This window comes from Gopherus evgoodei, chromosome 8, assembly GCF_007399415.2.
Source record: "Gopherus evgoodei ecotype Sinaloan lineage chromosome 8, rGopEvg1_v1.p, whole genome shotgun sequence".
Taxonomy (NCBI): Eukaryota; Metazoa; Chordata; order Testudines; family Testudinidae; genus Gopherus; species Gopherus evgoodei.
The window spans coordinates 734,833-869,930 of record NC_044329.1 but is presented as its reverse complement, the minus strand read 5'-3'; the positions used below and the strand labels follow the sequence as shown (position 1 = coordinate 869,930).

Genomic DNA, 135,098 nt, shown 5'->3' with positions numbered 1-135,098 from the left:
TCACTCCATGGCCCCATGCTGGGAGCATGCCATGGAATCCAGCTGACTGCCCCGAGGGGAGCAGGAGGCAGTTGCAGGCAGGTCCTGGCAGGGCAAGGGGAGGAAGGCAAAGCATCAGCAGAAATGGTGCAGCCCAGAGTGTGAAAAGGCAGGGGTGGGATCCCCTCTCAAAGCTAGCAGTTCTGGCTCTCAGCAGACTCAAGCAGGTAGCGCTACACCAGCTCAACCTCAGTTCACATTCCCCAGCCAGTGCCATAGCCCTGCAGGTGGAAACGTAATAGCTTTGAACAAAAGCAGGGGCTGTGGGACCCTGAGGTGGCATCTGAGGAGTGCCTGTAGGGCACTGCTGGGAAGGGACTAGACAGCCCAGTTCCCAGGCCTCTGCTGTGAATCTGGCCTCAGCTCCCTAATGGAGCTGAGCCCAGAACCGCTCATCACATCTGCCCTAAGCCATGGCCATGGCCAGGCAAGTCGCCACACCAGATGCAGGGCCTAGGAAATGACTGAGCCTTACCTGGACCAGCTACTCCCTCGAGTCCACATGGCCCTCTGTGTCCAGGGGAAGGGGCTGACTAGTACTTGGCACATCACTTTGTCAATGCCCCGCTGTGAGGTGGGTTTGGGAGCGGGGCCCTTAGCTGGCAGAGCTGGGCCCACACTAACCCTCTGTGCTGGGCCCTTGTAGACCAGGAGGAGCGGACGAAGGCCATTGAGGCCTTCCGGGACGGAAAGAAGGACGTCCTGGTTGCCACCGATGTAGCCTCCAAGGGCTTGGATTTCCCAGCCATCCAGCACGTCATCAACTACGACATGCCGGAGGAGATTGAGAACTACGGTAGGGCAGAGGGCCCAAGGGTGGGAGAGGGGGTTGAGCCAGGCAGAGGTGTTACCCGCACAAAATTCTGTTGTTCACACGTTCTAGGGCACTCACCATTACCCACTTCCTAGGGCTCCAGGTGACGGGCTCTGGGCAAACATCCTTTCCCTGTGGGCTCAGGGCTTAATCTTCTGTGGGTTTGCAGGGTCTTTTACCAGTGAAAGAGCCTCACACAGTAATATCCTACTTAACCTCTATTTATTAACAATCCCCAAACCACACTGCACACGCTACACAGACAGTGCTCACCACGCCCGCTAAGACACATGAACTTTTCTTGGTGGCCAGGCAGGATCAGGATCAGGTCCATCTGGGGGATTCCAGTTTCTGCACAGTGTCATTGGCAGAGTGTTGAGCTCTGGCGGCTCTGATCGTGGGGCCGCGTTCTGGAGCTGGTTCCCAAAGAGCTTCCTTCTGGACCCCAGTTTATATAGAGACTCTTGAGTCCTGCTTAGCTGTCCCTTAACCAATCGTTTTACTAAAATGTTCCTAACCAATCCTAACATTGTAACAATCTTCTCTGACCAATCCTACCCCACCCCCTTAATTAATTTATACCTAGCAAAATTAATTACATAACAGACAGAAACAATCAAGAAACCAGACAGGTCATACAGACAAACAATAGGGAAGTGGGAACAATGAAGAAATGAGGGTTTCACAACCACAACTGTTGAGAAGTGATTTCTTGACCCACGGGATTCTGTCAAACTAAGTTTTCTTTAACCATCTTGTGTTTCTTTATCTGGTGATGGTGGGTGCTGTTAGGCGGGATGTCCTTCCTAACAGCCTGCTATGACACTGTTTTAATGTAATTTAGATGGAATGTGGGGATGTGAGTTCCTGCTCCTTAGCTAATGGCTGCTGCCTGTTTTTAACCTGGCTGCAGATGAAGGCCTTATCCTTACAGCGAGTGAGCCAGGCTGGTTGCGTTGCTCAGACTGAGGGCTCGGTTCAGGGGTGGGAGGACAGGTCCTTGGGCCTGTTCCTGCAGTGACTGGTCTCCTTGTGGTGGGGAGTTCCCCAGTCTGAGTGCCCAGCTGGATTCCTGCGGTCAGTGGCCTGGGCCTGACTCTCTGTTTCTCCCCATAGTTCACCGAATTGGGCGGACGGGCCGCTCAGGGAACACTGGCATCGCCACCACCTTCATCAACAAGGCCTGTGGTGAGGGGCGCACGGGAGCGGGGCTGTAGCTGGCTGCTGTGCCCTTTGTGTTTGCAGCAGTTGGGCTGAGCTGGGCCAGGAGTGTCTGCCCTGAGAGCTTGCCCCCAGGCTGGGCTCAGTGCTTTAGAGGGGAGACCTCAAGGAGCACCCATGTGCTGCAGGGAGTGGGCTGGGGCTCACTAGGGCTGGCCCCATGTGCCCCAAAGCAGGTGACTCAACAGGGCTGCCCCGATGCCTGTGTGCTGCCCTGTGGGGTTTGCTGGCACTCGCAGACTCCTCTGGTCCCCAGCTTGGCTGGTTCTGCCCTCCCCCCAGCCTCAACTGGAGTGAGCATTGCCCTCTGTCCTGCTGGGATGCCCAGAGCCAGTGGGCCCTTGCAGGTGAGCAGGGCTGCCCCAGGCCGGGTTCTGTTCTCACATTCCTCTCTGCCCCAGATGAGTCCGTGCTCATGGACTTGAAGGCGCTGTTGTTGGAGGCCAAGCAGAAGGTGCCCCCAGTGCTGCAGGTGCTGCACTGCGGGGACGAGACCATGCTGGATATTGGAGGTGAGGGGGTCGGCGGTCCCAGAAGCCCGGGGGGCGGGGGGCCCCAGAGCATTGCTGCCTGCGTGGTGGTGTAGACACAGCAGGGGGCAGGGCACTCTGGTGCCCTGCACTGCCCAGCTGGCAGGCCACTCCTTGGGGAAAGCACCCAGAGCTGGCACCTCCAGCCCCCAGCACTCCCGTTGGTTGGAGCGCTAGCCTGGAACTCAAGAGGTCAGTTCCCTGCTGTGCCGCATGAAGTCTGGGGCGCAGCTCCCCATGTGATGGGCTGGCCCTGCCTCTGGGGGCGCTGGGCTGGGACTGCTTCTCCCTGTGCTGTGGGGTGTGTGCACTGCCTCCCCCCCGTCCAGCAAGCTGCCTCTGACCCCCACTCCCTGTATTGCAGGCGAGAGGGGTTGTGCCTTCTGTGGGGGCCTGGGTCACCGCATCACCGACTGCCCCAAGCTGGAAGCCATGCAGACCAAGCAAGTCAGCAACATCGGCCGCAAGGACTACCTGGCACACAGCTCCATGGACTTCTAGCCCAGGCTCCTGGGCTGCGCTGCTGCCTGCCGTGTGCTTGCTGGGCCAGGCAGGAGAGTTCCCTAGAGCCCAGCAGCCTTGGCAGTGGCCCCACTTGTTCCCAAGAGCTGGGTCTGTCTGCACGCAGTGCCATGCCCCTTCCCTTTGGTCTCAGACGTGTCGTAAGGTGCCCTGTGTTGTGTGGGCCAGGGGCTGGTGCTGCTCAGCCAGGCCCTGTGGTTACTGCTTGGAGAGGAAGTACCGGAGCTATGCTGCAATGGCCCATTACATCAGCCAGTGTCACCATGCAGACATGGGGCAAGCCGGGCCCTGAGCCCCAGCCTCATGGAGGCCCCGCAAAGCCCCTGGGCGCAGGAGAGCCCTGGCAGAGGCAAACCCCTGCCCTTGTCTCGTGGGGCTGGGCCCAGTGACACCTGCCGAAGGCCTGGGGTTCTGAGGGGCGGTTGTGACTTGCCTTACTTGAGTTGCTTGGGGCTGGAAGAGCAGCCGGAGGCTCTGGCTGACCCTCTGCTGCGGGCTGTCTCTGGCGCTGGCTGCAGAGGAGCTGGGCACCCTCTCCAGGCTTCGCTGCCTGAACCCAGCAGTCCCCTGCAGGCGGCTGCTGCTGCCTCTGCCATGCTTGTTTGGCCCTGCTGGGCTCCCTGGGGGCTGTTGCTCCCCCGCGCTGCCTGCCCCTCACCCCACGCACCACAAAGGGGAAGTTAGCGAGAAAGGAAGTCTCCCCGTGCACTCACTCCACTGCAGCGGCCACCACTCTCCATTACTGGCACCGCTGCCCTCCCCACGCAGCCCTGCCAGGCCGGGCTGGGTCCATGGAGACCCCCGTGCAGGCCGGGATCCTCTATGTCCAGTACTTCAAATTTGGAAAGGTAAAGCGGGGAGGGGTTGAGAGTGCTGGGCACAGGAGGGGGGGGAGGTGGGGGTTAGTCTTCAGGCCCAGAAAAGGGGGTGGGGCCAGATCTGGCCCAGCAAAGCGGAGCAGGAGTGGCCCCTGGTCATTGCCTCAGGACTGGCCATGCTGTGTCTGATCTCAGCTCCTGCTGGCCCTAGGGCACAAGCTCCAGGCTGAGTGGGGCTTGCCTAGGCAGGGCCCTCGCCCCTGTGTTACTGAGCCATTCCTGCCCCAGCTCTAAACTGTATTGTGTGCTTAACTCTCACTGAAATGTTAATAAACAGACTTAAAACCAAATCCAGAGCTGGGTGGTGGGTGTTTGAACAGGGAGTCCCCCTTGCTGTGTGTGGGCAGAGTGGGGCACGGCGGGGGCGGGACCCCTGCCTCTATGCCAGCAGACGTGGGTGTTGATTGCTGTAGGGAGCTATGGGAGATAACAGCTGGTGGGGGACAAAGGGGTCACCTAGCCCCCTGTCCCTTTGTGCTGTCTCTGGAGAAGGGCAGCTACTGCTGCTGAAGCCTGGCTGGGGCAGGTGTGTACTGCCGGGGGCAGGTTTCAGGACAGCTCCCCAGAAGTGTCATTCTCCATTGAGCAGCTGCAGGGTCCTACCTGGGCAGCTTCACCGATGTGTTTTTTCCCTGCTGGGGCACCAGGACTCAGGGCAAGAGCAGGCCTTGAGGGAGGGACCCGAGTGGCTACCAAGGGGGCCTGTGGGCACAGCTTCCTCCTGGCCAAGCTCCAGGCTTTGGGAGCCGGGAGTCCTCTCCACTAGGCCCCATCTCAGCTACATGGCAGGACTGCCATGTGCTCGGCCCCTCAGGGCTGAGGCTGGGGCAGTGGAATGCGCCTGCCCCATGGAGCAGTGTGGGGAGGTTTGGGACAGTCCATTCCTGGGGCATCATCCCAGCCTGTAGGGAACCTGCCTCTGGCTTTACCTGGCTGGAGTGCAGCTGCGAGCCCCTGGCCTGGCCATAACCACAGGCAGGGCCCTGACGGCAGCTTGGCTGTCCCCCTGTCGGTGCTGAGGGTGGGCCCCTCAGCTGTGCCCAGTGGGTGCCCCACATGCATGAGCTGAACAAAAAGCAGGGAAACGCCCCCTTTGAGAACGGGGGGATGGACCCTGTGTGCACATGGGGACCGCTTGCATGGGCATAGGCAGCCACGGGAGGGGGGCTTAGCACCCCCCTTCCCCCCTAGTGTAGGGTTTAGATGATTAACTAAAAGCCACACTGCTTTGGGAACTGCTCATTTTATTACAATGAGCAACACAGCTTGGCCGGGAACAGATTTCTTCCTTGGGGGGCTGCTGCTGTTTTATTTATATGTAGTGCATTTCCCCCCCCCCTTGAAAAAAGCACTCTGCATTCCTGCTGGGGCAGGTATTTATGGCCTGGTGGGTGCTGCGAGCCAGGCTCGCCTGCCTTCCATCCCATAGTCTCTGCTGGGCCAGCCCCACTGATCCAGCTTCAGCCCCACTGCTCTGTCTTGCTCCCCTGGGGGTGGGTGGCTGCCCCCTCTCTCTCCCACTGCTGTGCTCCTGCAGGCCATGTGCTGGCTGATGCAGACCCTCCCCCGGGAGGATGTGGCTGCTGCTGGCTCCAGGGCCTGGGTTCATGCAGCAGATGTGGGGCTGCTATCGAGAAAACAAATGGCTCAAAATGGCTTAATTTGCATGAAGCTCTGGGCTAAAAACAGCCCAGGGCCAAGGCCTAGCTGTGGAGAGGGCAGCCATTGGCTATGGCAGGGAGCCCGGGGACCTCTCCTGCCCGTCGCTGCCTCGCTGCAGGCCCCACGGAAGCCATGACTGGGGCGGCTGTACTGGCCACCTGCTAGTGTTGAGGCTTGAAAGCTCTGGGGATTTGCCTCGCCCCCATCTCCAGCCCCCTGGGGCTCATGACACTGAGATGCCAAAAGCAGAGTAAGATCATGGTCTCTGCAGGAGTGGGGGCTCGTGAAGGGGCTGGATGTCAGCAAGGCAACTGCCCAGCAGGCCCTCCCCGAAGCCGCCTGTCTCCTGCTGGGAAAATTAGTCAAATCAACAAGATGGAACTTCACTTTGGAAGGAAAAATCAAATGCCTAGCTAACCCTGGGGCCTGTGACTAGGTGGTAATGCCCTGAAAAGGGTCTGGCTTAGCATGGGTCAGAAATTGCCTGAGTCAACAGTGCGATGCAGCTGTGGAAAGGCAAATATCACTCTGGGTGGGTTAACAGGAGGTGACTGTCCCACGCTGCAGGGCACTAAAGGGCTGTGTCCAGGTGTGGGAGCCACACTTCAGGGAGGCTGTGAATAAATTGGAGAGACCACAGGCAGCAGAGCAACAAACATGATCAGAGGTTTAGAAAATCTGCCCTGTGAGGAACGGTTAAAAAACTGGCGTGTTTCGTCTGGAGAAAAGCCACCGAGGGGGCACCTGATACCAGCCTCCCAGTCTGGGCAGGGCTTTTCTAACAGGTGCTGGATGAGGAGCAGTGGGCTCCAGCCTGAGGTTAGCTAGCAGGAGAAACCACCTGAGCCTCGACATGGTTCAGCACTCTGCCCGGGGGCTGGGCAAGACTGTGGAGTTCCCATTGTGGGAGAGTTTAAGACGATTTTGGACAGACCCATGGTGGGGGAAGGTTGACTTGGTCCTGCCCCGTGTTGGGGGCTGGACCTGCAGCCCTCTGGCAGTCCCCTCCATCCCTCTCTAGGATTCTGTCGGCCCCACTCTGCTCTCTGCTACCTCCCGCTGGCTGCCCCGTGGGCACCAGGAGCCATTTGCATTGTCTGGGGACAAATAGGGCTGCGATAGGAGCCCCTGTGGTGAGTCCTGCCCTATCTCCCCTTCCCCCCCCAGAAGTTCTGGAGGAAGGTGCGGGCCCAGCTCTTTGCCACCAGCCCCTGTGGCATTGCCCGGCTGGAAACGTGTGATGCGCGGGACAACGGCTCTGGGACAGAGAAGACATCCCTGCGGAAGTGTGAGCGCCGGGTCATCCGGCTCGCAGACTGCGTCTCTGTGGGGCCGGCGGACGCCCACAGCTGCCCCAAGGACACGGCTGCCTTCTACCTGAACACTATAGAGAAAAGCCACGTGCTGGCAGCCAAGCGGAGGGACGAGTGGATAGCACAGCTCTGCCAGCTGGCCTTCCAGGTACTCCCCTGCCAGCCCTGGGTACCGCTTTCAGCATGTGGGGCCCAGCCACGGGCCGACTCCCCTAGGCTCCCTGGGCACTGCCGGGAGATGCGGGGCGGGGGGGCAGTGTCTGACAGGGTGAGGCTGCCATGAACCAAAGCAACGCTCCTGTGCTGGCAGGACTCCATCTGCAATGGCACCCCCCAGATGCCATCATGGCCTTGCCCGCACTGCCCCCACCCTCTGGATGCTGGCCCTGCCCTGCCCCCTCCCCCTGGATGTGGCATGGCCCCCCCCGCCCCCCCCAGGTGCTGGGACACCCTGCCCACCACGCCTCCTCCCCCTGGGTACTGGCATGGCCTTGGGTGCTGGCATGGCCCCACCAACCCCACCCTCTCCTCTGGGTGCTGGCATGGCACTGCCCACTCCCCTGGGTGCTGGCACAGCCCACCCACCGCACCTCCTCCCCCCAGGCACTGACATGGCCTCTGCCCCAGGGGCTCTGAGTTGGCTGCACCCTATTGTTCACATTTGGGTGCCAGGAGGGTGCAGCCCCTGCGGGTGGGGCGGGGCAGGTGCCCGGGGCTCTGCAGCTGCTCCACTCTCTGCTTTCAGTGCACTAAGGAACCAGCAGCGCCTGGCAGCACCAGGAACCCCCCCGGGCCCGATCTCCATGTGGAGGAAAACACCCTCTACTCGTCCTGGCAGGACCGTATGTACAGCTGAGCACCACGTGGGTCAGGCAGAGGGGGAGGGAGCGGGGAACAGAGACCCTCCCCGCTAGTCAACTGGGGGAAGGCTCCGATTGGGGGTCTCGCAGTGGAGAGGGAGGGGCTTCCTGCGTGGGGTGCTTGGGGAGAGCAGAATGGCTGGAGGTGGGGCTTGCGGCTGGGCAGTGACTCTGCGGGGTGAGGGGAATGCAGTGGGGCCAGACAGTGACTGGTCGGGACACCACAGTGGGTCCAGGGAGAGACTCTGGCAGTCGAGAGGGGGGACGCAGTAGGCCAGTCACTGACTCTGGCAGTTGGGAATGGGGACGCAGTGGGCCGGGCAGTGATTCTGGTGGGCCGGGGACGCAGTGGGGCTGGGCAGTGATTCTGATAGGACGGGGATGCAATGGGGCCAGCCGGACGGGGATGCAATGGGGCCGGCCGGGCAGTGACTCTGGCAGGCGGGAGGAGGGACACAGTGGCCCGGGCAGTGATTCTGGCAGGCCAGGGACGCAGTGGGACCAGGCAGTGTCTCTGGCATGTGGGAGGGGGATGCAGTGGAGCTGGGCAGTGACTCTGGCGGGTGGGAGGGGAGATGCAGTGGGGCTGGGCAGCGATTCTGGCAGGCGGGAGGGGGATGCAGTGAGCCAGCCAGAGACTCAGGCAGGAGGGGGGGATGCAGTGGGCCAGGCAGTGATTCTGCTGGGCCAGGGACGCAGTGGGGCCGGGCAGTGACTCTGGCAGGTGGGAGGGGGATGCAGTGGAGCTGGGCAGTGACTCTGGCGGGTGGGAGGGGAGATGCAGTGGGGCTGGGCAGCGATTCTGGCAGGCGGGAGGGGGATGCAGTGAGCCAGCCAGAGACTCAGGCAGGAGGGGGGGATGCAGTGGGCCAGGCAGTGATTCTGCTGGGCCAGGGACGCAGTGGGGCCGGGCAGTGACTCTGGCAGGTGGGCGGGGGTTGCTGTGGCGCTGGGCCGTGCCTCTGGCGGGTGGGAGGGGAGATGCAGTGGGGCTGGGCAGCGATTCTGGCAGGCGGGAGGGGGATGCAGTGAGCCAGCCAGAGACTCAGGCAGGAGGGGGGGATGCAGTGGGCCAGGCAGTGATTCTGCTGGGCCAGGGACGCAGTGGGGCCGGGCAGTGACTCTGGCAGGTGGGAGGGGGGACACAGTGGGTCGAGCAGTGACTCTGGCAGGTGGGAGGAGGGGATGCAGTGGGGCCGAGCAGTGACTCTGGCAGGTGGGAGGAGGGGATGCAGTGGGGCCGAGCAGTGACTCTGGCAGTCAGCAGGGGGAACGCAGTGGGCTGGGCACTGACTCTGGCAGGTGGAGGGGGGTTGACTCAGTGTGTTGAACACTGACTCTGGCAGGTGGGAGGGGGGGATGCAATGGGGTCGAGCAGTGACTCTGGCAGTCAGGAGGGGGGATGCAGTGGGCTGGGCATTGACTCTGGCAGGTGGAGGGGGACACAGTGGGCTGGGCACTGACTCTGGCAGTCAGGCGGTGGGACGCAGTGGGCCAGGCAGTGACTCTCTTGTGGGTTCGTTTCTCTGCAGTGAACGAGTTCCTGGTGCTGGTGCACAGGACGGATGCCTCCGCCAGGTGCGGCCTGAGTGGACACTACCTGCTGGCTGCCTTGCCCAAGGGGCTTGTGCTGAAGACCCGCCAGTCCCGCCAGACTCTCCTCACCTGGCCCTACCCCTTCTTGCGCAAATTCGGCCATGACAAGGTACTGGGTTGCCTCTCGCAGGAGCCGCCGCTGCCCTTGCAGTGCCAGGGGCCGCAGGAGCATCGGGGTATGCCCAGCCCTGCCATCTGCCTGCCCTTCCTGCCTTTCCTGGGCGGCTCCTGCTCCAAGCCTGCTGGGCCCCTTGGGGAGACCCAAGCTCTCCGAGCAGGCATCCGTGGCCCCGCGCACCAGGTAATACTGCTGTCTGCTCCCTGCAGGCCCTGTTCTCCTTCGAGGCAGGCCGCCGCTGTGACTCTGGCGAGGGCATCTTCACCTGGGCCACCAGCCGGGCCGCTGAGCTGTGCAACCTCGTCTCCGCAGCCATCGCCCGCCAGAGCAGCAGTCTCCTGGACAGGAACAGCACCCAAGCACCAGAGCCTCTTAGCTCCAGGCAGGGAACGGAGCCCAGGCTCTGGAGCTCCCAGAGCCTGGAGGAAGCGCTGCCCACCTGGGCCCTGGAGGGTGCAGGGAGGCCGCCCCTCCCTGCGGGGCTCTGTCCAGAGAGTGGACAGGCCCTGTCCTGCACCCTGGAGCCGGGGGGCTGTGCGGGGGCCGGAGGTGAGCCCCCCATCATCTATGCCTCCATCCACAAAGGCCTGCAGCCCCTGCTCGAGCCCTGGGGCGAGGCCAAGGTGGAGCAGGGAGGGGCCAGGGCGTCCTGTGGGCAGGGGCTCCCAATTTCGGAGCATCTCTACGAGAACCTCTGCGCCCTGGGGCGCTCCTGCTCTATGGAGGAGGGGCCCTCACACCTGGGCTCCAGGGGCTCCCCGGAAGGGAGCAGCACTGACCTGGCCCCCATCTACGACAACAGCTGCATGGTGTCCAAGCGCTGGAGCAGCCCCCTGGCTTCCAGCATGGGGCCTAGCACCTCCCTGGAGGCCCAATACAGGCGGCTGCTGGACCAGGACGGGCAGGAGCGTGGCGAGGAGGAGGAGGGGGAGGAGGATGCCCTCGTCAGCTCCCTCCCCAGGGCCAGAGCTAGCAGTGGTTTCAGGAAGTTAGTCACTCTCCTCAGCCGAGAGGTAGCCCCCAAGGTGCCTGGCGAAAGTTCCAGTGCCCTGGACAGGGCCTAGCCCCCCATGCTGGGCAGCTCCAGGCCCAGACTGGCGGTGAGGGGGGCATGCAGCTCCCCCTACACTGAGAGTCACCCTAGCACAGGGCCGTGTCAGCCAAGGGCAGCCCCCAGCTCTCCCCTGCCATGCCTGAGCCCCAGCCCTAGGTGTAAAGGCTGGCCCAGGACTCCTGGGTTACTCAGGCAAGTGCCTGGGTGAGGCTGTCATTCCAGCAGGATGGTGGCTGTTCCAAAGTCTGGCACAGACTGACTCTGCCCTTGGCACGTGGGCCCCTCCACAGGGGCAGGGACAGATTCTGTACAGGCCTGAACTTTCCTTACAAGGGGGGGTGGAGGTGAGAGGGACTGAGCCAGCGGGGCCTCATGCACCCCATGCTGAGGATATGCCAGGGCTGGGGTGCCTGGGGCTGTCGGATGAACAGGCTGTGCCTGTGCCCGATGGGTGATAGGGAAGGGTAACCTCTGCCAGGAGGTCGGGTCACATAGCAGCTGCCTGGCACAGACACCTCAGACATGGGCAAATGGCAGGGGAAGGTCTGAGTGGGCTTGGGAGCAATGCTGGCTGCTGTGGGTCAGGGGAGGCAGCCTGGGCTCCCTGTTATAATCACTGTCCCTGCAGCAGGGCCTGGCACAGGATGTTCTGAGCCCCCCCCCAGCATATGGTCTCTGGGCACATCCCCCTCCTCAGTTCTGTGTGCAGGGCACAAGCTGGGCAGCGAATGGAGTGTTCAGACTCTGCTCTGCTGCCCCCAGGCGAGCTGTGAGTGGGCAGGAAGTGCTGGCACTAAGGCTGCAGGGGAGAACAGCCACATTGGGTCAGCCCGATGGCCCGTCTGCTGCCAGCAGCCAGTGCCAGGTGCCCCAGAGGGAGTGAACAGAACAGGGCGAGTGCAAGTGATCCGTCCCCTGGCATCCAGCCCCGGTTGCTGGCCGTCACAGACTTAGAGATAGCTGGAGCCTGGGCTTGCATCCCTGCCCATCCTGGCTAATAGCCACTGAGGGACCTGTCCTCCAGGAACCTCTCTAGTTCTTTTTTGAAGCCTGTTATAGTCTTGCCCTTCACAGCATGCCCTGGCAAGGAGTTCCACAGACTGACTGCGTTGTGTGAAGAAATACTTCCTTTTGTTTTTTAAACTTGCTGCCTGTTAATTTCCTTGGGTATCCTCCATTCTTGTGCTATGGGAAGGAGTAAACAACACTTCCTTATTCACTTTCTCCACCCCAGTCATGATTTTATAGACCTCTATCAGATCCCCCCTTAGTCGTCTCTTTTCCAAGCTGAAAAGTCCTAGTCTTTTAACCTCTCCTATGGAAGCTGTTCCAGATCCCCAGGGGAGGTGTGGCGGGGGCCTAGGCTCAGTGCTCCAGAGCGAAGTTCAGACAGGACCCACTAGTAGAGCGACACCCCAGGGCACACGTTCACTAAGGCAAGATGCCTCCTTGGTTTCAGCACCTCCTGGTCTGACTCAAAGCGTTCAGCCTCCTGTTCCCACTGAGAGCTCCCCTGGATGTGCCACTTAGAGAAGCCCCACACAGTGGTGGATTAGCCATTGGGCCAATGGAGCAGGAGCCCCGGACTGGAAAAATGGGAACCCCTGCACCCTGACCCCCTCTGCCCACCTGGCACTGCTGCCAGGGAGTGGGGCAAGCCCCTGTGTCCCAACTCCACTCCTCAGTGGGAGCGTCAGGCGGGCAGAACAGGGGAAGCCCCCATGCCCCAACCCCACTCCCCGGCAGGAGCACGGAGGAGAGGTGGGGGACTGCAGGCAGAACGGGTAGGGAGGGGCCCCCACTTGCTCTGACCCAGGGCCTCACAACCCCCTAATCTGCCTCTGCTTACATCCCCCTGCACAGGCCCTGCAGCCAGCCATGACTCCCAGCCAGCCTGTGGCACAGACAGGTTATTAGTCGCCTGGAGCGCAGCATAGCACAGACCATGTGAGCGCAGGAAGATTCAGCAAAGTCCAACACACACACGCGTCCCACCCAGGAGACTGAGCAGCCTCCAGCAGCCCAGCCGCAGTCACGCCCACTCCCCCTCCTCTGTCCCCTGGCCTGCAGCTCCTCTGGCTGGCTCCATGCAGAGGCTGGGCCAGGATACAGAGTGTCGGCCATTGTCTGGGCCCAGGCGGCCCATCGGCATCACACCTGCCCTCTGGGGTCTCTGCAACGATCACACACCCTTGTCCCACACCGAGGTACTTGTGCGACACCGAGGGGAAACTGAGGCATGCACTGTGTTCATACAAAACCTTCAGAAAACTTCCCCTTTGCCACAGGAGGGCACTGCTGGGGGCTAGGGTCGGGGGGATGGCGTTCGCCTTGTGCTGCACCACCTGCCCCCAGCAGCTCGGGTCCCACCTGCTGGTGGCTTCCTGCACCAGCCACTGTTGAGCCAGCAGGATTCATGCTGGAGCACGGCGGCTCCTGCCTGGTGGGTTTCACTCAGCCCAGGAGGCAGCAGTGCAGTGCTGGGCACCTCTGCAGCTGGGCTGTCCCGAGCACCCAGCTGCCTGGGCTGCTGCTGGGCATCATGAGCGTGAGCCATCTCCAGCTGCCAGCTCTGAGCGGGCAGGAGCTGCTCCCTGAAACCTGCCAGCAGCCTCTGCCCACATGAACCCAGGGCTGTCTCCAATCCCTCCCCTCCCAGCATGCAGAGCAACCGGAGCTGGGCCCATCCCTTGCGGCATCTGGAGCCCAGCTGCTTGGGCCCCTTTTGCTCAGCAGAAGGAGCTGGCTGCCCAGTTTGCCCGATGGGTTCTGCACCCCTTGGAGATGGGTGGGGGTTGCTGGGGGCTGGCTGGAGCCCCTGCAGGAGGGAGGGCTGCACAGAAGGGGGCCAACTGGCTGGCAGGGACTCAGCCAGGCCTGGCCAGGGAGGTGAAGGGGCCAAGATGCAGTGACAGCTCTTGCTCAGGATACCTTCGCAAACTCTGCCCCTTCCTAGCTCAAGCGGGGAGTGAAAGGAAGGGGCAGTGCAGAGTGCTTCAGGCATAGGGAGAGAGGCTGATCCAGGAGGGAAAGGAGGGACAGAACGTGGGGCTCGAGGGGCATAGGGAGAGGAACTGAGAGTGGGGGCAGAGCTGTGTAGGGCTTGAAGCTGCATCTTGCCCTGGATGGGGGAAAGGGGGTGATAAACTGCCAAGGAAGGTGCAGCAATCAAGAGAGCTGTCGCTGCGGCCAAAACTCAGGGTGAGGGGCTGGTGTGAGCCAGGACAGGTGCCCTTCGTACTAGTGCTGCCCTGCCAGGCCCGTCAGCATATGCCAGTTCACGGGAGGAGAGCCCCCTCCTGCCCGCACCAACTTTCTAGCACGTCAATCTGTCATGTGAGGAAGCGCCTGAGTTTGTTGGCAGCCTGGTTCACTGCCTCCTGAACTCTGAAGGCCAATGAGCGCTGCGCTGGGGCCGGGAGGGCGGGGCCTCTTGGCCGTGTAGACCCCTCCCCTGGGGGAACCTGCCCCCGCCCTGCGGCGCTCCCGTAGGAGACGCGTTGTCCCTGCAGAGCCCAGCTCTGGGCACCAGGGGGAGCCCAGCCGGGTAAGGCCGAGCAGCCCTGCGCAGGCGCACAAGGCGTCGCGTGAGCGTGCACGAAGGCTGCGCTGATTGGCTGAGGGGGCGGGTTCGCCCCGCCCCCTCGAGGTATAGAAGAAACTGGGCGGGCGGGGCCGCAGCCAGAGGGCGAGCGAGTCTGCGCCGGGCGGAGCCCGCGGCGCGAGCAGGTGAGACCGGACCGGACCGGACCGGACCTGGCGGCGCGGCGCGGCGCGGCGCGGCTCGGCTCGGCCCGGGCTGCTGGGCCCGGGGCCAGACGGGAGCCGCGTCCCGCTGCGCGGGCCCCGCCCGGGGGAGGCTGGCGCCGGGCGTTACGGGGCTCCGGGCGTTACGGGGCTCCGGGCGCGGCGCAGTGACCCGCTTCCCTCCCGTCCGGTTCTCGAGCCGGGCGGGGCGGGGCGGGGCGGGAACGGGCTTTTCTCCTCCAAAGCCGCCGGCCCTGGCCCGCGCCCAGCGCCTCTAGCAGCGCGGTGACCAGCTGGGCCGGGCGCTGTTGTGCAGGCGGGGCCGGGGGGCTCCGCTGGGCCGGCAGCCGCCCGTGGGCCCCCGCGTGTACGGGACCAAATGCCCGGTCAGCCCTGTCCTGCGGCAGCCGCTGCGTGCGGCTCTGGGGGCGGTTCTCAGCGCTGCCCCCCCCCCGGGCCCGGCCCCCCGCCCCCCAGTCGCTACACCCGGTCCCTACTCTCCCCGTGGCCGTTGTGAGGAGCCGGGCGCCAGGTGGGCGCTGTGCCCTTGGCTCTACCGGCTGCCGCCGACGCTATCCCAGCTGCTCCAGCACCCAGCGTCCTGCCGCCGCGGGAAGGAGCCTTTCCTTCTCCCGCCCGACGGCTCTTGCCCCCACTGTGCGTGCGGGATTTTTGGCTGCGCCCTGTGACGGGGGCACCTGTGCGCTTTCCCCAGCCTGCCTGAGCCAGTGCCCCAGCTGCCGTGGGGGTCGCGGGCCCGCCCGGTGGCAGAGGGCAGCGGGTACCCCGGGCGGGGGGGGCTGCCTCAGCCGGCAGGGCGAGGTGTGTTAGCTTCAGGGACATCCCCACCCAGAGCTAAGGCTCCTGCTGCAGCCTGTGGCAAATGGCCCCGCTCGGGTTCAGTCTCCCCCAGCTCTAGCCCGCACATTCCTCGCCCAGTCCCATGGCCAGGAGGGGTCCCAGTCTGGGGTGCTGGTTTTCTGGGCCAGGGCTGGGAATGTCTGGCACGCAGCTCGCTGTGCAGTATCCCTCCCAGCTCCCAGCCCGGATGAGCAGCCAGAGGAACATGCCGGTGTCATCTTACATGCCTTATATAGCCTGCAAGCTGCTGGGGAGGGGAGCTGGGATCCTGCCCACCACCTACCCATGGGGGCAGCAGGGGTGTGGAGCTAGATTTGAGTGCTGAGTCCCCATCGCTGGTTGCTGGCCTCTCCTTTGGTTTGGAGGGAGAGGAGAGGCCAGAGGCCTTGCTCCAGATCCTGTCAGATGAGGTTGGGGTGGCCCCTGGAATTGAGCAGGGTTTGGGCTGGTCCCAGCCCCCTGGCTGGCAGCTGTGCAGGGCAAGGCTGTCCTGCAGGGATTCCTTTCCCTCTGCACACTGGCAGACAGGATTGCTTTTCCAGCTGTCTGCTGGGGTGAAGTCTGTCTGCCCCGTGTCTGCCTGACCGCTAGCCATTGGGGCTAGTGGGTGTCAAGCAGGGCCCCTGGCAGTGCTGACTTGCCCAACAAAAAGGTTTCCAAATGCTACTGTCGCTGCCTTAGTCATGAGTATTATGGGCACCTGGCTGCAGGGGCAGTGGCTTTGCAGCTGTGTGCTTACTGTAGGGCTGTGTGTGGCTGGATGCACAACCTGCTCAGTGTGTGTCCCTGACACTCTGGGCTGAGTGTTGGAGGGAGGATTGGATCCTCTCCCTCCGATGGATTGAGTGAGCCTGGGATCTTCTCTAGCAGTGTCACTGGGGAATCTCAGCCGGGCTCCCCTGGAGTAACCGTGGGGGCAGAATGTCAGTAGGTGGTGGGCCCCAGAGGTAGAGCTAGCCCCAGAAGAGTGCTCTGCCCCACTTCTCTGCTCACCTCGCCCCTCCTAACTGCCTGAATCTTCTATCTTCAGAAATGAGCAGCATGGACTCCTATAAAGTGATGCTGGATGGGCCAGCACCCTGGGGATTCAGGCTGCAGGGGGGCAAGGACTTCAACATGCCCCTTTCCATCTCCAGGGTAAGAACTGAGAGAGAACCTCTGGACCAGCTATGCTGTGGCTTCCCCCTCCCCCTCCCTGGCCTGGAGCTGGGGGGGGGGGGGGGCACTGCTGCTGAATTTGGGTATTTGCATTGCCCAAGATAAGCTGAGGTGCCTCCCATCTAACAAATGGGCCCTGAGCAATGAGGGGCAGAGGGATGCCCTTCTGTGCCCAGTGTGAAACAGGTGGGCATGTGTTGCCAGTGAAGTGCCCTGGGAACAAGAGAGCTGTGGAAGTAGGAGGTGCCATCTGGGCTGTGTGGAGGGGCTGGCTGGCCATTGTCAGGACAAGGCTCTTCTCCCAGACCCGCTCCCATCTGTCTCCTTAGGGGGAAGGGGCAGCTCCCTCCCTGAAGCCCTTTGCCTGGTGTCTTGAGGACACAAGGACATAGAAATGAAGGGAAGAGCAGTGATGCTGGGCATCCTGCCTGTGTGTTGGGGTCTTGGTGTGGTGGTTTCCATGCCAGGCTGATGCTGAAGTCTGTCTTGCTGCTGCCTGTAGCACATGAGGCTGCCTTCCTGCTCAGGAGTGAGTCATTGGCTCCCAGCTGAGCCAGCCTGGAGCTCAGGGGCAGGGTGCTGCTATGGGATGAACTGTCACCTGCTGGGTCTGCCTTGGGGCTGTGCTGTGTGCCAACCCTGTGGGCTTGGGCTGTGCTCCTGGGGCTGGCCCAGGCCTTGAGATAAGGTGCCATAGGGCACTGTGCCTGTTCTGAGCTACTTCTTCTTGGGGACCAACCTGCAGAGCAGCCTCCTCTCCTGGCAATTGGCAGTCTGCCCTGGGTCCCTTCTCCCAGCCCCTAGCTCTGGATCTGCACCCTGCAGCCCTGGGTGCTGACACCAGGCTAGCTGGAGGGTGCTGTGTGCAGGGGAGCTGTCGCAGTAACATAGGGCTGCACTAATTCCTGGGCTGAGGGTCCATGTGCTGCCAGTGAACTCCAAGGTGGGTGAGACCACCCCTCTAGAGCTATGTGCTCTGTGCCTTAGGGCTGGGGGTAGAGGGGGAGCAGCTGTGCTGGCATCAGAGTGGCAGTATTGGGAAGAAACCCCTTTGGGTATTGGTGTTCCTAGTGGCCAGGTGCCCCATCCCACCCTGTTCTATTGGCAGCCATGAGGAAGCCAAGGACTGTGCTCCCGTGTGGCCCAGGATGGCACGGAGCAGTACAGGGAGCTGGTGCTGTCATGGCTGTGAATCTGCACCTAGCACTAACTGCACTGCTGCCTTGCCATTCAAGGCTCTTTGGGCCAGCTCCTTGTGCCCAGGCCTTGCCTCTAGGTGGGGAGGGGTTCCATGGCCTTGCAAGTTGCCCTCCACAGGGTCCCAGTCCTGCCTGGGCACAGGGTGCTTGTGAACCTGGCACTGGATTGTTAGCAGACCGCCTTCAGGGTGGAATTGCCTTATAAGCCTTGGAATGTGGAGTGTCCGTGCTCTGATGCTGGCGAATGGAGACTGTTTCCCAACAAGCTGGAGGCAGGAGCAGGCTCTGAGGGCTCTTTGGCGTGCTGCGGCCAGACATGTCACAGCCCGTGTGTACAGAAGTGAGCTTGCTAGGAGGGTGAGGAGGGGTGTCTGACTGCCACTGTGCTGCCCCAGCCCTGTGGGGCGCTTTTCTGCAGCCCACTGGCCCCTGAAGGCGCTCAGCAGGCTCCTTCCAGAGACAGCCTCAACTGGTGTTCTAGACCAATGGTCTCCAAAGTGGGGTGCACAAGAGGATCCTTGGGTGTGTGGCAGCGCTTTTTTGCTTTGGCAGTTAGACTCCTGAAGTGGAGTTTTTTTTAATTTGGCAAAAATGGTAGAGCTGGTGCGGCAGGGGGTGTGTGATCACATTTTTTACTGATGGGGTGCGTGTCCAAAAAAAGTTTGGAAACCACTGTTCTAGAAATGTCTTGGCTGGCTGCCTGCACTAACCAGGACCTGTCTCTGCAGACCCCTCTGCCTAGAGTCTAGCTGCTGCTTCCTGGAGCCAAAGCCCCCTCCCCACCCAACCCCCCACTGCTCCAAGGGGCCCTGCATGGGAAGTGTTGGTCGGGTGGCTGTGCTAGCCAGCACCACACTGTGCCCTGAGCGCCTGGGGGAGGAGGGTTTCCTGAGCAGCACTGCCTGATGTGAGCCTCTGCTGTTCCAAAGGGCCGCAAAGGCAAAGCTGCAGGGATCTCTTCCGGCCAGCTTGGAGGCCAGTTCCTGGCTTGCGGGCAGCCAGCCCTGGGGTTTGGGTTTTATGAGCCCTGGAGAGTGTAGACCTGATGGAGGTGCAGCTTCCTTCAGGGACGTGTTAATCCCAGGCCGGGCAGACCAGCTCAGTGCCCCAGACACTGTCTTTGGCAAACTCCCTCCAGGCTGGGAGTGTGCTGCTCAGGAAGGCTGGCTAATGCAGGTGGGTGCAGTCACAAAGGGCCTGTTATCTGTCCAGCCAGTGGGAGGGAGAGCCTGGTGGAACATACTGCAAGGGACTGATGTAGATGAGACACAGGTACCCAGTGGTGTAGGTGCAGCTGGCCCACGCTGCTTGTGGAATAAGGAGCAGAGATGGCAGGGGCCAGCTAGACTCCTCTGCAGTCACCAAGAGGCTTCCTTCACTCCAGAACCCTCTCCTGTGCATGCAGCCCTTGTGGGGTTGGATAGCCCATGCCAAGGGCTGTAAATCTCTGGTGCGGCAGTGGCAATCTGAAAGCAGCAGGGAGAGGCTTGCTGTGTTGCTCAGGGGCATGAGTGGAGGTGGTGGGGCCCAACCTGCAGTTCTGTAGGGACTGGAAACCCCTCCATCACAGATCTGCAGGGGTCATGCAATGGACCCTGCTTTGCAACAGTCTCTGGGAGGAACCCTTCAGTGGGCCAGATGCTGGGTGGGGGGTCTCCCCCTCTAGGGTGAGCCCCGTGCTTCACTGCCTCTGAGACTGAGCCTCTGGGCCTGCTGCCCCTGCTTTGCATGGACGCTCTGGGCAGCATGTCCAGCTGAGACAGCCCTGGGGGAGACTCGCCTGCTCGTCTGATTAATGCTCCTTGCCTGGCGTTAGCAGTGATGTGCACCCAGCACTCTCACAACCGTCGGGTTTAACTGGACACAGCCTAGGAAGCTCTTAGGGGAGTTTAGAGACATGAAGGGTAAAGCAGAGGCTGTTCTGGCCAGCCCAGAGCCCAGCCAAGCTGCAGGGACCCGCTGGATTCAAGCACCATCTGTCTGAGCTGGGGTCTGACCAAGGTCAGATGGAGGGGGATCCCTGACTCCTTCCAGCAACCTCCCCATCTCTCACCCCTTCAGTCCTCTGATCTCAAGCTGGGGGTGTGCAGGGGAAGGGAGGAGGAAGTCCATCTCCCGCTGGGTTGTTGGTTGCTAGGTGTCAGTGTCCTGGTGAGTGGATTTCATGTTGTCTTCTCAGCTGATCCATGGTATGGGAATTAAGGCCCAGGCAGCAGGGGCCACCTGCACCCATGTCTCAGCCTGTCCAGAGCAAACTGTCCCCTTCTGCTCACTGAGGAGCACTGCTGCATACAGGGGAAACTGAGGCACAAATAGCACCCCCACCCCCATAAAAAACATTACCAAATATTCTCACTCATCACCCTGGGAAGGGAATTCTTGTGGATGAGGCAGAGCCTCTCTAGAGCAGCTGGCTTGCCCCTGCAGATGGTGTGTGCAGAGGCACATGGCCTGGCATGCATGGCAGGCAGAGGAGAGCTAGTGAGGTGCTGAAGGCTGCTACCACCCCTTCTCCTTCAGAGACATCCCTACTCTTCCTTGAGGCTGTAGTGTCTGTACCACCCCCATGCCCTGCCCCTCCTCACTGGCCACCAGCTGGCCCAAGAGGCAGCCTCCACTCGTGCTGACACGCCCTGTCCAGACCAGCTCCCTCGCTTGGCTTGGCAGGGAGGCTGAAGCTGAGACTTGAGCAGTTTGCCTCATGGCACCCCCAGGTGCTGCCTTGCTCTGCAGTGGCCAGGTACTTCCTTGGCCCCTCAGTGCTGCCTGCCAGCAACCCGCCTGTGTGCCCACTGTCCTCCAGAGTTCCCCTTGTCTGTAGCCAGGACTTGTGCTCCTGGGCCAGGGGGACTTTTTCCACCTCTTGTGGAGAAGCATGACCTGCCCCCCATCCCACTCTCTGCTGAGGGGTTGGAGGGCCCTTGGAGCCAGCTGTGGCCCAGGCTGCAAGAAGCTTTCTCCCCAAGGCTCACCAGGTGCTGCTGTTGCTGATGTCCTGTCCCTCTGTTTCCCCTGGGTTCTGTGACCAAGTGAGCCAGCATTTCTGCTTCTCCCATATGGCAGGTTGTCGCTGGGCTGGTTGCCCTTCACAGGCAACCTGTAACAGTCAGTGCCCTGCCAGCACAGTGACTCCCCAGGCATGGGGTGGTCCCTGCGTGGAATCTGGGCTGCAGAGCAGCCATTCACCGTCCCCGCACAGTGCATGGTGTTGGTGGGGTGCAGCCCTGGGGCAGAGACTGGAGAAGCTGCACTAAGGGTGCTGATGGCCCAGACAGTAGGGACTGGAGAACACCCACCCCCAGCACTCATCCCCATGGACCAAGAGGCCTCCAGTGGCTTGGGGCTTGTCTGGGCTCATGGACTCACCTGGAGACAGGCTCCTTGAGGGCCTTGCCTGTGCTGACTTCTCTCCTTGCAGTGGGTGAGCTCTGGGGCAGCTGGGGGCACAAACTCTGGCATGAGGAGAGATGAGTACTGCCTCTCCTGCCCCCAGCCCTGGGGACTGCTGGGTCAGTGCTAAAGGGGAGAGGAATAGGAAGCTGAGCGCTTGCTTGATGGGCTTTAGTGCAGCAGGGAGGAGGTGGATGGCTTGTTATGTTTCCCAGTTAATGAGTAGGGGCTCTGGCTTCCCCTCAGGCTAGCTGTGGGCAACTTCAGTGACATGGGGGGGCAGCAATAACTGGGTCACAGCCTGGCAGCCCTAAGCTTACAGGGTGCTTGCACTGCATGCCTACCTCCAGTTCTATAAGATGGGTATAGCTCCATATAGAATAGGAAGGGACCTTGAAAGGTCATTGAGTCTAGTCCCCTGCCTTCACTAGTAGGACCAAGTACTGTCCCTGACAGGTCCCCCCCATCCCTAAGTGGCCCCCTCAAGGACTGAACTCACAACCCTGGGTTTAGCAGGCCCATGCTCAAACCACTGAGCTATCCCCCCATGTCAAGGCAGGCCTGTGGGTGCCTGAGGTGAGGGGCTGGAGGAGCTGCCTGCAGCTCAGTAGGCAGTGTCCTCAGACCCGGGCACTCCTCTGTGTGCGTGTCTCTGGCAGGGGGGGACACCATGGTGGCTGAGAGAAGGGAGCAGGTGAAGGACTGAAGCCTGGTGGTCTGAGCGGTTCCCAGGCAGTGCTGGGGCAGTGAAGGAGAGATGCTGAGGTCAGGTACAGAAAGGATAAAAATATGCCCTTGCTGTCAGCAGAGTGGGAGTGCCAAGGCCTCAGGATGCTTCTGGCACAGCAGTCCCGTGACCCCTGTGACTCCCCTGGGCTGGAGACCAAGGGAGGGACTCCCTGGACACCTCCACCCCCCAGTGGCTCACTCAGAACACAGGTGCACGTGGCCAGCTTGGGTGTCTGCCCCCCGTGGCAGAGCTGGCTGTGGCTGCAGGCACAAAGCACCCTGAACAGGGGCCCCCTGCCTGGGGAAGGGAGGGGTTGGTGGCATGGAGTGCAGCCATGTTGGGGAACTCGCCCGACTAGGCATAAAAGGGAAGACTCAACCTTCCCCTAGCTTTGTAGGCTGGACAGAAGGCCAGGCCTGGCTACAAGGGCATCCCCTAGCCATGGCCCCTCCAGCACAGCTGTGCTGTGGGGGGAGCTTGCTGCAAACTTCCTGCCTGGCATGGGGAGGCAGGAGCTCTGTGTCTAATGGGGGAGGGTCCTGGCTAGCTTTCATGCCTCTCAGCAGGAGCAGGGACCTTCCACCTCCCCAGCACAGCCTGGGCGATGGTCTCCCTGAGCCAGCCCAGCCCTGGAACCCACAGTTGTCCGGGGCACTGTGGCTGGCAGCTGCTTGGCTCACCCAGGCAGCAAGTGCAGGCGTGTGCCCATGAGTGTCTGTTTTCTAAAGCCCTGTAGGGGTCTCTCCCAAGCTCCCCCATGGGCTGAGGCAGCGGCTGGAGATCTGAGTGGGGGTTGGAAAGGGAGAAGGGCTGGTGCTGCTGGTGGGGACCCCAGTGTGCAGGTGGGCAGCCCTGTGACCAGCTTGTCCAGGGTTGGGCTGATGCCTCTACCCATGTCACTAGACCTGCCTGAGGAGAGGGCCCGGCCCAGCCCAGGTGGCTCCTGCTGGTCTGGGACACAGTGTCCCTCTTTCTGAAGCCTTCTCCCACTGCTGCATCCAGGCGGCATGGTGTGGGGTCAGTACTGCCAGTCCCCTGGGCCTCATCTGCACTGACATCCCACTACTGGCCCCAGGGCTGACTCCTGGCAGCAGGGGAATGGTGCTGGGGTCTGGACCCCCTGCTCAGGCCAGGCCAGCACATGGTGCTGTACAGTGACTGGCACCTCAAGGCCCCTGTGCAGAGAGGGCAAGGGGGCATCTGGTTGGCAGCTGGGATTTTCCAGCCCTTGACTCAGCTGGGCTCCCAGTGCCATGGCCTTTTATGTTGCGCTGGACGTGAGGAAATATTTGGTCCTAATGCAGGGCCTGTGAACGTCCCATCCCAGAGGAGCAGGAGTGGCTCCAGGCTCTATCACCATTTGTTTCCATGCCAGCATCCTGGAGCTGTGAAGGGGTCACACAGGGGTGGAAGGGTATGGCAAGTGCTGTACACCAGCTCCTGGCATCCTGCAGCTGCCCGGCAGGGTGCCCTGGGAGGGGAGTCTTCCCTCTGCCCATCCAGGCAGCTGAGGCAACAGGGTGGGGCTTTGGCTGCCTGTTCATGCAGTGACCCCTCATCTCATTGCCACTGTGCCTTTCAGAGCTGCTTGTGCCTGCACCCAGCTGCCCGATGGTCTCTGGGGCAGGGAGTGAGGGGGGCCTGCTTTAGCAATGTGCCCTGTCTGCTGAGCGGCATGCACCAGCTCTGGATGCTGACGGGGCTGACCTGGGGCCCTGCTTTGGGAGCTTTGTGTGACTCCAGCCTGGCTGGTTGTGGGTGCCCCGGGCATGAGGCCTGGCCACTCGCCTGGAGCTGGGCCCTGTGCAGGGCTGTGAGCAGAAGACATGTTGCCGGCACCGAAGCAGGGTTAATGTCTCACTGCCCTGGGCTGGGGATGAGGTAACGTCTCTGCCTGCTGCCGGAGGAGGAGGAATGCTCTCAGTGTAGCAGGAGAGGAGTGCTTCCGGGGGTCTGCTCGGGCGCCTCCCGCCCAAACGCAGCCTAGGAAATGCCTGTGGTTTGCAGGTCTAAGGCAGAACGAGTGACACATGGGCTGTGTTAGGGAAGGCTCTGACTCACTTCCCTGCCTATCCCTAGGGACCCTGGCCTCTAGCGCAATTCCTTTGCTGGGGGCTTGGGGCCCTTGCTGTGGGGCTGCACAGCATGGGCAGAGCACCAGTGGGCCTGGGGGAGGGGAGTGTAAACATCAGGTGCCTGGTTTCCCTGGTGAGCCCTGCAACTTCTGCCCTGGGGGCTTGGGACCCTGCAGCTGGCACCAGCTGGAGAAGGTGTGTGCCCCTTCCTGCTCTGGCCCTGCCTACAAGCCCAGGGTGGGTGGCAGGCAGAGGAGTGGGGAACACCTGGGGGGGTGGGAAGGGACTGAGCCCTAGAACTGGTGCTGTGGCCTGCCTGTTCCTTGGGTGGGGTGGGCAGTGAGTGCTGGCTTGGCCTGCGTAGCTCAGGGGTCAGCAGGTGCTGCAAACTTCTCTCCTTGTGTCACTAGGTAGTGCTGGGAGCTAGCGGTGGAGCCATGAGTGGCTCTTGCAGGGGTAGGGGCAGGCTGCCCTGGGGTAATTCGTGCAGGCAATGTCTCAGCCCCTCTGCTGCCCCCTCCCCTGCTGTGTGCAGGGATGCCAGAGGTAACGCAGGCCTAGAACTGTGCTGCCTCGCTGTTCCTGCGAGCAGAGCTGGCTTTCAGGCTCCCTGGGAGCAGGCACGAGGTGCCAAGATCAGAGCCAAACTCCAGCTTTCCCAGCCCCTCCACTTGTTCCTGAACCTCAATGGCACAGCCCCTAGGACCCCAGGGGACTAGCTTTTTCTGTTCAGAAAGCTGTGACCTGGGCAGGTAGCTGGGGTCTCACTGGGTTGGGTACATGCCCTGAACTGACCAGCTGAACCCAATAATTGCTGATGTGGCTTGTTCTGTCCATCTGAGGTCTTTGGGTCAGACCACATCCTGCAGCCTTAACCCCTAACCCCAGTTTCCCTCTTTGTGCCAGTGGTGGGGGGAGGTGGTGTTGAACCCGGGTTCCAGAGGATGGATGCTTTCAGTAATGGTGACTTGCAAAGGGGTCTTAAACCCCCCCAAGGGTTGTGCTGCATACATGTAGTCAGTGCATCAAATGCCTGGATCTGTGATTGCTGTGAGGCACGGCATGGCTGCCGGAGCTGGGACTTTGCAGCTTTCCCTGGGGTTGCCCCAGGAGGACTGTTACGCCTGTAAGGAAGGCCTTCACGGAGATGCTCAGAGCCATGGGAGAGCAGATTTCAGGGGTGCCTTGGTGCTCCATTTCCAACCCGGGTCCCCAGCAGCTCGGGAGTAAGGCTGTTACAGCTGCTCTACTGCCTTGTCAGGAGTGCGGAGTGCAGCGCAGAAAGCTCATCTCCCTGGCTGCGAACAGGCTGCAGCAGCCTGGGCTGGGTGACACCCCTGTCAGTTACAGCAGAGGTGACACGCAGGGGCTGGAATTAAGGCTTCTCCAGCTATAGGCGTTGTCCTGGTCAGTGTGGAGGTGGGAAGGAGCCTGCTCGAGCTATGTGTTGGCAGCGAGGGCAGGGCCAGGAGGCAAAGTGGCATTGCACCTGGTTGGGGAGCATTGGCAGATGGTGCAGGGGGCCTGGGGCTGGCTGCGAGAGCAGAGGTCTCCCCAGCTCCAAAACATCTTCACCTCTGAGGTGGAAGCACAGCCAGAGGCCTGAAGAGTCAGAGCACCGTGTCCAGCTGGAGGAGTTCGGGGAGGCTGGCCCTGGCTGGCTCCAAAGTTGACCACCCTCCTCTGGGGCAGTAGGGCTCTGGGCTAGGGAGCATCAGAGCCCCTGGATCAGGCGTGCTCAGGGGGTTGGCTGTAGCTGAAAGGCAGGACTCCTGAAGCAAGCCCCCTAGCACCCATGAGGGCTGTGGGTGGCTCAGCTCTCCCCTCTCCCTGCAGCACAGCATCACTCACTGGTGTGTGGGGCTGTATTGCCCCCAAGCAGCACTGCTTCCTACAGCACCTGTGTCCTTAGCAGCCTCCTTCCTGCTCCAGGGAGTGGCTCTGGCTTGTGGGCTCAGGGCAGGATGTGCGGGGGCTCTTGCCACCCCTCCCAGCAGCTCCCATCGTTCCTGGGGAGCTCATGCCATGTGACTAACTCTCTGGCTCTGCCCTGCAGCTGACCCCTGGTGGCAAGGCAGCCCAGGCTGGCGTGGGAGTGGGCGACTGGGTGCTGAGCATCGATGGGGAGAATACCAGTAATATGACTCACATCGAAGCACAGAACAAGATCCGTGCCTGCGGAGACCATCTTTCCCTCAGCCTGAGCAGGTAATGCCTGCGCTGCTCCCGCCGCCCACACATGGTCCCGCCTTAGCCCCTGCCTCAGTTCTGATGCCCATGCCCCACTCCGCAGGGGTGGGCTGCCTCGGAGCCTACAGGTTTGCGTCTCACCCCACAGAGCCCATAAAGAGCCAGTGCTTGGCTTGGCAGAGGGGTCAGGGAGGGGAGGGGGCAGAGCCCAGTCTGAGACCAGTCTGGTCTATTCACCTCAGCTCCATTTATTCTCCTGCAGAGTCCAGTGCCTCCTGGGGAAGCCACACAAGGTATGTGCTGCTCTCATCCCCGAGGCCATGGGTGCCTCATGCCAGGTAGGGCTGGGGGTCCCCGTTGTCTTGATGGTAGAACTTTGTCCCTGGACCCTTTCTAGAGGCTCTAGAATCAGCCCCGGGCTGTGCTTGGAGGGCACCAGGTGCTGGGGTTCCTGATGGCAAAGGCATGGCTGGCTGTGGGTCAGGACAGATGCCATCACCCCACCCCTGAATGTAGGAGGGGTGTAACTGGGCACTGTGACTTCTGACACCTCCCTCCAAAGGGCCCTCTGCACAGGCCAGTGGGCCTCCCACAGGGAGCTAGGTGCCTGGCCATGTGCCTCCCAGCACAGAGCCTGCTGGGAACCAGGGCTTTAGGCTGGCTCAAAGCACTATCCCGATGAGGGACCGGGCAGGGCTGGACCCAGCCGTGAAGCTGCCTCCTGTCTTCAGTATTTGTTCACTGCCTTGGAGTTTCCCTGGCACTGGGCTGTGGGGCAGGCCACCAGTGCATGGCGTGGGCAGGTGGTATGGTGCAGCGCATCAGCAGTCTGCCTGTCCCGCAGGGCCAGCATCCAAGTGCATTCGGCCAGGTGTCTCATTCTTGTCGCTAATTTGCTCTTGTGCCCTGCTGGACCCAGTTCCTGGGTTCACGGCTTCCCATCATCTCCAGTGCATGGTGCTGTTCTGTGCCTCTTGACGGGTGCCAGACAGTCATAGTACTGGCTAGAGCCCAGAAGCAGCTGGTGGCTGAGTGCCACCCCAGAGTGCTCTCCAAGGTGCCAGAGGCTGTCACCTTTGGACACCCCTGTGAAGCCAGGCATGGGCCTGGCGTTCTTGCATGGCTGCCCCATGGGATGCCCCTGCTCTTGGGCACTGGCCTGGGGCTGCCAGGTGCTCCTCGCATGCTGCCTGATGTGTGAGCCTGTGTGCTGTTTTGTCTCCTGCTCAGGATTCATTCCCCTGCTCTCAGCCCCCGAAATATAACTTCGTTCCTAGCACCACCCTCAACAAAACAGCCCGGCCCTTCGGGGCCAGCCCTGCGCCCAACTCGCTGCCTGGGCTGGTGACGAAACCGGTGACGTACACGGCCCCCGCCTGCACCCCCCAGCACAATGGGTATGTTGTCCGTCAGCTGCACTGCAAACTGGCCAGCTGGGCTCGGACCCTGCTCTGCAGGCTGGGCCTGGTCGCTCCCACCTTGAGGCCCTGCCTGTGTCTGGCCATGCTGCACCCTGCATGTTGGATGTCTCGTGTGCATGCCATGAGCCCCCGCAAGCCAGGGCTGCTCACTGGCAGTGCCTGGGCTGGCACCTACTCTGGGGAGCAGCGCCCACAGCTGTGGGGAGCAGCTACATGGCTGGTGTTTCAGTGACCCCTGGTGGCTGGTTCTGGTATTGCAGGGCACACCTAGTTCACCCAGACTGGCCAACCTGCCTTGCTGGCCCTGCACTTCTCCCTCTCCCCTTCCTGGCTCTTCAGAGCCCACATGGCTCCTCCTGGCTGCCAGACCTCCGCACCAGGGCATGTTCAGCAGAGCCCAGCCTGGAGTCTTCCTGCCAGCTGACTGGCTATTGCTGGTGCCCTCTGCGCCTGGCCAGCTGCTGGCCAGGTACCTGGGACTCCTGGGCAGTGGGTTTCCTGCCCATCTGGGGAGGGCAGCAGCTGTGCAGTAGAGCCGCGGGCAGGGCTGAGCCTGCCCCAAAGGGGGACAGGCTGTTCTGTTGAGCTAGGGGCTCCTTTTGTGCCACCTCCACCAGCATGTGCCTGGCCTGGCTCTCCTGGGCATGCTGAGGGTGGGGGTGCAGCAGGGTACCCCCAGGGCTGAGCTGAGCTGCCAGAGCTGGTGTGGGGAGCGCTGGGATTCCTGAGTGTGGCCTGTGAACTGGTTCCCTCATCTCTGCCCTGTACAGTTACTTTGCCAAGCTGGGAGCCTGGCACTTGTCTGCGGAGCGCTGGTGGGCGAGCCCCTCCCGAGCTGAGAGCAGCTTAATCCTGGGGCTCTGACCCAGCCTGGAACTCGGTGCCCCAGAGAACCCCTAGCCAGTTCCAGTCTGTAGTGGGCAATGTGCTATGATCTGTTGCTGACTCTGCCCTCTGGGGCAGCCTCTCCTCTGGCCCAGCAGATGGCAGCCAGAGCCTCCCGGGTGGGGTGCGAGTGAGGACTGGGTGTAGGGAGGGTTGGGCCTTTCTCAGTCTTGCTCTGCAAGTGTCTCTTATGGGTGCAGTGGGGCTAATCTTTCTTCCCTCCTTTCTTCTCCTTCTCCTGTCCCCCAACTCCACAGGTGCAGAACCTTGACAAGTCAGTAAGCCTTTTTCCTCTTCTTAGCACCCCCTCCCCTCTCCCCTCCCGGGTCACTGGGCTGGTGCCCACCCCCCTCTGGTCTCTAGAACCATCCTGCTGCCTTGCTGCCTCCCTCCTCTGCTGGGGGAGGAGTGGGACCTATGGGCTCTGTCTCCTAAAGCCACCTCCTCCCCAAGTGCTATGCTGGGGTGTGGCTGGGTGGTGGCCCTGTGCAGAGGAAGGGTTCCTGGCCAGGGGTATCACTCCTTGCCTAAGGGAGGAGATTTCAGGCCCGGCCTGATAGCTGGGGGCAGCAAATTATAGCTAAGGGGAACGTCCCGACCCAGCACCGACACGCTGCCTGGCTCAGCCTGCTGCCCCTCCCTAGCTTTGACCTTGAGTGAGGAGTTGGTACATAGCCAGGCAGAGCAGCTGCCTCCTCTGGGAGCATGATGCTGACTCCGGGCAGGGCCTGGCTGGGGCAGTCATGGGTGGGGGTGTGTGTGTGTGTGTTCTGGCCACTGCTGGCTTTGGGACCCTGATGCTGCTTCGCAGCCAGGGTGGGTGTCCCTGGGAGGGTATCCTTTGCCCAGGCACGTTGCTCTGTAACCTGCGGGCCGTGGAGCAGCCTGTGCCCTGAAGAGGTCACGGACCAGGCTGTGGGGGCTCTGCTGCCAGCAGAGGCCTTTCCCTGGTCCCACTGGCTCACTCAGCTCTTCCTCTGCACTGAGATTCTCAGCTGACTCACCCGTGCTCTTGTTGCCTCTCTCCTGGCCCCAGCCCGCCAGAGGGGAAACCTCAGCCCCATGGAGACCTGGGCCGCTCCTATGTGGAGGATGAGTAAGGGGCGAGTCTTCTGTGTCAGTTGCTCGTTGGCATGTTGTGTTCCTGGCTCGTAGGCTGCTTGCCCCTGAGGGAGGGTGTCAGCGAGCTGCCCAGCCAGCGAGGGGACACCTCTGGGAAGGGGGGGGTGTTGGCTTGTGTCCGAGAGATGTGCCGGGGGGTGCTGTGCCCCATGGCAGTGGGCTGCTCAGACCCCTGTTGTAGGTTACACCGGGGGTGGGGGGGACATGAGGTTCTGTGGCAGGCCCTGCCTGTCCTGTGTGTGCGCTGGCTGAGTGCCCTGCCCTTCTGTCTGCGCACAGGCATGCTCTGTGGCTAATGAGCCCCCCCGCCAGCCTGCCCAATGACTCCAGCAAAAAGCAGCTGATTGAGGATACAAAGGACTGGCAGCCTCGCACGGGCACAACCCAGTCCCGCTCCTTCCGCATCCTGGCCCAGCTCACAGGCACGGAGTTCAGTAAGTGCCTCCCTCTGGGTCCTGGCACTGCAGGCTGATGGATGGGATTCCAGGCCTGGGTTGGCCGGCAGCCCTGCTCTGACGGGACTGGTCAGGCCTGGCACCCTTCGTTGCCAGGGCCTTGTGTAGCTGGTGGCCTGCAGGGTATGGAGTAGCCTGTCTCCCTGAAGAGCTGAGAGCAGGCGGCTCTTGGGCTGCCCTTCGCGGGGAGGCTCCGAGCAGTGTGCCAGGTGCCTTCCCCCCAGTGTGTTCTGGGGCCCTGCCCCGACCAGTCCTTGCTGCTTGCAGAGTCTGGCTGACTCTGCCAACTCCACGTATTGCCTTAGTCTAGTCCTCGCAGTGCAGCTGGCTGTGACAGGAGCGGCCTGCACGCTTAGCGGGAGCTGGGTGTTGGGGCTGAGGGATGGTGCTTGTGGGCTTCCTCCTTTCCCCCTCAGGGCGTGTCCAGCCGTGACTCTCTCTCCTCTCCTCTCCTCCTGCTGATCTCAGTGCAAGATCCAGATGAGGAGCATGTTAGAAAAGCCAGGTAAGGGCTGTGGGCACAAGGGTTCCCACATGGGTGCCTGTCTGGAGGTTGTCCCTGCTGCCCTGGACTCTGCCACTCCTGGCCTCGAGGCTACACTCCCTGCTGGCAGGCCCCTCGCCTGGCCTTTGTCATCTTGCAGGTCCTCGTGCTGCCTGTAGCCTCTGCTGGAGGGGCTGGTCAGGGGTCCTGGCGCTTGCCGTCCCCGGTTGGCTGCATGATGTCATGTGGCTGCTCTTTCTTGTTCTGATTTCAGCCGATGGAGCCTCTTCCTCTCTCTGGTGCTATCCTCTCCTCCTCCCTCCCCATCTCTATCTGTCTCCTTCCTTCCTTTTCTTCCTTTCAGAGAAAAGTTTCACTGAGCTTCAGAGCCCCCGCTACACTGGCCTGCGTGACTGGCACCACCAGCGCTCTGCCGTCTCTCTGAACGTGAAATCCTGAGAGGGGCTTGGCCTTGTGCTGGGAACCTGCACCTCTCAGCCCCGGGCTGGCACGGCCACATCACATGCCTTCACCTGGGGAGGGGCATCCGCCTGGCTCCTAAACGTACCCAGCTGGGAGCTCTTTGTGCTATGCGGTCTGCTCTGCCTGGGCTAGGGAGGGGCCAGTCCTGGGCAGGATGTGTTGTATGGCACTGAGCAAGCTGGGATGGAGGCTGTCAGCACCAGGGCCCTGGCCTCAGACCACAGGGGAGCGGAGGGACTCCACTGCTGCGTCTCCATCCCCTGTCACACTAGGCTTCCCCTAGAGCCCAAGCCCCCTGGGGTGGCTGCACTGCCCTTGCTCTGCCCAGGGTAAAACTTGGGCTAGTGGGAGCTGGGACTGCTGCCTGGAGCATCCTCTGGGCCTGTGTTCCCAGTTGCGTCCTGTTCCCATGAGCTGCCCAGGCTGAGTGGGCTGCTGTTCCCAGCTGCCCTCTGCCTGTGTTTGTAGTGTGAGGGCCTGGCTAGCACCCCGCATCTCCTTGGGGCTGTCTCCTCACTTACCCAGACTAAATGGGTGGGTGTTGACTCAACGTCCACTGCCTGGACCAGCAGAGGACCTGATGGGTGGCAAAGGGCTCTGGGAGTGAGCCCAGGCTGCTGGGTTCTGTGCTGTGGTGTGGGCCCCTCTGAGCCTGTTGCCTTGCTGTGATGGGCTCACAGTGCACCCCAAAGGGCTGATGTGATGTGACCTGTGCTCGTGGTGGGCTGAGTGTTGGGGAGTGGGCTGGGGCTGGGCCCCGGGTCTGCCCAGCACAGCTGCTCCCTGAACCCTGCTATAGCACAATAAAGATTCCTGTTCTTGTAACTGGCTCCTAGTCGTCATTGCTGCCAGGAGAGGCTGGCCAGGACACCTACTGCCAGCTGCGTGGGGGTGGCCTGGTGCACCCTGGGCCCTGTCTGGGGCCTGCAGCCCAGCACAATGCTGCGCCCCTTGGGCTGAGCTGCAGCAGCTGGGGGGAACCTCTCTGCTCTCCTGGCTGCAGAGCCTGGTAGCCATTCCTCCTAGTGCTGGCCCCTGACCTGCAGCAAACCCAGCTCCAGTGCACCCTGGAGCTGGTGTAGAGTGCTGTCCATCGACTCCTCCGGGTTGCTGGCACAGGTCCCTAAAGGGTGGGCATTACTGCAGGCTGGGGAACAGGGCTTTTGGCCTTTCCACTCCTGGTGTGAGGCACACTCCAACACCCAGTGCTGCCTCAGGGAGGGGCTGTACCCAGCTGTCCCTGGGCCTGGGATTGGCCACTGAGCTGGCTGGAGAGGCCCTGCAGAGAGAGGTGAGGAAGGGGTGGCATAGAGTCCCCACCCCACTCTGTCCCCTTCCCCAGGCCTGAGCTGAAAGCTGCAAGGCCCAACTGTCATTGGGGGCAAGCTTTCTGGCTCCTCTGCACCCTGGAAGGGCCTGTGGGGGGTGGTTCTCCCTCGCCTGAGGCGAGCGTGGGATCTGTGGCTGCTGGTGCCTCCCATCTCCCTGCAGGGCTGCAGCCAGGTGTGCTGCTGGCAACATGTCTCGGGGGGCATCTTATCAGCTGGGTGCCTGGGGTTGGGAGCTGTCAGGCCCCTCAAGGGACACCTTCCCCATAGACAGGGGATGTTGGGTTTGCCAAGAGGGAGGAAGAAACTAGAGTCCAAGAAAAACTACCTGGTAGGGGGCTGGACCTAATGGGGTGAGCAGCCAATGGGCTGCTGCCAACCTTAGGCACCTTCTCCAGACCCATTGGAGCAGCAGGGCCTGTGAGGAGGTGGGACTGGGCTGTGGTTTCCCCAGGGTGAGTGTGAGACTCCCCTAGAAGTGTGTGTGTGGTGGGGGTGATCCCCAGCCTGAGCTGCTGGGCTGGTCCTCCCACAACCATGGGGACTCAGTGTGGCTGCTCAGGGAACCAGCCGCTCCGAGGTCGGTTCTGCAGGCTCCTCGCCTTGCCTGCAGCCCGTTGGGCCTGGTGCCCCCAACTTCACGATACTGGGTCACTGACAACCCAAACCAGCCACCAGAGGGTGCTGCCGCACAGCAGGACGGGGGTGGCTACCTGGCCTGAGCAGCAGGGCTTTGCCCCTGCTGGGGTAGGAGAGCATCAGATCCTGTGGGCAGGGGGTGGGTGGTGGCCAGCTGCCACCTGCATTAATTGGTTGTTCTGTAGCCAGGTGTCTGGGCTGGAGCCATCTGTGGTGGCAGCGCTGAAGGTGGAGCCTGATCACGGTAAGCAGGGGGTGCTGGGCATGGGCACGGGCACTGCCTGGCGCCATCTCCCGGCTGTGGGGCAGAGTGAGGCCTTGGTGCCGGTGACAGGGTGCATGCTGGGGGCCTGGGCCAGGCTAGGGGCTGATCCTCTGCCATCCCCTCGAGGGTGGGGTGGGTGTGTTTCCATGCTCTGCCCCAAGCCTGCAATGCTCAGCTGTATCACCTGGGAATCCCTCTGGGGACTGTTACAGGTTCTGCTGCTCTGGGGCCTGCCAGCCGCCCCCCCTGGGCTGTGGATCCTTCCTTTGCTGAGCGCTATGCCCCCGACAAGACCAGCACCGTGCTGAGCAGACACCGCCAGCCAGCCATGCCCACACCCATGCAGAACCGCAGCTCCATCGTCCAGGCTGCCCAGCAGCCTCCCGAGGGCACCAGCAAAACCCCTATCTGCTACCAGTGCAACAAGGTCATCAGGTGAGTGGAGCGGGGCCCCTCCGCCATGTGCAGGGGCTGCTGGCCACCTGGGAATGGCCTGGCAACTCTCCCTTCCTGAGGGAGGAATGAACCCGCTGGGGTGGGGGGCAGCTGCCTCACGTGGCGCTCAGAGCCATGCTGTCCGGCAGGTGCACATGCTAACTCCTCCCTGCCCCGCCTCTAGGGGGCGCTACCTGGTGGCCCTGGGGCATTACTACCACCCGGAGGAGTTCACGTGCTGCCAGTGCAGGAAGGTGCTGGATGAGGGGGGCTTCTTTGAGGAGAAGAGCTCGGTTTTCTGCCCCAAGTGCTATGACATGCGGTATGCCCCCAGCTGTGCCAAGTGCAAGAAGAAGATTGGTGGGGTGAGTCTGTCTGTGTGGAGCCCCGGGGCCAGTCCTTGGCAGCTGCAGGGGTCCAGCAGCCTGGGTGGGGTGGAGGGGCAGGGGCTGGGTGGGGCAGGGCTTGGGTGGAGGCCGGGTGGGGCTCTGGGGCAGGGGTCTGGGCAGTGCAGGGTGGGGCTCTGGGGCGGGGGCCGGGGGCCCTGGGGCAGAGGCTGGGCATGGCGGGGCTCTGGGCAGCCCAGCGGGCTGCATGACTGACGGTCAAGTATCAGAGGGGTAGCCGTGTTAGTCTGGATCTGTAAAAGCAGCAAAGAATCCTGTGGCACCTTATAGACTAACAGACGTTTTGGAGCGTGAGCTTTCCTGGGTGAATCCGACAAAGTGGGTACTTGCCCACAAAAGCTCATGCTCCAAAACGTCTGTTAGTCTATAAGGTGCCACAAGATTCTTTGCTGCTATGACTGACAGTGGCATTCCCTTTCCCTTTCCCAGGAGATCATGCATGCGCTGAAGATGACGTGGCACGTGCAGTGCTTCACCTGCGCTGCCTGCAGAACTCCCATCCGCAATCGTGCCTTTTACATGGAGGAGGGGCAGCCCTACTGCGAGAGAGGTAGGGGGTGTCCTGGCCCCTTCCCCACCCCAGGGATACTGGGATTGCTGCTGCCCCAGGCAGGCTGCAGCCACATGTCACCCTGTGGCCTCGCAGTGGGGCTGAGAGCTGCGTGGGGCAGGGAGAGGAAGCTGTGGTCACTAGTATCAGAGGGGTAGCTGTGTTAGTCTGGATCTGTCAATCACAGATCGGATATTAGGAAAGGCAATATACAAAAACCTGTAACAGAACACTTCAGCCTCCCTGTCCACACTATAGCAGACCTTAAGGTGGCCATCCTGCAGCAAAAAAACTTCAGGACCAGACTTCAAAGAGAAACTGCTGAGCTTCAGTTCATCTGCAAATTTGACACCATCAGCTCAGGATTAAACAAAGACTGTGAATGGCTTGCCAACTACAAAACCAGTTTCTCTTCCCTTGGTTTTCACACCTCAACTGCTAGGACAGGGCCTCATCCTCTCTGACTGAACTACCTCATTATCTCTAGCTTGCCTGCATATATATACCTGCCCCTGGAAATTTCCACTACATGCATCTGACGAAGTGGGTATTCACCCACGAAAGCTCATGCTCCAAAATGTCTGTTAGTCTATAAGGTGCCACAGGATTCTTTGCTTACTGGAGTTACTGCTCTAGCCCCCAGGCCGCCCCCACCATTGCATGGGACCCAGGGCAGAGAGCAGGAGCTGAGCAGGCAACACCTGAGGCACATGCCCTGCAGTTCCTGCCCTGGCAAAAGGAGGGGCATCCTCCCCTCTACAGGGAGCCCCCCATCCTCCACTGCCGTCCTGGCCTCGATGATGGTTGCTGGGCAGTGCCAGAGCTCTGAGGCTGCCATGGTGACGACAGTGAAGTACCTATATCAAAGCAGAGTGCTGCATGGCATCCTGGGAAATGGGGTCCCCCATTCTACAGACACTGGCTTTCCTGCACTGTTCTCCTGGGGGGGCTTTCGGGGATGGGATTGGCTGTTACAGTGTGGCAGGGGATGGCCACCTCGATGGCAGTGAAATACCCTCTGTCATACCCTCCACAAAGCGAGCAGGGCCGGCTGCAGCACACACAGACCAAGGGGAAATGCGCATGGGGACGTGCTGCTGGTTCCTGGGGCCCCTTCCAGAAACCTGGTCTGAGGGCTGGGCTGGCAGAGGGCTGCAGGTCAGGGCTGAGGTGCGCTGGGGGAGCCCAGGGCTTGGCTGGCAGGGGGCTGTGGGTCGGGGCTGAGGAGCGCTGGGCGAGCCCAGGGCTGGGCTGGGCTGGACTGGCAGGGAGCTGCGGGTCGGGGCTGAGGGATGCTGCAGGGAATGGCTAACACTCTGGGGCCACCCACTACCTGTTAGAGCCAGGCACAAACAGAACCCACCCACAAATCAACCCCAGGACTCCCCCAGCCCCTGTCACTCCTGGCCCAGCTCTCCCAGGGGGTGCTCTGGGGAGGCCCATCTCAGCCCACTCTCTCTCCCCAGACTATGAGAAGATGTTTGGCACAAAATGCCGCGGCTGCGACTTCAAGATTGATGCTGGGGACCGGTTCCTGGAGGCGCTGGGATTCAGCTGGCATGACACCTGCTTCGTCTGTGCGGTAAGAGCAGCCCTGTGGCCCCTCGCTATTGCTCACCCTGAGATTATGGGGCTGGCCCCTGGTCAGTAAGGACCTGTGCCCCTGCCAAGGGGGCTCCTCACCCTGCTCCAGCCTCAGCACTGGCAGTGCCATGAGCAGGAATAGCTGCTTCTTGCACTGAGCTGGCCTGTCTTGGGGGCAGCTCTGGCTGCCCTGTGCCCCCTAGAGGGCTGAGGCAGGTCTTGGCCAGGCCTGGGCAGTGTAATGGGGGTGTGAATGGGGTGTTGACCTCCTGCTTTCTCCTTAGATCTGCCAGGTCAGCCTGGAAGGGAAGACGTTCTACTCCAAGAAGGACAAACCCCTCTGCAAGAGCCATGCCTTCTCCCACGTGTAAGGGGAGGCTCACGCTGCACACGATGGCCCCGCACACACCTGTTTCTGCCCCTTCTCTTGCTGCAGGGGCTGGAGCTGCCACTCCCTCTGCTGCTTCTGGTCTGGGCAGCACCCTGCTCTGGCCTTCCTTGGAGGCAAAGCTGAGCCTGCTGCTCTCTTGATCCTCAATGGCCTGTCTTCTGTCTGGACTATGTTCTGTGCCCCTCTGGTGGTCTCACCAGGCAGTCCCCTCCCTTCTGTGCCCACAGCTAACTGAGTCAGGCACCTCAGCCTGGGGCTGGACCTGTCCCATGCTGAGCCTAAGCCTAGGAGAGGCTTGCTGGAGCATGGCTGCTCTCACCTTACAGGCTGGCCAGCTGGATCCATCCTTTTCCCCCTCCCCATGGCCCCTGTGTGGAACTGGTGCCTCTCACTGGGCCGGGCTGCTGGCCAGCTGGAAGCTGTGGCAGGGATGGGGAATTCTGCAGGGCTGCTCTGTTCCCCCTTACCAAGGGCCCTGACCTTGCTGGAAGCCCTTGCTTCGTGGGCAGGGCACACAGACGGTCCCCGAGCCCAGGCCTGTCTGGTGCCTGCGCTTGGCTGTCCTGAAAGGAGCTAGTCCACAGCAGCCACATGACTGCACTGAAAACAACTGGCCTTGTTCCCTGCCACCATGCAGCTGCTATCGTGCCTGCGCCACACACCTGGCCTGGCCCCACAGACCCCCGAGGTGGGTCTCTGCCCCCGTGCTGTCTGGTGCCCCTGCACGAAGGCTGTTCCTAGCTCCTGGCCCTGCAGTGTTCCCAGGCAAGGCAGTAGCAGATGTGCTGCCCCTGTAGGACTGACCTGGACTCTGCCAAAATATGGGGGGTGGAGGGGGAAGCTGAAAGCTGTGTGGAAGAGGAGGCCTCTCACCCTTCCCTTCACTGGTGGGGGTGTGGGGCGAGGAGCTGGGCCCTCTGTGAGGCGGGCACTGACAGGCCAGGACCTAGGCTCTGAGTTTGCTGGCAGCTTGGCCGCCTCACCCAGAGCTGCCCTGCCTGTGGGGGGGCAGTGCGTGGTGTTGCCACGGTGCTTTTAGTGCCTTAATAAACACTTATCTGGCAAGTGTCAGCTGCCCTGGAGCCTGTGCTTCTTGCAGAGCCTGGGGCAGGACCCGTGTGCCTTTTGAGTCCCTCCCCAAGCCATTGGCTGACGGCTTCTTTGGCTGTCCTGGGGGAATTGCCCCGCATCCTCCCTGCTGCCTTCTCTCAGCCCCAGCGCTCGGCTGCCTCCTCCTGAGCCTGGCAGGACCTAGGCCCTCCGCTGGGTGTGAGGTGCTGCAGGGGAGGACAATCCCCCACTGCTGCTGAGTCCCAGGAGGTGTCTGCCACCAGGGCCTCAGGACAGCCGGGGCTTGGCCCTCTGCCTTAGCAGCACCTGGGAGCTGCTCTGAGCCAAACAACGCCAGGCTGTCAGAGCGGCCCTTCCCGCAGAGCTGCCCCAGGGAGCAGAGGAGGGGACTGGCCCCAGAAGCGTGTGAAGGGCAGTTAGCTAAGGGGTCAAACCAAGCCATCTGGCTGGGCAGCAGCAGCAAAACTGGGGAGGAGGGCTGCTGGTTCCCCGGGGGCAAAGGCTGAGACACTGATTCCTTTGCATGACACCTCCCTCCCACCTGCTCTTTCCTGGCAGCAAAGAGGAGGCACCAGCAGCAAGTGAGGTGTCGGACAGAGAGAGGCTGGAACAAACTGATCATTTCAAATGTACTAAGTCACCAGGCCTCCGCGGCAGGGCCCAAGCCACGGGTGCAGAGAGCATATGCATGAGTTAGCAGAGCTGCTGCTCCCAGGCCCAGGGAACTGCTGTAAGAACAGCTCCTGCCTCGAGGACTGGACAGTAGCAGATGTACCTAGACGTCAGCCAGGTTCAGAGGGGGATGGGGAGGGCTGACCAGTCAGCCATAGCTCGGGGGCTAGCGAAGGGCTTGGAATGAGGATCGATAATCAAATACCTGGTAGGTCATGCTGTGACAGTGTTTAGCCAGCATGGGCTCTGTCAAGGAAAACTTGCTAATCCATGAGGATTTTTTGGCTGTGGTGAGACTAGTACATGACGGAGAATCAGCTGACATAATTACTGAGATTCCAAAGACCTTTGGCAAAGTCCCATGCAAGGCTAGGAAAGAAGCGAAGTGTTGTTATGGAGCCAAGACTGGCCAGGAGACAGTCCACATTGCAGCAAAAGGTTAGAACGGGGGCCTGGAGCTCCTCACTAGGTTGGGTCTTGTGTCCTAGATTTGCTAATGAACTGTGTTAAGGCTGGTTTCTCCAGTCTGGCACTGCGAGTGCAGAAGGTGGGGGCTTGCAAGGACTCTTAAAAATTATTACTGGTCCCTCCAGGCTTGTATTAAACTCCCAAGGTTACAGTTCCTCTCTGCCGTTGGACTGGTAGATGCTGCCACCACACAAATGCAAAACCCAGGAAGGTGCACTTGGGAATTCTTTCCTGTCGGTACCCTCAAGCCCTCTTCCCCCCCCGAGGAAGAGCTGAGAAAGCTAATTCCTCCTGGGAATTTAGGCATTTGCTAGATTGGAGGTGGGGGGGAGACCCTCCAAGGATTAAGAATCAAGAATTGATTTCTTAAGGTCCATCTTAAAGGTTACAAGCAAAATAAAAGCACCTGGGTTTAACACAGAGGAATCCACAAGCCATAAAGAAATCAAAGGGATAAATCTAATCACGTCTCCCTAGACATTTCCTGATCTACTTACACATCTGGGGTTTCAGAGGAGTAGTTTCTAGGTATGAGACATGATTTTTCATATGTGGCCCAAGCTTCTCACCCCAGAACTCTGTCCTGTCCGCCTCTCCCCGGAGAACGATAGACAAAAGGGGAGTCTTGTTTTACAAAGTTCTAGTCTTCCTATTGGCTCTTTTGGCCAGCTGCCCACCCACTTCCTTTTACCTATGCATAGAGTGAGACTTTTTAACCCTTTGCAGGTAGAGCAATTAGAGAACAGCTGCTAAGAGGGATTTTATAGCTACTGGCTGGCTGGGTGTCCATAAAAGGGAGCTTCTCCCCCCCCTTCATTTATCACAAGCTGGAAAGAGGGGTAAGCAAACAGCTAGCAACATTTGCAATGACACAACTATTCAGAGAAGATTAAGGAACTCCAGCAAGCCCTGACCAGGCCTGGGGAATGGGTCACATGATGGAAAATTAAGCTCAATGTTGAAAAAGGGAAATAATGCACCTTGGAAGGAAGAATTTGAACTGCTCAGCTGGTTTACAGGGGTCTGACTTAGCTCTCAGCTCCAGGAGGGACCCTGAGCATCACTGCTGATAGCTTAGTGGAGACTCCTGTTCGACGTGATGCTGTGAGTAAAAGCACAAATCGGGCTGGAGACTAATCGGGGAAGTACAATGCCACTAAATCGTGCCCCAATACTGGTCAGCCCAGCTCCAGCAGGACCTGCAGCCCCCGAGGAGGGGCAGAGAACAGTGACGTGACAGCCGGGCTCTGGAGGACTCTCCTGAAGTGAGAATGACAAGGCTGGGACTGTCTGCAGGCAGTAACCAGTGCCAGGTGCTTCCTGGGGACTGAACAGAACAATCCTTGTATGATCTCCACTCCCAGCTTCTGGCAATCAGCGTGGGGCTGCATCCCTGCCCATCTGGCCTAATAGCCCTTGACGGACCTGTCCTCCATGAACGTGTCTAGTTACAGCTCTGCCTTCACGTGCCTGGGCAGTGAGTTCCACAGGCCCTGCGCTGCTCCCTAGCAGGAGCACAACAAGCAGGCAAAGGGCCTGGCCTCTGTCAATTTGCTTCCTGCTGGCTGTGGAGGTCAGCATTCCCCATTTCACTGCTCCCTGTGTTAGCAGAGCCACAAGGGATGCAGGGGGCATCTCTGGCAAGGCCAGGGGCTACTGGCCCGAAGTGCTGCAGAGCTGCAGAAGCCAGCAAGCTTTGTCAGGAGTCGGGGGAGCTTGGGGGTGGGCGGAACCAGGGCTGGGACTCTGTCCAGTCCAGCTGCCTTGAGAGAACAAAGCTCCCAAAGGCTGAACTCTCCAGCAGCATCTGCACGACAGGCCCAGAGCAGCCTGCAAGCGGCCCCAGGCAAGGTGGCAGCTGCCCAGACCCTATGCAGCAGCTGTGGGCAGGAGCCTGCGTCAGCTCAGGAAAGGCTGCGTGTGCAGGGGCATTTGGAGAGGTGCTGGAGCTGGAGTCCAGGCAGGACCTGGGCCTTTCCTGCCTGGTGGAGAGCGCTGGGGGGCTTTAACAGGCAGGAGCCCCTCACCATTGCCTTTGATCTGACGCATGGTGCTGGGCCAGTGGGGCCAGCAGCACTGAGTAGAGGGACGAGTGCCCACTGCAGGGCCGCACCCTGGTACCATGCTGGGGCATTGGTGTCAGTGCTGGCTGCAGGCAGCGCCCCCCTCCTGAGCCCGCTGCAGCACCATTGTAAGTGTTCCTTAGATGGTGACTTCCTTAGGTCCCCGCTGATTCCAGCTGGTGCCATCGGCTCTTGGGTGAGCTCAGGGCTGGGTGAGGGGGCGGCACGGCCCGGAGGCCAGTGTGAGTGACAGAGGAAGGGCCTGGGCAGCAGATTCCCTGCCGAGGAGGAAGATGCTAAGATGAGTTCCTGGCTCGCGTGGTGCCAGTGGCTGGGGCAGGCTCCTGGGGGAAGGTCCCAGGCAGTGGAGCACGGCAGGAGTCGGTGGAATTGCAGGAGCAGGGCCTAGTAGGTCGTGCACCCAGTTAGCAGAGCCTGAGGAAGGCTAATGCTTGGGAGGAGGCCCCAAGCTGCAGCCAAGAGCTGGCCACTGGTGAGGAACGTTGCCTACCCATGTGCTCAGGGCAGGTCACCCGGGGGCTGAGGTCTGGGGCACGGCCTTTGGCTGCCTTCTAGCAGCTTCCCCAACCTGTAGGCTCTGGTCTTTCCTCGGGCTCCTGCGCAGTGTTCCCAATGGAGCTGGGAGCAGCTCTTCATTTGTGGCAAGGCTGATCCAGTCACTAGATGTCCCGATTTTATAGGGACAGTTCCCATTTTGGGGTCTTTTTCTTATAGATGCTCCTATTACTCCCTGCCCGTCCTGATTTCTCACATTTGCTGTCTGGTCACCCTAAGGGCTGAGCCCCGGCGACCCTGGGCCTGCCACGTGAGTTATGAATGTAAAAAAACAGCTTGAGCTCTGACCACTCTGTCATTACTGATTAAGCGCTGGCTGGGGGTACAAAACCAGCTGTGTGGCGGAACAGGTCTGGACCAGCAGGGACCCTGGTGCCTGTCAGGCCAGCCAGGGAGCCCTGCAGGGCAGCTGAAGTCCAGAGTTCATTTTTGCAGTCAGAACATGGTGCTGGAGACTGCATGGGCTCCCCCGGGGGCACAGCACCCGCCTGCCAAGCCAGGCAGTGCTAATGAAGGACGTGACACAGGAGAAGTGGTGTGGTGGCACCTACCATGCAAGGTGCCATGACAGCCCAACAGCCGCACTCGCTGTAGGGGGCAGGGAGCTGGGCACCGGGCTGCTCTGAAACAGCAGTAGCCAGGACCCACTCACTGCACAGCACCCCTGCTGCAGGGAGAGGGCAGCGAGGAAAGGAGGCACCGTGTTCCCTCGTGCCCAGGGTGCCAGCCGGAGGCATGCGGGCTGGGATGAGGGTGGCCACTGGGCTTAGCGCACTGTTCCTGCCAGAGGTGTTGTGCCGCCCAGTGGGGCAGCAGAACCACAGATTAGAAAGTCAGTGCATGGGACAGTGTGTGGGGGCTGGGCAGGGGCCCTGGTGGGGGTAGGGTGGGGCTGGGCAAGCGAGTGGGGGCTGGGCAAGGGCCCCGGGGGGGTCAGGGCGCGCGAGCTGGGTAGGGGCCCCGGGGGGAGGCAGGGTGAGCGAGTGGGAGCTGGGCAGATCCAGGCAGTAGGAGGGGCTGCTGCGGGGGTCAAGGCGGTTAGGGGGGCAGATGGTTGGCGGGAGCTGGGGGGACCGGGGCACAGCAGGCTGGGATGTGGCTGGCAGTGGATGAGGGGTGCAGGGATGGAGCGCTGGGGGAGCAGACAGTTGAGGGGCGCTGGAGGCCGGGGCGCGGCAGGCTGGGATGTGGCTGGCAGTGGATGAGGGGTGCATGGATGGGGCGCTGGGGGAGCAGACAGTTGAGGGGCGCTGGAGGCCGGGGCGCGGCAGGCTGGGATGTGGCTGGCAGTGGATGAGGGGTGCAGGGATGGGGCGCTGGGGGAGCAGACGGTTGAGGGGCGCTGGGGGCCGGGGCGCGGCAGGCTGGGATCCGGCGTGGCCAGTGAGGGGTGCTGGGGGGTTTGGGTGCTGGGAAGTTTCAGGTGGTAGGAGCAGGCGCTGGGGGGGTGTCAAGGCGGTTAGGGGGGCGCTGGGGTGGCCAGGGCATGGCAGACTGGGATGCGGCACGGCAGCGGGCGCTGGGAGGGTCCAGGAGGTGGTTGAGGGGCACTGTGGGAACCGGGCGGTTACGGAGGCGCTGGAGGGCTGGGGCCCGGCAGGTCTGGATGCAGCGGGCGGTGGATGAGGGGTGCAGGGATGGGGTGCTGGGGGCCGGACAGTAGGAGGGTACTGAGGGATCCGGGTGGTGAGTGAGGGGCACTGGGGGTCCAGGCAGTGGGGGGATACTGGGGGGTTCGGGCGCTGGTGGGGTTCAGGCAGTAGGAGGGGGCGCTGGGGGGAACAGGGCACAGCAGACTGGGATGCTGCGGGCAGTGGATGAGGGGCGCTGGGGGGCGGACGTGAGGGGGCGCTGGGGGGCTAGGGCGCGGCAGGCTGGGATGCAGCAGGTGATGGATGAGGGGCGCAGGGAGGGGGCGCTGGGAGGCCGGACGGTCGGAGGGCGCTGGGGGGCCGGGGCGCGCCAGGCTGGGGTGCTGCGGGTGAGGGGTGCTGGGGGTCCAGGCGGTTAGGAGGGTGCTGGGGGGGACCGCGGCACGGCAGGCCGGGATGTGGCGGGTGAGGGGCACTGCGGGTCCAGGTGGTTAGGGGTGCGGATGGTTGGGGGGTGTGGGGGTGTCCAGGCAGGGGAGGGGTGCTGGGGGGACCGGGGCACAGCAGGCTGGGATGCGGCGAGTGGTGGATGAGGGGCGCAGGGAGGGGGCGCGCTGGGAGCAGGTGCTGGGGGGCCGGGGCGCGGCAGGCCAGGATGCGGTCGGTGAGGGGCGCTGGGGTCCAGGCGGTTGGGGGGAGCTGGGAGGGGAGGCTGGGGGGACTGGGAGGTTGGGGGGCGCTGGGAGTCCAGGCGGTTGGGGGGTGCTGGGAGGGGACACTGGAGGGACTGAGCTGTTAGGGGAGGCCAGGGCGGGATGCGGCGGGTGAGGGGCGCTGGGGGGCCAGGCGGTTGGGGGGCGCTGGGGGGGCCGGGAGGCCGGGGTGATGGGCGCTGGGAGGCCAGGCGGTTAGGGGGGCGGATGGTTGGGGGGCCGGGGAGCGGCAGGCCGGGATGCGGCGCGGCGGCGGCGGGCGGAGCCGGCCCGCCCCTGGCCCGCCCCTCCCGCCCGGCTGCTGCAGTGTCTCCGAGGCAGGCAGGCGGCCGGGTCCTTCGAGCGGCTCCCTGCGCCCGGCATGGCGGGAGTGAGCTTCGGGGCGCACCGGCTGGCGCTGCTGGCCGCCTACCAGGAGGTGATCGGCGAGGGGAGCCCCACGGACTGGTAAGTGCGGGGCGGCGCGGGGGGACCCCGCAGCCCCCGAGCAGCGGCCACGAGCCGCCCAAAATGGTGCGTGGGCGGCGGGGCCGGGGGCGCCCGGGGACCGGCCGCCAGGGTCCGGCCGCTGCGGGGCGGCGGACGCGCCCCCCCCGGGGCACAGGGGCCCGGACCCGGGCGAGCCCTGCCCAGGCTGCTCCAGCTCCCGGAGCCTGCTCCTGTCCCCCGGCCGCGGCCCGTCTTCGCGGAGTCTGCAGCCCCGGGTTCCCAGCGCCGCCCCCGGCCCCGGCCCGGGCCATTCGGGGCTGCAGGGCCTTCGGGGTGCAAGTGTCTCTAGCGACAAGCTGCACAAAGGAGGGTGGGGCTGGGGGAGGGACGGGGGCTGGGGGATGCGGGGGGGGAGAGGGGGGCGGTCGGGTTGCCAGCCGTGCCCATCCTCCCGCCGGCTCCGTTCCCAGCCCTGCAGCTGGCTCCAACAGGCCCATCCCCTCCTGTCGCTGGGGATGGGCAGCCCTGGAGCCCCATTTCCTTTGGGCTCCTCACCTTTCTGCGGGGCAGGGGCAGCGCCTGTGCTGGAGGGACCCCCCCCCCCCCGATCGCCTCCTGCTGGAGTGGCTGGTTTCTGTGCCGGAGACACAGGCCCCCAGGCCCCGAACCAGAGCCCCCGAGGCTGCAGCCTGCGCTGGGGACATGGGGAGCGCTCCTACCTGCTGGTACCTGCTGGCTGGCATGGAGGGGCTGTGCCCGCAGCCAGTGGGTCGCCGGACCTGCCCAGCACCTTGGGGTGTGGGGCGGGCGGCTGTGTCTAATGGGCCCCAGTAGGTGAACGATGCTGAGAGCTGCACCCTTGGAGTGAAGGCTCCTGGGAGCTTGGGCGGCAGTTTGGCCCCTTGGCGGTTTCTGGTGCTGTTGGCCTGTTGGCCTTCGCTTGCTGTTCCCGGGCTGGCATTTGGTCCTTGTTCACCAGGCTGGGGAACGGCCTCGCTGGGTGCTCCAGGGCAGCCAAGCCTTTGTGTTTGAGCAGAGAGGCCCCGTGGCTCCGGTCCTGCCCCCCAGGCTCTCCCCGGTTTCCTAACGTGTCCCATCACCAGGGGCGGCTCCAGGCCCCAGCACGCCAAGGGCATGCTTGGGGCGGCGGCTTGGGGGGCGCTCTGCCGGCTTGGGGCGGCAGCGGGGGGCGCTCTGCCGGTCTCCGCGAGGGCAGCAGGCAGGTTGCCTTTGGTGACTTGCCTGCAGGGGGTCCGCTGGGCCTGTGGCTTCGGCGGATCTCCCGCAGGCTGCCGTCGAATTCGCGGGACCAGCGAACCCTCCGCAGGCAAGCCGCAGAAGGCAGCCTGTCTGCCGTGCTTGGGGCAGCAAAATGCCTAGAGCCACCCCTGCCCATCGCTGTGGGTTCATTGCAGTCGTCCTTCCCCAACACCCTGTAAGGTGCCAGGCTGGAGCTTCCTGCCCCTTGCACAGGCTGGCCAGGGCTCCAGCTCGGGATGTTCACGTGGGAGCAGGGTCTCAGGGTGCCAAGTCTCTTGGTTTTGACACCCCCCTTCTGGGGTGAAATAGCGACGCAGCCCCTTGGCCGGACATGCCAGCGTCCGGGCTTTGTCCAGGGCATGGAGGGAAGCAAATGGCTAGTGGCCATGCAGGGCTGTGGCTGCATCCGGCGGCTCCCTGGGCTGTCGAGTCTGGAGCTTTTCTCTGCCCCCACTCACTGGTCCGAGCCAGCCAGGCCTGGGAAAAGGATCTGCACTGTCTGGTCTCTGAAGCCACACCCATCTCCCTGCCATCTCCCCTCAGCTGGGTCTGCCCCCTCCCCCCAGTAAATGACCCCAAATCAGTCTGCCTTGGCTTGCACATGAGTGAGGCTCTGCTCCCTGGCTTGGCTGCTCGGCCCCTCCCGCCCGCTGGCCCTGCTGAGCCCTCTGCCCCTTTTCCGCGCCTGGCTCTGCTGTCAGCGCACCCTGGGGCCTGCTCCCTGCCTTGCCACTGTGCACCCATGAGGCCCTGTCAGCGAGTCTGTACTTGACCCCCTGCTGCTCTGCTCCGCTCCGCTCCCTGCCTCTCTCGCCCTCTGCCAGGGAGCAGGGGTGCTGCCCTTCTTCCTGGCCCTGCCCTGGTAAGCCCCCCCCCCGCCCCAGGACTAGGGGCTTGGAGAGGCAGCAGCCCCCTCTCCAACCATGTTACTGCAGAACAATAACTGTGGGGGCTGGGGTGAGGGCCAGGGAGCAGACCCAGAGGCTTGCAGGGAGACGGCCAGTGATGCAGCAAGTGTGGGGTGAGGGGAGCTGGAGGCTGGTGGCCAGCGTGGCCCCAGCGAGTTCTGACCTGCTTTATGAAGCGAGGCTGGAGCGCCAGGTCTGGGCGCTGAGGAGGGGACAGAGTGCGACGTGGGGAAGCTCTGGGGGGTGTGCAGGGAGGAGGGGCTTGAGGTACCAGGCTAAAGGCAGTGCTGGGGGTGGAGTGGAGCCCCTGGGGCTCTGGAGGCGGCTTTGAGCGTGTGGTGGGTGGAGGGCTGTATGGAGGCCCAGGCGAAGGGAGACTTTGTTCCTGGCCCGGGGGCTGCTGCATGGAAAGCTGGCTGGAGCCAAGGCCCTGGGTTTGGCAGCGAGGGGAGCAGCGACCTAGGGGCCAGGCGTCTGCCAGCCTTGGAGATGGCCAGAGTCGCGGGCTGGGTTCGGGGCTGCTCTGGCATGGAGCAGGTGGCTTGTTGCTAGCGAGGCGTGATCCAGGCCCCGGGAGCAGGAGGCTCCTAGGCCGAAGGGCCTGGCATGTCCTGGCTGGCTGTGGGGCTGCTGCCCAGTGCGTGCCACATGGGGCCTGGTGCCGCTCTGGGGTGAGGCCCAGCCTGCAGCCAATCAGATTGCAGGCTGCAGATTGATCCAGTGCCATTTGATTGGCCCAGCGGCCATTGATGTCACGTGGGGCTGCTGAGCAATTGCCCAGGTGGGAAGCACAAATCTCAGGAGCTGGGCAGGGCGAAGCCACACAGGGACCCAGGCAGAGGGGTCCTACCCGAGACAGGCTGGACGAAGCCGGAGGGGGCGTGTGCCAGGCAGCAGGATAAGACCCTCGGTACTGGACAGGGGGCAGCACTGAGTGCCCACCCTGGCAGGCCAGGTCCCGGCCTGCTCCGTCCCTGCTCCAGTCTGAGGTCACCCCTGCAGGCCTAGGTGTGTGTGGGGGGCAGTCATGTTGCTGCTGGCCCCTGGGGAGTGGCGGGCACGTCACACCTGGCTAATCCTGCTGACGGGGCCATTGGCTTCTCCCTCAGCAGCCAGCGAGACCCTGGCTCCCAGAGGTCATGGCCAGGGCCCCGTCCAGCAGGGCCCTTCTGGCCTGTCTGGCTGAGCCTCGTCACCGCTCATCAAAGCGGGGTGACCCCCGGGGGGGAAGTAAATCTCTGCTCAGATCGACTAGGGGCCAGGAGACACTGGCAGTGTTGGGCTGGCTTCTAACCGACTCTGCTGTGCTCCCTGGCTGGGACACCCCCCTTCCAGGCCGCTGCCCCCTGTGGCTCAGGCTGAGCTGAGCAGCCCCCACGTGGGCCCGTCCTACCCCGGGGGGCAGGGGAGGCTGCACCATGGGAAGGAGCAGGGGCAGGGCAGGGAGAGCTCCCGAGAGCGGGGGTGCCAGGGCCCAATCTGCCCACTGGAGACGGTCCCCTGGGAAACACTCTGTGCATGCAGCACGGGCCGGCCGGGGGCTGAACAATGGGCTCCTTATGCAGCCGATCCCCCAGCCAGCCATGCTGTGTGCTGCATAACAACAGCCCCAGCAGCAGTGCGCTCTGGTCACCTCCTCCCCACCGACCCGGAGGAGCCCCATTGGGCCCAAGGCTTTCAGAGACTCCATTGTCCAGCCGCCTGGGGAGCACAGGCCAGAGACCTGCCCCACATGCTTCTCCCATGGCTGGGGTTAGTGCAGCCCGCCTGGGGGCCAGGGAGCCGCTTCGGTGAGGGAGCAGGACTCGCTCGCTGAGGTTCAAGCCTTGCTCCCTCCTTTGGGCCCTCTGCTCCCTCCCTCTAGGTTACTACTGGGCATGTGGTGCTTCTGGGCTGACAGCCCTGGGAACCTGGCAGCTTCTTGGGAGGGGCAGTGGCCCCAACCACTGGGCCTGATTGTTCCTTTATAAAGATCTAACCCAGGAGCTGGGTTCTCTGCTGGGGAAGCCGGGTGCATGGGGAGGAGGCTGGGGATGGGGTGAGGTGGTGCGGGGTGGGTGGGTGCTGCTCCACAATCCTCTGGGAGAGAGACTGTGCATGATTTGTTCTCAGGGCATCATGCTCTGTGCTCAGGGTTCAGCTCGGATAGCAGGGGCTGCAGGTCGGGAGTGAGGGGCATCGTCAGGGCTCGGGGGAGCCCTGGGCTGGGGTAGCAGGGGCTGCAGGTCGGGAGTGAGGGGCATCGGCAGAGCAGGGAGGACAGGGCTGGAGTGGGGCCATGGAGGGAGCTAGCATTGCTAAGCGTGGCCTTGTTGCCCAGACGGGGCTCCCATCCCAGGGCTGCTCAGCACAGGGAAGGGGATGTTTAGTCTGGGGCTTCCCCTCCCCTGAGCGGGGTCAGAGCGGCCCCTCCCCCTCTCTGCCTGGTGGAGGTGGCTGGGCCCATTACTCCATAGGAAAGGAATTCAGTGCTGTTTTCCCCGCAGTGAGTTGCTGGGGCTGCATTGGAAACACATGTGCGCAGGCTGGGGCTGCCTGGGCTGGGGCTGGGGAACAGGGCTTCTCCCCCTCCAGGCTGTGGGGCACGGGGGTCGGAACAGGCTGCCCCATGCCCCATCCATACTCTGCGCAGGCGTGTCTGAAGCATGTCCGGGCCCGTGGTTTCCGCTCGCTGGCTGCTGGGCCCTGAGCCCGGTGGAATGTGCTGCCCCCGTCCCATGTGGTGTGAGGGCCGGCGGGGCAGGGTGCAGTGCTGCTCCCAGGGCACTGGGGGACGCTGGCTGGCGGCTGGGTTGCAAGAGGCACCAGAGGGGCTGACAAAGGGACACTCGAGGGAGGGTCTCATGAGGAGGATCCCCCTCCCCTGGGGACCCCAGGTCCTTTCCCCATGGATTGGCCCAGGGGCTCTGTCCCTGCTTCCTCCCCGTGGGATCCCAACATCCTGCACCCCCCTGGCCTGGCTGTGCAGTGACTGGCCAGCTTGTCTGCTGCTGTGCCCGGAGCTCTGGGCAAGGCCGTGGCCGCAGGGATCCCCGCCACGGTTCCCTCGTCCATGTGCAGAATGGATTTTGTTACGTGTGACTCATCACCTTCATATTGGTGCATCTAACAAAATTCATGTGGTGGGGGTGGGGCTGAAGGGTTCAGGGTGCGGGAGGGGGCTCTTGGCTGGGGCAGGGGATTGGGGTGCAGGGGGGTGAGGGCTCTGGGGTGGGCTAGGGATGAGGGGGTTGGGGTGTGGTAGGGGATGAGGGAGGAGTCTCAGGACTGGGGCAGAGGGTTGGGGTGCAGGGGGTGAGGGCTCTGGGGTGGGCTAGGGATGAGGGGGTTGGGGTGCGGGAAGAGATGAGGGAGGAGTCTCAGGACTGAGGCAGAGGACTGGGGTACAGGGGGATGAGGGCTCTGGGGTGGGCTAGGGATGAGGGGGTTGGGGTGCGGGAGGGGGTTTAGGGCTGGGGCAGGGGATTGGGGGACAGGGGATGGGTGGGCTGTGGGATGGGGCTGGGGATGAGGGGGTTGGGGTGCGGGAGGGGGCTCAGGGCTGGGGCAGGGGGATGAGGGCTCGGGTGGGGCTAGGGATGAGGAGGTTGGGGGCAGAGGGTTGGGGGGCACGGGGTGGGTGGGCTGTGGGATGGGGCTGGGGATGAGGGGGTTGGGGTGCAGGGGGACTCAGGGCTGGGGCAGGGGGATGAGGGCTCTGGGGTGGGGCTAGGGATGAGGTTGGGGGGCAGGAGGGGATGAGGGAGGAGTCTCAGGGCTGGGGCAGAGGGTTGGGGGGCAGGGGGTGGGTGGGCTGTGGGATGGGGCTGGGGATGAGGGGGTTGGGGTGCGGAGGGGGCTCAGGGCTGGGGCAGGGGGGTGAGGGCTCTGGGGTGGGGCTAGGGATGAGGTTGGGGGGCAGGAGGGGATGAGGGAGGAGTCTCAGGGCTGGGGCAGAGGGTTGGGGGGCAGGGGGTGGGTGGGCTGTGGGATGGGGCTGGGGATGAGGGGGTTGGGGTGCGGGGGGACTCAGGGCTGGGGCAGGGGGATGAGGGCTCTGGGGTGGGGCTAGGGAGGAGGAGGTTGGGGGGCAGGAGGGGATGAGAGAGGAGTCTCATGGCTGGGGCAGAGGGTTGGGGGGCAGGGGGTGGATGGGCTGTGGGATGGGGCTGGGGATGAGGTTGGGGGGCAGGAGGGGATGAGGGAGGAGTCTCAGGGCTGGGGCAGAGGGTTGGGGGGCAGGGGGTGGGTGGGCTGTGGGATGGGGCTGGGGATGAGGGGGTTGGGGTGCGGGGGGACTCAGGGCTGGGGCAGGGGGATGAGGGCTCTGGGGTGGGGCTAGGGATGAGGAGGCTGGGGGGCAGGAGGGGATGAGGGAGGAGTCTCAGGGCTGGGGCAGAGGGTTGAGGTGCAGGAGGATGAAGGCTCTGGGGTGAGGCCGGGGATGGGGGACTCAGGGTGCAGGCTGCCCCAGGGCTGCGGCGGGGAGAGATGGGGCCGAGGGAGGGGCTCCTTCCCCAGCTGGCCACGCTGGGTCCACCTCTCCCTGCCACAGCCCTGAGCCCCCGGGCGGGGCCGCATGGCCAGGTGCGCAGCCACGCAGCTTCGAGGGAACGCAGGGCGGAAGATGGTGCCAGTGGGGCAGAGGCCTGGCTGGGCCATGGGGCCGAGGGGTCTTACAGCCCATATGGGTGTGTGGGGCACCGGTGGCCTGTGGGAGGGCAGCAAGGCAGGCGCCTTCTGGGCCTTTGTGCTCTGCTCCCATCTGCCATTGCGCTGCGTGTCTCTTCCTCCTTGGCCCGCTTCCTGTCGCCCCGTCCCATCAGCCCTGGGCTCGGGGAGCCCCCGCCCCCGCCCGGCAGCAGAGATGCCCGTGCGGCTCGCTCACCCCAGCACTGCCGCTGGCCTGGGGCCAGGCACCCAGGGAACCAAGCTGCTAAAATTAGCTGCCCGTTGTGTGAGTTAAGGGGAGGTCAGGCTGGCTTGCGATTGCGCTGGGTTGGGCCAGGCCGGACTCCCGGGCGCGCTGCCCCCGGGCCAGGCCTGGTGCAGGAAGCAGGGCTCCCGGTGGCTTTGGTGCTGTGCCATGGGGCAGATCCTCCATGCCACCCTCTGTGAAAAGGGGGCTCGGGCGGCCACGCTAGGGTTGGGGGGGGAGGAAATTACCCAGTATCCCTCAGCCCCGCCCAGGCTTCCTGCCCCACAGTGACACCCATGCCTCTGGTGCACCCCTGTTCTCCCCACAGCACTGCTCCCGCTCTGCTGGTGTCACCCCCGCCTGCTCTTCCCCCATCGGCAGTGCCACTCACGCTGGCTGAATCCGGGTGGTGTCAACCCAGCCCTTGAGTCTCCTCTGGCTCCAGCCTGCTCTGAGCAGGTGGGGGAGGGCCTCGGATGCCAGGGCTGGGCATGCAGCGGGGAGGAACATTTCTGCTGCAATGGGGGGGCAGGGCGTCGCATGGCATCAGACACTGGGCGGGGGCAGTGCCCTGGCGTGGGACAGGCAGGACACTGGGGCAGTGCCTGATGCAGGGGGAGGGGGCTGTGCATGGGGGGCCAGTGCCCAGTGTGTGGGGGAGAGGGCTGTGCATTGGGGCAGTGCCTGGTGTGGGGGGACTGTGCATTGGGGCAGTGCCTAGTGGAGGGGCAGTGCCCACTGTGAGAGAAGAGGGCTGTGCATGGGGGACCAGTGCCCAGTGTGGGGGGAGAGGGCTGTGCATGGGGGGGCAGTGCCTGGTGGAGGGGGAAGGGGCTGTGCATCGGGGCAGTGCCCAGTGGGGGGGCCAGTGCTCAGTGTGGGAGAAGAGGGCTGTGCATGGGGGGGGCTGTGCATTGGGGCAGTGTCTGGTGTGGGGGCAGTGTCTGGTGTGGGGGGAGAGGGCTCTGCATGGGGGGGCAGTGCCCAGTGCAGGAGGAGGAGGCTGTGCATGGGGGGGCAGTGCCCAGTGCAGGGGGAGGAGGCTGTGCATGGGGGGGGCAGCGCCTGGTGTGTGGGAGGAGGGGGCTGTGCATGGGGTGCAGTGCCCGGTGGGGGGAGGGGCCTGTACATAGGAGGCAGTGCCAGGTGGGGGAGGGGGCTGTGCCTGTGCTTGGGGAGGGCAGCGCCCAGTGGTGGGGTCAGTGCCCAGTGGGGTGGGAGGGGGCTGTGCCTGTGCATGGAGGGGGCTGGGCGGGGTGGGGGCTGGGCCCGCTCTTTGTCTGGTTACGTTGGAGCTCGGGGCTGGATCAGGGATTTGGTTGCGGCTCGTGACACTCGTTAGGGTGCAGGAACCCCCTCATCTCCCCACTGCCAGGCAGGCGAGTGTCCTGGTGCCCCAGTGCGGTGGGCTGAGATTTGAAGGGTCCCCACACATCCCCTCGTCCCTGCGGCTGCGCTGGAGCAGAGTCCAGGACCATCCGGATCGAGAGGTGGGGGTGGGGACAGCCTGGGCTGGGGAGGAGCCTGGGTCCTGAGCTGCCAATCTGGGAGATTTGGATTTTGGGATTAAGGTTGATCTCCCTTATGCCATTATCTGTGTCTCAGGGAGGGGCAGTGGCTCCCAAAACTGCCAGCTCTGCACCGGTTCAGGAACTGGGGGGCGGGCTGCCTGGGCGGTGTTGGACCCCAGTGGTGCAGATGCTCCTGTCCCCCCACCCAGCACTTGGCCTGCCCAGGTCCTGTGGGAATGGGGGAGCAGTCTGCGCTCGCGACTGGGTTAGGGCTCTGCCCGGTGAAGGGGGGGCTGGGAACGCCCGCAAGAGCCACAAGCGACATGAGGGCCAGGATGGACAGCGGTGGGGGTTGTGTCCCTGGGCTCGGAGCTTAGTGGTTACTAGGCTTGGCAAGAGCATCCTGCTTGAGGGGTAGGGCGGGGTGGACACACTTTTTGGCCCCAGGGCCACATCTAGGTGGGGAAATTGCATGCAGGGGCCAGGGCAGGGGGTTGGGGTGTGGGCTCTGGCCTGGCGCTGCTTACCTTGAGCGGCTCCGGGGTGGCAGTGGCGTGCAGTGGGGCTATGGCAGGATCTCTGCATGCCCTGGCCCCGTGCCGCTCCCAGAAGTGGCCAGCACGTGCGGCCATGGCTCCTGGGGGTGATGTGGGGCAGGTGGTTCTGCCATGTGCTGCCCTCACCTGTGGGTACCACTCCCGAAGCTCCCATCGGCCGTGGTTCCCCGTTCTCAGCCAATGGGAGCTGCAGGCGAGGGCAGCGCCCGGAGCCCTCTTCTCCCCCCTTAGGGGCCGCAGGGACGTTGTGCCGGCCGCTTCCGGGAGTGGCGCGGGGCCAGGCAGGGAGCCTGCCTTAGCCCCGCTGTGCACGGGGCTGGCAATCCCATGGGATGGATCGAAAGCCCTGATGGGCTGGATCTGGCCCACGGGCTCTAGTTTGCCCTCCCCTGGGCTAGGGGCTCCTGCTGGCATGGCCCTCACTGGGCCGCGGGCTTGGGGCCCCTCAGTGCTGATGGTCGGGGACCTGCAGAGCTGCCAGCCTGAGGCTGCAGCCTCCAGGGGCACACGTGTGAGGGATGAACGGGGCTTGTTAGCTCTGCCTTGGGGGGCACCCAGGGAGGGGTGGGGCCTGGGCTTGTGATTCCCCCTTCCCTGTTCTGGGCGTGCGGGGGCTAACGTGACTGCCCCTGCCGGGATGAGGCCGGGGGCCCTTCCCCTCTCCCCCACCCCCCAGGACCCCGGAAGCTCAGACCGATGAGGAGCTGGAGGAGGGGATCCCAGCTCAGCAGATGGGGAAGGTGGTGATTCAGCAAAGGCCCCTGGCTCCACAGAGTGTCCCTCAGCCGCCTGGCGGGATGGGGGGCCAGGCTGCAGTGGGGAGCAAGATAGGTCGGCAGGGGCAAAGCACAGCAGCTGATGCCCCGCTCGGACGCCTCCCCCGCTTCCCCCACTAATCAGCTCAGCTTGCCAGCACCATCCCAGCTGGAGAGCTGGGTGGTTGCCATGGAGACAGAGGATGCTGGTTGCCTAGATAAGCTGAAATTTCCCTGTCTTCGCCCACCAGGCCTGGACCGACTCTGCCGCTGCCCACCCCCATGAGGAGTGGCTGCTGGGGGGTGCAGGGGATGCAGAGGAGGGCAAAGACCACGGGGGGGGGCCTTGCCCAGCACAGCCCGGTGCGGGGCCGGTATCCAAGAAACCGTCTCCATGGAGCCCCCATCGCCCCCTGAAGGCTCATTGATTTGCTGCTGCTGCTTTAATTCCCTTCCGCTCCCTGCCAGGGGCTCACGCAGCCCGGGAACGTGAGCGGCTCTCGCTGCATCCTGCGGGGGGCGCTGCTGCCCTAGTCCCAGCGGTGCCTGTGGGGAAATAGTCGCTGACTGGCCCCAGACGGGTGGATCCTGGTCCCCTCCCCCATGCCCCTGGCTCATAGGTGTCCAGCCATCACGCTGCCAGGGTGGGATTGGGGGAAAGGACCTGCTCAGCGGCCAGGTGCGTTTGCCTGGGGGCCAGGACCCAGCCCCTGACACCCAACCCCAAGCCCTGTCGGCCACTGGCTGCTCAGCCAGGGCCCGAAGCCCAGGGGTGGGGGTGCCTAACCCCCCACTCCCTGCTCACAAACCCCCATGGGGCTGCCACTTGGATCCCGCTCCCCGTCTTGCTGGGCGCGGCCATGTGGAGGCTTCTCCCCAGGCCTCTGGTGCCTCCCGTCCCTGCTGGCACTGGGACAGGGGCCCAGGTAGCTGGGGCAGGCTGAGGGCGCTGCCAGGGGCGCTGGGCCGCACTGCGGAGACTTGCTGTGCTTGGAGAGGAGCTGAAAGGCTTGTGCCAACGGCAGAGACTTGCTGGGAGCTGGGCTCTGCTGGGGTCCCCGCACTCCACTCTGGGGGCCCGAAGGGTCAGCATGAGGCTACGCGGCTGGGTGGAGGAAGGGGTTGAGCAGTGTGGCCTGGAGTGCCCAGTGCCAGGGGGCACAGCTCCCCACCTTCATCCCAGTTCTCCTGTGGGAATCTCCCCAGGGCTGAGGTCACCACAGCTGTTGGAGAACAGGGTGTGCCATCTTCTGGCCCATGCCTGGCACCACCAGCCTCATCTTTCCCCTTTGCTGTGGGGTTCCCTCCTCTGGGGGGGCTGGCAGGTGCACTGTGTATGATAGGGGGTGCAGGCCCCTCAGTGAGCAGGCTCTAGCGGGTGCTGTGCCTCCCCCCCAAGTGTCCGGTGCGGGCGCAGGGGGTGTGGCTGGAGACTCGCTGGCCCTCACATGCTCTCCTCCCCCAGGGCTCTGTACACCTACGAGGATGAGTCTGACGACCTGAAGCTGGCTGCATCGGGAGGTAAGGGGACCTCAGCCCCCCAACCTTGCGCTGCTGTCCTTGCCACCCAGCCAACGCCCATGGGGGTTCCCTCCCTCCTGCCAATGGGGGGCTGCAGTTCTGGGGGGTTGAGGGAGCCTAAACACCCCTCCCCGCAAAAAACTTGACCCCCAGGGGGTGGGGGGGACAGACTGTCCGTGGTTCCTCCCTGCCCACCCCCTGCCTGGGACAGACAGACTTACTGTGCTTCTTCCCTGCCCTGCCAGGAGGTGGCTTGCAGGAGCTCTCTGGCCACTTTGAGAACCAGAAGGTGATGTACGGCTTCTGCAGTGTCAAAGAGCCCCAGGCAGCACTGCCCAAATACGTCCTGGTCAATTGGGTGAGTAGGGCCCGCGGGGGAGGGGGACTGGCGCAGGCCTGCAGGCGGGACACCTCCTTTGAGCCGTTTGCACGTTCGGGATGATGAAGCTCAGGGTCTGCTGTGGGTTGCACCTTCTCTGAGTCAGTGCAGTGGGGGGCTGGTCATGCTGTTCTGCGGGGGTTGGGTGCCTGTTCCTATATGCTGTCTGATAGCTCACTTCAGGTGGTGGGAGATCCTTGCCCGGTTGGGGCCTGTTCCTGACCTAATGCTTGTCAACGTGATCAGTGAGCTGGAAGAAAATGTCACATCGTTGCTGGAAAAGTTTGCAAATGACACACCAGTTCTGGGAGGGACTGAGGCTGGGGACTGGTCAGTTCTGAGGGCAGCTGGGCTCATTAGACAAGCGTGTCTGAACACAGTGCAAAACAGGGTGGCACATCTGGCACCTGAGGGGGGGCCGCGTGGCTGGCTGGGGGCAGCAGCTGAGAAAGCAGCGACTCAGAACAGGACTTGGAATTGTGACGGGATCCAGTTGAGCCAGGGCTTCAAACAGGACATTGGGCATGCGCAGAAGGTTCAGCAATCCAGGGCCTGGGAAACCTGCCTGGCAGGCTGGGTCCATTGGCTGAACAGAGGAGGCTCCAGGTGCCCTGACCCTGGTCTCTGGATACCAACATGGGGAGGAGATTCCCAAGAGCAGGGGCCTTCAGTCCTGCTGGCCAAGGCAGAACGAGAGCTGGTGCCTGGAGATGGGACAGGACACAAGCCAGAGGGACCAGAAGGCACTGATGGGAACTGACCACTGCAGTTCATTGGGAATTTCCTTGCTGCAGGCCGGGCGGATTCTGCCTCACTTGGAGTCTGTAAATCCAGGCTGGGCCGCTCTGTCTGGCCTGCCAGAGGTCAGAGGGATGGTCCTGTGTGGCCTATACATCTAGGAATATCCCCCCAGGACCCCCAATCTCCAGAGTCCCGGGGCTTTTCCAGGGATCCCTCCTGGGCTCAGCACCCGTCATGCTCTTGTGCTGCCACCTAGTGGACCTCTGCATCCCTGCACTGGACCCAGCTGGGCTTGGGTGGAGGGGGTCTCCAGACTCCAGGAGTGTAGCCTGGGTGGGTGCGCAGGGGTGTGCTGCCACCACGGTGCACCTCACTCGAGCACCTGGGGTGCAGGGCAGAACTCTGTGCCCGCCCGTCAGAAAGCGACACTCCGACAGCTCTGAGCTGCCCTGTGCATGTGCCCAGCCGGCAGGTGACGCCCTCTCTGGGGCGCCAGGGCTTGGAACAGGGTGTCGGGGGAGACACTGAGCAAACACTATCTGTCATTGCCTGGCCCCCCGAATTTCCACTCCTTGCTGCTGCCCTGGTGCCCTCTGCAACCCCATCTCACTCTGCTCTCCGTGCCCCGGTAGGTTGGGGAGGACGTGGCCGATGCCCGCAAGTGTGCCTGTGCCAGCCACGTGGCCAAGATCGCAGAGTTCTTCCAGGTCAGTGGGGCTGGGGAGGCTGGATTAATTGGGGTGCAGTGACGGCCCAGAGAGTCTGAGGTGTTAACTTGACGCTGCCGCTGCCCAAGATTAAACCGGGTTAAACGAGCTGGGTTTGGTATCCAGAGCCCTGGGGCTGCTGAGTGCCAGGCACATGTCCTGCCGAGCCCCCCCCCATGTACCCCCCCGGGGATCCTTTGCTGAAGAGACAGAAAAAGAAAAGTTTGAGCCTTTGAAATGTGATCATCAAGCCAGGCTTTCGTTCTACATGGTCCCTCGTTCCCTTCCTCTGGCTGGAGAGTCTGGAAAGGGGCAGACCCTTGTCCCACAGCCCCAAGGCTGGGAACTGGCTTCTGTGCAGAGCTGAGCTGTGAGCTGGGCTGGCCTGGAGCTGCTGGTTACAGGCGGGTCCGTTTCCTATGGGGCTGCGCCAAGGCAAACGCACAGAGGGGAGAGAAAGGAGTGACACTAAAACTCGCAGCCTCCCTGGCCCAGCATGGTGAGGCCTAGCAAACGCGTACTGGCCATGGCTCGCAGCAGTGCTGCGGGAGACAGTCTGTGCCAGCAGAATTTCTGGTTCCCATCCAGCAACCTTATACACGAGGCTTCTGGGTTCACACTGATTCCCTGTCTTTTCCCCTCGCCGCCAATTGTGCTGGGACCCTGCACCCCTCCGCTGGCCAGCTGACAGCTAAGCTCCTTCAGAACCCCCACGGGGGGCAGGCACGGACCAGGAGCGGGGCTGGCACCATGCTGGGGTTGGGCTGAAGCAATGCTGCTATTGGCTCAGATCCCCCCTGCCTGCTGGCCCAGCTCTCCCATGCTGCTCTCCTGGTGCAGGGTGTGGATGTGATCGTTAACGCCAGCAGCGTGGAGGATGTGGACCCGGGGGCCATTGGGCAGCGCCTCTCCAACGGCCTGGCTCGCATCTCCAGCCCTGTGCTGCACCGCCTGCGGAACGCTGAGCCTGTGGTAAGGCCCCACCTCCAGCGGGTCCCCCGCCTGCATCCCTCTCCCCAGCAGGTTAGAGAACCTGCCCCGCCAGCCATCCTCAGCCGCCTGGCCCAGACCCACTGCTCAGGGGCTCTGAGCTGTGGGACTGGGGAGACGGGCCCTTATCTGGCACCTATAGAGCCCTGTGGCCCCACACTGCCTGGCTCCAGCATGGCGGGACTGATCCCAAGGCACTGCCAGGCTCTGCCGCCCCTCCCTCTGCTGTTGCCATGGCACCACTGTGTGCCCCCCCCCCGCTGGTGCTGGGGCACTGCTGCACCCCGCTGACCCCCATCTGTTCCAGGGCACGACCTATCAGAAGACCGATGCGGCTGTGGAGATGAAACGGCTCAACCGGGAGCAGTTCTGGGAGCAGGCCAAGGTGGGGCCAGCTGATGAGCCGACCGTGGGGCAGAGGCAGCAGTCATGGGGCACCCCCTGGGGCACTCCCACCCCCAGGCCTGGCACAGCCCACAGGTCTCTGCAAAGCCTGAGCTGCCCTCAGCCCAGATGCTGCCTTCTGTCCTCTGCCCTGCTCACCACCTGTGGCTGGGATGTGTGGCCCATGCCCAGGGCTGCCTTTGTCCTGGGCCCACCCTTGAGAGCTCCCCTAAACCAAGCAGTGTCCGAGGTAGCCAGGCCAAACCTGAGTGGTGCTGTGACCCCATGCACCAGAGCACGGTGCTCCGAGCGGGGAGCCGGGCCCAGCCCGGGGAACGGCAGCTGCTGCTGCAGGTGAATGCTCTCTGGCATCTCTGTAATGCCAGTTGGTTTGGAACAGGGAGGGATTAGGGGTTTATTGTCAGGTTTTGACCCAAGTCCCCCAAAAAACCACTCTGTGACTCTGTCCAGCCCTGGCTGCTGAGCAGAAGATTGTCCTTGAGCATGGCCCCTCGTGTGTCCTGCGGGGCCCGGGGCAGGCAGGGGCCCCAGTGGGCTGTGGAGGGTGGATGGGGTCCCCACTGGGCAGGTAGGCAGGCGGGCGAGTGGGGGCCCTGCAGGGCTGACGGGCTGCCCCCGCAGAAGGAGGAGGCGCTGCGGAAGGAGGAGGAACGGCAGAAGGTGCTGGAGGAGCGGCTGCGCTTTGAGCAGGAGCGCATGGAGCAGGAGCGCATGGAGCAGGAGGAGCGGGAGAGGCGTTATCGGGAGCGCGAGGAGCAGATTGAGGAGCACAGGCAAGGGCTGGGCTCAACATGGTGTGGGAGGATTCGTGCCTCCCCGTGTGTGGGCAGGGGAGGAGGGGCAGGGCATTTGGGGGCCATGCGGGGGGCACGGTGTGGAGAGATGGGTCTGGGGGCTGCGTGGGGCAGGATGCTGCATGCTTGTTGATGCATTGGGGGCTGTGTGGATGGGGGGCAGGGTGCCACATGCTTGCTGGTGTGGTGTTGAAGGTGAGTCTAGGGGCTGCGTGGTGCCACCTGGAGCTCGGGCACCACTGAGCCCACCGGACCCGCCAGCAAAGGCACCGACTTTTCAATCTGCTGGTGGGTGCTCAACCCCCGGCTCTACCCCAGGCCCCACCCCTATTGCACTCCTTTCCCCAAGGCCCCACCCCCGCCCCACCTCTTGCCGCCCGGCCCCCTTCCCTGAGTGCACCCTATCCTCACTCCTCCCCCCTCCATCCCAGCCTCCCTTTATGCCACGAAACAGCTGTTTGTGGCAGGCAGGAAGTGCGGGGAGGGAGGTTGAGGTGCTGACCCATGGGGCCCGCTGGTGGGCAGGAGGCACCAGGGCATGGGTGGGAGCTGATTGGGGGCTGCAGATTCACACATGCTGAGATCAGCTCTGCATGGGAAGGCTCAGCTAAGGACCTGCCCAATACTCAAGTGCACACCCCCCTCTAGAGGGCAAACCCAAAATTACATCATCTTGTGGTGCAAAGCATGAGCTCCTGAAAGTCTCCCCCTCCCTCAATGTGGAGAGGAATATACACAGCTTTCTGCCCCAAGTTATGATTTCCCCACACACAACTGGTCTTAGACAAAACAAAACAAGTTTATTAACTACGAAAGATAGATTTTAAGTAGGGCTGTCAATTAATTGCAGTTAACTCACGCGATTAACTCAAAAAATCACGATTAATCGCAGTTTTAATTGCATTGTTAAACAATAGAATATGAACTGAAATTTATTAAATATTTTTGGATATTTTTCTACATTTTCAAATATATTGGTTTCAATTACAACCCAGAATACAAGTGTACAGTGCTCACTTTATATTATTATTTTTATTACTAATATTTGCACTGTAAGAATGATAAAAGAAACAGTGTTTTTCAATTTGCCCTACAGTACTTGTAGGAGGTGATCTCTTTATCATGAAAATGAAATTTACAAATGTAGATTTCTTTTGTTACGTAACTGCGCTCAAACAAAACAATGCAAAACTTTAGAGCCTACAAGTCCACTCAGTCCTACTTCTTGTTCAGCCAGTCGCTCAGACAAGTAAGTTTGTTTACATTTATGGGACATAAATTTGTCTGCTTCTGATTTACAGTGTCACCTGAAAGTGAGAACAGGCGTTCACATGGCACTTTTGTAGCTGGCGCTGCAAGATATTTACGTGCCAGATGTGCTAAACATTCGTATGCCACTTTATGCTTCGGCCACCATTCCAGAGGGCATGCTTCCATGCTGATGATGCTCGTTAAAAAAAAAAAAGTTAATAAAATTTTGACTTAACTCCTTGGGGGAGAATTGTATGTCTCCGGCTCTATTTTACCTGCATTCTGCCATGTATTTCATGTTATAGCAGTCTTGGATGATGACTCAGCACATGTTCGTTTTAAGAACACTTTCACTGCAGATTTGACAAAACAAAGAATGTACTAATGTGAGATTTCTAAAGATAGCTACAGCAGTCGACCCAAGGTTTAAGAATCTGAAGTGCCTTCCAAAGTCTGAGAGGGATGAGGTATGGAGCATGCATCAACCTTCTGCTGGTGGCTGACTCAGATAATGAAAATGAACATGCAGTGGTCTACACTGCTTTGGATTATTATCAAGTAGAATCTGTCATCAGCATGGACCCATGCTTTCTCTAATGGCGGTTGAAGCATGAAGGGATATATGAATTTTTAGTGCATCTAGCAAATGTCTTGTAACGTCAGCTACAACGTCATGCGAATGCCTGTTCTCACTTTCAGGTGACATTGTGAACAAGAAGCAGGCAGCATTATGTCCTGCAAATGTAAATAAACTTGTTTGAGTAATTGGCTGAACAAAAAATAGGACTGAGTGGACTTGTAGACTCTCTAAAGTTTTGCATTGTTTTTGTTTGAGTGCAGTTACTTTTTGTACATAATTCTACATTTGTTGTAAGTTCAACTTTCATGATAAAGAGATTGCACTACAGTACTTGTATGAGATGAATTGAAAAATACTAATCTTTTACAGTGCAAATATTTGTAATAAAAAATAAAGTGAGCACTGTACACTTTGTTTTGTAATTGAAATCAGTATATTTGAAAATGTAGAAAACATCCAAAAATATTTAAATGGTATTCTATTACTGTTTAACAGTGCGATTAATTGAGATTAATCACGATTAATTTTTTTAATAATTTGACAGCCCTAATTTTAGGTGATTATAAGGGATAGCAAGCAGATCAAAGCAGATTACCTAGCAAATAAACCAAAACACAATCTAAGCTTAAAACAGTGAAGAAAGTGGACATGTGAAGCAAATTCTCACCCTAAATGTTGTTTTAGACAGATTGCAGAGATTTTTGAAGGTAAACTGCACTAGGCCAGACACCCCTAGCCTGGGCTCAGCCCTTCTTCCCTAGTCCAGTCTTTTTGTTCTCAGGTGTTTCCAGCAGTCCTCTTTCCTGGGCGGGGAGTCAGTGAAGAACAAACCATCATGATGTCTCCCCCCTGCCTTAAATAGCTTTTGCATATGGCAGGAACCCTTTGTCTCCCAGTTTGATTCCCACGCCCTGTTGGTGGGAAAACACTAGTATTATAGAATCACAGGACTGGAAGGGACATTGAGAAGTCATCTAGTCCAGTCCTCTACACTCATAGCAGGATTAAGTATAATCTGGTCCATCCTTGACAGGTATTTGTCCAACCTGCTCTTAAAAATCCCCAGTGATGGAGATTCCACAACCTCCCTAGGCAATTTATTCCAGTGCTTAACCACTCTGACAGGAAGTGTTTCCTAATCTCCAACCTAAACCGCCCTTGCTGCAATTTAAGCCCATTGCTTTTTGTCCTGCCTTCAGAGGTTAAGAAGAACAATTTTTCTCCCTCATCCTTGTAACAACCTTGTATGCACTTGAAAACTATTATCATGTTCCCTCTGTCTTCTCCTCTCCAGACTAAACAACCCCAATTTTTTTCATCTTCCCTCATAGCTCATGTTCTCTAGACCTTTCATCATGTTTGTTGCTCTTCTCTGGACTCTCTCCAATTTGTCCATAGAATCATCGAATCTCAGGGTTGGAAGGGACCTCAGGAGGTCATCTAGTCCCACCCCCTTCTCAAAGCAGGACCAATCCCCTTCCTGAAATGTGGCACACAGAACTGGACACATTTTGTGTGTGTGTAACTGGTTCTTCCTTCCTAAGTGGAGCATTTTGCATTTGTCCTTATGAATTTCATCCTATTTACTTCAGACCATTTCTCCAATTTCTCCAGATCATTTTTAATTAAATCCTGTCCTCTAAAGCACTTGCAACCCCTCCCAGCTTGGTATCCTCCACAAACTTCATAAGTGGACTCTCTATGCCATTACCTGATGAAGATATTGAACAGAACCAGACCCAGAACTGATCCCCACGGGACCCCACTTGTTATGTCCTTCCAGCATGACTGTGGGCTACTGATAACTACTCTCTGGGAACAGTTTTCCAACCAGTTTTGCACCCACCTTATAGTAGCTCCATAGGTTGTATTTCCCTAGTTTGTTTATGAGGAGATCATGCGAGACCAGTATCAAAAGCCTTACTAAAGTCAAGATGTACCACATCTACAGCTTCCCCCCATCCAGAAGGCTTGTTACCCTGTCACAGAAAACTATCATGGAGTCCAACACCAGGTGACTTGGTCACATGTCTCTGTAGGGCCACTGCAGCCATGACTCTAAGGCTGTTTGCAGCATCCCCAGGAAGGCTTCCCAGCCAGGCTCCCAGATGGGAGATTAGCATCTTCTAAGACCTATTGTTCTCCTTAATGGCCCTTCCCAGCTTGCCATCTAGACTGATTGCATTCTGTCTAGTGGACATTCTCCAGGTGTAAACCCACTTGTAATAGATGCATAGACAATATTCCCAACTTCAGATACCAAAATGATACATGCGTACAAGTAGGATAATCATATTCAGTAAATCATAACTAGAGGCCTGCCAAATTCACGGCGATGAAAAACACGTCATGGACTGGTCTTTTGTGTGCTTTTACCGTATACTCTACCGTTTCTCAAATTGGGAGTCCTGACTCAAAAGGGAGTTGCAGGGGGGTCACAAGGTTATTTTAGGGGGGATCGTGGTATTGCCATTCTTACTTCTGTGCTGCCTTGAGAGCTGGGTGGCTGGAGAGCAGTGGCTGTTGGCTGGGTGCCCAGCTCTGAAGGCAGCGCCCTGCCAGCATCAGCATAGAAGTGAGGGTGCCAACACCAAACCCTGTCACCCTTAATTCTGCGCTGCTGCCTTCAGCGCTGGGTGCCTGGAGAGTGGCAGCTGGCGACAGAGCCCAGCGCTGCAGGCAGCAGCGCGGAAGTGAGGGTACCAATACTGTACCATGACGTCCTTACTTCTGTGCTGTTGCTGGCGGGGCCCTGCCTTCAGAGCTGGGCTCCTGGCCAGCAGCCGCCGCTCTCCAGCTGCCCAGCTCTGAAGGCGGCGCAGCCACCTGCAGTAGTACAGAAGTAAGGGTAGCAGTGTGGCCACCCCACCCCCTCCCCCAATAACCCTGCCACTCTCCTTCCTCTCTTCTCCCCACCCCCATTCCTTTTTCAGTCAGGACCCCTACAATTACAGCACCATGAAATTTTAAATTTAAATAGCTGAAATAATGAAATTTACTGTGTTTAAAATCCTGTAACCATGAAATGTACCAAAATGGAGCGTGAATTTGGTAGAGCCTGACTCGTATCCTTGCCAATGACAAGTCACGTGCCTCCTGCACAAAATACATCAGAATTACGCCAGACTTGTGTCGTTGTCACCTGACTATGGGGCAAAAAGCCGCCAGGGTGTTTGTGGGCACCCTAACTACCCTGCATGCATGGGGGTGCGGTGTGGGGGGGTAGGGCGTGGTGTGAAGAGGTGGGTCTGGGGGCTGCGTGGGGCAGGGTGCCGTGTGCTTGCTGGTGCATTTGTTGGGGCAGGTCTGGGGGCTGCCCCCAGCAGCTGCTCAGGCCCCCTCGCTGGCTGTCGTGGCAGGCGGAAGCAGCAGACCCTGGAGGCGGAAGAGGCCAGGCAGCGTCTGCAGGAACAGTCCATCTTCGTAAGTGAGGTCCTGGGGTCCTCCCCCCGGGGAGTGAATGCCAGCAGCTCTCAGCCCACCCAGGGCCCATGTACCTGCTCCAGCCCAGTGCCACCGCCTGAGGCAGGGGCCAGTGCTTAGTCTGTGCCAGGCGGTTTGTCGCCCTGGCCCCTCTTTCATTGCAGACCATCTGTGGCCAGCCCCCCTGTCCTCCGGAGGCCCCCTGCCTCTCTGCTACCACAGCAGGTGGGCCTGGATCCCACGGTGCTTCTGGGGGGGGTGCCTGTGGGGTGGCTCTGCCCGGGGCGGGGGGGCTGCAGTCAGGGCTGACGCTGCCTCTCTCCCCAGGGCGAGCAGCAGCAGGAGGAGGAGAATGGCCAGGAGCTCAAGAAGTCAGAGTCAGAAGTGGAGGTCAGTGTGTGGCCAGGCAGTCAGGCCACGGAAGGGCACTTGTGGCTTTAGGGATGTGTTGAGAGGCCAGGCCATGGCAGGTGGGATTTGATCTGAAGCAGGCCATGGTGGGGAGGGTTTGGGGGATGGGGGGCGGATGGTAGGGCAGCGGGTGGCCAGGGGGGCCTGGCTACAGATGGGTGGGGTGAGTAAAGCAGGGCACAGTGCAGTGGGGTGGGGATGGTGGGGCTCAGGTTGCAGGGGAGTGGGGCATGGTTGGCAGGGCCAGGCAGGATTGGGGTGGTGGGGTGGAGTCAGGGGGGCAGGCTCGGGTGGGTTGAGGTTGTGGGGGGAGGGCATGTTGGCAGGCTCAGGTGGTGCCTGGGGGGCGGGCTCGGGGACAGGCTCCAGGCAGGACAGGAGCGGGTTGGGGCGTGGGGGCAGGCTCGCAGGGGGCTGGGGCTAGGGCAGGGTGTGGGGGGTGGACTTGCAGGGGGGCAGGCTCCAGGCAGGACAGCGGTGGGTGGGGGCAGGCTCCAGGCAGGACAGGAGTGGGTGGGGGGTGGGGGCAGGCTCCAGGCAGGACAGGAGCAGGTTGGGGCGTGGGGGCAGGCTTGTGGGGGGCAGGCTCGAGGCGGACAGGGGCGGGTTGGGGCGTGGGGGGCATGCTCCAGGCGGACAGTGGGACGTGGGGGGGCATGCTCCAGGCGGACAGTGGGACGTGGGGGGCAGGCTCGAGGCGGACAGGGGTGGGTTGGGGCGTGGGGGGCAGGCTCCAGGCAGGACAGGGGCAGGTTGGGGCGTGGGGGCAGGCTTGTGGGGGGCAGGCTCGAGGCGGACAGGGGCGGGTTGGGGCGTGGGGGGCATGCTCCAGTGGGACATGGGGGGGCATGCTCCAGGCGGACAGTGGGACGTGGGGGGCAGGCTCGAGGCGGACAGGGGTGGGTTGGGGCGTGGGGGGCAGGCTCCAGGCAGGACAGGGGCAGGTTGGGGCATGGGGGGAGGCTCCAGGCGGACAGTGGGGGGTGGGGGAAGGTTGGGGCGTGGGGGGCAGGCTCCAGGCAGGACAGGGGCAGGTTGGGGTGTGGGGGGCAGGCTCCAGGCAGGACAGGGGCAGGTTGGGGCATGGGGGGAGGCTCCAGGCGGACAGTGGGGGGTGGGGGAAGGTTGGGGCGTGGGGGGCAGGCTCCAGGCAGGACAGGGGCAGGTTGGGGTGTGGGGGGCAGGCTCCAGGCAGGACAGGAGCAGGTTGGGGGTGGGGACAGGCTCCAGGCGGACAGTGGGGGGTGGGGGCAGGCTCCAGGCAGGACAGGGGCAGGTTGGGGGTGGGGGGCAGGCTTGTGGGCAGGGCGTGGGGGGCAGGCTCCAGACGGACAGTGGGGGGTGGGGGCAGGCTCCAGGCAGGACAGGAGCAGGTGGGGGGCAGGCTCCAGGCAGGACAGGGGCAGGTTGGGGGTGGGAGCAGGCTCGTGGGCAGGGCGTGGGGGGCAGGCTCCAGACGGACAGTGGGGGGTGGGGGCAGGCTCCAGGCAGGACAGGGGCGGGATGGGGCGTGGGGGGCAGGCTCCAGGCGGACAGTGGGGGGTGGGGGCAGGCTCCAGGCAGGACAGGGGCGGGTTGGGGCATGGGGGGCAGGCTCCAGGCAGGACAGGGGCAGGTTGGGGCATGGGGGGAGGCTCCAGGCGGACAGTGGGGGGTGGGGGCAGGCTCCAGGCAGGACAGGGGCAGGTTGGGGCGTGGGGGGCAGGCTCCAGGCAGGACAGGGGCAGGTTGGGGCGTGGGGGGCAGGCTCCAGGCAGGACAGGGGCAGGTTGGGGCATTGGGGGCAGGCTCCAGGCAGGACAGGGGCAGGCTGGGGCGTTGGGGGCAGGCTCCAGGCAGGACAGGGGCAGGCTGGGGCGTTGGGGGCAGGCTCCAGGCAGGACAGGGGCAGGTTGGGGCATGGGGGGAGGCTCCAGGCGGACAGGGGCAGGTTGGGGTGTGGGGGGCAGGCTCCAGGCGGACAGGGGCGGGTTGGGGCGTGGGGGGCAGGCTCCAGGCGGACAGTGAGGGGTGGGGGCAGGCTCCAGGCGGACAGGGGCAGGTTGGGGCATGGGGGCAGGCTCCAGGCGGACAGTGAGGGGTGGGGGCAGGCTCCAGGCGGACAGGGGCAGGTTGGGGCGTTGAGGGCAGGCTCCAGGCAGGACAGGGGCAGGTTGGGGCATGGGGGGCAGGCTCCAGGCAGGACAGGGGCAGGTTGGGGCGTGGGGGGCAGGCTCCAGGCAGGACAGGGGCAGGTTGGGGCGTTGGGGGCAGGCTCCAGGCAGGACAGGGGCAGGCTGGGGCGTTGGGGGCAGGCTCCAGGCAGGACAGGGGCAGGCTGGGGCGTGGAGGGCAGGCTCCAGGCAGGACAGGGGCAGGCTGGGGCGTTGGGGGCAGGCTCCAGGCAGGACAGGGGCAGGCTGGGGCGTGGAGGGCAGGCTCAAGGCAGGACAGGGGCGGGTTGGGGCATGGGGGGAGGCTCCAGGCAGGACAGGGGCAGGTTGGGGCGTGGGGGGCAGGCTCCAGGCAGGACAGGGGCAGGTTGGGGCGTGGGGGGCAGGCTCCAGGCAGGACAGGGGCAGGTTGGGGCGTGGGGGGCAGGCTCCAGGCAGGACAGGGGCGGGTTGGGGCGTGGAGGGCAGGCTCCAGGCAGGACAGGGGCAGGTTGGGGCATGGGGGCAGGCTCCAGGCGGACAGGGGCAGGTTGGGGCGTTGAGGGCAGGCTCCAGGCAGGACAGGGGCAGGTTGGGGCGTTGGGGGCAGGCTCCAGGCGGACAGGGGCGGGTTGGGGCGTGGAGGGCAGGCTCCAGGCAGGACAGGGGCAGGTTGGGGCATGGGGGCAGGCTCTAGGCGGACAGGGGCAGGTTGGGGCATTGAGGGCAGGCTCCAGGCAGGACAGGGGCAGGTTGGGGCGTTGGGGGCAGGCTCCAGGCGGACAGGGGCGGGTTGGGGCGTGGAGGGCAGGCTCCAGGCAGGACAGGGGCAGGTTGGGGCATGGGGGGAGGCTCCAGGCAGACAGTGGGGGGTGGGGGCAGGCTCCAGGCAGGACAGGGGCAGGCTGGGGCATGGGGGGAGGCTCCAGGCAGGACAGGGGCGGGTTGGGGCATGGGGGGAGGCTCCAGGCAGGACAGGGGCGGGTTGGGGCATGCGGGGAGGCTCCAGGCAGGACAGGGGCAGGTTGGGGCGTGGGGGGAGGCTCCAGGCGGACAGTGGGGGGTGAGGGCAGGCTCCAGGTAGGACAGGGGCGGGTTGGGGCGTTGGGGGCAGGCTCCAGGCAGGACAGGGGCAGGTTGGGGCATGGGGGGAGGCTCCAGGCAGGACAGGGGCAGGTTGGGGCGTTGGGGGCAGGCTCCAGGCAGGACAGGGGCGGGTTGGGGCATGGGGGGAGGCTCCAGGCAGGACAGGGGCAGGTTGGGGCGTTGGGGGCAGGCTCCAGGCAGGACAGGGGCAGGTTGGGGCGTTGGGGGCAGGCTCCAGGCAGGACAGGGGCGGGTTGGGGCGTTGGGGGCAGGCTCCAGGCAGGACAGGGGCAGGTTGGGGCATGGGGGGAGGCTCCAGGCGGACAGTGGGGGGTGGGGGCAGGCTCCAGGCAGGACAGGGGCGGGTTGGGGCATGGGGGGAGGCTCCAGGCAGGACAGGGGCAGGTTGGGGCATGGGGGGAGGCTCCAGGCGGACAGGGGCGGGTTGGGGCGTGGAGGGCAGGCTCCAGGCAGGACAGGGGCGGGTTGGGGCATGGGGGCAGGCTCCAGGCAGGACAGGGGCAGGCTGGGGCGTGGAGGGCAGGCTCCAGGCAGGACAGGGGCAGGTTGGGGTGTGGGGGGCAGGCTCCAGGCAGGACAGGGGCAGGTTGGGGCATGGGGGGAGGCTCCAGGCGGACAGTGGGGGGTGGGGGCAGGCTCCAGGCAGGACAGGGGCAGGCTGGGGCGTGGAGGGCAGGCTCCAGGCAGGACAGGGGCGGGTTGGGGCGTGGGGGCAGGCTCCAGGCAGGACAGGGGCGGGTTGGGGCATGGGGGGAGTCTCCAGGCAGGACAGGGGCAGGTTGGGGTGTGGAGGGCACGCTCCAGGCAGGACAGGGGCAGGTTGGGGTGTGGAGGGCAGGCTCCAGGCAGGACAGGGGCAGGTTGGGGCGTTGGGGGCAGGCTCCAGGCAGGACAGGGGCGGGTTGGGGCATGGGGGGAGGCTCCAGGCGGACAGGGGCAGGTTGGGGCGTTGGGGGCAGGCTCCAGGCAGGACAGGGGCGGGTTGGGGCATGGGGGGAGGCTCCAGGCGGACAGGGGCAGGTTGGGGCGTGGAGGGCAGGCTCCAGGCGGACAGTGCGGGGTGGGGGCAGGCTCCAGGCAGGACAGGGGCAGGTTGGGGCATGGGGGCAGGCTCCAGGCAGGACAGGCGTGGGTTGGGGCATGGGGGGAGGCTCCAGGCGGACAGGGGCGGGTTGGGGCGTGGGGAGCAGGCTCCAGGCAGGACAGGGGCAGGTTGGGGCATGGGGGGAGGCTCCAGGCGGACAGGGGCAGGCTGGGGCGTGGGGGCAGGCTCCAGGCAGGACAGGGGCAGGTTGGGGCATGGGGGGAGGCTCCAGGCGGACAGGGGCAGGCTGGGGCGTGGAGGGCAGGCTCCAGGCAGGACAGGGGCAGGTTGGGGCGTGGGGGCAGGCTCCAGGCAGGACAGGGGCAGGCTGGGGCGTGGAGGGCAGGCTCCAGGCAGGACAGGGGCAGGTTGGGGCATGGGGGCAGGCTCCAGGCAGGACAGGGGCAGGTTGGGGTGTGGAGGGCAGGCTCCAGGCAGGACAGGGGCAGGTTAGGGTGTGGAGGGCAGGCTCCAGGCAGGACAGGGGCAGGTTGGGGCATGGGGGGAGGCTCCAGGCGGACAGTGGGGGGTGGGGGCAGGCTCCAGGCAGGACAGGGGCAGGCTGGGGCGTGGAGGGCAGGCTCCAGGCAGGACAGGGGCGGGTTGGGGCATGGGGGGAGGCTCCAGGCAGGACAGGGGCAGGTTGGGGCGTTGGGGGCAGGCTCCAGGCAGGACAGGGGCGGGTTAGGGCGTGGAGGGAGGCTCCAGGCAGGACAGGGGCAGGTTGGGGCGTGGAGGGCAGGCTCCAGGCAGGACAGGGGCAGGTTGGGGCATGGGGGGAGGCTCCAGGCGGACAGGGGCAGGTTGGGGCATGGGGGGAGGCTCCAGGCGGACAGTGCGGGGTGGGGGCAGGCTCCAGGCAGGACAGGGGCAGGTTGGGGCATGGGGGCAGGCTCCAGGCAGGACAGGGGCAGGTTGGGGCATGGGGGCAGGCTCCAGGCAGGACAGGGGCAGGTTGGGGCATGGGGGGAGGCTCCAGGCGGACAGGGGCAGGTTGGGGCATGGGGGGAGGCTCCAGGCGGACAGTGCGGGGTGGGGGCAGGCTCCAGGCAGGACAGGGGCAGGTTGGGGCATGGGGGCAGGCTCCAGGCAGGACAGGCGTGGGTTGGGGCATGGGGGGAGGCTCCAGGCGGACAGGGGCAGGCTGGGGCGTGGAGGGCAGGCTCCAGGCGGACAGGGGCAGGTTGGGGCATGGGGGCAGGCTCCAGGCAGGACAGGGGCAGGTTGGGGCATGGGGGCAGGCTCCAGGCAGGACAGGGGCAGGTTGGGGCATGGGGGCAGGCTCCAGGCGGACAGGGGCAGGCTGGGGCGTGGAGGGCAGGCTCCAGGCAGGACAGGGGCAGGTTGGGGCGTGGAGGGCAGGCTCCAGGCGGACAGGGGCAGGTTGGGGCGTGGAGGTCAGGCTCCAGGCGGACAGGGGCAGGTTGGGGCATGGGGGCAGGCTCCAGGCAGGACAGGGGCAGGTTGGGGCATGGGGGCAGGCTCCAGGCGGACAGGGGCAGGCTGGGGCGTGGAGGGCAGGCTCCAGGCAGGACAGGGGCGGGTTGGGGCATGGGGGGAGTCTCCAGGCAGGACAGGGGCAGGTTGGGGTGTGGAGGGCAGGCTCCAGGCAGGACAGGGGCAGGTTGGGGCATGGAGGGCAGGCTCCTGGCGGACAGGGGCGGGTTGGGGCATGGGGGGAGGCTCCAGGCAGACGGGCAGGTTGGGGCGTGGGGGCAGGCTCCAGGCGGACAGGGGCAGGTTGGGGCGTGGGGGGCAGGCTCCAGGCGGACAGGGGCAGGTTGGGGCATGGGGGCAGGCTCCAGGCAGGACAGGGGCAGGTTGGGGCATGGGGGCAGGCTCCAGGCGGACAGGGGCGGGTTGGGGCGTGGGGGGCAGGCTCCAGGCGGACAGGGGCGGGTTGGGGCATGGAGGGCAGGCTCCAGGCAGGACAGGGGCAGGCTGGGGCGTTGGGGGCAGGCTCCAGGCAGGACAGGGGCAGGTTGGGGCGTGGGGGCAGGCTCCAGGCGGACAGGGGCGGGTTGGGGCATGGAGGGCAGGCTCCAGGCAGGACAGGGGCAGGCTGGGGCGTTGGGGGCAGGCTCCAGGCAGGACAGGGGCAGGTTGGGGCGTGGAGGGCAGGCTCCAGGCAGGACAGGGGCAGGTTGGGGCGTGGAGGGCAGGCTCCAGGCAGGACAGGGGCAGGTTGGGGCGTGGAGGGCAGGCTCCAGGCGGACAGGGGCGGGTTGGGGCGTGGAGGGCAGGCTCCAGGCAGGACAGGGGCAGGTTGGGGCGTGGAGGGCAGGCTCCAGGCAGGACAGGGGCGGGTTGGGGCGTGGGGGCAGGCTCGAGGCGGACAGGGGCAGGCTGGGGCGTGGAGGGCAGGCTCCAGGCGGACAGGGGCAGGCTGGGGCGTGGAGGGCAGGCTCCAGGCAGGACAGGGGCAGGTTGGGGCGTGGAGGGCAGGCTCCAGGCAGGACAGGGGCGGGTTGGGGCGTGGGGGCAGGCTCCAGGCGGACAGGGGCAGGTTGGGGCGTGGGGGCAGGCTCCAGGCGGACAGGGGCAGGTTGGGGCGTGGGGGCAGGCTCCAGGCGGACAGGGGCAGGCTGGAGGGCGGCAGGACACTCACAGCTCCGTTTCTGCCTTGGCAGGAAGCTGCCGCCATCATCGCGCGGCGCCCTGACAACCCCCGCGAGTTCTTCAAGCAGCAGGAGCTAGTGGCCTCGGGCGGCTCGGAAGCCACGTCCCCGTTCAGCCAGAGGACAGGTGAGGGGCCAGCGGGGCAGGCCCGGGCAGTCGTGGTGGGGCTGGACTGTGGACTGGGAAGGGCAGCAGGCAGGTGTTGGGGTGCGGCCTGGCCTTGAACACTGGGGGAGGTGGGGGCTGGCTGTGGGCATTGGGGGAGGCGGGGGCAGGGTGTGCATTGGGAGGGTGGGACCTGGCTGGGGGTGTTGGGGGAGGTGGAGCGTGCATTGGGGGTGGAGGCTGGCTGGGGGTGTTGGGGGGCGGGGTGTGCATTGGGAGGTGGGGGCTGACTGGGGGTGTTGGGGGCTGGCTATGGGTGTTGGGCAGGGTGTGCTTTGGGGGATGGGGCCTGTCTGTGGGCATTGGGGGAGGCAGAGAGGTGTTGGGGGGTGGGGGCTGGTTGTTGGCATTGGGGGAGACGGAGGGGTGTTGGGGGGTGGGGGCTGGCTGTTGGCGTTGGGGGAGACGGAGGGGTGTTGGGGGGTGGGGGCTGGCTGTTGGCGTTGGGGGAGGCGGAGGGGTGTTGGGGGGTGGGGGCTGGCTGTTGGCGTTGGGGGAGGCGGAGGGGTGTTGGGGGGTGGGGGCTGGCTGTTGGCGTTGGGGGAGGCGGAGAGGTGTTGGGGGGTGGGGGCTGGTTGTTGGCGTTGGAGGCGGAGGGGTGTTGGGGGGTGGGGGCTGGCTGTTGGCATTGGGGGAGGCGGAGGGGTGTTGGGGGGTGGGGGCTGGCTGTTGGCATTGGGGGAGGCGGAGGGGTGTTGGGGGTGGGGGCTGGCTGTTGGCATTGGGGGAGGCGGAGGGGTGTTGGGGGGTGGGGGCTGGCTGTTGGCATTGGGGGAGGCGGAGGGGGGTTGGGGGTTGGCTGTTGGCATTGGGGGAGGCGGAGGGGTGTTGGGGGGTGGGGGCTGGCTGCGGGTGTTGAAGGGGGCATTGGAGGGTGCGGGGTGTTGGCCGTGCTTCCCCCTCCTCCCCCCGGTGTTGATGCAGTGTGGGTGCTGGGCTAGGAGTAAGGTCCCCAGGTGTCCGGTTTTTGCCTGGCAAGTCCAGTCGAAAAGGGAACTTGGCAGTGTCTGGTTGGATGTCCTGACTGGACGCTAGAGGTCTGGTTCCTGTGGGCGGGGGGCGCCCAGCCCAGAGGCGGCTCCCAGGGAAGCACGCATGCAGCGGCTGGGCCCATGACAGCCCCTTTGAGGAGCACAGTTTGCAGGAGGAGCGGGCAAGGGGCTCCCAGGGGTAGGGAACGTTCCACGGGAGGGAAGTGTTGCAAGCTGCCCTGCCAGCCGGTGCTGCTCCTGGCCACGCTCTTAGGCGGCTCCGGGATTGGGAGGGAAGGGGGCTGCCAGGCAGGAGGGCCATGCCTGGCTCCAGTGTGGTCGCAGCGCTCTTGTGACCTGCACTCCCTGGCGGCCTGCTGGAGCTGGGCTTTGCAAGTCCTTTGGGACTGCTCACGCTGGAGCTGAGGAGGGAGAGCGGGATCTCAAGGGGAGAGGCGGAGAAGAGGCAGAGCAGGGGCAGAGTAGGGGTGGGGCCTTGGGGGAAAAGGTGGGGCCTGGGAAGAGGCGGAGCATTGGGGGGGGCCTGGAGGAAGGGGGGGCCTTGAGGAAGAGGTGGAGCAGTGCGGGGGGGGGGGCTGGAGGAAGAGGCAGAGCAGGGGCGGGGCCTAGGGAAGGGGCAGAGTGGGGCGGGGCCTGGAGAAAGGGGTAGGGCCTGGAGGAAGAGGTGGAGCAGTGGGTGGGGCCTGGGGAAGGGGCAGGGCGGGGCCTGGGGAAGAGGCAGAGTGGGGTAGGGGCCTGGAGGAAGGGCGGGGCCTGGAGGAAGAGGCCGAGCAGGGGCGGGGCCTGGAGAAAGAGGCTGGGCAGGGGCAGGGCCTGGGGAATAGGCGGAGCAGGGGCAGGGCCTGGGGAATAGGCAGAGTAGGGGCGGGACCTGGGGAAGGGGTGGGGCCTGGAGGAAGAGGTGGAGCAGTGGGTGGGGCCTGGGGAAGGGGCAGGGCAGGGCCTGAGGAAGAGGCAGAGTGGGGTAGGGGCCTGGAGGAAGGGCGGGGCCTGGAGGAAGAGGCCGAGCAGGGGCGGGGCCTGGAGAAAGAGGCTGGGCAGGGGCAGGGCCTGGGGAATAGGCGGAGTAGGGGCGGGACCTGGGGAAGGGGTGGGGCCTGGGGGAAGAGGCGGAGCCTGGGGAAGGGGCAGGGGCAGGGCCTGGGGAATAGGCGGAGCAGGGGCGGGGCCTGGGGAATAGGCGGAGCAGGGGCGGGGCCTGGGGAATAGGCGGAGCAGGGGCGGGGCCTGGGGAATAGGCGGAGCAGGGGCGGGGCCTGGGGAATAGGCGGAGTAGGGGTGGGGCCTGGGGAAGGGGTGGGGCCTGGGGGAAGAGGCGGGGCCTGGGGCAGGGGCTGGGGAATAGGCGGAGTAGGGGCGGGGCCTGGGGAAGGGGCAGGGCAGGGCCTGGGGAAGAGGCCGAGCAGGGGCGGGGCCTGGGGAAGAGAGGCAGAGTGGGGCGGGACCTGGGGAAGGGGTGGGGCCTGGGGGAAGAGGCGGGGCCTGGGGCAGGGCCTGGGGAATAGGCGGAGTAGGGGCGGGGCCTGGGGAAGGGGTGGGGCAGGAGGTCGGGTTGTCAGATAGCAGAACGTTGGCCACCCATGCTAGGTGGGGAATTGGGGGTGGGCAGCGCTGCCCTGGGCGAGCTCTGAGCAGATGGGGAAGGATGTGGGGCGTCCAGGCTGCCCAGGGATAGTCTGGGCTTGGGATGTGACTCCTGGGAGGGGGGCTCCAGGGCTGGAGATGCGCCTGCTCCTGGGTGTTTCCTCAGGGCAGGACAAGGGGACGCAGCTGCCTGGCTGGGCTGGTCACTGCCCCCTTCTGCCTGGAGCTCCCGGGGACATGGGGCTGGTGCCATGTGTGCTGGCGGCTGGGCACAGCGTCCTGTCCCATTCCTGTCATGCAGGTTGTGCTACTGACCACAGGGAGCCAGGGCTGATGGAGTCAAGAGAGAAGTGCAGGTGTCCATTCCTCACTCCCCCCATTCCTGCTGCCCTCCATCCCCTCAATGCCCTTGACCTGAGCCCCCTGGGGTGTGGCCCCACCCACACTGCTCCCCATTCACGGTGGCACTGGACGGGGGCTGGGCACTAGAGCTGGGAGACTGACCATTCTCTTTGCTTTCTCTGTCTCCGTGCGTCTGTCTGTCTGTCTTTCTCTCAGCAGGTCGTCTGCACTGTCCTTTCATAAAGACACCTGACAGTGGGCCGCCTTCCTCCTCCTCCTCCTCTTCCTCCCCCCCGCGGACCCCCTTCCCCTATGTCACCTGCCACCGCACACCAAACCTCTCCTCCTTCTTCCCATGTAGGTAGCAGTGCCCAGGCGAGTGCCCAGGCCCCCGCCCTGCTAGGGGGAGAGCGCATTGGGGAGGCCCCATCCTGCCCCCCCCATCTCTCTGCACGTGGTCACTGTGAAAGGAGGTGGCAGCTGCAGGGCACTAGAGGTTTGGCCATGGAGATGGGAGGAGAAAGCAGCTGTGGGGACCAAACGGGAGAGCCAGGAATCTTCTTTTTCACAGACACCAGCTGGGGCGTGCCAGGGGGTCAAGGTGCTGGGGAGTCAGGGGGGCCAGGGCCTGCTGGTGGGCCAGAGCGTGCAAGGGGACTGGGGCATGCTGGGGAGGCTGGCCACAGGCGGAGGCGTGCTGGGATGTGCCGAGGGGCTGGCTTCAGTAGAATAAATATGTGAAATGTCTCCCCAAAATGGCAAAGCAGTGCCTGGGTCAGGTGGGCGCAGGATTGCCCCGGCCCGTCAGGGGGCCTGCTCCCGCTGCAGTGCTGCCTCCATGGCCTGGCATGTGCTAGGCGCTGGGCCCAGTTCCCATGGGGTTTCTAGCTCCAGTGAGGGTGTGATGTAGGTCTGGGGCCTGAATTCCTACCTGGCTGAGTGGGGCGGGCTGGCTGTGGGGTGAGCCTTGGGGTGCGGGGCAGCAACCCCGCTCGTGTCTGTGAACCCCAAGGGCTGGCTCTGGGGCCCCCCAGCTGCCTGGCTGGAGTGTTCTGCTGTCAGGCCGGTGCTCGAACACCCAGGGTCCTGTGCTCTGGCAGGCGTAAGGCCTTCTCCCTGCTGTGTGCCCCAGGGGGCGGAGGGGGGAGCTGCCCCCAGAGACTCTTGGCTGGAAAAGGAAAGTCCAGGTTGGGCTGACGGTGGGAAGGGCTATGCGTGCAAACGAGGTAATGCATATTAATTTGCACACGAGGGGCCTGCTTAGTTGCACAGGTGCCAATGCACTGGCTAGCGAGAGGTTGGCCTGGGGCCCCTTCAGCTTCTGTCTCGCTTGTTTGCAGGCAGCCAGTCGGACGCTCACAGAAAGGCCTCGGCCGTGGGCTGCAGCCCCTGTGACTCCAGCCCAGCCTCCACACCCATCGGGGAGCAGATCGAGAGGGCCCTGGATGAAGTGACGCAGCAGGCCCCGTGGAAAGGTGGGGTGCAGGGGAGCCCAGGGTGTCCCTCCCCGGAGGGCAGGCGGGAGCTGGGGCTGGCCTCTAATGCGCTCTCTCCCTCTCCATGCAGACTCGCCTGGGCCCAGCAGCGAGGCGCCGGCGCCGCTGATGCCAGACGAGCCGCCTGGGGGCCCTGAGTGGACAGCAGCGCAGGGGGACGGGCTGGGCCCCACCGAGGACCTTGTGTTCCTGGAGCCCAGAGAGCCGCTGCTTTTCCCCGTGGCCATGGTGCCCACAGAGGGCGAGTCCTCAGGCCACGCGCAGCCCCCCAGGCCCAGCCCCGAGAGCCTTATTGACCTGTGGCAGAATGACAGCACCACCCCGCCCGCTGCCTGGGAGCTGGCCACAGCTGTGCCACTGGGGCCCCCCACGCCCCTCCTGGTGGAGGTGGACGTGCCCCCAGCCACCCCCGCATCCCCCGCTCCCCCTGACGACAACCTGCTGAACTTCGACGAGCTGCCCGAGCCACCAGCCACCTTCTGTGACGCGGAGCAGGACGAGGAGCCGGCCAGCCTCATTGCGATGGAGGGGCCGCACCAGATGACGCTCAGCTACCAGCATGCCCTGCAGGAGGCCACCAGCGGGCAGCAGGCCCCCGAACCCCAGCTGCTGACCAACGGGGAGATGGCCCAGAAGGAAGGGGTGCAGGTGAGCTGGGTGCCAGGTTCCTGCTGCACCTGGTGCCCCTTCCCCCAACCTGGCCAGGCAAGAGGCTTCCTGGGGCGCCAGCCCTGTACTCACTGCGGCCCTGGCTCTACTCTCCTGGCCCCATGGAGGGTGGGATCCGGCTCCTGGGCCTTCCTGGGTGCAGAGCCCGGCTTGAGCCTGCAGCAGCGGCAGTGAGAGGGGTGTCCTGGAGCTGCACGCAGGGTCGTGCCAGCTCCCGGTGCTGGCAAGCCCTGGGTCATGGCCAGGTGGTAAAGTGCCAGCTGGAACCAGTGTCCCTGCTGGCCGCTCACTCTGCTCTCGGCTCCTCCGTGCCTGCTGCTGATGGCAGCTCCGCTCTCCTTTCCAGGCCAGCGAGGGCTACTTCAGCCAGTCACAGGACGAAGAGTTCGGCCAGGTGGAGACGTCTGCCAAGACTCCTCCTGCTGTGTTCTACACCAAGCCCCCCGGTGAGTGGGGCAGCCCTGGGCATGTGGGGGGCAGCCCAGCACCCTGCTTTGCTCCCCCTTGAGGGGGGCACTGGGCTGCCTGGCACTAACACGTCCCACTCTCCCACAGAGATCGACATCACCTGCTGGGATGCCGACCCGGTGCCTGAGGACGAGGAGAGCTTTGGGGGCAGTGTCTAAGGCTGGGCCCTGTGCGTGTCAGAGCCCCGGGACCGCCACCGTGAGATCCCAGCAGTGCAAGACGGCCACAGGGAGGGGCCCAGCCCCATCCCTCTCCGTCTGCCTGTGCCCTGGGCCCGGTTGGACAGGCCAGCCCCATGGCACCCCTGCCCCCACAGGGAACTTCTACAGCTTTTCTCTCTCTCTCTCTCTCTCCTTTTTTAAAAGTTGTCTCCCTAGGAGCCATGTGGGTCCGCCCGCCCCCCTTCCCCCATAGCTCCGTGGTCCCCGACCCTGCTGCTCCTGCCTCTTTGCGTTGAGCTTGTATATTTCTGCGCACCCCTCAGCTCCCCCTACCCTGGTGCCCTGAGGGAGGCTGGGCAGCTGGTGCTCTGTGCATGGGGCAGGGGCCTCAATCGCCTCTCCCCTGCCGGCTCTGCCCAGAGCCCTGAGAACTTTGCACGAATCAAAAATAAATATGGCAATAAAATGACCCTGTGTGGATGTGGCTCTGGCTGGCTGCAGCCCCTCACTTCAGCTGCACCCCAAGGTGCTTGTCCAGCAGAGCCCCACCCCCAGAGGGGAAGGTGTTCCCCCTGCAGGTGTTAAGCACCCCTAGGGTGGGGTCTGGGAGAGAGCCAGTGCCAGGCTGCCTCTCCCTCCCTCCCTGCCTGAGGCTGTCTCAGCTGCAAGGACCCTGCCAGTCGCAGTAGGAGACCATGTGGTGACCCCCCCCCCGACTGTGAGCCCCCTGCACCTCCCCCCTCGCTTGGCCCCCTTCTCAAGTACAGTAACTGGTTTTTTTGAAAGCACAAATTGTGTATTGGCAACGTGCTAATGTATGTTAATAAATAAATTGCCTCCACCCTGGCCTGGGCTGAGCCTGGCTGCTTTCGGGGCTGGGGGGAGAGCAGCGAGCTGGGCTGGCGAGTGCATGGGGTGGGGGCAACCTGGCTCCAGCCCTGGCTGCAGGAGCTGGGGCCTGGGCACTGTGCTGTGACAGAGCCAGCCCAGAGCACCAGGGCCAGCTCTAGGCACCAGCGTTCTAAGTATGTGCTTGGGGCAGCACTCCGGCTTGGGGCACAAAAAGCTGGGAGCCAGCCCTGAGTGGAGGTGAGCTGGGGGGGGGGGGGCATGGGGAGAGCCACAGGCAGTAACCCTGGAGGGGAGGGCAGACAACCCCCACCCCCCGCTCACCTCTGCTCCACTGCTGCCTGCTCCCCCCTACCTCCCAGGCTTGCCAAGCAAATCAGCTGTTATGCAGGGGGAGAGGGGGGCAAAGCAGAGCAGCAGTGGTGCGCTCAGGGGAGCAGATAGAGTACAGGTGAGCTGTGGCAGTGGGGGCATGGGGAGGGCAGAGGAACTGCTTTTCCCCCCCCCCAATCACCTCTGCTCCATTGCCACTTGCTCTCCCTGAGTGCTGCTGCTCCGCTTCTCCCCCGTCCCTCCCAGAGGGGTTGGAGGGGAAATGCAGCACACCTGGGGGAGGAGGTGGGTCCGGGGACTTGGGGAACGGGTTGGAATGGGGCAGGGCCGGGGGGGGCCACAGGAAAACTTTTTTGCTTGGGGCAGCAAAAAACTTGGAGCCGGCCCCAACGAGCACCACACGGGGAGAGTGGGTCCTGGGGGGCTGTGCTCACCTGCTGAGCGGGATACTCCAGGCCCCATTGTGGAGGGCACGGTGGAGCCTGCCCCCAGTCCCCCCCACCCAGACAGCCTGGCTCTGCTTGGAATGAATCTGATGCCACAAACTTTTATTCTCGAACTGTAACAAACAAACTAGGAAAGAGCCCAGTGCAGGGCCTGCTTGGAGCCCCAGTCAGCACCAAGGGGGCCTGCAGGGAGCCACAGGGTAAGATGGGGACCAGCCCCTCACACACTGGCTGCAGCAGGTAGCACGTCACATTGTCCAGCCAGGGTTTGCGCTAGCCCTGAGGTGGGGCCCAGGGCCGGCTCCCAAGGGGAACGGGCGGCTTGAGCCCAGCTGCACCAGTGAGAGCACCAGGGCTCAGGCAGGCTCTGCTGCAGCCCCAGTCCATGCAGGCTCTAGTGTGGCACTCTGCCCAGCAGGCCCCTAAACCGCCGTAGTCCTGCCAAACAAGGGCATGGAGACAGGGAGGTGCCAGGCCCCAGGTTCATACGTGTCCCTGCTACTGAGCTCCGAGTCCATCCAGCTGGGGAACATGCGCTGGGCACGCTCAGCCTCCAGATAGAAGGCGGGGCCCTGGCTGGCAGAGTTGGGCACATGCAGGGCTGCGCCGTAAGCTCGGTCCAGGAAGAGGGGCTTGTAGCTGGGTGGCTGCTCCTGTTTCTCGGGGTGCTCGTGGCTCAGGAAGGGGGCGTTGATCTTGCGGTACAGCCCCCGCGTGTCCATGAGCACCTCGCTGTATGGCGGTGGCGGCTCAGCCATGAGCAGCGCCTCCTCGTAGCATGGGGGCTTGGACAGGTCCAACTCTGCAAGGCAAGGAGCAGACACACACTGAGTGAGGGGCCACACCAGGCTCGCCCACTTCCATGTGTAGATGGGGCCTGGACCACAGCCTCCATGAGGAGTGCAGGCCCCAGCCAGCCCGGGGGGTCAGGCTCCCTAGGGCACTTTGCTCTGGGACTGAGCACGGCCGGGGGCAGCAGGGGGGAGGCTGAGTGGCCAGCCCTGCCGCAGGCTCCCTGCCTTGGGAAAGCCCTGGCGGCGATGGGCCGGGCCTAGGGACTGGCACCGTGGGTCACTCACCGTGCCGGTAGCTCCAGGGCTGGGGGGGCAGGCCGGGGGGCTGGCGTGGCTCCATGCGCAGCCGGGGGGGGGTGGCCATGGCCATGCCGGGGGGGCTGCCTGAGTAGCCCTCATAGTGCAGCGGCTCCATCTCCAGCGCGCGCAGGTTCTGCTCCCGCAGCCGCTCCTCCTGCTGGCACTTCACGCGGCGTCGCAGGTAGCTGCAGAAGCAGCAGAGCAGCACGATGAGGCCCCAGATGAGCCAGAAGCCGGCGAAGCAGGTGAGGAAGGTGTAGGTGCCCTGGGACATCACCATGGTGGCTGGGCTGGGGGCCGGGGGTTCCCCTCAGCTGCAGGCAGGCAGGGCCCAGAGCACCACACTCCCGCTGCCCATCGCCTGTGCCCAGGTGCCAGTGCCGGCGGCTTGTCACTCGCTCAGGGCTGCCCCCGCGCGGCCTGCAGCTGTTGCCATGGCGCCCGCTCCAAGCGCTAGGGATGGATGGGAGGCAGAGCCGGGGGGGCGAGGTCCATGGGGTGGGGGCACTCAGGGGCGAGGGTCAGGGCCTGCCCTGCTCCCCAGGCACCAGGCAGGGACGACTGGGGGGGTGGGCACTTCGGAGGGGCTCATCCACCACAGGGATCTGCAGAGCCGCAGGCCAGGCTGGGTAGCCCCATCCAAACCAAGGGCACCCAGGCCAGCTCCTTCCCATCGCTGTGCCAAGCAGCCGGCGGCACCCCCTGCAGACAGACAGACAGACAGACAGACAGACCTGAGCATGGCGGGCACATCTTGCTTCCCAGTGACCCAGCTCAGGGTGGCCAGGCCGGCTCCCGGCTACAGCCATGTGGCTTCCCTCTGGCTGGGTCCCGCCCCCTACCAACCCCCACCCATTAGCCCAGGCCCCCTTCCCCAAAGGGCTGCATTCCTGTGTGCATAGCCAGGGTGCCATGCCTGCCCCCTGCCCTGCCCCAGACATCAAGGCCAGCTCAGCCTGGGCTATGGAGCCGTCTGCAGAAGCCAGCAGAGCCTGGTCTAAGGGAATTGGAAGGGAAGGGGGGCACCGGGCTTGCCAGCCTCCCAGGAAGGGCTGGGGTTGGCATGGCAACTAGCTGAAAGATTCTGGAAATGGAAGGCACTGCTTGTAGCTGGCAGCCCTGGATCCTGTCTGCTTGGGGATGGGGTGAGCTCCACCCCCCTTCTGCTGCTCACAGGTCACCGACGGAGCCAGGGAACTGGAAGGAGCTGGGTTAGAGAGTTTCCTTGGACCCCAGGATTCACCATGATGCCACAGGGCCTGGCAGCCTGGTCCTGACCAGGCCAGACAGCAGCAGCCACTGCTGCAGTGAAACATTTCTAAAGGGACAAGAAAGGATAATTTGCACTCAAGAGTTGTAAAAGAATAGGCTGAGGAGCGGCTGACTAATTGGTAAGATCTCATAATTCTTGGACAACGGGTAAGTCTCAGAGAAGGGGAAAAAAGCGTCTGTTGTGCCAATATTCTACAAGGGTAAGTGGGATGAGCCAGGTACCTATAGGCCAATTAGTCTGACATTGATCCTGGAGCAGATTTTCTATGATTTTGCCCAGGATCAATCAGTAAAGAACAAAGAGGCGAGCAGCATAACTAATGCCAATCCATCTGATTTCACAGAAAACGGGTCTCGTCAAACACACTGGGCATTGTTTTGAGTTTACAACCACAGTTAGTAAAGGTAACGTGACATGGCGGTTAGATTTCCGAGAGGCATTCAGTGGTAGCCCCGCAGGCCTCGTTACATTGCAACTAGATTCACTGATTGGGTTTGTATAGTGCCAGTTTTTAACGAAGCACAGATTACATGGACTAGAAACTGGCTGACAGATTCCCAAAGCAATTATCAATGGGGTATTTTCGTCCCCAGAGGCTGTCCCAGGGCAACCAGCCCCTTTAAGGCGGGGGAGGGGCTGGCGCACCCATGACTGATTACTTGGTGCCCGAATGGGTTTACGGGAAGACCCTGGCCCCTAAAGGGCAGCCACCAGCAGGGGAGGAGTGCTCTCTGTGGACTCCCCATCCCAGGGAGGGAAGGGGAAGAATGACCGAGAGCTGCTGAAAAGGCACCTGAAGGACACAGCTGGGGAAACTGAAAAACAGGCCCCGTAAGGAGGCCTGTGCAACCCCTGCGCTCACAGGGACAGAGCAAGCAGAACCTGGGAAGGGCTGAAAATTGGGCCGAATGGAGAGGCTGGGAGCTGCCAGAGCTCCGGGAGGAGGTGCTGTGCCCCGTGAGAGGCTGGTGGAGCAGAGACTTGCCTTTGGGTTTGCTTTATGTTAATGAACCAGTCCCCAAGGAAGCGGGTTGGTATTGCATGTAAGCCTCCATGGAGCATTCCTGGGAACCTGTGAAGGGGAAACTGAGGCTGGGTGCTGCAGAGCCACCCCTGGCCATAAGTGGGCAGTGAGAAGGCAGCCTGCCCTTTACATACATCTTGTTTCTAGAGGGGTCCCACAGGGGTCTGGTTTTAGCCAAAGGCTGGTCAGTATCATCCTCCGCGGTTGCTCTAAGTTTGCAGAGGACAAAAATTGTTGGCGTGGTAGCTGCTGCCAGGTCAGTTCTGCAGAGTGAGCCGCATCACACGGTAAAGTGGGCTCAGCTCCATGCCTGGAACCCAGAGCACAGGCCGCACTCCCAGGCTGGGGAACAGCACCTTGGAAAGCAGTGATGCAGCCCAGGACCTGGGGTCCGGACAAGCCTGCCCAAGGTGCACACCCAGCAGAATGCTCTCACTAGGAGGGCGAACATGATCCTTGGCTGTATGAGCAAGTAATCCCCACGTTACAGAAACGAAGGGCTGTAACCACCTTGATGTGTCACCGCGCCCAGCCCCCTGCACTGAAGCAGGACTAAGAAAAGCTGGACCCTCCCTTGCAGGTGTTTGTCCAACCTGCTCTTAAAACCCTCCAACGATGGGGATTTCACAACCTCCCCGGATGCCTGGGCCACAGATTAACCACTCTGAGAGTTAAGAAGTTTTCCTAATATCCAACCTCAATCTCCCAGGCTGCAGATGAAGCCCATCACTTCTTGTCCTGCCTTCAGTGACATGGAGAACAACCACTCAGTCCTCTTTAGAACAGCCCTTCCCAGAACTGGAAACTTATCAGGTACCCACCCCTCGGCCAGGTTCTTTTCTCCAGACTAAACGCCCAGTGTTTAACCCTTCCTCACAGGGCAGGGTGTCTAAACCTTGGCTCTTTTTTATTGCTCTCTTCTGGACTCCCTCCTACTGAGCCACATCTTCCCTAACGGCCGGCACCCAGAGCGGGACACGGCACTCCAGCTGGGGCCTCACCAGTGCTGAGCAGTTACCTCCTTTCTCTTCCATATGGCATTTCTATGAATACACTCCCAGGAGGATGACAGCCTTTTTTTTGCAACTGCATCATATTGTTCACTCATGTTCAATTTGCGATCCACTGTAACCTCAGCCCTTTTCAGCAGAGCTTTCACCACCAGTTATTCCCTCTTTTGTAGCTGGGCATTTGATTTTTCCTTCCTAAATGTAGTACTTTGCACTTGTCTTTATTTAATTTAATCTTATTGATTTCAGACCAATTCTTTAATTTGTCAAGGTTGTTTTGAACTCTAATCCTGTCCTCCAGAGTGCTTGCAGCCTCTCCCAGCTGGGTGTGGATGTTATAAGCACTCTCTCCACTCCATTACCCAAGTTATGAACGAAAACAGTGACTAGCACCAGACTCAGGACTGATGCCTGCACCAGCTCCGTCCTCCCAGTTTGATAGCGAACCACTGATAACTCCTCAGTGAGTCCGACTGTTCAGCCAGTTGTGCAGCCACCTTCTAGCAATTCCATCTAGCCTGCATTGCCCTGGTTTGCTCATGAGAATGTCAGGTGGGACTGTGTCACAAGCCTTGCTAAAATCAAGGTATCACGTCTACAGCTCCCCCCCATCCGCTGGTCCAGTGACCCCGTCAAAGAAGAAGATGAGGTTGGTTTGACATGATTTGTTCTTGACAAATCCACACTGGCTGTTCCTTATAACCTGTCATCCTCTAGGTGCTCACAAATGGATGGTTTAATCAATTGTTCCAGTATCTTTCCAGGTACTGAAGTCAGGCTCAGTGGTCTATAATTTCCTGGGTCCTCTTTGTTCCCGTCTGCCTTTCTCCAGTCCTCGGAATTCTCCAAGGCAATTAATTGCTAATGGTTCTGAGATGGGGACAGCTAGTTCCTTAGTACCCTTGGATGAACTTCCTCAGGCCCTGCTGACTGAAATCCATGAAACTTATGAAATATTCTCTAACCAGTAACTCTCTGCAGGACAAGGGAGGCAGTGTCACCTCTGTACACAGCCACAGTGAGACTGTTACTAGACGCGTGTCCAGTTCTGGGTGCCACACTTCCAACAGGATGCTGAGAACACTTGGAAAGGTGCCAAAGAGCATGAGCCCGTCTGGCAAACCTGCCCGACAGCGAGAGCTGGAGGATCAATTGTTTAGTTTACCAGGGGAAGTCAAGAGGTGACTAGATCACAGTCAGAGTTCCCACATGGCAGAAAGACTTGATGGGAGAGGGAACTTTACTCTGAGACAAAGGCAGAACTAGATCCACTGTCAGGAAGCTGAACAAAAATCAGTAGAAGTCAGGGTGTTTGTGTTTCAAATACAGTCAATGATGAACCCTTGCGTGCTGCAGGCAGGGACACTGAGGGGCTTCACAGTCAGACTGGCCCCTTTCTCTGCTCTAGCGCCGCTAGCAGGTGAGGAAATTCTCCGCTCTGTGTGCTGCTGGAACTCAGCACAGCTGGTTCTAACAGTCCACTCGGGCAGCAAGACTGACCAGAGCAATCCACTCCCCAGGCTCAAGCACTGCAGCCCCCCTAGCAATGGAGGAAGGAACCTCCCCCCAAACCATGTGAGGTTCTAGACCAGCCAGCCCCGGGGAGAGCACCTCAAAAACAGCACAAGCCCCATGGCTGCAGCTCCTTGCACAGGACGAGGGGCTCACTGGCTGCAAAGCTGCAGCAGACCCTCCTCTAACACAGTCAGCCATCACCAAGCCAGAACCTGCCCTGATCCCAGGAGCGTGACTGCGAGACTGGGCCAGATACTTTCTAGCTAGCATCTTGGGCCAACCCCAGGGCAAGAAAGAGATTCCATTCAAGGTGCAAGGAAAGCTGCTGAGGGGGAAACCTCCCAGGGCCTGTGGATCTTTCCTGTGTTTCTAGAGGGAACATCCCCTGCCAGCAAACGCACACTGGAGTGTGTCAGAGCCCAGCTGGGCTCTGAGCTCAAGGGAGATCTCTGGCACCAGGCACAGATGTGGCCATAGGAGGCCCCGACTTGGAGCAGTGTTGGCCCTAACAGGTTGTTAGGTGCTGGCCAGAAAGTAGGGGCAGGGAGCTATCCTACACTCCGGAGTGTTCATCCTGCCCCCCTCCAGGGCCCAGCCGCAATCCCCCTCCAGGGCCAAGCAGCAGCACCTGCCCAGCTAGGCCAATGCCTCCACGGCACCAGCATGGGGGAGGTTTAACTGCACCTAAAGCCATTCCAAGAGGCGTCCCCTGCCTGGACTCCCCCGCCTGGAGCCGGCACCCTTGGGGCACACAAGTAGCAGCATGCAACCAGCCCTGGTTAGCAATGGGCAAAGCTGGCTCCAGGACAGGGCCTAAACCTCATACCCTGCCTGCAGCCCAAGCAGGCTCCTTCCCGGGGCGCGTGGGGTGGGGCTGGAAGTCAGGGGAAAGCCATGACCACGCTGAAGAAGGGCTGGGCTCGAAATGACCATGTGCACTGGGCACGTGGTGCACTGGGGCAAGGGCAGTGCCAGTGCAGGCAACAGAGCCTCGAACCAGCGCCTGGGCATGGGGTCCAGCACAGCCCGAAACTGACCCAGGCACCTGCAAGGCCAAAGGAAGCGGGAAGGGGGGCACTGCAGGGGAGGGCTGGCACCCTGGGGCTCGGCGTGGTCGGGGGGGCAGGCTCCCTGGAGGCTCTGGGGGCTGGTGGTGCCCCAGGATTAGGAGGGGGGGAGGGCTGGCTCCCTGGAGGCTCGGGGGCTGCGGTGCGGAGCCGCCGCGGGTCCTGCTGGGCGCGGGCCGGATCAGGCCCGGGCTGCGGGACCCCAGGGCCCGACTGCAGCCCCCCGGGAGCGGAGCACGTGGCCGGGCCGGGGAGGGGGGGTCTGTGTCCCAGCCCCGCTCGCCCCCGGCTCGTGCACGTGCGGCCTCCGCGCAGCTCAGGGACCCGCGCGCCCGCACCCAGCCGGGCACGCGCGGGGCCGGCTCCCCCCCCCCCGCCTCCGTAGCCGGGCGCGCGCTCAGCCCCCCCCCCGCACCCCAGTTACCGGATGCGCCGAGTCTCAGCGTCGGGCGGCCCCGATCCCGCCGGGCGATCGCGCACGTGGAGCGCCGCACTCAGGCCAGGCCCCGCCGGGCGGCCGCTGCCCCGCGCCCCGCCGTGGAGGCGGCCCCGGGCCCCTTTGTCTGCCGAGCGCTCCCCGGCTCTGCCCGGCTCTGTTCGGCGCTCGCCGGGCCCCGCCCGCCGCTGGCCCCTCCCCCGGCCGCCCCCCGCGGCCGGGGGTGGGACCGGCTGCGCCTGCGCCCCCCCCCCCCCCGGAACCGGCCCGGGATCCCCAACCTGGCACTGCCCGCCGGTTCCAGGGACCCTCACCCGCGCTGCTGGAGAGCGAACCCAGGAGTCCGGGTTCCCAGCCTCCCCCACTGCTCTCCCAGAGCCGGGAAAGACCCCAGGAATCCGGGCTCTCAGCGCCCCCTCCCTCGCCCCCGCGCCACCCCTCTTTTCCCAGAGCCGAGAAGAGAACCCAGGAGTCCGGGCGCCCAGCCCCCCCCCCCCAACCGGGGAGAGACCCCAAGTGTCCTGCCACCCCCTCCCTTCCATTATTTGCCCCCTACTGTGTCCAAGCCCAGCCCTCACCCGCGCGGCTTGAGAGCAGGGCTCTGGGGCACAGAGGTTCCTGCCCAGTGGATTAAGGGGAAACTCTGGCCCCCTAAGAGGCTCCAGGGAGGGGCAGGCCAGGGCTTGGCCTAGAGTGAGGCCAGACGAGTCACCTGGGGGCGGGGGAGGGATGTGCCATGAGGATGCACTGCCCATGTGTGGCATAGATGTGATGCCAGGTGAGGCGAGGCTCCGGGGTGGGTGTCGGGAGCTGGCACTGGGGTGCCACCCAGTATTGAGCTGTCTCTCAGCAGCTACTTTGCTGCCTGGGCAAGGCTGGCCGGGGCGGGGCTGGGGGGGCATGGGGCAGAGCCTGCTGCTGCCCCCCCCCCCGTGCTTGCCGCAGACTGACAGCTGCCAATCCGGACTGCAGCGCTGCCCAGGGGGCCCATGGCAGGAACACTGCACCTGGCAGCCACTCTGCGCTGTTGTCATGGTGACAGCACGGGGGACACACACAACGCTGCCACGTAATTGAATGTGTCGTTCTCTGACAGAGCCCTGGGAGTGAGCAGGGACAGGCCAGTCAGCGCCCGGACATTTAAACAGCCGCTGGCCCCCGTGGGACTCGCATTCCAGAGACGTTAGCCCCAGGCAAGAGAGATGCCTCACCCCCGGGGCAAGGCGGCAGAGATGGCCTGCATGGATGGTGGTAGAGGGGGCTCGGGGAGTTGGGGAGCAGAGATTGGGAAGGGGGCTCGCCCCAGAGAGCCTATGAGATCTCCTGCCAGCTGGTGAGGTCCCACTGCCCAGCCTGCGGCTATCCAGGCACAGGGGCTGGCACTCACCAGCAAACGGGCCCAGCGGCTTGGCACTGCCTGACACATGCCCAGCCCGTGAGCCGGAGCCTGTGTGCTGAGATGCTTGCGCTGGCCCAGGGCCGGAGTGGGGCCAGCTTGGTCTCCCCGTGCTGGGGCTGGCTCAAGCAGCCCCACCTTGTGCCCTTGCTGCCTGTGTGTGACCCTCTCGGTCCAACCCCATTGGGGACCAGCTGTGGTGCAGGGCTGCCCTGCAGCAGGGGTGTTCTCCAGGAGGCCTCATCTCTCTGCCAGCTGCCCCCGTGTCAGCCATGGAGACTGCCCCACAAGCCCCCCGCTAAATCACAGTCAGCTGGCTGAGGCTCCCAGTCCCAGGCTTCCTTGGACTCAGGCCAGAGCATTTAACCACCCCAGGGGCAGAGCCCTCCAGCCCCAAGCCATTACAGCTGCCTGGCTGTTCCCTTCCTACATCAGCCCCTTGCTACTCCCATGTCTGTTGGCCTGTCAGTAAGCTACCCCCCGCCCCCCCCCGCCCTCTCCTTGCCAGGCCAGAGCGTCTGGCCCCAAGTCAACCCAGGAGCTGTAGTGTAAGTTCCATGGTTGCTCAGGAAGGGCCACGAACTGACCCGGTCCTCCCAGGGTGACTGGCTGTCCCCTCCATGCTGTTCCCTCCAGGACCTTCTGCTCCAAATTGCATTGGCCTGGGCTTCTGCCATGTTGTACTGCAGGTGGCTGCCCTCCCTGCCCTCTGCTCCCGGGCCAGGGAGCTGCCTGGGGTCATGTCCCAGCAGTTACTGTGGTGTCTCTCCAGGCAGACTCTCTGGCTGGTTCTGGGACTTACAGGAACCATTAGAATATTTCTGAGGGCAGGGGCATGGGACAGGTCATGCAGGGCAAGGGGCTGGAGGCACTTGGGACAATGGTGAGTGCCTGACTCTCTCTTCCTCAGGCCAGAGGGGAGGCGCAGGTCCCATGGATGGGTATTGGCAGAGGCATTATTGGGGGGGCAGGAGAGCCCTTCCTGTGACTCAGCTCCTTTGTGAACCAGGCCTTGCCCCCTGGAATGGGACTCACGCTGCCACTTCCAGGGCCTGGGCAGTGGGAGAGCAGCTTACTGGATTGGCACATGCCCCGGCCACAGCTGGATTTCCCCTTCCCCTGAAGAGAGCCTGGCTCAAGTCAGGGGGACACGGGGCCCATTGCCAGCAGCAGGTAGGCTCAGTCCTGACTGCCTAGCTTCTGCAGCCAGCTCTCTCTGCAACAGCAGCTCCACTGCTCTGAAACCACCAGCCCAAGCAGGGCCCTCCTCCCACAGCACTGCTCTGGCCCTTGCTCACTAGAATGGGGAATTTGGCTGCTGAGATGGAATCTCAGAGCGGTCTCCCATGCTGGAGCTCAGCCTGGCCCAGTTGCAAGGCTGCCAGCAAGCGCAGTTTTCCTGGAGCTGTGGCATGGCCCAGCCAGCAGTGATGCAAGGTGGGAGGAACTCACTGCCTCTGTTCCAGGCAGGGTTATTCACCTACTCCAAGGCTGCTCTGGGCTGGTGGGCAAGAGACCAGGGCTAGAGCTGGCCAGAACCCTCCAGGGCCAGGCCAAGAACACACCCATCATTGCAAGGCAGAGCGGCAGCACAGACTCCAACTCCCCCAAATACGCCCAGAAAGTGGAGGGTGGAAAGAGTCAAAAAGCTGCTGCCAGGCACACAGTTGGTTGGGGAGGAGCTGTTATCCTAGCAACAGCTGAGAGCATCATTCACCCCTTAAAACTGCTTTGCTATGTTGCCTCCCTCGTTTATGGAAGGGAAAGGGGGGTGCAGCGGGTATGTGAAGGCAGAACCACTCTGCGTGCCCAGGCCAGCCTTGGAGGAGTCACATGCTCACTGTTCTAGCTGAACTGGCCCAAGCCACCCCTGGCCTAGGGTCCAGCCCCCTGCACCCGGTTAGCTCAGCCCAGGCTCTGGGCCCTGGAGGTGAGGAAAACCCTGTCCTCCCTCTGCTGATGCAGCTTAGAGCCTGCTAGCTCTGATATATGCCCCGTGCTCCAGGTTTTACAGGGATGGCTAGCAGGGATTCAGCAGCTGTAGGAGCCTGGGTCTCCCCAGCACCACCCCACTGGGACTAGCTCACGTACAGGCCTGCAGTCCACTAGCCCAGGCTCCTGCCCGCTGCTCCTAGTGCTCAGCTCAGCCATGAACACTCAGGCTGCCCAAACCCATTGGCTAGGCACCCCTGCTCCTCTCAGCCAGGCAGCAGCCTGCAAGGGGCTGATGCCGGGGCAGCCCTGCTCCCAGATCGAACCCACGTGGCTTTTCCCAAGGAGCCAGAGACGGGGTGGAGAACCAGCCCCAGCCACGGCTTGGCATCGTCTCAGCTGCCAGCCACAGTGGGGCGCGTAGCCCCTGAGGGCACGCAGAGACTCCATTTGGGCTGGACAGCTTTGGGGAAGGTGGCCGCGAGGGGGCAGGGCCCCTCCTGCAGGACTGGGGGATTTGGTTCTTCAGGCTGCAGCAGAGAAAATTCCTGGGATTTTAACAGATGCTCCTTTTCCTGGCGAGAAAGCACTACCTTTGCCTGTTCCCATGGCAACGGTTCCCAAGCTAACAAACGGCGCTTGCCGTTCTCAGGCATGTGCAGTGCAGCTGTGGCAGCCAGGGACTGAGCAGAGCAGCAAGAGGCTCTGAAGGGACAGGACCCTGCAGAGTACCAGCACCAGCTAGCAGCAGGCAGAGGGTCCATCCCCTCCCCAGCCAGACCCAGTACCACCTAAGCAAGACACATCAGGCTGCAAGCAGCACCAGCCTCCTGAGCCTTCCCGTGGGTGGCCTGTTTCCCCCACTCCCAGCCGCAGCCAAAGGAATGGGGCTAGCCCAGTGCAAGCTCTGCCAGGACACCTGCCATGCAGGTGCTGCTCTTGCAAACTCTGGAAAGAGAAGACATTCCAGCTTAGAACCCACATACGCAAGGGTCAAAGCACATCTCCCCTGACCCCACAGCGCTGGAGCAAGATACAGCCACACCAGGCTAGGGGCTGCAGGTGGCTTTATGGGCAGAGCAATGGCCTCTGCCCCAGGCAGCCACATCTCCCCTGCTACAGCAGGTATGACTATGGGAGGTATTACAGCCACGGTGCACTCCGAGAAGGCAGAGTGGGCTGCTCAGTTCTGAATACCTTAAAGACAGCCTTGTTCCCAGAATGCATCAAGAAGAAATGGACTCAGGGACTTTGCCATCTAGCTAAAGCAAGGCACCATGCACCAGGGCATCCAGGTGCCAACATGTGAGTAGTAGGGCTGTATCAGAGGGAAAGGGAGGCAATTGAGCGGCGTCCTCCTGTGGCTGGAAGAGTTTGACAGTAATGAGTTCCACAGTAAAATACAAAGGGAAGGGTCCGTGTTAACCAGCATATTTCATAAAAGACAACAGGCATTTCTCAGGGGCTTGGGTAAAAAAGCCCCTCCATGGTGGTTGAAAATAAATCAGCCCGGGGTGGGGGGGGGGAATACGGGATGTGACTCTAAGCAGATTTGGATGGGATTAGATTTCACCAGATGCGTAAAAACCAAAAAAGTCTCAACTGAGAAAGAAAGAGAGAAAAAAAAATCTGGTTTATAGGGAAGGTGAAAGCAGCTATAGAAACAACCCCCAATCTCTAACAGTGGGGAGAAAGGGGAAGTGGAGGGTAATGAATACAGATCGGATGCTAGGAACTGCAGGAAGTTGAGAAGAGAATCAAAAGGACACAAGGCAAAAATCTAAGGCCAGCAGCGTTACGGTCAATAAGGAGTTTGTAAAGTATATTAGGAACAAAATGATGAAAATCCGAACACTGGGATTGGTGCATGGTAGAATTGTCAATAATGATGCAGTAAAGACGTATTCAATACATTCTGCTGGTCTATAGTGGAGGGGGAAGCAGATGATATAGTCATCTAACTGAAAGGTCTCAACATATAATTGTAAACAGGGAATCATCATTATTAAATGCACAACTGCCACTAATTGCGATGCAAAAGAAACATAGGCCAATACAGCACCCCCAGTAGCTCTTTGATGGCCTGAAAAGCAAAAAGAAATCCTACAAAATGTGGAAACATGGGCAAATTGCTAAGGAGGAGCACCAAAGACTAGTAGAAGCACATTGGGGGAAAAATCAGAAAGGCTAAAGGTACAAAATGAGTTACACCTAGCCAAGAACACAGAAGGCAATAAGAAGAGGTTATTTAACTACATTAGGAGCAAGAGAAAGATAAAGCACGTGTCCTTTACTCAGTGGAGAAGAACTATAACAGATAACTTTAGGAAGTCTGCAGCATTTAATGCCTATTTTGATTTCAGTCCTCACTAAAAAGGTTACTTGTCCTGAGTACCTGGTTGCCCTAAATGACGACAAGGGGAGAATGCAAGCCAAACTAGGGAAAGGACACATTACAGACTGTTTAAAATACTTAAGGAGCTAGCCAGGTCTAGACTCTTTAGGCTGGGATGAGGTGCTCAGCCCACATCTTGAGAGAGAAGATGAGGGCAGCATGGAAGACTGACTGCTGGACAAGGAGACAATCAAAACAAATCAGGATACAGGCTTCCCTCAGCCATGCAGGGACTATTGGGACAACCCTGGATTTGTCTTGCCTGATCTTGTTCCTCACTTTTAGAATCAGAGATATTGGGGGAAACATGTAATACAGGCCCTTCATCCAAGGAAGGAGAAATGCATCTTCCAAAGACTGAAGGCCTAGGCCCCTGGAACAGAACAGATGACACTTCCTGTTTGTGGCTGAATCAAGCAGATCCACCTCAGGACATTCCCACATTCAAATGAGTCATCTAGGGTCTGTGTGTGTGTGTGGGGGGGGTCCAACTCCCATTCTCTGTCTTGGGAAAAGCATCTGCTGTGAACATCGGTGTGGTGGTGTGTGCTCCAGGAATGCACATTGCTGAAACGTGAACACGATGGTCTATGCACCCATTCCATAACTGTATTGTTTCACCAGCCAGAGGGGATCCTGTGCCACCCTGCCAGTTGATGTGAAACACACATGCCACATTGGCAAGATCTTGCCAGACTTCCCTCCAACGAGAGGGAGAAAGTGGAGACAGGCATTTCTGACTGCAGCATGATGTGGAGACCGATCCCTTGAGGTGATGGCTGTTATGGGTTTGGTTAAACGTGTTTAAAAACAGGGGGTGTAACCAGCACCCTTCATTAAAGATAGCTGAGACAGGTGAATAGCATTTACTGGACTAGCTTCTGGTGATGGAGGGGACAAGCTTTCAAATTTCACAGCACTCTTCCTCAGGGCTGGAGAAAGCCAGACCTGAGAAAAGCTCTGTGCGGCTCACAAGCGTGTCGCTTCCACCAAAAGAAGTCGGTCCAATTAAAGGTATTACCTCACCAACCTTCTCTCTCTCAGCCTGGGACCAACAATTTAAGATAGTTGTAAAAAGCATTAAACTCCTTTATGTAACCCAGGATCTGAACCCACAGGCAGAGGAAATTTCAGGGGCTATGTTTCGTGAAGGTTTGTGTCTCTGTGATAGAAACAGCAAGAAAGCCCAGAGAAGCTGAGAGAAGGCAGAAAAGCAGCAAGGGCAGCATGGCCATGTAAGAGCAAGAGCTTTTGGGCCACATGCTAGTTAAAAGAGCCTTTAAACTATGAGCAAAGAAACTAACACCCGATTGATTCCTCCTGTGTTAGGGAAACAGGACATTGTAAACAAACACCTGATGCCATCATCAATCTCTCCTGGTCATTGGAAACGACCTGCAGCGCACAGAATGGGCTAACCACTTGGGTCAACACAGGAGGAGGTAGGCTGCTGTCACCCACGGGGAAGTGCTCACTGGCAGATAGGCACCATCTAGGATCGATTCTGTTACTGGTCCCTCAGTGAAGCATTTCCAAGAGTTTTCAGTTTTTTGTTTTTAAATGTAACTGCAACTTGGAAGCCCAGGGCTTGTAGGTGTAATGAAGGACAAGGAGTTCTTGGCAAAGAGTAATTTGCAACTGTGTTTCAAAGTTTTTATTGGGGAATTTCTTAAAAAAAAAAAAAAAAGGCCAAGAAAACCAGTGCTGCTCTCCGCAGATAGCGAGTAATTTCCTGTATGGAAAGGGGCTCTAGGTGTCACATTTGGTACCCAAACGCTTCCTCTCTCCCTTGCTATATTACTGCTGAACAACAATTTGGAAAATTAGGTCTTGAACGCTTCTTAAAATTCACAGAGCACAGCCTCCGCCTGGCAGAGCTCAGCGAGGCTGGGAGGAGCCTGGAGATTTGCACGTGCTCCCACGTTGCTGGCAGAGCTAAATTAAACTGTCCAGCCTTTCAATACTGGCATCTCACCAACCACCTAGTCCCACACCTCCACTTTGAATGCAACAGCATAGAGCCAGAGTTGCCATTACCACACTAAGTTATGAGAGATGATATTAAAAAGTCACATCTCCCTCAAACTCTCCTTCCTTCCCTGTGCTGTAGCCACACAGCCTTGCTCACCTCAAAATCTCTCTGCTTGCAGGAGCCCCCCCAAAAAACCCACACCTCAGCAGGCAGGACCTGTTGTGAAGTTACAGGGCATCTGGCATGGGTAAAGCCATGCTCTAATAATGGAGTCACTCAGCCCATTCCCATGGGAACACCCTCAAACTCTGGCTTCAGCACTGAAAACCTGCTGCCACCCCCCAGCTCAGGCATAACACAGGCCTGGAAACAGGAGCTTTGCTGCTTACAGCCCTAAACAGGAAGCCCTAATCCTTTGCATCACCTGACGTCACACCCATCACCCCAGCATCCAAGGTGATGTCAGAACCAGAATGATGGCTTGCGACTGGAACGCAACAGCAGGTGAAGTTGTCAGAGAAGAACACTGCGCTCCCTGCCAACAGCCAGAAAAGGGGCATGCCATGGTGCCCGAGGCATGCAGGGTCCTGCCCCTTGAGGGGCACCATGTGAGGCACAAAGCAAGTAGGGGACAGCCTCTGGCACTTGTCCACCCCAGGTTATCATCAGGTGACAGTGGGGGCAGACTGTTCTCTCCAGGCAGGTGCCATTCCTCCACAGGCTGTCAGCTACTCTGACCTGGCCTGGTGATGCCCCCCCCCACTGGAAACCCCACCCCCAACTCATGGACGGCAGAACCAGCCTTGGAGCTGGCTACTGACTCCAGTGTCAGCTCTCAGTAATATCTGAAGGGCGGAGCTGGGACTCTGTGAGAAAGGGCTCTGCCTGCCCTGCCCTCCGCACACAGAAGTTCCCTGTGTGCCCAGGCAGTTCTCTGAGCTACTTCATCACAGCCTGGAGTGGGGCTGGGACCCACCCACAGTGCCTATTTCTTCTAAGGAACAGAGGGGAGAGACATGGCCCCACCATCAGCGTGCTCTGTAGTGGGAGGGCAGCAGCTATAGGGCTTGTTAAAGCACCTAGGAACAGTGCTTTTAGCCAGTGGTTCCAAGTAGGAGCCTAGTAACACCCTGAGGGGGCACACGCTGGAACAGTGGCTAGGAGAATATGCTTGTGGTTCATTCCAAGTGTCTGGAATCCAACTAGAAAAAGGGACAAACACAGCCCACTCCAGCTGGCAGTGCAAAACTGATTTAACTTACCCCTCCCACTCCCTTAAACATGCCCCAGCCCCCTGCTGTCACACCAGCCTGCAGCACGTGCAGCCCAAACATGCCGAGGAGGAAAGCAACACTAGAATGGCTCCAGTAATTGCTAAAGTGCTACAACAAACCCTGGCTTTCGTACTCAACTGCCCATAGGCCACAGCTTGGCAGAGCAGATGCCACGGCAGGGCAAGTGGCTCCTGCTAGGCGCCACTAAAGGGACACCAAATACCTGGCTGACAAGCCCCAATGCCTGCACCAGCACCACAGGAGGAGCTAAGCACCATTGTTCACAGCTTCAGCGTTTCCTTGGTGTACCTGACAGCACTTTGGTGGAGCCGGGTCTGCGCTTCCCCCGGCACATGGGGCTGCCACAGCAATGGGGTGTGGACAACCAGCTTCTAAATGTAAGAAAATGCAACAGTAAAACCACAGACTTCAGCAGTTGTGGAGGGAGGGGATGCACTGAGGGCAGGAGGGATTAAAGAGCAAGTGGATGTGGGGAGCGTAAAGGCTGATGGGAGGCAGAGGGGGCAGTGAATGGAGGGCAGAATGAGGGCACCCTGCACAGGCCCTGGAATTGCTTTTCAAGCTCATTTGCTGATCCTGACTAGCACTGCAGCTGATGGAGGCCTAGCCTGTGCTTGCAGATAGGTAATCCCAGCTCCAGCACATTGAGAGGGGCTGGAGCACATCAGATAGCAGAGGTGGGTGTTACAGCTAAGCATCCACAAGGGCACCAATTCAGAGCAAACCCTGGTACACAGCCACCCTCCCCTGCTAGAGATATACCCATCTCCTAGAACTGGAAGGAACCTTCAAGGTCACAGAGTCCAGCCCCCTGTCTTCACTAGCAGGACCAAGTACTGATTTTGCCCCAGTTCCCTAAATGACCCCCCTCAAGGACTGAATTCACAACCCTGGGTTTAGCATGCCAGTGCTCACACCACTGAGCTATCCAGGCTGCAGGGCACAGGTTAGATTCCCTTTTCTAGGGCCTCAGCAGGAGCGTGCCTTCAGTTTCCAGCACAGGGGCAAGTCCCCCTTCAGCCAGACAGTACTAGCCCCCAGCCATTCCCAGTCCAGATGGCGCTGGTCCAGCAGCAGGATTTGACTGGGGCTATTGGAGGGGGTTCCCAGGGAGAAACACTTTCTCTGCCTGCAAGACCCTTCTCTGCCCCCGAGATAGGAGAGTACCTGCACAGCCACGTTCCCTGTGGTTTTGGGCCCTGTGCTGAGGATAAGCCAGCCACTGTGTTCTCCCTCCACAACCCCAGGGAAGCCAGTCCCACATACCCCTCTGGCGATCAAGCCACTACCCCCTTTCAGCTGCCTTCCTTTCTGTAGAGTGGCCAACACTCCCTACTGGTTGGACGGGGCTAAGCATCTGAGAGCCCCACATGCAGCTCAGACAAGCTGGCTGGGAGCACCCAAAAATCAGTCCCAAGGCCCCCAGTGAGGGGACGTTGCAGATGAGCTGCTAGAGACTGACTCAGATGGAGGAAGAAGGGATCCTGGTTTCGGATTGGCATCACCCAATGCACAGAGCTTGGGCTGTGGGGGAGCCAGGCCCCACCGGCAGAGCTACACCCAGGATTCCTGGGGAGCATGGGTGCAGCAGGGAGACGAACATGACTGGCAGGTGGATATTCAGGCCTGTCTGAAAAGGCCTATACTTCAAGAATTTAGGTGTATTCTTATCACTTAGCCAGTTATAGAGATATAAAAGAAAGAATAAAAAAATCACTGTCTGTCTGTGTAATGGCCTTCTCTTACTGTGACAGTGTGAGGCCTGGTTCTTCAGGTAAGCAGCAGAGGCCAGCCATAGACTGGGAAGTGTATGGTCACATCCTCACATTCCAAACTAGCCATATTGAAATAAGGCAGTCTGGGGCTGTTAGGAAGGTGATTCCATCTATCACCTCCAGAGAAAGGGAAGAGCCTAAAACATGTAAAAGGAAATTTAGTTTGACAGTTTTCTGTCTGGCAAGAACTCACTTAATCAATAGACACAGCTGGGAAATCCTTATGTCTTTATAGATGTTGTTGTAAAACCCTTTTGTCTGTATCGATGTAATTGTGAAATCCTCACTTCTGTATTGTTTTGTATGTTTATTTGCATGGTCTCTGGTTCTGTGATTGTTTCTGTCTGCTGTATAATTAATTTTGCTGGGTGTAAACGAATTAAGGTGGTGGGATATAATTGGGTAGCTAATCATGTTACAATACATTAGGATTGGTTAGGTAACTTTGAGTAGAATGATTGGTTAAGATAGAGCTAAGAATATTACTAGATAAATTAGGGGAAAACAGGAAGTTGGGATTTGAAAATAAGGAAAAGGAACTTGAATTTAAGCTTGCTGGAAGTTCACCCTAATAAACATTGAATTGTTTGCGCCTTCGGACTTCGGATCGTGTTGCTCTCTGTTCACGTGAGAAGGACCAGGGAAGGGTGAGAGTGAAGGTATAAGCTCTCTAACACCAGGGGAGGCCTCTCAGTGTTCACAGCAGAAGCCTGATCCAGGCCTGTGGAAGGGCAAAATTTAGAGGAGTCACCCTGGCCCAGGAGAGACGAGTCCTTTCACTCCTCTGCATGCCCATGGCTCAGCTGGCAGCCTAGAACCCAGCGGCTTGGCTGGGCTGATCCTAGGCTCCTGGACAGACATGGCAACCCATGAAAAACACACAGAAATTTGGCTTGTTTTGGGCTTAATTGGGTGTTGACTAGTCTTTGGCTTGTAGCTTGTTGCAGCTTGGTGCTTTTTTCTTGTGATTGGCTCCTGGCAAGCAGGGGAGAGAGTCAGGGGTGGACAGCTGGGTCATCACAGGCCCAGACTGCACCCCAGGGATCTAGTCACATACAGTCTTGTGGTTCTTAAGGATTAGCTTTTTTGGCTTTGTTCTGAAAGGGGATTAGCTGGATTTTTGGCTTATTGTGAAAGTCAGGGAGCTAATTTACTGCTCCTGGGCAGAGCAGCACAGGTCTCCCTGAGCAGGTTTGGGTCCCAGGCTGCTAGGCAGAGACGGCGGGAGAAAGAGGAGGCAGCGGGCAGTGTGTTGTGCTCACTGTATTCACCTCTGCACAGCAGCAACAGACATGACAAAACTTACATTAAACAAAAAGGTTAAAAATTCTTTAAATATTCCCATCATCAGTGCAATGCAAGCAAACGATACCACAGGTCTGACCGGGGAGCAGCCAGCCCAGTGCACGGGGAAGAGTCCCGCTATCGCTAGGAACAAGTGTGCACTGTACAGGACACGAGCAAATGGATGGACCCGAAAGCATGGCCGAGGGCTGAAGCAGCCTCATAGGGCCATGCAAGGCTCCAGTTAGGATCTGAGCCCCTCTCCTTTGATTCCCCTGAAGGCACAAGATTTCCAGATGCGGCCGGCTGCTGAATGGAAGAGATTCCTATGGAGAAAGTGTGAGGTGCACTCAGCCTTTGGCACAGGTCCCTGGGGCTCAGCAGCCAGCTGGGCCCAGCCTGGAGGTGGTGTGCCTGAGTGGGGCCGTTCCACGCAGGGCGGAGCTGCAGCCACTACAGCTGGACACAGGCAGCAGGCTTGGCCCCACTGCCACATTCCTATGGAGGCTGCACAAAGCGAAAGCTATGATGGTAACAGACGTTGGGCACCGATGGCCTGTGCCAGCCCACGTAGCGAGCTGGACTCCTGCTGCAGCTCCTCCAGGGGACTACCCAAGCTGTCCGTGATGGCTCTCAGCAGCAGCCAGGGCAGATGGTCGGTTATCCCACACCACATGCAGAATCCAGAAGCTGGCCTGGCTTGCAGCTATATGGGAAAGGCCACATCCTGCCTCGTTGCAGAGAGCAGCGGATGCTGAACTGCAGCCTCAAACAGCCAGGGTGATCCTGGCTGCCAGCAGAGGGTCCAGAGGCAGTGAGTGCCAGGGTGGGCAAGGAGGAAAGGTGCCCAGCAGGGAAAAGGGAGTGAGGCAAAGCATTGACTGGTCCCACAGTTGGGCTTTTTAATGGTAAATGCTTTGGCATAGTGCTTTCCTGTGCCCAAAGGGCTGTGGGAATGTGTGCACAATGGACCTCCCCTCTAGCCTGTGCTGCAGGAGACAGCAGCTGCACGCCCCCAGGAGGACAAGCTGCCTTGGGAGCAGTCCCAGAGGATCCTAGGGAAGATGCTTTAGACACATTAAGGTGCCAGAAGTGGCCAAGGGGCCCCTGACCAAGACTTCAAGGGAAGAGCAGGCACAGCAGCTCCACCACTGTGGGAAGCGCTGTGCCCAGAGTCCATGGGAGGGAGAGGAAAAATGCAGAAGGATCCCCTCCCCCAAGAACTTAAAAACCTATGCATGATATATCATACATACAGACCTATATAAATATCTCAAACCTGGGGCTTGAGAGACTGGCCAGATACTGGAATGTGTCACTGGACCTGGTCCTGCCGGCTCCCGCCCTGGCAGCCCCACCATGCGCTGGGGGATCCCTCCCTTCCCGGTGGAGGGGAGCAGCAGGGCTTAGAAGGGGAGCAGCAGCGGCAGATGAGCAATCCCAAGAAGCAGTTTCAGAAGCATCCAGGTCTTCCCAGCCATGTGCTTTCCCCAAGCACAGCAAGGCCCTGCTGCAGTGTTCCCCAGTGCGGGGCTTGCTGCTCACAGCCCAGAGCATCTTTCTGGGTCTGTACATCGAGTGTCTCAAAATAGAAATGTGCAAAACTGTAAACAAATCCCATGTGGCAGGGCAGCTGCTACCTTGTCCATCAGGCTGGCGTGCTGCACGGCTGGGTGCCTGGGAGAGGCAAGAGGGTCCAGGCCCGGAGAACAGGCTGGGCTCTACAGCCGGCTGGGTTCTTCCTCACTGTCACTGCAGTTTCCACAACAGTCCTGAAGTCAGAAGGGCAACAAGAGGGAGGAGAGGGAGAGAGGAGCACAGCAAGCAGAGGGTGAGCACGGTACAAAACAACACCCCCCAGCTGCCCTGAGCAGGGCGGGAACCCCGCCTGCAAGAAAAGGGACTCAGAGCCAGGGGAAGACAGCTATCACCCTTGGGAGGGGAACAGACAAGGGAGTCCTTCCAGCAGGACCCTCTCCCAGGGGACATGCCCTCGAGTGGAGGAACAATCCTATTCTGGCCGGCTCAGCGGCCTGAGGTGGGACCTTACTGGCCTTGCCCAGACTGAAAACCATTGAGGTGCAGAAGAGACACAGCAGCCAGCTCACGGCTGACCCAATGTCTGCACCCCACACAGCACAGGGACCCTGGATCACTGGGGGCCAACAAGCAGCCGGCTCCCTCAGCAGGGAGAGGGCAGGGATCTGGGCAAGGTAGCTCTCCGAGCCCAGCACAATCAATCCTCATGCCCTCAGTACATATAGACCTATACAAATATACAAAATCCTACAGAGCACCTGGCCTGGCAAGACTCAGAGCCCAGGATGGAGGTCAGGGTTCAGCAGGAGCCTTTGGCTTCCCGGAGCCCCTTGCTGGGAGCAGGGCCCACAGCAGTGGTAATGCAGGGAAGCTTTGACTGAGCGGACAGCAGTGACAAAGCCCCCTCTCACACTGGGGGAAGGCAGCCAGAGTGCAGGGAAGCAGGGTTAGTGGCTCACAGGGTGATTAACACACACAAGCAGCATCTGCTCTGCTGGGCTGGGGAGGGTGGGGGTTAAGCACTGAAGGACAAGACTCCTCTTCCCCAGGTCTTGCCATGTCCGCAGGTGAGTCTAGGCCACCAGGCATTTCCCTGAGCAGAGCAGCCAGGAGAGGGGCTGCTCACCTCTGGAAAGAGAAAAGATGTGGCATGAGAGGCCGGTGAGTCACAACCCGGCAGGGCCCCATGTTTGCTACAGCTCCCGCCCCCCTGCCAGGGACAGGGAGCTGCAGGCACTCCCAGACCCCAGAGCTGGCTCAGAGCACTCCTGTGCCAGGACAGTGGGGTAGGTGGCGCTGGCTGGAGGCTCTCATGGAACAGCCATGCTGAGAGCCTCCCAGGGGAAAGCAAGAACCAGCAGAGGAGGCAGCTCAGAATGGGTCTGGGCCAGGCTGCTCTGACGTGCACTCATGTTCAGGTCACACAGCAGCTAGGCAGGAGCTCAGTGGCAGCAGCATGGGCTATGCCCATCCCTGGATACAAACCAAGGCTATTCCGTGCCAGAGAATATGCACAGGGCGAGTCTGCAGCGGTTCTGAGAGCTGTGTGCCAAGCAGCATCTCCCTGCTCCAGGCTGAGCCATGCTGGGAACCCCATTAATGCTGGGGACACTCAGGAGTCTGCGCACTGAGTCCTTAAGCCTGGGATGGGGGCACACACCTCAGCTCCCCCCACCCCCACCAAAAACTACACAGATAGATCTGACCCAGACACCACTTCCTCCCCTCCCCCTCCCCAAGCCAGCTGCTTCAGTCCCTGGGCACCTCTGTCAGTGATGTTCCCTTCCCAGCTTTCATGGCAGCCCCTCCAACCCAGTCAAGATCAGCTCCCTGACCCGCAGCTTTGACAGTGCCACCCCCCGGCCCTGCACAACACCCACTTCAAGTTTCTTGTCCTCATCCATCCAGGCCCTGCCTACCTCTGTTCCTCCATGTCCATCTGGCCTCCTCTCATGTCATCCCCTTGTCAGGTTTGCTACCTTGCCCCCTTCCGCTTGCTCCTCCCCCTTCTGCATGGGACACCCTCCCTGACCTGGTCTCCAAGGCCCTGCCCCTCCACTCCTGCTGCAATGCCAACATAGGCAGGAGAGGAGATTGGGCATTCCAATGCAGTTAGAAACACCCACCGTCCCTAGGACTCCGGGGCGCCATGCCCCAGCCCCCCCACCCCCCCCCGGCATGTGTTCCAGACCAGACTGAGCTCTTCAGGGCACTGTCCTTATCTCCCTGGCAGCACCCAGCATAATGGGGCTCATGTGCAGCCTCTGGACACTACCGCCACATGCAGGGTAAGAGCTAACAAAGGAGGTGGTGGAGAGGGAGTTTGTCGTCCTCCAGCACAGCATAAGTAGCATCCCGCAGACAGGCTGGAGCTGCACAGGGAAGGCGTGTGCACTTCCAGCAGAAGACCGACAATCACCCACACTCTGGAGGGATGCAGGCTCTTGTTGATCTACTCTGAGATCAGAGATGCATGCAGGGGCCTGAGTCCTGCTGCTCCAGTTCCCCCCTCCAGGGGTTCGAGTGGCTGTGTCCGCACGAGCAGATCTGAACTAGGGCCTCACATGAGCTGAACTGCACTGACCTAGGGTTTGGAGATCACTTGGTAACAGTGTAGTTGGCTGCAGCTGGCATTTCCTTTTCAGAGGGCTAGGCGCACAGGATTGTGCGAGGACTGGAGGTACAGAGCCACCTCTTGCAGAGGGAAGCGACAAGGAGTGTGGCTCAGGAGAAGAGATGGGGCTGGACCCCTGCCAGACCAGGTCACCAGTTCCTGGGAGCTCCCCTAGCAAGATGCAAGCTCAATCAGCCCAGCAGGAGCCGGCGTGATCAGGAAGTCTGCAGGAGTACAATTCCCCCTCCCCATCAGGCCACGTGCTACAGGGATGTCTGTGCAGCGCAGCAGCTTGCTTGGAGATGTCAGGGCTGGTAGCTCCCGAGGGGTACAAAGCTCCATCAACTGCAGGCCTGAAAATCCAGGGAAAGGCATGCGCACTGCAGGCACGGGCAGAGGACTCCAGCCCATAGGGAACCTGGCAGGGAGGCTCTCAGCTGCCCTGGAAACCGGCCCACTCATGCTGGTGACCACGTGCGAGACATTGCTCCTCTGGTGCCCCCTAGTGTCTGGCTCCTGCCATTGATTCTGCTGGGCGGGGGGGGATGTACTGGGGGTCGCAGTGCAGAGGGGCAGTGGGCCCGCTCCACACCCGGGGGATTACCTGTCTGCTGAAGAGGCGTTGCAGCAAGCCCTTTTTGGGCTGTGGAGAAGGCTGTCCTTTCCAATCCAGGTCAGGGGGCACTGCGCCGTCCAGGCTAAAGACATTCAGCTCCTTGAAACACTCACTCTCAATCATCTAGGAGAGAAAGGAGATAACTGCAGGCTAAGACACTGCCCCAGCTGCCCCAGCAGACAAGATCCTGGATGCTGGAGCCCCGCTGACTGGAACAGCCCAGAAAAGCCCCTACCCGCCCACCCCCTCAAGGCTGATCATGCAGGGCACAAGACACTGACAAGAACCCTTCACTCAGTCACTGCACGGAGAAGCAGGGTCACTGGGCTCTGGGGCCCCTTCTCCAAGGCCCAGAGCTAGTCAAGTGCTGTGCTATGGGAGGCAGCGCCCCCTGCAGTGCAGACGCCCTGTGTGCATGAGCCCCCCTACCTCGTTCTGCCATGGGATAGGCACACTCCCTGTAGCAAACTTCTGGTAGAAGTCATTGTCTGTGGGCTCCAGCTCCACTCCCTTCACCGTGGAGAACTGCTCAATGTCCAGCACGTCCTTGCAGTAGATGGCCTGGGGCTGGGAGAGAAGTGGAGGCAGCAATCACAAAGCAGCATAGCTGAGCTCCAAGGGCCCTGCCAGAACTCCCACCATTTGCCAGACAGTTCCCTTCCCACATATCCCACTCATTCCAACAGCTTCCCTCACGTTGGGAAGGCCAGGGCAGCTGCTCCAGAAACATCCCAACCACAGTGGGGAGAAGAGGGACCACCCTGCTAGTAAGTAGCTACTGGGCCCCTGCACACCTGGGGTAAGATCCTCACAAATGGGACAGAGAGGTAATGGGGAGCAGAGCTCCCCAGAGGGCCATGGCCTCTGATCTGCCCAGGAACGACACTTACGTCTGGTTTGAAGGGGGGGTCCAGCATGCCTGCTTCCAGCCTCTTGAAGTTCAGGTGTCTGAAAAGAGGATGCTCCTTCACTTCCTGGGCTCCAGCTCCTCGACACCCCAGCCGTTCCCCAGGGTCTTTGCACAGCAGCTGCAACACAGCGCAGCATGGTGAGAACTGCAGGCAGAGGGCAGGACCCCACGGGGGCTGGGGAGGAAGACACCTGGAACAGCAGCACTTAGCAGGCTAGGTTGGGCTTTTGAATGACCTCCCAGAGGGCAGGCTCTCCAGCCAGGCATGTGCTAGGATGAGTCAGTGCACCCTGCAGCCACCCTACATGCCTTGTTTTTGAATGCTAGGGTTCAACTCCCCCCACCCCCCGCCAAGTTCAGGCAGCAGGCTGTGCCTGCAACCTCATCCCCAGCTGACCCAAAGGTACATGAAGTGTTAGCTGAGCCCAGGACAGCAAGCCTGGACACTACTGCTCTGCCATGTGCAAGGGCAAGGCGGAGAACTCAGATACTGGCAGACTTAATTTTCCCCAGGGGCGCTCCACCCAAGGCCCCACTCCCACCATGCCTTCCCCCAAGATGCCACCCCCCCTCTGCCTCTTCCTGCACCTGCTCTGCCCCCTCCCACTTGCTGCTCTCGACCCTCCCCCAATCTGCCAAACTGCTGTGGCTGGTGGGTGCTGAGCACCCATTTTTTTCCTGTGGGTGCTCCAGCCCTGGAAAACCCATGGACTCAGGCATTGGTACCATGGAGCAGAGGGAGCGCGCGCCAGGCGAGAACTTCTCCGAGTACTCCTCCTGTACATCCTTCACCAGCCGTTCCACCTCCTCCCGCCTGATTTTCTTCTTCCTTTGCTGGAAGGGAGATTGGCCCTCGATCATCTCATAGACAAGGCAGCCCAAAGCCCACCAGTCGGGACTGAACGTGTATCGCTCGTTCTTCACTACTTCAGGCGCTGCAGGGGGGCAGGCAAACGAGCGGAACATGAGGCTGGCACACAGCACAATGACCCACGAGGGCAGCAGGCGAGTCTAGCCTAGTAAGAGATGGGCTGGGATTGGCTCAGGCAGGAGAGCAGGGCAAGGGCTCCTTCCAGGATGTCACTTCTAGCCTCCTCCACCTCTTTGCAATTCCCCAGCTCTTCTCCCTGGAACTAGGGCTGCTGCACCCCCTAGCTTGAAGTGGTTTCCATCATATCCAGGGTTCAGTTTGGTTCAATGGCTTGCAGCCCCCCTGGGTAAGTCCTGGGGCCACAGCTAGGGAGCTGGCTGGCTCTGTGACACTAGCAGAGTCTGAGAATGAGCAGTGTGGTCGGGGTATGTGGGCACAACCCCAGCCCTGCCCGTATCTGGGAGGACTCTTGGAAAAGATGAATAGCCACTATATGAAAAGCATGATTTTTGTGACCAGTGGAGACCTGTCCAACCTTGAGGTTATGCAACCACAAGTGCCTGGGTATGGTTTTGCTATGGGACACCTGTGATGGGGTGTGCTCAGCATACCTGGGCTGCATGCATGGGTGGCAGGTAGAATAGGCCAGGGGTTGGTGCCAGAGTTTGGTGACAAAGTTTTTGCTTTATTATGCCCCATGCAGGTTCCGGGGCAGCTCCGGAGGCACATACCACCTGCTCAGCTACCCCGGAACCTGCATAGGGCATATCAAAAGCATCTTCCAACAGACACAGCAAGCTAGGTCCAGGAAGGGGAGGCACGTGGCTTCGGCCAGTCCAGGGCTCTTCCAGCCAAGGCAGGGGAGAGCTCAGGGCTTCTCCAGGTGGGGGAGGGGCTTGTGGCTCTGGCCACGGGTCGGGGAGGGAGAAGCAGGGGGTCTCAGGGCTCTGGCCATAGGGAGGGCATGGGTGGAGCCAGGAGCTAGCCTCCCCAAAGGGGGGCTCCACCTGCCCGCCATGGCTGCGTGCCACTGCTCAACTGCTATATTAGTTGCCTTTAGTAGGTGGGACGCTGTATGGAATATGGGTGACCACTTATATGAGAAGATACCAATATTATAATATTCCAATGGATCTTGCCAGATAGCCATGTAAGGTCTCAGTGGAAAAGTTATGATTTGCTAAGTATGATAATCGTGTTTACATGTCTGTATCCCGAGTTATAAATGTGTGATGTACATGTAACTCAAACCTGTGCTATGTGTCCGGGTGACACCCCTAGATAACTTGGCACCAGCACTATCCAGCCTGCTGGATGGGCCATCAAGGGCAATCAGCTGTACAATGAATCCAGTGAGAGAAGCCAGGGACTACACCTATGAGCCAGCAGGATATGTAGGGACAAGGACATGCCTATGGACAGGGGACTCCAAGCGCTTTTCCATGCCCATGTGCTGGGAGCTTGTGTCTGGGACAAAGAATGCACAAGCCATATGGCAAAGGATTTAAAAAGGCAGCTGCATCTTCTCCATTGTGTCTTCAATCCTGCTTCTCACCACTGGACTCACTTCTCTTGAAACTGAAGCTTTGAAAAAAGGACTGACAGATCCATCCAAGCTTTGGGTGTGTTCCAGAGGGACTTTACAAGCCAGCAAACTTACTAAGAACCCAATATATGGGTCATATGTATGTGTCTGATTGCTTCAACCATTTAACAACTCTTCTCTTTCCCTTCTTACAAACCTTTAGTTTTAGATACTAAGGGACTGAATGGCAGCGTGGTATTTTGAGTTAGATCCAAACTAGTATTGATCTGGGAATGTGGCTGGCCCTCTGGGGATCAGAAGAACATTTTGTATAGCAAATAAAGTTTTAAATAACTTCTCACTTTACTGTACCTATTTGCTGATTAAGAACCAGAGACTGGAATGCAATAAAGGGGGCTGTGTGATTCCTTCTTTTGGCTTCTTGATAACCAGTGTGGGGGATCAGGAGCAGAGTTTGTGACTGGTTGGTAAAGCTAACTACAGTGTTAACCATTGGTTTTGGGAGAATCTGCTCTCCTTGCAACCTGCGCTGATTTTGGCCTTTTCAGTGTGGGTTACCCTAGGCACCTCAGGTCACAGGAGGGATGTAGAACCAGTGCCTGCAGTGTTCTGCTCTAAGGTCTCCAGTCTAATGTTCAGTAAGCATGCACACCATACGCTCACTGTAAACCCTGCTGTTAAGATCTGTCAGTAGACTCCTAGTTTTGGGCACCCCTGCTTCTGTCTCCTGTTTCACTGGGAGTATAGGGGAGCTGTGTGCGCAAAGCACCAAGTCCCTATGGTTAAACAATCCTCAAGGACTGCTAAGATTCTAAATCAGAGATTCCAAGGGTCTTCCAGGGCTCTGTCCATAGACACCTAGCTCAAGAGCACAGCCCCCAGTCCACCACCCGTCATGGAGCTCTGGCTAGAATGCAGCCCAGGGTAATGAATAGAGTGGCATTTTACAGGCCAGTGGTTCTCAACCAGGGGTACATGTACCCTGGGGCTATGCACAGGTCTTTCAGGGGGTACATCAACTCATCTACAGATGTGCCCAGTTTTACAAAAGGCTACATAAAAAGCAGTAGTGAAGTCAGTACAAACTAACATTTTATACAATGACTTGTTTATACCGCTCTACACACTAAAATGTAAGTTTTACATTTACAAATGTAAATGTTTACATTCCCGTGGATTGATTTTAGAATGATACGGTAATGAGAAAGCCGGACATTTGTCAGTGACAGCGAGGCTGTGACACTTCTGTATTTCTATGGCTGATTTTGTAAGTGAGATGTAACTTGGGGGTGTGCAAGACCAATGGGACAGTAGTCTGGAAAGACTGAGAGCCACTGGTCTAGGAAGTCACTCTAGCCATCTCTTTAAGGCCACAGGCAAGCTGTTGGAGGCCACACTCTAGGCAGGGTCTCTATGATCAGGAAAGACATGGGGGGGGGCAGGGCAAACTTTGGAAGAGGGAGGTGGTATACAAATTAAACACGTTTCAAATCAGGGACAAAGTCTCCAGATTGCCTGTTCCAGGAGATACTTACCCATGTAGCCAACTGTCCCCACCCGGCCTTTGATCGTCTGGCCCTCGGGCACGTGCACAGCCAACCCCAGATCTGAGATACGGATGTGACCTGGATTCGGGAACAACAGCATTAGGAGCCCAGGAGCCGACGGGCTAGGCCACAGCTGCTGGTGAGCGCAAAGTAGCCCTGATTCACACAAGGAAATGAGAGAGGCACCCACAGTCCAGGCACAGGGCCAGAGCACCGCCACACACTCCTGGCTTCTCTCCCACCTGCGGCCCTCGACTCACCATGGTCATCCAGCAAGATGTTCTCTGGCTTCAAGTCCCTAGAATGGGAGAGAGCAGATTCCATTAGACATGCCCTGGTGCAGCAAAATCCTCAGGCCAGCCTGGGACAGTCCTATAGGCGACATCCCACCAGGGCCTTGCCTGCTACTTCAATCTGACTATCTGTATAAGCTGTGACGTTATTGACAAACTGTTACTGTATAGATCATTATTGCAACAATTGTTATATATTTGCACCAAATATTGTACAAAGGTTGTCGTGTGAGGTGTTTATAAAAAGGTTATGATTTGCTGGTTATGATTATGCTATCTGTGTGCATGTATCATTTTGTATTTGAAGTTATACGTATTGGCTCTAGACTGGCTGTATTTCAAACTTCTGGGTGACACCCCAGACAATGTGGCATCAGCACTGCCTAATCTGCTTGATGGCCCATTAAGGACCATCAGCTACACCAGGGGCCTGCAACCTTTCAGCAGTGGTCTTCATGTATACACTCTAAATTAAGGCTTTGCGTGCAGGTAATACATTTTAATGTTTTTTAGAAGGTTTCTCTCTAAGTCTATAATATATAACCAAACTACTGTTATGTGTAAAGTAAACAAGGTTTTCAAAATGGTTTCAGAAGCTTTATTTAACATTAAATTAAAATGTAGATCTTATTAGTTTAGTGTGATCCTTGCCCTTACTTTTCCTTGCTGAGTTTTCCAGTGTCTGGTGGCATGTATTTGGATACAAGGGGCCAGCAGTGGGAACCCCAGAGCGTCAGCAGGCTGAGCCGCTCAGCCCGCTTCCACTCTGGGGTTTCCACCACCAGCTCCTGCCAGCCGAGGTCCCAGCCTGCTGCCAGCCTGGGGGAAGAAGCCCCAGGCCAGCAGCGGGCATTGAGTGGGACCCCAGCTAGCAGGAGCCAGCAGTGGAAACCCCAGAGCGATGGCGGGCTGAGTGGCTCAGCCCGCCGATGCTCTGGGGTTCTGGCTGCCGGCTCCTGCCAGCTGGGGTCACAGCCTGCTGCTAGCCTGGGGTTCCTTCCCCCAGGCCAGCAGCAGGTGCTGAGTGGGATCGGCGGCAGGATCCCAGCTGGCAAGGGGCCAGCAGCGGGAACCCCAGAGCAGCAGCATGCCAAGCAGCTCAGCCCGCCCCATGTGCCATCAAAAATCAGCTCGCGTGCCACCTTTGGCACGCTTGCCCTAGGTTGCTGACCCCTGAGCTACACAATTGACCCATTGAGAGAAGGCAGATACACCTTGTGACTCAGCAAGACATGCAGGGACATGCCTACGGACAGAACTCTACGGTTTTTTCATGCCATTTGCTGGGTGGCTTGTGGTTGGAACAAAGAAAGCACAAGCCACATGGCAAAAGTACTATAAAAGGCAGCAGCAGCGTCTCCATTTTGTCTTCAATCCTGCTTTTTGCCTCTGGAGGAACTTTGCTACAAACTGAAGCTCTGAACAAAGGACTGAATGACCCATCCAAGCTGTGGATGTACTCCAGAGACTTGATTTGAACCTGCAGTTTATTCCATCACTGCTACAAGCCTGAACCAAGAACTTTGCCATTACTGTATGTAATTGCTTCCATTTAACCAATTTTAACTCTCACCTATATTTCTTTCTTTTATGAATAAACCTTTAGATTTTAGATTCTAAAGGATTGGCAACAGCATGATTTGTGAATAAGATCTGACCTGCATATTGACCTGGGTCTGGGGCTTGGTCCTTTGGGATCGGGAGAACCTCTCTTCTTTTACTGGGGTATTGATTTTCATAATCATTTGTTCTCATAACAAGTAGCACTGGTGGTGATACTGGGAAACTGGAGTGTCTAAGGGAATTGCTTGTGTGACTTATGGTTAGCCAGTGGGGTGAAACCGAAGTCCTCTCTGTTTGGCTGGTCTGGTGCCTTAATAGTAAAGGAACCCAGCCTTGGCTGTAACTGCCCTGAATTGATACTCTCAGTTGTGTCCCACCAGAAGCCAGCATCGTTACATAAGCCCAGTGCAAAGGGCAGATACTGCATCTTATGATCAGATGGGATGCAGCTCCCACCCCACAGGCAAGGAGCGCAGCCTTCCTACAGTCACATCCCCATCACCAGACAAGCCCAGCACAGCTCCTATTCACCCTGGGGAGGGATAGCTCAGTGGTTTGAGCACTGGCCTGCTAAACCCAGGGTTGTGAGCTCAATCCTTGAGTGGTCACTTAGGGATCTGGGGAAAAAAATCAGAACTTGGTCCTGCTAGTGAAGGCAAGGGGCTGGAATCGATGACCTTTCGAGGTCCCTTCCAGTTCTAGGAGATTGAAGATATACCTATCACAAAATAAAAAATATAAACCCTGTGGCTGACAGCTCAGACTCCAAGCCTCATGAAAAGAGGGGAAGTAAAAAGCCACTGGGCTGCTTCCCTCTTCTCTTGCAAACCCATCCAGAGCAGGCTTTTAGCCAGTCTTTCCTCTAAGGCCTTCTGGGCTCCAGGGTGACCCTCATGGAGGATGGGGAGGGGACTAGCTGGGAGAGGCAGTGCTCCCCAGAGCCCTCTTGCCTTTGCAGCTAGTGAAGAACCAGCCCTGCTAAAGGATATATGTCTAAACGTGAGCCTGTTCTCCCACCACCATCCCGAGCCCTGCCAATGTAAGGGAGACCCATACCCCTGTCTGGGAGCACAGAGAAAGCTCACTCACCTGTACGCTATCCTCTCCCGGTGCAGGTCCCCCAGGCCGCAGCAGATCTCAGCTGCATAGAACACCGCCCGAGGCTCCTCAAAGCCAGCCTCACCCATGTGGTAGATGTGAAACTTGAGGTCCCCTCCATTCATGAGGGTCAGTACCAGGCAGAGGGCATCTTTAGTCTCATATGCATAGGCTAAGCTCACCTGCAAGACAGGGCAGAAAAGCTGTTAGAAGACAACAGAGCTGCTGCAGATAAGAGGCCCTGGCAGGCACCATGCCCACTCAGGTAGCCAACCTTGGACCCAGCTGCCTGGGTGGCAAGGTTAGAGCTGTTTCATATCCCCATCTCCTATCAGATATATTGGGGATTATCTCTTGGGAGGGGGCTTTTGCACCCCACCTATTTTTCTGGCTTCACCTGCCTTCCAGCTGTGAAGCCTTCAGCCAGCCAAGGCAGACACTGCAGAGAGGAAAACCATTTGAATCCAAGTCCCCCATGGGGCAGTAGCTAGTGGCCCAGCCAGACAGATACCCAGCTAACCGGAGATTTCCTCTTCACTGCACACTGAAAGGGAACTGGCGGCATTGTCTGTGCAAGGAGCTGGGACGCCTCCAGGGAACAAATCAGAATCAAAGCTGCTCCCCAGCTGGGACAACAAGACAGCTGGCTGGAAGCCTTTTATGCAGAGCCCTCACCCCGAAGCTCTACCTGATGGGAACTGTCACACTGCTCAGTGCCATGGGGTCAACACCTCCCTACACCGGAAGCAGCAGCCCCCACGCCACGCCTTGCCTGCTCCAGTGAGCACAGGGACGTGGGCCACGTTGCTCAGTAGATCTCTGCGCACACTCCCAGCGAGCGGCAGCAGTTCAGAGGTGGGGCTGGCTGCAGCTTGCCTCCTGCATAGCCAAGCGTCCCCTCACGGCTAGGGACACTTCAGCCCTTTGGGCTATGAAGAAAGCACGAAAGAGAAGTGAGCGGAGTGTAACCAGACTGATGCTGTGACACCATCCAGCCTGTGCCCTGTTCAGCAAACAGCAAGGGCAGCCCTGGCCCAAAGCAGGGGGGTGAAGATCACCAGGTTCTGGGTTCTCTCAGGTTGCCAACTTTCTAACTCTAACCCAACCCTCGCCCCCTGCCCCACTCCTTCTCTGAGGCCCCCCCCCCCATAACTCACTTTCACCGGGCTAGGGCAGGGGGTTGGGGTCCAGGAGGGGTGAGAGCTCCGGCTCCGGGGGGCTGGGCTGGGCTGGGGCCAGGGATGAGGGTTTTGGGATGCAGGAGCTGAGGGGTTCAGAGTCCAGGAGCAGGCTCAAGGTTAGGGTGTGGGAGGGGGTGGCCTCCGGCTGGGGGCAGGCTCCAGCTGGAGGTGGGGATGGGGGGTGGGGTGCAGGCTCCGGGAGGGGGCTCGGGTGTGGGAGGGGGCTCAGGGTTGGGGTGCAGGCTCCGGGAGGGGGCTCCGACCTGAGGCATGGGGTTGGGGTGCAGCAGAGGGTTCAGGATGCAGGCTCCAGCCAGGCAGCGGTGCTTACCTCAGGCAGTTCCCAGGCGGCAGCGCAGCAGGGCTAAGGCAGGCTCCCTGCCTGACCTGTCTCCACGCTGCTCCTCGAAGCAGCCGGCATTTCCGGCCCTTAGGCGCAGGGGGCTCTGTGCGCTGCTTCAGCCCCCACAGCTCCCATTGGCCATGGTTCCTGGCCAATGGGAGCTGTGGAGCTGGAGCTGGGAGTGGGAGCAGCACGTGGAGCTTCCTTGATCACCCCTGTGCCTCAGGGCCAGACATGTCGCCACTTCCGGGAGCCATGCGGAGCCAGGGAGCCTTCCTTAGCCCTGCTGCACAACTGACCAGACTTTTGGCAGCCTGGGCACCAGTGCTGAACGCAGCCACCAGGGTCCGTTTTCAACCAGGTGTTCCGGTCCAAAACCGGTTGCCTGGCAACCCTAGGGCTCCCCCCAGGCAAGGCCTGTTCCCTCCTCAGAGCACTGCTGCCATGCCATCTCATGCTCAGCCAGGGAGATGGCACATTTACAGTCCAGACATTGGGGAAATGCAGCACCAGGACCAACACAGGCTCCTTGTGCAGCCCCAATGCAGCGCAGAGCGTGGGCCGCATGTGGGTCAGCTGCCTCTCAGCCCCTTGATGCAAAGTGAAAGCAGTTCCTATGTACTTACTACAAACCTACTGTTCACTTTTTCCAGGATCTGCTTCTCGTTCAGGGCCATGGACTCCCCCTTCCGCTTTTTGATCCGCTTCTTCTCCAGCTTCTTGCAGGCATACATCTTCCCAGTGGCTCGCACCTGACATGCACACACCTGGAGGAAGCCAGCAGGTTCAGCATGCAGGCCAAACGCTGCCCCGGAACCCAGCTGGTGCAGGCCAAGGGATTAGACTCTACCCCAGCCAAATTGCTAATATTAGTAGCATGCACTTCTGGGTCTGCCATCCAAGCAAACCACCAGATCAACTCCTTTCCTGTTGGGCTTACATGGTTCTCCCTTGCTTGCTGGTCTCTGATCATTGCCCCAGTGTGGCCTGCACATCTGACTCTTCTGGTTACCCAGTTCTCCCAACTCTGAGCTGTCCCCCTGCGAGCACATGGCAGTGAAACCTGGACACTTGTCACCAAGTCCTGACAAGGCCTGCAGCCCACTGACCACCATGGAGGGGATGCTTGAGGCAGTTACAGCCTGAGAGAGAGGTGTAACCCAATGGCGTAAGCAAGGGGCTAGGAGTCAGGAAGTCCTGTGTTCTAATCCTGGCTCTACCACCAACTTGGGAGAATCCCAGCTGTTTGCCTCAGTTTTCCCATCTGTGAGATGGGAGAGAATGATACTGGCCTTCTGCCCAAGCAGTGGCAAGTGTGCCAAGTGTTCCCCCAGCACTGCCTGTCCTGAACACACACCATGCCAGCCCCTACCTCCCCACCAGACGCAGCTCTAGAGTCCAGCATGAGGTGCTCTCCCAGCACCAGAAAAGGGGATCAGGACCAAGAGCAGAGAGCACTCAGCAAGTGAGGCTTTCCTGGGGACGGGTCAGAAAGCAAGGCCCAGTCCCATCCTCAGGGGCAGGTGGGGCCCTTTGGCAGGACAAAGCTTTGGCCCCTGAATCTCTCTCACACTCAAAGGCAGGAGAGCGTGCAGGCCACTCACCTCCCCAAAGCCTCCCTTTCCCAGCACGCGATACTGGCGGAAAGTGTTTTTAGTCACTGGCTGTCTGTGAACAAAGCAGAAGAGGCTGACATGAGTGGGGGCGGGGGTGGGGAACAAGTTCCCAGGCTGTGTGGCACACGTCCCCCACCCACCCTGGCGCAGCAGGCACACCTGGTGTGAGCTAGCCGACAGAGTCAGGCACTCAGAGGGCTAACCCTGGCGCAGCAGGCACAGGGAAAATAAGGCCTATTTCTGGAAAGGGCTCTGTGGGAGCTGAGGAGAACAGCACCCTGCGCTGATGGGAGGTATCAGAACATCTGCTCCTACTTGACTGGCTTCGGCCAGAAAGCAAAGAAGGGCTGCAGCTTCCCTGTGAGCAGCACCCCCCAGCCCTGAGCCCGCAGGGCCCCATGAGAGAAGCAGGGACAGAGTTACCTTTCCATCCATTTCCACTGCAGGAAGCGGTTGAAGTAGATGCTGTCAAGGTAATCGGCAAAGGGAGCCACACTCAGATAGTCATGGATGAGCCTGGGAGAGAGGGACAGCCAGTCAGTCATGTTCCCTGGGCAGGAGGACGCAGTAAATGCTTTCCAAAGGATGGAGCAGCTCACCAGCCCAGATTTGGGCCTAAGACCCCTCTGATCTAAGCAGCAGCTGGCCTTCCCCACAGCTGCACCCAAGACAAACGAGACCCTTGCACCCTCCTAGCAGGGCAGCCAGGCATTGCCCCAAGCACCCACCACCATCCCAGGAGAGCCCTTTCCCACCGACTCCAGCCCTTTGGTCCTGACATTCAGTCATCTGCAGCCACTGCAGGAAGAGGAAGCTGACCCTGGGAATGACACTGCCTGTGGGGAAAGCAGCTTATAGAGCTGGGCTAGCACTGCTCAGATCCAAGCATGGCCCCTGTGATCAGGTGCTGGCTGTGCTATGCACATGAGGAGGATGTGGTGCTGTCTGCCCCTTGGGAAAGAGTCCTTAGCAGTGGTGCCCCTTGCAGAAGGCCACGCCCAGACATCGTAATCAGCTGCCGAGGCACTGTTGCTGTGTGCACACACGGAGATTAGAGCAGGGTCCACAATAGGCCACCCCAGGGACCAGTCTGAACAATACCGGCTCCTGAGGCTGGTGCCAAGGCCAGGCTGCAGAGCAATGTGCCCTGCAGAAAGCATCTGGACTGCAAATGCACTTCAAAAGCAGCAGATGGGCTCTTCCCTTTTCAGGGGCTGCCAAGAGACGGCAGGACTCAGACTGGAGACTCCTTGTTCATACGCCATTGGTTACATTCCATAAAGGCAGCGGGCGCACCTGCTGCTAGGCCCAATATTCAGTCAGGCAACGTCTGGGTTGGAGAGCACGGGGGAGGAGAAGGATCGGCTTGCTTAACAGTTTCCTTTACATACTTACACAGCACAGATCTCCAGGCACCATCACTGTGGTTCCCCCCCAATCAAGCAGGCCCTGCACATCCCACCTCCTGGAGTCCCCTAGACTCCCAGTTGCTACCATGTGTTTACAACAGCCACATCCAGATGCAGACAGCATTAGGGCAGGTACAGCGTTTGATACTTGGTCTGTCCCAATCTCAGCCCAAAGAGACAGACTGGAGAGCCCAATAAGAGCCACAAGCAGGAGGTCACCAAGTCCAGGGCTGACCACAGGAGATAGGACGGGATCCACTCGGGATGGTGACTCGAACACCAGGAAAGACAGAAAACACATGAGAACAGAGATTCCTGCACCATCTTGTGGCCTTCAGGGACCCCTGAAATGCGGGAAACGCAGAAGTTGGCCTGCACTCACACTTCCTTCCCCCATCAGTGCTGGCTAGACTCAGCCTACTCACTGCAAATGCAAATCCCGTTAGCTATCAATGCTAGGGAGCAAGGCTCAAATCCCAGGAGCGACCCGAATTGCTCCTTCAAGGGGCGTATGTTGATGGCCACACTGGACTCAGCCAATTACCTGTAATGTCCATTCCCTTGGGAATATTTACACTATCTAATGTTACCTCCAGCCAGGAACTGGGGCCCCTCCCCAACTTACTTGGTTGCTTCCTTGAAGAGCTCCTTGCATGGCTCCTGCTCCAGCCTCTCAGAACAGGCACTCACCAGCTCCAAAGGGACTTCAGGCACATGATCCGCATTCTGGGAATGGAGGGACTGAATCAGACACAGGGAGCTGAGCCCCAGGGTCCTCCACGGGCTGCTGCTAGGGGAACGGAATCTGCAGGCACCCAGCACAGGTCTTGGCCTGCCCCCAGGATACTTAGCACTCGGGCACATTTGTTCCTGGGGTAGTGGAGGAACTCTTTGCTCCCTCCTCCCTGGCTATAAGGGGAAGCCCTGCATTGAAGGTGGCTGGTGAGAGTCTGGGTGCTAATGGTTTCCAAGCATCCCACTTATACATGCCGGCACGGAGCCAGCAGCTCAGCCTCTGGAGCAGCCTGCTCAGGTCACTTACCTTGGGGTTTAGGTAGCTGTCAATCAGGTGCTGCCCACACTCTTTCCGCTTCTCATCTGGAGTCACTTCATACTCTGCCTGTACAGAGAAAAATGAGGCCGGTAGGACTGCCCCTGCAGGGCATGGAGACATGCAGGAAGTGCGTGAAGAGAAAGTGCCACAGAACAGCATGAATCAGCTGTCTGCCATCAGTAATACCCCTATCCCCATTACTGGCACATGGGGCTCCTGCAACCTCAGGCACAGCCCCAACCTTTACAGAGATCTTTACTGAACAGCAGGGAACAGATTCTTTCCCCAGGGAAATGCTGCAGCATAAAGCGGAGGGTCACGAGTTCAGGTCTCCCCACACACTCAGCCCTACATTTAGCAACAGACTGAGGGCTCTAGGCCAACTGAGCCTTGGTCCCTGACTCTCCAAACATGAGTCACAGTGCCCTGGAGGAATTTCTCACACAGCTCTGTGCTTACCACAGCATCCAAGAACTTGACACAGCGTGACAGCTCAGGCCGCATCTCGCAGAAGAGCCGGAAGAGCAGGCGCCCAATCGGCTGCTTCTCACACAGGCTGCAATAGTCCCGCTCTGCAAATGGAAAGGAGGAAGTGAGCCGCTTGCCTCAAACGGGGGTCTAAGCAAAGCCCATCACAGCCACAGCCAATGAGAATTCACAGACCAGGCCAGTAGAGGGCACTGCGACAATCTACTCTGACCCCCTGCTTATACAGGCCAAAGAATCGCACCCAGTGATTCCTCTATGGAGCCCATAACTTGCAGCTGAACTAAAGTGTAGCATTTAGGAAAAGGCATCCAGTCCTGGTTAGAGACTCCACCTGACATGAGCCTAGGTAAAGCTACTCCAAGAAGTCCCTTCACTGTTAGAACTCTGTGCCTTATTTCCTCCATTAATCTAATCTGGATAGCTTCAGTATGCTGCCATAGGATCTTGGTCTGCCTCTGTCTTCTACATTACAGAGCCCTCCTATCCAAAATCTTTTTCCCATGGAGATATTTACTGTCCATGGTCCAGTCACTACAGCTCTGTCTTTGATAAGTTCAATCTATTTAACTCCTTAACCCTTTCCCTGTACAGCAGGTTTTCCCAGACCTCAAATCGCTCTTGTAGCTATTCTATAAAACTTTCATAATTTTTCAACATGCTTCTTAAAGTGCAGACACCAGAACTGGACTCTTCCCGTAACAGTCTCACTAATGCTGTATACAATGGTAATGCCACCTCTCCACATCTGCTTGATAGCCCCGCTTGTACATCCAAGCATCACGTTAGCTTTCTTAGCCATCGTATTAAAGTGGGAATAATGTCCAGCTGGTTATCTACCATACTGCCTCCCCCACCCCAGCCAAGTCCTTTTCAGAGCCACTGCATTTCAGGATAAAATATGGTCCATGTTCTTTGTTCCTAGATGTATGACTTGGCATTTGACCATAATAAAACACATTTGTTTTTGCCCCACTTATCAAGCAATCCAGATCAGTCAGTATCAGTGACCTGTCCTCATCTTTATTTACCACCCTGATCAATCTCTGAGCCATCTGCCATTTTTTTTCTTTATTTCTTTTTAAGTCTGCAATGCCTTTATATTTTCTTTCAGCTCATTGGTAAAAACACTGAGGGGTGGACTAAGAACTGATTCCTGCAAGACTCATTAGAAACCTTGCTTATTCCCCATTAAGCAGTAATGTTTTACAGCCCTCACTCAGCCATCAGGGACCGGGACACCTGGCCATCCCCAGCCTGCAGTGGGCTCCGTTTGGCCTTGGGGTCTATCCCTGCTCCAGGCAGAGCAGAAGGACCTCGCTCTGCTCACACTAAGGGGTGAGTGGGGTGGCACTGGGCGGAGGGGGAGAATGCATCTCACTGTATTCAGCACCTACCCCCTGCCCCTCCCCAGGACAGAAGTCCCCACACTTCTTCATAGGATGTCAGGGCCCCGGCCTCCTACGTGGTAGGCATATTGTAGGCGTTCCCCTCCCCTATGCAGCAGTTTCTCCTGAGGAAGCTGCGGCTTCCTGAGTGGTGCAGAGCTCAGCGACAACAGCTCCAGCCCAGGGTAGGAAGGGGGTGGGGGGGGTCACACTGCTGCCTCACTAGCTGCACTATTTCCTTCTCTGTGGGGAAATGAGCTCATTCCAATGAGGAAGGTGAAAGGTTTGCAGCCTGGCAAGGTCAGAGACTCCCTGGCTGCCATCACTGGCCCCAGCGCGACACAGGCCTCTCTGCTTTCAGGACTTGGCACTATTCGTGCATGCAGAGAGGCTGGATTTCTGCAGTGGGATTTTTAGCTCAGTGATGTAGAGGGGCCTGTCCACCTCCTCAGGTTGTGTGGGGAGGGATGCCCACACCTGGCCTTGAAGCCATTAGTGAGAGGGGAAAATATGGGAATCCCTGCTGGAAACAAACATGCTGACCCACCCTGACCATGGACTGCCATCCCCCTCACCTCTCCCCAGAGGAGCAGCAGTACCTCAGTCCTTGAACTGTAAATGAGTAGGAGTCTCTACCTGGAACAGATCTACAGCCAGTAAAGCACAAAGCTGGAGCCCACCAAAGAGAGTAGAGGGGGAACAGGGAGCGACCCAGCAGGGAGGACAAGAACCAGGTCTTCCAAAGCAACCCAAGGTCAATGCCTTGGCCAGATGCGCCAGAGGACAGTGGAAAGGACATTTAAACTATGACAGCCAGCCTGAGTGAACAGGCAGCACAACAGCAGATGAAATGTACTGCTAACAAAATATCTCATAATGCCTGCTGAACACGGAGACCAGCTCTGCTTAGCGAGCACAGCAGTCAGAAATGCAAACATTGGGATGGCTATGGAACAGGCTAGAGACTAAGGCAGCTACCATCCACAGCGATGGGGGGCAGAACTATTCCAAAATCACAGCTTTTGTTTAAAAAGGCAAACAGGAGAATTTGGTCCTAAGTTCAGCAGTGGCACCCTCCACCCCCAGCAAAAGGGAGTTGTGGTGAGGCAGACAGGGCCGAGTGAGACGGGGTGTGATGGAACTGAGCTAGAAGCTTGGAGCTCACATGCAGGATGGAAGTTAGAGTAGGGCCCCTGTTGCTCTAACTTCCAGTGGGACCTCACACTCAGGATGAGGGAGCCACACCTAGCTCTCTGTGGTCACCACCATCCAGTGTGCTCAGACACAGTGCAGAATCACGGCCCAAATTTACAGTCCTCTTGGTTACACAGAACCTTCCTAATATGACCTGAATGCACCTGATGCAGTGACATCTGCCCTAGTCTGCAGACAGCCTGGAACAATAGCTTAGGGGAGTGAACTACATAATTCATCTCAATTGGCTGTTAACTCTGAAACTTAAGGGTGACAACTTAAAAATGTGACTTCACTATTTCACTAATATTTATCTGTAAGGCGTTTATCCCACAGCATCAAACCACCCCAGGTGCCCAAAGCTCCAGCTGCCCCCTACTCAACTGCCAAAACCTCCAGCTTTCTCCATGGCTTTGATGATGCAGTTATGCAATGTCAGTACCAAACCCTGAGCACTCACGCTCTGAAAACATGGGGACAGCATACAATAAACTGAACTGAATATCAGAACAAACAACCCAGTGATACTAAATCGGCTGTGACTATCTCAGCTGCAGTTCACTGAAAAGTTCCACTGGTAACCAGAATGAAGCTGCTGCATCAGATCCCCAGGGAGCATGGTGAAGAATTTAAACTCAGCTTGTCAGGGAGTATATGGGACCTTGGCCATAGGAATCCTCTACTCCATCTATGTAAGGGGAAGCCCTGAAATGTGATCTGAGGCTCAGCTACACCCTTGGGACTCTGTTTACATGAAAGAAAGTTCCTGTCTCTGGGAAACCTCGAATGGTTTAGAGCAGTGGCTCAACCAGAGGTACACAGAGGTCGTCCAGGGGTACATCAACCCATCGAGGTGTTTGTCGAGTTTTACAACAGGCAATAGGGAAGTCAGTACACACTACAATTTCATACAATGACTCGTTTCTACTGCTCTATATACTGTGCACTGAAATGTAAGTATAATATTTACATTCCAACTGACGTATTTTGTAATGATATGGTAAAAATGAGAGGTAAGCATTTTTCTGTAATAGTGTGCTATGACACTTCTGTGTCTGATTTTGTAAGCAAGTAGTTTTTAAGTGAGATGTAACTTGGGGGTGTGCAAGACAAATCAGCCTCCTGAAAGGGGTACAGTAGTCTGGAAAGGTTGAGACCCCTGGTCTAGAGGATCCTGGAGGATCTTGCTGGATGTGTCCAACAGGCTTGGAGAAAGCATGACCTACCAGCATTCCCCCTTTCTCTGCACCCAAACTCTTACACGTCTGGCAGATCTGTGCCCCATACACACCACAGTGACCCTAGTTTCTCCCATGACGCAGTGAGTCTCACAAATGCAGTTAGGCAGAGCTTGCAGGACAATGGATCAACAGCTCCCGCCAGGCAACTAAGAGTCACCCCAAGAAGCCAACCATGTATATTCGCCAGCCCCACGTGCAAACAGGGCAGGGGACAGCATTTGGCATCCAACAAACAGCTATTCCTCACCAAGTGCTTGCCGGAGATCTTCACACAGGCTGATGTGCGGGAACTGCAGCATCTGGCGCCATTTCTTACTCTTGCCCTTCCTGTTCCCTCCACCGCCTGTAGAGGCACAGAACAGACATCACAATGAGGCAGTCACAAACGAGACCCAGCTAGAGTGTCTGACCTGGCAGCACAGAGAGTTGGAAAGGAGACACCCTCCTACTGAGCCACACCCAGCCAGCAGGAATCAGGGAATGGACCGCCTGGAACAGGCACCTTGGGGACCTGAGCCCCGTGGTGTGGATCTAGACAGCAGTGGGGCCTTTCTCCCTGCGTGACAGGACCCCGCCTTGCTGCTAAAGGAAAGATAAATCACTCCAGCTCATTAGAGAAGAGCAGGAAGTCACTGAATCAACAACGAGCTCTTCTGTCCAAGCATTTCAAAGGAGTTATCTGCATTTACAGATGGGGAAACTAAGGCATAGACTGGAGAAGGCCTAAGAGCACCTGTATCAGCTGAAGTTCTAGCTCCCAGGCCTGTATTCAGACCCCATCTCTGAAAGCAAGCTGAAGGGTAACATTTTCCTGGGGCTGCAAAGGAATGAAGTCCCCAGCTGCAGAATTTCCTGCTTAGCACAATTAGAGATGTACATGCTACCTAGTCTTCCAAGGCTAAACATATTCACTACAGGGAGGCAACATGCTATCGAAAAATGCACATGGGACTGGAAGAGAAGAATTTCTGCTCTAATCCCAACTCTGCAGCTAACTCACTGGGTAGCTTTGGGCAAGTTGTTTCAGCCTCCCCATCTACAAATGGAACGAACTCCTCCCTCCCTCTTAGGGAGCGAGAGTTAGTTAATGTCTGGAAAGCAGGATCCAAGTGCTGGATATCATTACAGCATCAATATTGTTAAAAGCAGATTGGTCTCTTAGGGTTAACTGCCCAGCGCCATGGGACAGGATTGGGAAGCTCTCTAAATACTGAGTATACAATACTTTATGTAAATGGCAAGTATTAAAATGCTGCAAGGTATGACATCCACTCTGGAAATTAGCCCACAGCACACCTGCGAATCCTCCAGGTCAGCCAAGGTGCACTTGAGCTGTGTTCACCCCTCAGCCAGACCCAGCTGATTTAGGCACAGAAATGGGACTCTTTAAAAGAAAAAAAAGGGGGGGGGAGATGTTTCTTTGTGATTGATCGATCAGCTAGTGAAAAGCAGCTGGCAGCAGCACACCAACAACTGCTGAACACATGAGCCAACCCTAGTGTTGATCCTGGCCAGGTTGCACATCCCCATCAGCCAGATTTCCTGCAGCCACAACTGGGGGGTTGGGGGTGCTATAAGAGACCATCTGGACAGGACAAAGGGACAGGATGGGGCACTTACTAAATACACAGACAAAAGCCTTGGCAGAGGGGTAGGGGGAGGGACTGTATCCAGCAGAAAATCCCCAGGTACAGCGCAGCACCAAGTGTCTCCAGCTCTGGCCAGCTCGTGGTATTGCTGCCTTCAATAAGAGCTGTTTAAATCAGCAAAGAGCTCCCCGCAGGCTCACTTCACACAGTTGAGCAAACGCACAACACTGAAAGCTTCAAAGAGGCAAACATCCGGAGGAGACACTGCTGCCTCCGGTACTAGGCACAAGCCACCAGCTCAACACACTACTTGGGCTCGGCACAGAGCAAAATATCAGTCCAGAGTGTCTCATGCAGCCACACAGACTATAGCAGACTGGAGCCCAAGGAGCTGAGCACCTGGTGCACATGCCAGAGTTTGCTGCATGTTCTGGGGGCAGCAGCATTGCATCTGCCCATCAGCAGCTCTGCTGTGTAACTCTACAAACCCAGGAAGGAAGTGACTCAGTGCCCAGGGCAAGCAAGGGTGGGAAGGAGCCAGCAGCACAGACACCTTCTTCTCAGCTACAGCCTGCAGTGACAGGGCGTGAAGGACAAATCAGTGACAAGGATGAAGGCAGGGAGGGGGGTGTGGGCCACAGAGCCAGGGAGAGCCCACCTGCCACGCAGAGGGTTTGATGAAGGGAGACCCAGAGCCCCACTTCATGCTGGGGGAGGCATGGGGAGAAGAGAAGAGAAGAGCTGCAGAACTCAGGTTTCCTTTGACTTGTTTGTTTCGAAAAGGAACAGCAGCAGCAAGGCATTCACCCCTCAAGCTCTCCCCTCAGTTACAGCAAACACTTGGACGCCCATCTGAGCTCTAGCTGCCCTCCCTGCACAACTGCCTCACAGCAGCCAACAGTGGGGGCATCTGCCCTAAGGGGGAAGGAGCTGGGGCAGCCCCTTCTCCAGGAGGAGCTCTTCCCCACCCAAGCCAAGCCGGCCTATTTTCAGAGGCATCAGGGCAGGAGTGGGTGAGCGATGGGGAGTTCATTTGGGGGAGGGGTTGATATTTTGTAGAATACAGCTTTACATGCAGTGGGCCAGATCCTCAGCCCCTCTCGGCTCCTGGCCCTCCTGCAGTAGTGCAACGGAAACTTGCAATGCTCTTCAGGCAGCTGCTGAGGCTTTCCTGGAGCGCACTGTTCCACAGGTGTAGTGCAGCACCACCCCACCCGATCTGCATCAGTGTAAGTGCTGTTCCAGGGAGGGCTGGACTGGCCAGCAATCCTGATCAGCAAAGCGGTTCTGTCCACCAGCACAGGCTGCTCTTACTTGCAGGGGGGCTTTGCAATTTGACTCCCAGGATAGGGGGATGCAGAAAGGTGGCATAGCCACCTACTGCTCTGGCACATCCAAGCAGCTAGTCCAGCATCTTCCATTCTCTAATCACATATATTGCAAACTCTGGCTTGGTACCTTCCATGGTTCTAATAAAAGACTGTACAGCACATTAACTCTGTGAGTGTGCTTAACTGCACCCAGACGCCCAGGGAAAGTGACTGTTAACAGCAGAGCAGAAAAGCCGTCTGAGCTCCTTGCTGGATAGTTGGCCAGAACTGAGGCTGTGGGTCCCCTATTCCCCCATGTGCGAGTAACTGACTCCAGTCTCTGGAAGTCAGCAATTTATGGCAGTTAGTGCAGGAGCAGGATTCCTTTCACATCTCGAGTCTGGGAGCAAGATAATTGCTGCCACTTAGTTTCCTCTGGAGCAGTGGTGGGCAACCTGCGGCCCATCAGGGTAATACGCTGGCGGGCCATGAGACACTGTTTCCATTGACCATCCGCAGACACGGCCGCTTGCAGCTCCCAGTGGCAGCGGTTCGCCGGAGCTGCGGACGGCCAATGTAAACACCATCTCACAACCCCCCAGTGAATTACCCTGACAGGCGCAGGTTACCCACCACTGCTCTGGAGGCTTTCATAGCATCTCCCTTCAGACACTGGATCCTTCCATATCTAAGTCCAACACTGAAGGGATTTCAGTTTCCCACCTCATTGGCACATAGCTCTGGGATTACCTGGCCTGAGTCTTCAATCTTGCCTGGGGTTTCTACCCCAAACCTGTTTTTCAAGTAGCTTGAGAAGTTTCTCTGCCCACATTCCTATTCAGCTTTTGTTTTTCCTCAAAAACCCTCATCTTCAAACCCTTTTCATAGACTTTAAATCCACCAGGGGCTACTCTGTTCACTTAATCTGACCTCCTACATAACAGAGGCCAGAGAATTTCACCCCCTATTTCTGCAATGAAGGGAATTCTTCTTCTTCACTCCATAAGTGACACTACTGACCTCAGTAGTGTGTGGCTGAACTAGATCTCTTAGAAAGACAAGGAGCCTTGCTTTAACAGCTTCACATGAGAACAAATTCACCACTTCCAGTGGTGAGCTGTTCCACTGGCTAATCACCCTCACAGCCAACTTGCACCTCTAGGGAGCCCCACGCTTCACACAGTTCTGTTGCTACTAGCCTGCCATCCAACCCAGAAGTCCTGGAATTCAGCCTCAGCACCGGGCAGAGCCAGCTCCATTTTCCAGAGGGCTGAGGCCCATGGTCACTATAGGAGTCAGCAAAGGAGTAGGACCTGCACCTATAAAGTTTTGGGGTCAGCACTGGGGTGGGGAGAGCCACTACAGAGGCAGCTGGATAGTCAGGCTGAAATCTACCATTTTGCCCAAGAGACTGCAGAGCCAGGCAGTGCTCCTTTGCCTTTATGATAGCAGCAGCCTCTGGGACAGGCTCTGGAACCATGGAGATCCAGTGTGGTGTGTAAATGGCTTTACTGACAGAGGAACTGCAGCGCAGAGATGCAGAAACCCTAAAGGGGCTTGTGTTCCTGGTGCAACATCAGCAGTAAGGAACAGTGGCAAATAGACAGGTGTGCCAGTCTCACAGCCACTTGAGTGCAGGACTAGACACAAAGTTCTGGGGCTTCATTTAGAGACAAGTTTATCCCACTAGTCCTGCAGAGTTCACCAGCCTCCTGATCAGTAAAGTCCACAATCCTCAGGGTTCAGAATGACATACAAGAAATCTAGAACTCAAATTCCAGGGTCCAGGCTGATCTTTGGCAACAAAGGCATCACCAGGCCAGATCACACCTGCAGTCCATCTAGCCCAGTATCCTGCCTCTGCCAGGCCAACACCAGATGCCTCAGGGAAGTTAAAAGAAACCCAGCAGTAACAGATGCGAGGTAAACTACCTACCATGTAGGTCTCATCCTAGTCCCTAACAGGTTTAACACTCAGAGCATGAGTTTTTATCCCTTCCAGACTCTGGTTGCATTAACTGTTATAACTGCATATTCTTGTACTCCATAGACATGGCTAGCCACGTCCGGCTCTTGCTTTTCTCTGCAGCAACAGATACGATGCCCTGTCTGCGCCTCTCCTTCAGTAACCATGTCAGGGCAGCAATCCAGAATCAGAGCATCCAGCAGCACAGGATATTCAAACTCTCTAGTATCTCAGACTGTGATGAAGAAACCAAAAGCCAGCTGGCCTCCAGGACTGAAAATACATCAAAGGAAATCTAATAATGCCCAGCCCGCAGCAAACCCCCAGAGCCTAGCTAGCAGAGGAAGAGAGAGTCTCTGCCGTTGCACTGAACCAGGTTGAGATCTGGTTCCATAGTAAATAAGGATAAGGCCAACAAGGTTCAGGGTGACTGCTCAGCACCAGAACTTCACTGTGCAGCTACTTTGTGCATCCATCAAGAGACAAGTGGTGAAGTGCAGCAGTGGGAAGGGCAAGAGTGAACACTAGGCACTACGTGCAAGTTTCTTGTGTGCCACCTATTGAAAGCGGCACTACTGCTCCTCCCTGGCAGCTGAGCGCATGCTTGGTCGCAGCGGCACTGTGAGCCAGGAAGCTTTGACCTGCATACTTGTGCTCACCGACATCCCAGCCATCCTCAGACCATGCGGCAAGGCCTGTGAAGAGTTGCTCAGGGCAGAAAACCTACTGGGAGAGGGGAGGGGAGGGGAGGGGAGAGGATCCTCACACCTCAGGTTAGAAAGAGGTCTCCCAATAATGCAACCATGAGTTCAGTGAGGGAGAAAAACTGACTGAGCAGACACATGCTTCCAGTGGGCTGCCAGTGACAGATGCCTCTCTGCTTGTAAGACTAAAAGCTCAGACTAGAGAGAGCAGTGCCAAGAGTGCTGGCAACTCCTGCTCCCTCTTCCACCTCATATAGTCTCTTCTCCACATTCATCTGACCAGGAAAAAGTAGGGTAAGGAGTTGGCTTCCTTCTCTGAAACTGACAAATCCAATTCATGTTGGTATTTCCTCTACTGGAGCATTCCTAATACCTTCCCCTTCCTTACCCACCCTAGACATTCGAGGCATTTAGTTATAACCTTTTCAGGACACACACCTAAACTAATGACATGATAAACTAGGCACAGCAGCACCGTAAAGCCTCCCCAGTGGCGATCCTGGGCTGAACACAGACAGGATCTCCAATCCAGGACCTAGCAGACCAAGGAGAGGGAAAGTCAAGAGTCAAGGACTTTTCACCAAGAGTGTCCCACCCCAGGCTTCTCTTGCTTAAGCCATGGGCCTGTGAGCTTGTGCACTCCTGGGGAACACAGCTGCTGTGGAATCATACAAGGAGAAAAGTAATCTCCAAAGGAGGCAAGACCCAAACTGTCCAGGGCTTCATAGGTCAAAGCTGACTTCATAAACATCCCATGAAAATGGGCTGCTAGCCAGTACAGGCCACAGAAAACCAGTGAGAGATGCTCCCCCTAGGAAAGCTCACATTCTGGATAAGTTGAAATCTCCAGGTGGTCTCAGATAAGGCACTGTCAACCAAAAATCATACGGTTTAAACAAACCTCTCCTTGTGTTACTAACAGCACTCAGAGTAATCAGAAGGGAAAGAGCCTCTAGAAAGCAATTTGCATCTGGACATTGTTTATGCATCTTGCTCAGTTGCTCAGTATGAGGATAGTCAGTTCCACTCTGGAGTTCAGTGCTCCAGGGTTTGGCAGGCACATGGTGCTGGAGAAGGGTTATTTGTTTAAAAACAACTTGTTCCATTGGATTTGTAAGATGTCGAACATTCCCACTTGTCTGAGGCTTAATAAAACCTTGTTCACCCACTGGAGAGTCTGGGCTGAATATAACGTAACAGGCTCCTTTGAAGATGTGGCCCATGTACAGCTCATTGCAGTGACTCAACTCCGAAATGACAGACCTAGATACCTGCTGCTAAATCCCTTACTCAGACTCCAGGCAAAAGCGATGGAAGATTCTCTCAACTGGCACCTGGATATCCAGCAGCAAAGGATCCAACAAGATGCCAGGTTGTGAACCCAGGTAACAAGTGCCAGCCTGACACCCACACTCGGGGGCTTCACACAAATGTCTCCGTAAATCTCACCCAGCTTATCCATATACACTCCAACCTATTCGACATGCTCAGCCACACCCAACATAATCCATTCTCCAAACTCCTTTCCTTCTTCTGTCATTTAACCACAGCTCCCTCTTCCTATATTGTCTCCACTCTCAACAATTCCTTTGCCCTTGGAACCTTCTCAGGCTCTCTACAATGGGCCACGATACACCTTATATCCCAGCATGACCACCACCCTCTCAAAAACCCTTGGGAAAGTTTTTTCCCTTCAACATCCCTGACTAGTTTTGGGTCTAGGACCCAGATCCCTCAGCATAATTACCCTCTTTTTGCTAGTGAAGATGCTTAAATCAAGGCACATCCTTGACACCAGCACAGCCCTACAGCCCACAACAACTCCCTTAGCTAACTCATCCTGATTCTCTTCAGACACCTTAAATGCCCCCCTCTCTGCCTGCCCCAACCATACCAGTTTGTGGCTATGGCTCAGCTTCCTGCAACGCATCTCACAGGCAGAAGCTTGCGCAACAAGCGCTTCCCCCAAACCAGCCAGACTCCTTCCTCCCCCACTCTGGCCTCCCAACCGCCTCCACCATCAGCAACCCTGTCACTGACCCCAAGTCCTCCCCATAGATCTCCTGCAGCAGAAACACTGCTTCTCCCCAGCCCCACCGCATGGCCCACGCATGCCACAGCCACATGCCCAGGCCTCAGTTGTGCCTTGCTGATTGTTGCTCCTGGATGCGCTCTGTGGCTTGGCCAGCCCCAGCACTCATGTGTTCAGGGTGTTAACGATGCCTATCCCTAACCATCCCCAACCATAATCCCTACCTACCACCCCCTCTACCTACTGCCCCCCCATGCCCCTACCTACCCTGTCCCCCCGGGTTCCCTACCACCACCGCCTCCACTCACTGCCCCCGCATCCCTCCTTCCCACCACCCCATCTACCCACTGCCCCCATCCTCCCTTCTTACCCTGCCCCCCATTCCCTCTACCCTCTGCCCCCCCGGGTCCCCTACCCACCACCCCCGCCACCCACTGCCCCCCCATCTCCTCTTCTTACCCTGCCCCCACCCCTCCACCTACTGTCCCCCATCCCTCCTTCCCACCCTGCCCCCCATCCCTCCTACCCACCTCCTCTACCCACTGCCCCCCATATCCTCTTCTTACCCTGCCCCCCCATCCCCTCTACCCTCTGCCCCCCCCGGGTCCCCTACCCGCCACCCACTGCCCCCCATCTCCTCTTCTTACCCTGCCCCCCATCCCTCCTACTCACCACCTCCTCTACCCACTGCCCCCATCCTCCCTTCTTACCCTGCCCCCCATCCCCTCTACCCTCTGCCCCCCCCGGGTCCCCTACCCACCACCCCCGCCACCCACTGCCCCCCATCTCCTCTTCTTACCCTGCCCCCATCCCCTCTACCCTCTGCCCCCCCCGGGTCCCCTACCCACCACCCCCGCCACCCACTGCCCCCATCTCCTCTTCTTACCCTGCCCCCACCCCTCCACCTACTGTCCCCCCATCCCCCCTACCCACCACCCCCGCCACCCACTGCCCCCATCCTCCCTTCTTACCCTGCCCCCATCCCATCTACCCTCTGCCCCCCCCGGGTCCCCTACCCGCCACCCCCGCCACCCACTGCCCCCATCTCCTCTTCTTACCCTGCCCCCCCATCCCCTCTACCCTCTGCCCCCCCCGGGTCCCCTACCCGCCACCCCCGCCACCCACTGCCCCCCATCTCCTCTTCTTACCCTGCCCCCACCCCTCCACCTACTGTCCCCCATCCCCGCCCCCTCCGCCGGCTGCCCCCTGCCCACGGGCCGTACCGGCAGGCTCCGCGGTCGGCCCGGGGGGCCCAAGGCAGCGGGCGGGGCCCGGCCTCACCTTCGCGCGCCTTGAGCAGGACCGTGTTGGCGACGATGTTCTCCAGCTCCATGGGGCCCGGGGCGGCGGCGCCGCCTCCTCCCCGGCCGGGCTCGCGCTGCCTCCGGCTCCGGCTCGGCGCCCGCCTCCGCCGCCGGCCCCGCCCCGCCCCTGCCGCTCGCCCCGCCCACTGCTTACCAGAGCCCTCCAATCCCCGCGCGCTCACCTCCCGCGCCGGCCCCTCATTGGGCCGCACGGCGCGTGAGCCCCGCCCCCTCCGCGCCGCTCCACTCCTAACGGCCCATAGGTGGGGAAGGTGTGGAGGGGCGGGGATCGAGGGCTCTGTGTTAGCGTACGGTGATTGGCTAAGACTGGCACTTGAAGTGTCAGAGGTGTCTGATAGGCCAAAGAGCTGCCAATCAGAAAAACGCAACCTCAGCTCTACAGCGGATTGGACAGCCATAAGCTACGTCCAAGGCGGAACGGACCCTGCCTACCGGGCGGAGCAAACACCTGATTGGAGGAGTAGCTGCCACTCTGCCGTGATCCTGGTTGTGATAGAAAGGGGCGGCCAGGAGTCACCCCCCCATAGACCGGAGCTGGGCTCGCGGGGGGGCTGTGGGGGCGGGGCGTGGGGAGGGGCAGATGGTAGCTCTGGGGCAGGCGGTGGCTGAGACGTGGGGAGGGGCAGGCGGTAGCTCTGGGGCATGGGGAGGGGCAGGCGGTGGCTGGGACGTGGGGAGGGGCAGGCGGTAGCTCTGGGGCTGGGGCGTGGGGAGGGGCAGGCGGTATCTCTGGGGCTGGGGCGTGGGGAGGGGTAGGGAGTAGCTCGGACGTGGGGAGGGGCAGATGGTAGCTCTGGGGCAGGCGGTGGCTGGGGCGTGGGGAGGGGCAGATGGTAGCTCTGGGGCAGGCGGTGGCTGGGACGTGGGGAGGGGCAGGCGGTAGCTCTGGGGCTGGGGCGTGGGGAGGGGCAGGCGGTAGCTCTGGGGCTGGGGCGTGGGGAGGGGTAGGGAGTAGCTCGGACGTGGGGAGGGGCAGATGGTAGCTCTGGGGCAGGCGGTGGCTGAAGTGTGGGGAGGGGCAGGCGGTAGCTCTGGGGCAGGCGGTGGCTGGGGCGTGGGGAGGGGCAGATGGTAGCTCTGGGGCAGGCGGTGGCTGGGGCGTGTGGAGGGGCAGATGGTAGCTCTGGGGCAGGCGGTGGCTGGGGCGTGTGGAGGGGTAGGGAGTAGCTCGGACGTGGGGAGGGGCAGATGGTAGCTCTGGGGCAGGCGGTGGCTGAGGTGTGGGGAGGGGCAGGCGGTAGCTCTGGGGCAGGCGGTGGCTGGGGCGTGGGGAGGGGCAGATGGTAGCTCTGGGGCAGGCGGTGGCTGGGGCGTGTGGAGGGGCAGATGGTAGCTCTGGGGCAGGCGGTGGCTGGGGCGTGTGGAGGGGTAGGTGGTGGCTGGGACGAGGGGAGAGGCAGGCGGTAGCTCTGGTGCAGGCGGTGGCTGAGGTGTGGGGAGGGGCAGGCGGTAGCTCTGGGGCAGGCGGTGGCTGGGGCGTGTGGAGGGGCAGATGGTAGCTCTGGGGCAGGCGGTGGCTGGGACGTGGGGAGGGGCAGGCGGTGGCTGGGACGTGGGGAGGGGCAGGCGGTGGCTGGGACGTGGGGAGGGGCAGGCGGTGGCTCCGGGGCATGGGTAGAGGCAGGTGGTAGCTGGGGTGTGCAGAGGGGCAGGGCCGTAGCTGTGGGGCTGGTGCTCGCAGGGAGGGGTAGAGTGGTAGCTGTGACTATAATTAACATAAAACTTTCTGGTTATTGATAGATCTTGTATTGAATATCATGGCGTAAAGAACGCAGCACGCAAGCATGTTGACATCTACCCCTTTTGGGCACATTTCAGTTAGTGATGTCGTACCCCTTCCGCTTGGGGCTGCGCAAACTGCAGTGATACACGCCCCATTCTCTTTACGCCATGTTGAATATAACATTCACTCAGCATGTTCAGACTTGTGGGTCTTTACCATGTGCGCAATAAGCTAGCTTCTCTTGAAACAATATAAATATTTGTGACAAACAAAATTTGACATAAATCAGTATTTCTAAATATTGTTACTAAACGTAAGCACCATGGATTTGTGGCTAAAAGAAGGAACTTTGAAACGAAAAGCAAGTTCTTCTAGTACTCCAACTATGGCTGAAATAAAAAAGCAAAATATTGTGACACTTCAAAGTGAGGATGAACAATCGCCGTCTTTTGTTGCCGAAAAATCTGTTAGTAGTAGTAAGTTATCCAAGGTGAAAGAATTTCCACCGAAGTATATCAAAAACAAGAAGCAGCAGGTGTTAAAAGACCAAAATGAAAGTATGATGAAAGTTATTTGTCTTTCAGTTTTACGTGTGTTGGAAATAAAGATGTTCCTGATGCGCAGTGCATCTGTGCAACAAAATACCAGCAAACAGTTCATTGGCTCCTGCTAAACTTTGTAGGCATTTGGAAACCAAGCATGCTGAATACAAAGACAAAGAGAGAATTTTTTTCAAGAGGCAGCGTGACTCATTTGGAAATTGTAAATTTTCGATGATTAAAATTGCTAAAACAGGCAACGAATGTGCAACAGAGGCATCTTATAGCGCCTGCTGGAGAAGCTCACACTTGGAGAAACGCTTATCAAGCCTTGTGTGAAAGATTTTGTAATCTGCATGTTGAGAAGCAGTCTGGTAAAAAAATTGATGCTGTACAGTTGTCAAATAATACTGTTGCACACCGTATTAAAGAGCTCGCCGATGACATAGAAAAAGAGCTAGTTTGCCAACTGAAAATTTGCCATGAATGTTCACTGCAGCTAGTTGAGTCCACTGATGTTTCAGGACTTGCTGTGCCAATAGTATTTGTCTGATATAGATTTAAGAGGACCTGCTCTTATATGAATCTCTGGAAAGCAACATGACTGGAGAAGAAATATTCAACTGCATCAACAGTTTTATCAGAAAGCATGAAATTAGTTGGGGAAAATGTATTGATGTATGTACTGACGTTGCTCAGGCAATGATTGGGAAGATGAAGGGAGCTGTAACGCGAATCATAAGTGTGGCACCAGAAAGCACTACACAGACAAGCACTTGCAGTTAAAAAAATACCAGCATATCTGAAAACTGTGTTCAATGAAGCAGTACAAATTACCAATTTTGTCAAATCTCAACCACTTCAATCCCAGTTATTTAAAATTTTGTGCGAAGAAATGGGTAGTCAGCACAAAACATTTCTTTTACATACAGAAGTGAGGTGGCCATCCAGAGGAAAGTGCTTGTGAGTTTTTTTGAGCTTTGTAGTGAACTACTGGTATTCTTCACTTCAGATAATTCAGGATGAAAATTTAATGACTGTCTGACAAATTCCTCGTGGCTAATGAGACTTGCATATCTTGCAGATATTTTTGCAAAATTACATGAAATTAATCTGTCGCTGCAAGGAAAGAATGTGACCATTTTTACTACTTTGGATAAAATGTCGTTAAAAATAAACTGGAATTCTGGGCATCTTGTGTAGAACAGAATAACTGACTGCTTCCCTATGGTACATGAAATTTCATAATGAAATAAATTCTACAGTCCATGAAGAAGTTTCCATCATCATTTTACAGCACTTATGTGACTTGCAGGCTTCTTTATTAGCATATTTTCCCAGAACTACTGATGATAATGCTTAGGTTCGAATTCCATTTGTAATTACAGCCAAACCAGTCAGCTTTACTGTGCACGACTATGAAAGCCTAACTGACTTAATTTCTGACTCTGATTTGAAACAAAAGTTTAAGGATCTTCTGCTAAATAATTTTTGGAGCAGCCTAATAGAAGAGCAGCCTAATGTGGCTAAACATGCAGTTCAAGTGCTCCTTCCTTTTGCTACAACTTATTTGTGTGAGACGGGATTTGTGTATTATACTGCAACAAAAACCAAAGATAGGAATAGACTTGATGCTGCGCCTGATATGAGGATTCAACTTTCCAGCATTGTTCCTAATATTAAGTGAATTTGTGATAGAAAAAGCAGAAACATCAATCCCGTTAAATCCAAATTTGTATTTTTGGTTATAAAACTAGATTTTCCTAGTAAAAATCTAATTTGTTTGGTGTTTGTGTATATATAAAAAGAGTTTAAGTAGAACACTGTTTTTAATTTTGACTCTTGCACTTGATTTTTGTACTACCTTATATGCACTTTCCAGTTAGAAATTTAGTTCAAGTTATTAATTTTTTTGCTTCGTTTTATAAAATAAAATATATTTGAGCATAAATAATTTTCTATTTGAAAACCAAAAATGACTACAAAATAATACTATAAGTGTTCCATAATAGGCTAAAAAAGTGTTCCCTGCGGCTTTGCGTGCTGGGGCCTGGAGCCGCCCCTGTAAAGAAGAGCAGACATATTAACGGCCTTGGGGATTAGAAGCAAGCACCTTCTTTTGAAAACACCCTCTTTGAACAGCATTGGGACAACACCCAGAAAGAAGCAGCACAAAGGACCAATGGACACACACAGATTTTGAATCTGGTACAGATTTGCATAAGAGGGAAGCTGCTATAAATGTGAGGTGTCTTGCAGAGGACCCCAGGTCTTGTCTTGTCAACATGAGAGCATCGATCCAGATCGGCAGAAGCCCAGCTCCACCCGTCCCCCATCTAACTCATCTGCCCAGTGCAGTTAGGAGGAGCAACTAGTTCGTAACAAGACGGAGTGTGTGTGATTGTG

At 59.7% G+C, this 135,098-nt stretch overlaps 6 protein-coding genes across 22 annotated transcripts in view; 4 read left to right on the top strand and 2 right to left on the bottom strand.

Moving 5' to 3' along the window:
* The window catches only part of DDX41 (DEAD-box helicase 41), an 11,373-nt gene extending 7,075 nt beyond the window's left edge, over nt 1-4,298 (top strand). For all 3 annotated transcript variants that reach the window (XM_030573239.1, XM_030573241.1, XM_030573240.1), the window contains 4 exons: nt 686-835; nt 1,970-2,041; nt 2,476-2,586; nt 2,969-4,298. In XM_030573239.1, coding sequence (XP_030429099.1) covers nt 686-835; nt 1,970-2,041; nt 2,476-2,586; nt 2,969-3,105 — 470 coding nt within the window. In that variant the 3' untranslated portion in view covers nt 3,106-4,298. The remainder of the gene's footprint in view (nt 1-685; nt 836-1,969; nt 2,042-2,475; nt 2,587-2,968) is intronic.
* DOK3 (docking protein 3) lies at nt 3,892-11,642 on the top strand. The gene is made up of 5 exons (XM_030573243.1): nt 3,892-3,974; nt 6,834-7,127; nt 7,725-7,821; nt 9,372-9,544; nt 9,763-11,642. Exons 1-5 carry the CDS (start codon nt 3,918-3,920, stop codon nt 10,615-10,617), a joined length of 1,476 nt encoding a protein of 491 aa, XP_030429103.1. The 5' UTR covers nt 3,892-3,917; the 3' UTR covers nt 10,618-11,642.
* A 2,647-nt stretch (nt 11,643-14,289) lies between these two features.
* PDLIM7 (PDZ and LIM domain 7) lies at nt 14,290-37,477 on the top strand. Of its 10 annotated transcripts, none has more exons than XM_030571905.1 (15): nt 14,290-14,336; nt 16,246-16,352; nt 25,824-25,975; nt 26,220-26,250; nt 27,188-27,354; nt 28,521-28,541; nt 29,300-29,359; nt 29,665-29,819; nt 30,309-30,345; nt 32,960-33,018; nt 33,252-33,474; nt 33,659-33,839; nt 34,311-34,431; nt 35,898-36,013; nt 36,300-37,477. In XM_030571905.1, exons 2-15 carry the CDS (start codon nt 16,248-16,250, stop codon nt 36,384-36,386), a joined length of 1,515 nt encoding a protein of 504 aa, XP_030427765.1. In that variant the 5' UTR covers nt 14,290-14,336; nt 16,246-16,247; the 3' UTR covers nt 36,387-37,477. The 10 variants fall into 10 exon arrangements, with proteins under 10 accessions (XP_030427765.1, XP_030427764.1, XP_030427769.1 ...); XM_030571904.1 differs by having other exon boundaries at nt 26,220-26,295; XM_030571909.1 differs by lacking the exon at nt 27,188-27,354 and having other exon boundaries at nt 28,521-28,537.
* Nucleotides 37,478-43,858: 6,381 nt separating this feature from the next.
* DBN1 (drebrin 1) lies at nt 43,859-78,745 on the top strand. Of its 3 annotated transcripts, none has more exons than XM_030573471.1 (15): nt 43,859-44,008; nt 55,344-55,399; nt 55,645-55,757; nt 57,152-57,226; nt 58,067-58,198; nt 58,524-58,601; nt 59,243-59,394; nt 64,606-64,669; nt 64,997-65,059; nt 72,034-72,148; nt 75,325-75,462; nt 76,446-76,580; nt 76,672-77,249; nt 77,617-77,716; nt 77,826-78,745. In XM_030573471.1, exons 1-15 carry the CDS (start codon nt 43,923-43,925, stop codon nt 77,894-77,896), a joined length of 1,956 nt encoding a protein of 651 aa, XP_030429331.1. In that variant the 5' UTR covers nt 43,859-43,922; the 3' UTR covers nt 77,897-78,745. The 3 variants fall into 3 exon arrangements, with proteins under 3 accessions (XP_030429331.1, XP_030429330.1, XP_030429332.1); XM_030573470.1 differs by having other exon boundaries at nt 75,322-75,462; XM_030573472.1 differs by lacking the exon at nt 75,325-75,462.
* Nucleotides 78,746-79,626: 881 nt separating this feature from the next.
* Nucleotides 79,627-86,999, bottom strand: PRR7 (proline rich 7, synaptic). Its single transcript, XM_030573855.1, has 3 exons — nt 86,935-86,999; nt 80,607-81,323; nt 79,627-80,329 (listed from the first exon to the last, which is right to left on the bottom strand). Exons 2-3 carry the CDS (start codon nt 80,899-80,901, stop codon nt 79,950-79,952), a joined length of 675 nt encoding a protein of 224 aa, XP_030429715.1. The 5' UTR covers nt 80,902-81,323; nt 86,935-86,999; the 3' UTR covers nt 79,627-79,949.
* Nucleotides 87,000-98,956: 11,957 nt separating this feature from the next.
* On the bottom strand, nt 98,957-130,493 carry GRK6 (G protein-coupled receptor kinase 6). 4 transcript variants are annotated; one of them, XM_030572127.1, is made up of 16 exons: nt 130,387-130,493; nt 121,752-121,847; nt 117,655-117,767; nt 117,184-117,261; nt 116,767-116,867; nt 115,156-115,248; nt 114,721-114,784; nt 113,743-113,883; nt 111,584-111,774; nt 108,899-108,936; nt 108,627-108,716; nt 105,401-105,609; nt 104,655-104,792; nt 104,194-104,331; nt 103,753-103,887; nt 98,957-100,769 (listed from the first exon to the last, which is right to left on the bottom strand). In XM_030572127.1, exons 1-16 carry the CDS (start codon nt 130,436-130,438, stop codon nt 100,644-100,646), a joined length of 1,803 nt encoding a protein of 600 aa, XP_030427987.1. In that variant the 5' UTR covers nt 130,439-130,493; the 3' UTR covers nt 98,957-100,643. The 4 variants fall into 4 exon arrangements, with proteins under 4 accessions (XP_030427987.1, XP_030427988.1, XP_030427989.1 ...); XM_030572128.1 differs by lacking the exon at nt 130,387-130,493 and adding an exon at nt 130,329-130,371; XM_030572129.1 differs by lacking the exon at nt 130,387-130,493 and adding an exon at nt 122,801-122,857.
* Nucleotides 130,494-135,098: the final 4,605 nt, after the last annotated feature.

Coding starts and splice junctions, on each gene's coding strand:
- DBN1 (XM_030573470.1), top strand. CDS start 43,923: ATGGCGGGAGTGAGCTTCGGGGCGCACCGGCTGGCGCTGCTGGCCGCC. Junction 58,602..59,242: donor AGTTCTGGGAGCAGGCCAAG/GTGGGGCCAGCT, acceptor CTGCCCCCGCAG/AAGGAGGAGGCGCTGCGGAA. Junction 77,717..77,825: donor GTTCTACACCAAGCCCCCCG/GTGAGTGGGGCA, acceptor ACTCTCCCACAG/AGATCGACATCACCTGCTGG.
- PRR7 (XM_030573855.1), bottom strand. CDS start 80,901: ATGGTGATGTCCCAGGGCACCTACACCTTCCTCACCTGCTTCGCCGGC. Junction 80,330..80,606: donor GCCCTGGAGCTACCGGCACG/GTGAGTGACCCA, acceptor CTTGCCTTGCAG/AGTTGGACCTGTCCAAGCCC.
- PDLIM7 (XM_030571904.1), top strand. CDS start 16,248: ATGAGCAGCATGGACTCCTATAAAGTGATGCTGGATGGGCCAGCACCC. Junction 26,296..27,187: donor CCATGGGTGCCTCATGCCAG/GTAGGGCTGGGG, acceptor TCTCCTGCTCAG/GATTCATTCCCCTGCTCTCA. Junction 36,014..36,299: donor ACACCTGCTTCGTCTGTGCG/GTAAGAGCAGCC, acceptor CTTTCTCCTTAG/ATCTGCCAGGTCAGCCTGGA.
- DOK3 (XM_030573243.1), top strand. CDS start 3,918: ATGGAGACCCCCGTGCAGGCCGGGATCCTCTATGTCCAGTACTTCAAA. Junction 7,822..9,371: donor CTACTCGTCCTGGCAGGACC/GTATGTACAGCT, acceptor GTTTCTCTGCAG/TGAACGAGTTCCTGGTGCTG. Junction 9,545..9,762: donor GCAAATTCGGCCATGACAAG/GTACTGGGTTGC, acceptor TGCTCCCTGCAG/GCCCTGTTCTCCTTCGAGGC.
- GRK6 (XM_030572127.1), bottom strand. CDS start 130,438: ATGGAGCTGGAGAACATCGTCGCCAACACGGTCCTGCTCAAGGCGCGC. Junction 117,262..117,654: donor TCAAGTTCTTGGATGCTGTG/GTAAGCACAGAG, acceptor TTCTCTGTACAG/GCAGAGTATGAAGTGACTCC. Junction 104,793..105,400: donor CGCGCTCCCTCTGCTCCATG/GTACCAATGCCT, acceptor GCTGTGTTGCAG/CTGCTGTGCAAAGACCCTGG.